The 114,747-nt window shown below is 42.6% G+C and overlaps 3 protein-coding genes across 12 annotated transcripts in view; all 3 read right to left on the bottom strand.

The window, feature by feature from the left end:
- Positions 1-11,229: 11,229 nt before the first annotated feature.
- On the bottom strand, positions 11,230-77,729 carry LOC142103527 (uncharacterized). Of its 3 annotated transcripts, none has more exons than XM_075187570.1 (12): positions 77,677-77,729; positions 51,181-51,516; positions 47,533-47,856; positions 45,111-45,218; positions 41,353-41,811; positions 36,551-36,913; positions 26,681-26,989; positions 24,410-24,712; positions 21,595-21,900; positions 16,703-17,020; positions 12,458-12,505; positions 11,230-11,966 (listed from the first exon to the last, which is right to left on the bottom strand). In XM_075187570.1, the coding sequence occupies exons 2-12, from the start codon at positions 51,497-51,499 to the stop codon at positions 11,659-11,661; spliced, it is 3,165 nt and encodes a 1,054-aa protein (XP_075043671.1). In that variant the 5' UTR covers positions 51,500-51,516; positions 77,677-77,729; the 3' UTR covers positions 11,230-11,658. The 3 variants fall into 3 exon arrangements, with proteins under 3 accessions (XP_075043671.1, XP_075043670.1, XP_075043672.1); XM_075187569.1 differs by lacking the exon at positions 77,677-77,729 and adding an exon at positions 59,109-59,249; XM_075187571.1 differs by lacking the exons at positions 11,230-11,966; positions 12,458-12,505; positions 16,703-17,020; positions 77,677-77,729 and adding exons at positions 18,184-19,061; positions 59,109-59,251.
- A 2,987-nt stretch (positions 77,730-80,716) lies between these two features.
- On the bottom strand, positions 80,717-82,570 carry KCNJ11 (potassium inwardly rectifying channel subfamily J member 11). Its single transcript, XM_075187566.1, has one exon. It carries the CDS (start codon positions 82,249-82,251, stop codon positions 81,082-81,084), a length of 1,170 nt encoding a protein of 389 aa, XP_075043667.1. The 5' UTR covers positions 82,252-82,570; the 3' UTR covers positions 80,717-81,081.
- Positions 82,571-91,748: 9,178 nt separating this feature from the next.
- ABCC8 (ATP binding cassette subfamily C member 8) overlaps positions 91,749-114,747 on the bottom strand; it is a 76,769-nt gene continuing 53,770 nt past the window's right edge. For 3 of the 8 annotated variants that reach the window (XM_075187558.1, XM_075187562.1, XM_075187563.1), the window contains 18 exons: positions 112,764-112,901; positions 112,491-112,616; positions 108,305-108,401; positions 106,342-106,604; positions 105,763-105,932; positions 105,586-105,655; positions 103,772-103,929; positions 100,730-100,822; positions 100,556-100,658; positions 100,285-100,398; positions 98,506-98,626; positions 98,293-98,423; positions 97,148-97,226; positions 96,725-96,833; positions 96,191-96,294; positions 95,553-95,686; positions 94,986-95,048; positions 91,749-92,016 (listed from right to left, as the gene is read on the bottom strand). In XM_075187558.1, coding sequence (XP_075043659.1) covers positions 91,879-92,016; positions 94,986-95,048; positions 95,553-95,686; positions 96,191-96,294; positions 96,725-96,833; positions 97,148-97,226; positions 98,293-98,423; positions 98,506-98,626; positions 100,285-100,398; positions 100,556-100,658; positions 100,730-100,822; positions 103,772-103,929; positions 105,586-105,655; positions 105,763-105,932; positions 106,342-106,604; positions 108,305-108,401; positions 112,491-112,616; positions 112,764-112,901 — 2,211 coding nt within the window. In that variant the 3' untranslated portion in view covers positions 91,749-91,878. Of the gene's footprint in view, positions 92,370-94,944; positions 95,049-95,552; positions 95,687-96,190; positions 96,295-96,724; positions 96,834-97,147; positions 97,227-98,292; positions 98,424-98,505; positions 98,627-100,284; positions 100,399-100,555; positions 100,659-100,729; positions 100,823-103,771; positions 103,930-105,585; positions 105,656-105,762; positions 105,933-106,341; positions 106,605-108,304; positions 108,402-112,490; positions 112,617-112,763; positions 112,902-114,747 lie in introns of all 8 variants that reach the window. The other 5 variants (XM_075187559.1, XM_075187560.1, XM_075187561.1 and 2 more) reach the window with 5 other exon arrangements.

Raw genomic sequence — 114,747 nt, 5'->3', positions numbered from 1 at the left:
GTGTGCCGGTGTTACCTACATGTGCTATATACCGATGTGTGGCGGTGTTACCTACATGTGCTATATACCGCTGTGTGCCGCTGTTACCTACATGTGCTATATACCGCTGTGTGCCGGTGTTACCTACATGTGCTATATACCGCTGTGTGCCGGTGTTACCTACATGTGCTATATACCGCTGTTACCTACATGTGCTATATACCGCTGTGTGCCGGTGTTACCTACATGTGCTATATACCGATGTGTGCCGGTGTTACCTACATGTGCTATATACCGATGTGTGGCGGTGTTACCTACATGTGCTATATACCGCTGTGTGCCGGTGTTACCTACATGTGCTATATACTGCTGTTACCTACATGTGCTATATACCGCTGTGTGCCGGTGTTACCTACATGTGCTATATACCGCTATGTGCCGGTGTTACCTACATGTGCTATATAGCGCTGTGTGCCGGTGTTACCTACATGTGCTATATACCGCTGTGTGCCGGTGTTACCTACATGTGCTATATACCGATGTGTGCCGGTGTTACCTACATGTGCTATATACCGATGTGTGGCGGTGTTACCTACATGTGCTATATACCGCTGTGTGCCGCTGTTACCTACATGTGCTATATACCGCTGTGTGCCGCTGTTACCTACATGTGCTATATACCGCTGTGTGCCGGTGTTACCTACATGTGCTATATACCGCTGTGTGCCGGTGTTACCTACATGTGCTATATACCGCTGTTACCTACATGTGCTATATACCGCTGTGTGCCGGTGTTACCTACATGTGCTATATACCGATGTGTGCCGGTGTTACCTACATGTGCTATATACCGATGTGTGGCGGTGTTACCTACATGTGCTATATACCGCTGTGTGCCGGTGTTACCTACATGTGCTATATACTGCTGTTACCTACATGTGCTATATACCGCTGTGTGCCGGTGTTACCTACATGTGCTATATACCGCTATGTGCCGGTGTTACCTACATGTGCTATATAGCGCTGTGTGCCGGTGTTACCTACATGTGCTATATACCGCTGTGTGCCGGTGTTACCTACATGTGCTATATACCGCTGTGTGCCGGTGTTACCTACATGTGCTATATACCGCTGTGTGCCGGTGTTACCTACATGTGCTATATACCGCTGTGTGCCGGTGTTACCTACATGTGCTATATACCGCTATGTGCCGGTGTTACCTACATGTGCTATAAGTGCTGAAGTTTGTTTTCAAACATCCTTTTAATTGCTTCTCTCGTACGTGTGATCACATACTTCGTTTTTCACTGGGTTCACCGTCTCCAACTGTGTTACAGGAGTGCTCTGGGTGACGGCGATCTCCTCAACTTCATCTTCCAAATCTTCATCTACTGGGACCAGTGACCCATTTGTTTTCTCAGGTCATCTGTTTCTGGGGAAGGAGTCAACAACCTATCTATGATAGGAGACAAGAGAAGTTTGTAACTCCTTTACATACTTAACTAACAAGTCTTGTCAAACTGGAAGAGACACTTGTTCTGGGACTATGGGGTTCAGTCCAATATTTCCTGGTCTTCCAGATAGTATTTCATAGGGTGATAACTTGGTTGCACCTTTAGACGTTGTTCTTATCGAGAAAAGCACCAAGGGCAAATTATCAGGACAAGACAAGGCTGTTTGCTTCTTGACCTTTACAAGTTTACTTTTTATAGTTCCATTATATCTCTCCACCTAACCACCACTTTGTGGGGTATGACGATGTTATATATAGCTGAAGCTTGACACAATTTGTGTAACCTGAGCAGTAAAGGTTGCCCTTCTGTCAGAGGAAAGTATCAAAGTAAGTCCATATCTGCAACCAAATCCACTTAACCATTTCTCTGCAGTTATCTGCGCAGTGGCCTTTGCACATGGCCATGCTTCAACCCATCCATATAATAACTCAACACATACTAGTACAATTACAAATGTCTTAGTTTAGGAAGCTGCATGAAGTCAACTTGTAATACATTGAAGGGACATTGATTCTTGGTAGATAACTAGGGGCCCGATTCATTAAGGATCTTAACTGAAGAAACTTCTTATTTCAGTCTCCTGGACAAAACCATGTTACAATGCAACGGGGTGCAAATTAGTATTCTGTTTTGCACATAAGTTAAATACTGTCAGTTTTTTCATGTACTCCACTATTACAGTGTAAATACAGGACCCAATGACTGGTTGTGGATGTCCCCTGAGCATATCTTCATGTTCCCAGGATTCCCTACAATGCTAAAGCATAGTCTATGTTAAAACAAATACTTCATTAATGTAACATTTTCTAATCTAGACTATGAAAATATATCTTAACTCACTAATCACCATCACATATGTATATTCAGTAACAGAAATATCATCTCTGATTTTTAATAAACATTGTCTTTTCAAATCAACCATAATGCAATTTTCATATAAAATATCAGTAGCAATGATGATCATTTCTACATTCGTCATACAATACCTTAATGTACCCCCCCAGAGTCTAAAAAAGTACTCACCGGGCGACTCTTGTCCACTTTTGAGCCAGTTTATTAAGAAGCCGTACAAATATTGCATTAGAGGTATATGACAAGACCGTGATTGCAATGGGTCACTAACAAAACTTGCAAACACCTAAACTCCTACCAGCCTCTCCTGTGTGTCTCTGACCGCACGTTTTCTCACTTACCTTAACTTAGGATGGAAACACACACTTGGTTAGAGGAAGATAATACAACAAATCTTCACAATGAAAGATATATTCAAGATACAATCATCTAGATACAATAAGATTTTCAAGATGAAACAAAACCTTAAAAATCTATTTAAATACTGATCATATTTCCTATTTCAAAGCGTTTGTTTTACTGCTCCATGGAAACCATCTATTTCCTCTTAAACTACATGTCCCCCCCCCCCCCCCCCCCCCAAAAAAAAGTAATGGATTAAAAACATACTTGCAGGTTTTTATTTAAACCTCAACCTGTGCCAAGCAAGTTTGTGAAAATACATCTATTCAGACCAATACATCTATTTTAACCTGTGTCTTATTCCCTTCAATGAAGAGTAATCTTACTGATGATTAAGCAGCTGCCTCATGTTGTCTAAGAGTCAGACTATTACAAAGCTGTATTGTGTTGATGTGATGTTTGCAGCTGATACACGGGAATCACTTAATATAAGATCTACAAAATGTGGTCTAATTGTTCCTAACAAATAGGTCTATTGAGACTGGAGTTCCTGAGAGACTTTTATTATAATAGTTTGCAGCATTTTCTGGGTTGATATTAAATACCATCTTATAAAATCCTTTGGCTCAAATACCAACACAACAAGCAAACATTTGCTTTCGAATAATTCAACATATCAACTAATTTTCTCTTTTTGAATTGAATTAGAATATATAATACTGCAGATGGATTACAATTTATATATACATTTATGTCTGCTGATTTTAATGAATGAATTATAATTAGATTATTTTCTGATGTACTCTTTATAGCTGTGTTCTAAGCTTTAAGGTAAGACTACTCTTACAGTTGTCAGCTAATATCAATGCTCTGGTACCCCAGCAATCTGTTAATGGTAAATTAGGCGATAGAAGATTTTCTATCGCAGCAATATACAGCTATAGAAAGTCTTCCATATCACCCATAAATTATAAATAAATCTCTTCATCTTTGCGCTTTCCTGTGTTACTGTGAGATGGATTAATGTCACTTCTTTCTCTGGACTGTGCTGAACGTAAAGTGACACAGTAACCAGACTGACACCTGGGGGTAATTGTGGTAAGATCTGCAACTTCTCCGGAACAAAATGACCTTTCTGAAAATGACCCACTACAAGGTTTGTGTTTTATCTGACAGGATTTCTGTAGGACACTGCCCCTTAATAAGGACCCTTTGGGCCCCGGATTATTCTCTGGAGGCTTGTTACTAAGTACTGTGGATTTGGTTTTAAGCTGTAAACCAGACACTATTTGATATTGACTGCAGTTTTTATATTATCTACACTCTTTAAAAAAATGCAAATTAAAATAAACACCCAACATAGTGTAGTATAAATATTTATTGTGTGAAAATCTAGGGTACCTGGGTACCAATAAATATATAAGAATATGCTAATATAGTGTGTTTACAAATAGAATAAATGATAGATAGTCCTTACAGCGCTACATATTTACATCTTTTTATGATATAGAGTGTTTGCTACCAGGAATAGAGAGTCTTAAAAACTCCACTTCTCACATGTATAAAGTGTAGTAAATTGGACTGAATACACTGACACACACACAATATTAGTGTCACACATCGGGGTCTTAGTTGCACTTACCATGCCCACTGCTATCATATCACAGCTACCCGGGTCCCTCCTGGGCGCCTGCCCCATTCCTGACCACCACATCTTCATTTGTAAACAGACACTGTTTGTCCTGCTGCATGGGCGCGGCCATCTTGGATCCAGTCAGGTGATCATTCCAGACCAACCAGATTCAGCAGCTGTTACCTTATGATCTGTGCAACCAATAGCCATCAGGAACACTCTATTTAAATTTGCTGCTAAGATCTGCTCATTCTAGTATACTGAAAACAAATTGCAGCGCTAAAAACCCAGCCGGCTAATAATAAAAAGAAATAGATCATATGACAGTCACGAATCACCATGCAAAATTAAACATTTATTAATGTCATAAACCATAATAAAAACAATTGTAATACATAGAAATAACCAGTTAAAAAGCACCAAACAACAATATCAAAAGTATACCCGTATATATGTGTCCACCTGAATGCGATGGATCACAATACACTCCGATCGGAAAGTGTAAAAAACATCTGTGTATATAAAGATCAGCTCTTAGCGCTAGTAGAGCTCAATAGATATGTGACCATAGGTATATTAAAAAAAATAATAAGATTGGCCAATCAAAAAAACTAAAAAGTCAATTAAAAATGTTACTTAGTCACTAGAAAAAAATAAATAAGAATCCGATTTTGATCTGCAATGACCTCAATATAATATTACAATCAGCCGTGTCCACGCCAGTGGCTATAGATCGGGAACTGGAAATCAATCTGCTCTCCTTAATAGTATATGCAGCGGTAATAGAGGTATATATTAAAGCTCACACCATAGATCTCCCGAAAGATATTACCTCTGTCTGTTGTCCGTGTAAGTATCCTCGAATGTTCCAGTCTCGAGACGCCTCGGTCTCCCAATGATAAGACACTCTTTAGCTGTATATAAATATAGAGCAAACCCGTGGAGATGCCAATATCTGTAACCCAAAGAAATGGGTATAACACTGAACCGGCTTCCGCGGCAGGAATGATGATTCGTAGAGAACTGATGAGCTTCTTATTGTGGAAAGGGAGCAACCTCTAGTTCCAAATGCAAGACCTGCTCATTGCCAGAACCACACACTTCTCTGCTGAGGACAGTGCTTGGTGCCAGGCTGACGTTGTTTCCAGCATTGTTCCTAAATATCCTCTGTTTCCAAAGTGATCATCTTTCTGCAAACATCCTGCATTACCAACTATTCATCGCTTTGCAAGTATCCTGCATTTTCAAGAGCCATCTACAAATACCTGCATTTCCAAAGTGCATTTCTTTCTACAGTCATGGCCAAAAGGTTTGAGAATGACAAAAATATTGGTGTTCACAAACTTTCTGCGTCAGTGTTTTTAGACCTTTTTTGTCAGATGTTGCTATGGTATACTGAAGTAACATTACAAGCATTTCATAAGAGTCAAAGGCTTTTATTGACAATTACATTAAGTTTATGCAGAGAGTCAATATTTGCAGTGTTGACCTTTCTTTTTGAAGACCTCTGCAATTCGCCCTGGCATGCTGTCAATCAACTTTTGGGCCACATACTGACTGATGGCCGTCCATTCTTGTCTAATCAATGCTTGGAGTTTGTCAGAATTTGTGGGTTTTTGTTTGTCCACCTGTCTCTTGAGGATTGACCACAAGTTCTCAATGGTATTAAGGTCTGGGGAGTTTCCTGGCCATGGACCCAACATGTTGATGTTTTGAACCCTGAGCTACTTAGTTATCACTTTTGCCTTATGGCAAGGTGTCCACCATGCTGGAAAAGGCATAGTTCATCACCAAACTGTTCTTGGATGGTTGGGAGAAGTTGCTCTTGGAGGATGTTTTGGTACCATTCTTTATTCATGGCTGTGTTCTTAGGCAAAATCATGAGTGAGCCCACTCCCTTGGGTGAGAAGTAACCGACACAATTGGTCTCAGGTTGCTTTACTGTTGGCATGATACAGGACTGATGGTAGCGCTAACCTTTCCTTCTCCAGGTAAGCATTTTTACAGATGCCCCAAACAATCTGAAAGGGGATTCATCAGAGAAAATGACTTTATCCCAGTCCTCAGCAGTTCAATCCCTGTACCTTTTGCATAATATCAGTCTGTCCCTGATGTTTTTCCTGGACAGAAGTGGCTTCTTTGCTGGTCTTCTTGACACCAGGCCATCCTCCAAAAGTCTTCGCCTCACTGAGTGTGCAGATGCACTCACACCTGCTGCCACTCCTGAGCAAGCTCTGCACTGGTGATGCCCCGATCCAGCAGTTGAATCATCTTTAGGAGACAGTCCTTGCGCATGCTGGACATTTTTGGGTGCCCTAAAGCCTTCTTCACAACTATTGAACCTCTCTCCTTGAAGTTCTTGATGATCCGATAAATGGTTGATTTAGGTGTAATCTTACTAGCATCAATATCCTTGCCTGTGAGCCCTTTTTGTGCAAAGCAATGACTGCACGTGTTTCCTTGCAGGTAACCATGGTTAACAGAGATAGAACAATAATTTCAAGCACCACCCTCCTTTTAAAGCTTCCAGTCTGTTATTGTAACTCAATCAGCATGACAAAGTGATCTCCAGCCTTATCCTCGTCAACACTCTCACCTGTGTTATTGAGAGAATCACTGACCTGATGTCAGCTGATCCTATTGTGGCAGGGCTGAAATGCAGTGGAAATGTTTTTGGGATAAAGTTCATTGTCATGGCAAAGAGGGACGTTAAAATTAATCATCATCATCATCATCTTCATGACGTTCTGGAGTATATGCAAATTGCCATAATAAAAACTGAAGCAGCAGACTTTGTGAAAAATAATACTTGTGTCATTCTCAAAACTTTTGGCCATGACTGTACAAGTATCCTGCACTACCCAGAGCTCATAATTCTGCACTTCCAAACTACTCATCTTTCTGCCAGTATTCTGCATTCATCAAGAGTGCTTATCGCAGTAAGATCTTTTCACTAGCTAGTGTTTATTCTGCAGTACCTGTGGTTTTACCAGTATCATCAGTTCCGTTGCTGCGGTTGGTTCTGAGTCTCCAGGCCTTATTTCCAGTTCCATGTATCTGTCTGTGGGTTCCAGGAGGTGGCTGTTGCGCAGTCCTGAGTTCACCATTCTGTGTCACAGTTCTGAGCTCTGAGTTCCTTTCTCCAGTTCCAGCTCATTCTGCCGTGAGTTCCGGTGTTTTACATTCTGAGTTCTCAGTAGTGGGTTCTAGTTCTGTGTGCCTGTTTACAGGTGCCGGGGTTGAGTTCCCACAAACAGTTCCAGAGTGTTGCTACAGCAGATTCCAGTTCCGTACTCTGGTCCTAGACTCCTATACCTCCAGTAATACTCAGAGTAGTCTAGATGAGTAGAGAGATCATCAAGGCCTTTAGTTTCTGTTCCTTCCTGCCTCAGCCAGAGCGAAGGGTCACAAATTGGAACAAGAAAAACAAACGATCATGACAATTAGGGTGTGTACCCCTAAAGAAGTAGAACCAGCCTATCTGCAACTCATCCCAGTCCTCATGTAATGCTGGACTAGCCTGAATTTATGTCTAGTCCGAGAAGCAACAAGGGACCCCCTCAGTCAGCTTCACTTTGAACAAACAGGTTTTTGCCCAGAATAAACCTCCAAGTATGAATGCTCTGGTCCTACCGCTACACTACTGCCACACCCCAGAGGTGGCTCCATACATACATCACTCAGGGGTGTCATCCATGGAAAGAAGGTGCTTAATGTATTTTTGGGTTTAAACTGACAACTGTTTCCTCTGCTGTAATATTATTTGTTCTACAACAATTTTGAGACAACAAAGTCATCATTGTCCTTTATGGTCTCATCATCAGCTATTTATATACTGTCTCACTCCTCAGCCTGCTCCAGAACATGATGTCTATGGCCATACAATCCATATATATGTTCACTTGGATACATGTTACAATCCATCAGCAATATCTTTATGTGTGGCCATTTTCCTTGGGATAATTTGAAGTTATGTTATTTTTTATACTCCAGACATCTGTAAAAGTTCACTTATTAATTCACTTCAAACTTAGCTCCTCTATCTACCCCTTCATACATCTCAAATCTCACATCAAAGTACTCTCCCTCCTGCCCTCTTAGATCTACCTCTGACCTGCGCCTTCTCTGGTCTCTGGTAACCACCTCTCACTCCTGCCTACAAGACTTGCTGCCCCCCACATATACAATTTTCTACCATGGCCAATCAGACATTCCCACAGCCTTCAAATCTTTAGATGCTCTTTGAAAACCCATCTCTTTTATAGAGGTGACCTTATCCTCGATAACACTATTCACACTAATGCACCCTCACAACTATCCCAATCTCCACTCTGAGACACACTCGCTCCTCTTGTTTCAGCTGTGCCCTCCTCCCCTTAGAATGTAAGCTCTGTAATGAGCAGGGTCCTCCATACCCTTTGTTTTCATGTCTCCATTCATTTTGTCTGCCTGGTATGTCCTTGTTTTATGTATGTCCTGTTTTCCCTACTGTACGGCTCTGTGGAGCACTGTGGTGCCTTACAACTCTATGATAATAATAATATCTGAATATAATCTTTCTGGGCATAGACGTAAAAGAAGTGACCCCAAAGCTTCAGTGCTGCGTGTGTTGCAGTCTCACATTGGTACAGACATTGGAATACATGAGGTAGAATTGTAAAATGCTCTGTAGCCACTAACACATAAACACTTCCCTACTATACTCAGCAGACAGAAAGTCAACACAGAGAAGTTCTATTGAGTAAGAAGTGATAATGGATTTATGATGTGTCCTTCATTCCGGTTCTGGAATCTTACTCACCACAGATCTCTTACGTTGCACACGTATATTATAATATCTTCCTTCAGCCGAAATCCAGAAACATCATTTACGGATCAGAGTATTCTGACTAGGGTGTAAATGTATCATAGTGCGGGTTGTACAAGTCGCCGGAAATCCGCGAGATGACAGCTTAAATTTAAAGCGGCGCTGCCTTGTAAAGGGAAATTTTCCTTTACAAGGCAGCGCCGCTTTAAATTTAAGCTGTCATCTCGCGGATTTTCGCCGACTTGTACAACCCGCACTATGATACATTTACCCCTAGGTGTTGTCCTGCATATTATATATATATATATATAGTTTTACAAGGAATATTATATATATATTTGTTCTTGTCAAAACATAGATACTGACATGGGGATTGACATGAGGTCAAAAATGACTTTTCAGACTCTTGGACATTTACTTAAAATGCCAAAAATGTTGTCATTATAAAGTTGATTAAAATAAATAAAATGCACATATTCATGTTATGAACTGTTCATAAAGTTGCATTTGTGGATGACAGCAGCATCTTTGTTACATATATACTTGTGACATGATTAGTATTATAATGTCCCACATATTTTGTTTTTTTCTATATTATTGGCCTAATATTTTTTTTTATAATCCCTGAGATTTATATATATTTTTGGGGTATTTCCCAAATTACTCCTCTCTCTACCTTCTTTATCTTAGTTTGATTATAACAGAGTGCTGTTTATTGTCCTGGTTTTTTAAGCAGAAACATTTTTTTCTTCAATATTCTTGTAAGCTTCAGATTTCTATGGAATTACAAACCTGCAAGCACTATACTCCTTCTGGTATTTACTTTTTTAAACTTTTATGCCCAGAAACTTGGATTTCAGGGGTCTATGCTTCATATACAAAATTTCCCCCATTTTGAGTCTCTTTTGTAGAAATAACAAAACTTTGTGTGAAATTTCACACTAATGAAGTTTCATGGAGAACAGGTCATTTTGCAGATGTCCATGGATCTGGCTGTAAATCTTTTAACATCTGGCTTTTTGCTTTATGAAATGTATATTTTATGCATAGAGCTGGCATGAGAATGGGCAATTCTTTCTGTGGTGCGGCTGGGGTAGGAGTGGAAACATTTGAGGACAAATTCCCCAGTGAAAAAAGCAAGAATATTAATCTACTCTTCTGGCTCAATATTACTGGATGCTGGCACTTGTAGAACTACAAGCGTGTTGCCCCAGTAATAATGGTAATAAAGCGCTATCTGGGATTGGTTGGCTGCCCAGCTATTAGCTAGCCGTGCGAGAATGCTCATCGTCACAAGCTCCTCAGGAGCAGTCTGTGTGCTTCATAGTATTATTTAAATTTCGCCTTATGGATTACCATCTTCCCATTGGATTACATCGGACCAAGAAGGAAGGAAGATTTTAGGACTATTTAGCAAAGTATTTATTGTGGGTGATTTTAAGGGGGCAATAAAGAATAAATATGGGAACATTATATTATTACTATGGGGGCAAGTTTAATTACTATTATTGCAAAAGCCAGAATGTAATAAAACTCATGGGCTATCAGTGCATGGTGGCACTTGTAGTGTCATAAGAGCGTACAATGTATTCTCGCAGAATTATCCTGGTACCCAGTCGTACCAGGAAGGGCCCAGTGCTGGTCAGCATTGGGCAACTACTCTCTAGTCTGCCCCTAGAGGACCAGGTCCAATGCTTCGTAGATTGTCGTTGGGATAACATTTTATTTCTTTATGTATATGTAACAAGCGAGCCTGATGAGGTGGCTCCCGCCGGTCCTATCAATCTGGGCACAGCACACCTCGCTGTGCACTCCGCATAGGCACATCACAAAGTAAAACTTGATGTTTCTTATCAAGTTTTACCAGTTTTTAGCCTAAACCCCAAGTTGTTTAGGGGTTTACATATCGCCACATAAGTGGTTTGAATTTTCAGGTCTGAAAAGCCATCAGATGTGTGGTGGTTTGCAAAGATTAGGTTTAAACACCTATGTTATAATGTCCTTTTCTATCCAAGAGTGCTCCTATTTGAGAATATTATTGTTTTCTTTCCTCTCATAATTACATATTTAATAAGGATGAATAAAGTCACAATTCAATCAAGTTTAAACCTTCATAAATTATATTTTAGGTCCTCCAACTATTCTGAGCAAATATTTTCCTTTTGTCCCACAAAAGAAGTGGTCCATAAAAATAGGCTCAAAAATGGATTAAGAAATCACATGAAATGGGAAGGGGCGACAGCTACATTTACTTCTGTTGATAGTCCCCTAACCAAGTATTATATCCTGATTAACTGAGACCGATCTGTTATTTATACAAGTGACGTAGAACATAAGGTCTGTTCTGCGGTCTGTGGAGGTCGCTGTAGATCCTCTGACGGGAAGTATTACTGGGACCTTCCCAATCCCATGATTCCTGAGCCGGGTATTCCCAATCCCCATACTAGGAGGAGATTCCATCATTAATACAGAGCATTGTACACAGGAAGATATTACTCATTCTGGTCCTCACATAAACATCAGATCTTGTCCTATTCCACCAGTGTCAGAGTAAATGTTCCCTCAATTGTATGATAGTTATAACACGCCTCAAATCTGATTGTACAATTTCTGTCCGATTCCTCTGCTTTGAAAGTGATTGTGGAGAAGCTGCCAGATCCGTCCTCTAGGTTTCTGTTTTCCATTTCACCATCAATAGGAAATATTCCTTTATACCAGGAGAACATGGAGTCGTCCTCATCACATCCTCCAACGTTACATCTAAGTGTGACTTCCTCACCCACTCGGGGTCTCTCCGTCACGCACTCAATTCCTCTTATTTCAAATTTCCTTTCATCTCCTGTGGAGAAAAGGATAATACATTAGTAAATGACTCAGTGACTGAGTAGATCTATAGTAGAAACTGTGAAAACTTCAGTTGTCTACTCCATTCACCCGACTCCTAACACGACACAGATAAAGATAGATGGAGACATTATGGAGATATTAGCCGTAGTTGGGTCTAACCTGTGTTACCAGCTGCACAGTAATTATCCTATATAATAACCGCCTCATACGCAGATATATCCTGGTCTTCTCTTATAAAGGGTTATTTGAGGACTAAACAGGAAGCATTGAGGTGACATGTGAGTTAATAGTATGGCTCTAATCAGTCATATCTTATGTACCGGGCCCTGGTGAGCACATTTTATATAATTTTTATATGTAATAAATAATGTTATCAGCACATTTTTATGTTCATAGATATGGTCCATTCTCCCTGTATTTATCTTCATGATTTCTCCCAGAGATTACTAATAAATTGTTGAATCTACTTTCATTATCACTTACTTGGACTCTGTGATGTTTTCCTGCTTCCATCTACAGCGTCAGGTTCTCCTAATAATACAACAGTCATGAGATATGATAATATATATAAGTACATAGGAAGTCTCCTCACCCAATGACCGACACAGCCCTGTTATAGCAGACAGATGACTGACAGATAATGATTCACTTTATAATTTATTTTTCAATGGGTGGCCATAATAAATCAAGATGGAGCTGTAGATGTAGCAACCCTAGATTCTAGTAAGACTTTCACACTGAGAATGCTATATAAATTAAAAAGTCGGGGTTGGATTCACATTTGATTAAATGGATAAGACGATGGTTAAGGGACATGACAGAGAGTTGTAGTACATAGAGTAGAGGAGGGAGAGGTGACCAGTAGAGGACCCTAGATATCTGTACTGTGCTCTTCAATATCTTTATCAGTGATATTACTAATGGTATTGAAAGTAATGACAGATGACACAAAGTATGCATTCCATCTGTCCCAACTTCAGCGGGACAGTTCCAAATTGAGAAGAGAAAGGTAAGCAACAGGTTAGACATGCTGGGGTTATATAGTATTAATGGCACTGAAATATCAACTACTGAGGAGGAATGGAATAGGAGACACTTTTAGGAGACTAAAAGGTTGGCAGACAATGGATGCTAGGTGAAATAGGGAGAGAAATTAGTAGGAGTAAGAGAGAGGGGTGGCAAAGCTTCTATATAGGTCATATATACCTACCTCTGCCATCACACTTTACCTCTGTCATTCCAAAACCCTACCTTGGCACTCCAAGTTCACTCTCTACCTTTAAAGGTGCTGCCGTTCTGTAGAGTGCCTCTGGAGAAAGTCCGGCTCCAATGCTTACAATCCCATAGATTGTAAGCTTACCATCTGTAACTTCTGGAAGGATCGTTAGTACCACACCACAGATGGGCGTGTATCTGTCCTTATTAGGACTACATGAACTAATAAAACATCAGTGCTTCAAGATCCTGTTTTGACAACTACTTACCTATGCTGTAATTCCTGTGACCTACAGATTAGTCCAATCAACTCCATTATTTGGCTGTTCTTAGGTTGGAACCCTGAATCCAGTACCAACGCTCTGCACTCTACCTTCACCTCTGGCCAATGTGATAGGCCAGGGGGAACCATCCACAGCAATCCTGATCTGAAGGCAATAGGTCAGGTGTACCAGTTCAGGTGCCCGGCAAGGGGGTACCCTAGCAGCGAGAGTTAACCAGAAGAAAGTGGTCCTAGGTGCCAGTTCCCAGCAACACATGGACAGAGTGGCAAAGGAGGTCCATCCTGTCACACTGGCCTTTACCAAACAAGGGACTCCCAAGGACACATGGTCTCCGCAGGCACAAGAAACTTTGACATCTTAAAAAACTTCACCTCAGCACCCATATTCCAGCATCCCAACCCCAGTCGGCCCAATACCCTTTAAGTGGATGCATCAGTGAGTGGAGTGGGAGCCATGCACTCTCAGACTGAGGACAAGGACAACATTTACCCATGCTCTCTCTTTTTTAAAAGGTTCACCTCTCCCGAGGTCAACTATGACGTGGGAACTGTAAGCTGATGGCCATCATTCTGGCTCTTTCCGAATAGTTGCATCTTCTACAGGGGGGGCAGATTCCCTCTCTCTGTCCTCACGGACCACAAGAACCTACAGTATATTCAGGGGGCCAAAGAGGTTGAAATCTCGACAGGCAGAGAAGGCATTATTCCTAACCTGCATAAACATTATAACATACCAGCATGGGTACAGCAATGTCAAGGCCGCAGCACTCTCCCGGCATTTCCCTCTCGAGCCATTTATCATGGAGGGCAAAATATTTATCCTCTTAGGCTTGATTTTAGAAGTGACAACTTCTTCAGGGTTGCTGGACAGTATCCAGGTTGCATTGGCAGCACTCACCAAGGTGCATGAGCCACCGGACGAAAAGATATTTGTTCCACCCAGCTGCCAGCTTTAGGTTCTGCAATGGGGACATGACTCCTGATTGGCAGGGCATCCTGGTACCAGGAAGACTAGCGATTTTATCCTCTGAGAATTTTGGTGGACCACTGTCAGGAAAATTGTTGCCTTCTTCATCCAATCATGCACTTGTGCATGTACCAAGGTACCACAGATATTTTTCTTCCTGGCTCCTAATGGCCCTGTCCATTCCACAAAGGCCATGGACCAATGTGTCCATGGAATTCATTACAGATTTGCCCAACAACACTACCATGATGGTTGTAGTTAATCGCTTCTCCAAGAAAGTTCACTTCACAGCCATAAGCACTCCAACTCTCCAACCAAGGAGGACTTCTGGATGCTTGGACTTTCCTTGGAGGTAGTTTCTGATGGAGAGGTTAAGTTTGTGGCAAAGTTTTGGAGGGCCGTCTGCAAGGGGCTGAGAATTTAACTCTGTTAAAGCGAATGGACAGACGGAGCATACCAACCTATCCCTCCAACACTTCCTGCTGTGCTTTGTCCCATATGCACAGGATGATTGGATGACAACTGCATGCATGGGCAGAGTTCTCATAAAACAACCTGGTGAAGGACTACACATGGGTATCCCCATTCTATGTCAACTATGTTCCTTTCGGCGATCATTCCGTCTTCACATGTCATGTCCAGGGTTTCCTTTGGCAGACAAACATGTGCAGAAACTTAAAGGACTGTGAAAAAGACTGCAGGATCAGCTGAAGAAGGTGGTAGCAAACCAAAAAAGTTTTGTGGACCAGAGGAGACCTGGTGGGCTGGTGTACTTAGTGGATAATGAAGTGTGGTTGCCCTGAAAGATGCCCTCATTCAAACTGAGGCTTAGGTACATCAGTCCATACTCAATTAGCAGGAAGACAAGTCCAGTCGAGTAAACACTAGACGTCCACCTTTCTTTTGGATCCATCCTGTGTTCCATATGTCACTTCAGAAACCAGTGGTGAAGGATCTGTTTCTTAGATGACTGATGGTTCCTCTTCCTGCAGTGGAGGTAGTGGGCCACTTAGAATACAGTATTCTGGAGTAGAGTGCAGTTCCTGATGCACTGGAAGTGCTTAGATGCTGAAGACCGCTGTTCAACTTAGTCAATCAATGTTCATGCACCTTCACTGATTGCCAAATTTTTCAGAGTAAATCCTGGAAAACCTAGAGGGCTGCATCCAGAGTCTCCTCTTAAAAAGAGGGCCACAGTCAGGACCTACAATGTCCACGGCCACTAACTGAAAAGGTCCCCAACTATTGGCAAGGACCTGAGGGGAGCACACGCATCGAGGCATCCAAGCCGTTGATACACATCATAAGATCACAGGTCAATACATGTGACAGACAGGAGGAAAGGTAACAAGCAGAGGTCAGTCAGGCAGCAGACAGGAAGAACAGTAACAAGCGGAGGTTGAGGCAGGCAGCAGACAGGAAGAACAGTAACAAGCGGAGGTTGAGGCAGGCAGCAGACAGGAAGAACAGTAACAAGCGGAGGTTGAGGCAGGCAGCAGACAGGAAGAACAGTAACAAGCGGAGGTTGAGGCAGGCAGCAGACAGGAAGAACAGTAACAAGCGAAGGTTGAGGCAGGCAGCAGACAGGAAGAACAGTAACAAGCGGAGGTTGAGGCAGGCAGCAGACAGGAAGAACAGTAACAAGCGGAGGTTGAGGCAGGCAGCAGGCAGGAAGAACAGTAACAAGCGGAGGTTGAGGCAGGCAGCAGACAGGAAGAACAGTAACAAGCGGAGGTTGAGGCAGGCAGCAGACAGGAAGAACAGTAACAAGCGGAGGTTGAGGCAGGCAGCAGACAGGAAAAACAGTAACAAGCGGAGGTTGAGGCAGGCAGCAGACAGGAAGAACAGTAACAAGCGGAGGTTGAGGCAGGCAGCAGAGAGAAATGAGTGGTGAAACATGAGCAGGGTCAATAACGATCAGACAGGAACACGAGACGGAGCACAGATACCGAGGCTAGATAAACTCTATTACAGGCGCAGAAGCCTAATAAACCCCAAGTGACCAATATAAAAATTTAAATGGGATAAGAAGTAGTCGAACACCTAAATCTTCCCCTACTTGTATCCCAGCCTCTATCCACAAACCTGACATTCACACGTCACACACTCACAAAGACACATCATACACTCACACTAATATGTAATTTATATATTGCACACATATAAAAACATCCAACCCAGAAAGATGCTGATATTTCTAAATAATTAGAATTTGTATAGTTTAATGTTTTTTACATCTTTCTATCAGTCAGAATCCTGTTACCTGCGAGTCGCAGTTTATAATGTTTCTCTCGGATTGACTTAGTGACCGTATGCGTCACCTCACACCGGATGGACGTGTTATGGTCACTGCGCTCAGGAGTAAATCTCAGGGTACTATTACAAGTATATAAACTGTCCGCTCCAATCCGTAGATCTGATGAGGTCACAGCGTTGCTGGGAAATGTGCTGAATCCTTTATACCACCTGACTTGAATGTCTCTTGGTGAGAATCCAGATATTGTTGCTGTAAGTGATGTTTCCTTCCCCACCTCAGGTCTCGCTGGCTGGGCAATAATATCCGATAATGAGGGTGGTTTATCTACAACAGAAAATGTCAAAATACATCAGTTGCCAGCGATGAGCTATATATAAAGTCGTAATGCCCCCCCCCCCTCCCCCTGTATATAAAGGAAGATAAGGTAGAAATGGGAAAATACCACAATTATCTATCTGAGTCATCTCCAATATTATTATATTATATGATCAGACACAAAGAACACATTATCAAGTAACTGTTAGCACAGGGATTACACTAGGGTAGCTAATATAGGACAGTGGGACAAAACAATCTGGTACATAAAACAAGAATACCAGGTCTGGGAAAGTGTGTGCATCGATATAGAATGGAAGGATAGAAGACAAAGGGCTAGATTTACTAAGCTGCGGGTTTGACAAAGTGGTGATGTTGCCTATAGCAACCAATCAGATTCTAGATATTTTGTAGAAGGTACTAAATAAATGAAAGCTAGAATCTGATTCGTTGCTATAGGCAACATCCCCACTTTTTCAAACCCGCAGCTTAGTAAATCTAGCCCAAAGTGTAGTCATAAAGGGGGGGGGGGGGACTCAATGTATAGATGCAGCCTCTTGCATTGGGAGCAGGTGCAGTAAGCCTTTGAGGTAGGAACTTGTAATAGATCTCTTGTCACCTAGATTAACGTGTCCTGCTGAAAGTATCAATTGAGAACTATTTCTCAATCAGTTAATGATGACAGTAACAAAAGGTTAAAGGATTAAAGTCTAAGGGTCCTAGGCCTGGAATTTCTACAGGCCAACGTAAAGGGGTCCATCGATGGACAACCTCTGCAATTTAGGGGCAGAATCTGCATTGCAATATGACAAAGGTGCACTGACAATGCTGACATCTGAGGAGGGGGAGAGCTGGCAGCGGAAGCTGGATGACAATTTAACCCCTTTATGACCGGAAGCATATCATACCTTATTGACCAGACTAAATGTAAATTAGGAAATGTGCTGGTGTCACAATTCATAGTTGTCAACTTTTCAGGTCAGACAACAGGTGCGGAAGGAGGTGTGGTGGTGCGAATGGCATCATTAAGCCCCGCCTCTCCCCAGGAGGGTGTCTGCTCTTCCGGAAATCTGATTGGAATCCCTCACAGAAAATACGGGAGAGTAGGCAAGTAAGGTGAGACTTCTCCTAAGGATTTCATTTATGCTTTTTATACTCTGTTTTCTTTAAAAAAAAAAAAAAAAAAGACCCTTGTAGCCATTTAATATATATATTCTAGTCCTGCAGAGCTCCCCCGATAGTTGGTGCTTCCGGCATTTGGGGAATGAACAAATATAAATCAGCATCCTTTGCCAGAACCTCTAATTTCATTATTAAAACTGGATAGAAAACATAACCCATAAGGAACACCTTGATTTGCTGCCCTTTCAGTTTATAATAGTATTTTAGTACAATGGTTTATAACAAAACCCCAATCAGTGCTTTACTTGTGTTTCTTTCTTTCTATATAGTTACTCTCTATACTGTCATAATATTCACAGATCTCCACCCACTGTGAAGGTCTCTAACAGGTTTTATATCTACACAACCCCTCCCCCCAACCCTATCCTATCCTTATTAAACATGTTATATCCTTCTAAATTCCCAGTATAAACTGTGGTGTGTCAGATCAGGACTAATGTCCCTGACGCTGGACCCTATCCCCCTTTCTTCTAACTGTGACCCAGCTCCCTACCTGAGGGATCCTGCTGTCCAGTGTCTCCACCCCCTTCTACACTGGCTCCAAATCACTACAACACATAGGTCACTGAATAAATATATCTCACTTCGACCTTGGGCATAGTGCTTCAGTGAATTGGGTTTTACTGTATAAATACTAATTAACCATTAGCAACCGGTTGTCTCTCAATTACACTAAATACTGCAGCAGCAGCAGATTATCTAGACAAATCAATCACAATACTTTCAGTGCAATTATACTTATCACACAAAAATCAGTAGAGATGCAACAAGGATTATTCCAGCTTGTCCAGGTTAGATGCTTTAGAACAGGGGTGTCCAAGTTCAGTCCTCAAGGACTACCCACAGGTCATGTTTTCAGGATTTCTGTCTATAGAAACAGGTGGGATAATTAGTGAACCAGCCAAATAGATTAATACACCTGTGCATAATTAAAGAAATCCTAAAAACATGAACTGTTGCTAGCTCTTGAGGACCGAGATTGGACACCTCTGCTTTAGAAGAAATAACTGTAGATTAGGGACACTTGATAAACAGAACCCATGGAGGTAAATTGTAATCCACAGGTTTAAGCGAAGTTTCAGCTGGCACATAAAGCTTATTTGCTTCTACAAGATTAAATAAGTAATCGACTTGACGCATGTGTGACTTCTGAGCTCAGTGTAAACAGCAATTCTGCACTATAAATGATTTCTAGTGTAAAAAACACAATCTTCACTTAGTAAACCCTCTAATGGAATAAGTAGATCTCTCCAGGCAACGGTAGGGTTAAACTTGCAATTCTCTCCTCAGCAACCATTGTAGGCAGTTTCACAATAAATTCAAACTTCTAATGCAATGTAGACAGATTCTTGTGACAAATGATTTCTCTCTATGTCCCTTGCACACTGCGTGAGCTTGCAGTTAACTTTAAATACAGCAGATTTGGCTGGAAGAAACTCTTCCTTCAGACAGCACTATAATACCTCTCAATAGCAATATTACAGTCCAGGTCAGGGTTTTAATAACACAGCTTGATGTCTCACATTTCAATTTAAGAATAATAAACATAACAAAGCAAAATAAACCATAAACTTATCTGTGTTCATATGAATCCTGCTGATATCTCATGGGCGGTGGCAAGTTAGGTCTTTTCCTGTGCTCTAATGATGCTTCCTACTGAGCTGGCTTTTACATACTTTTGCTGAAAATGTCTCAGGAAATAGTTCAGCAACAGCCCTCAATGGCTCTTTATGGGAAGATCCTTCATTATCCCAGGCAGCAGTCACATATCACAACTCACTAGCCTACACTAGTCCGATCGATCAACGATGCAAATTTTATGAACATATAATAGCCAGATTTGTATCTATCTCTCAGCACTTGTGTCACTTTGCTGTCCATGTGGCATCTGATTCTTAAGATATAGCCTCATAATACGGTCATTGTAGGGGGGGTATAATTGGTGGGGTGTAGTTGCAGCACCGCTTCTCATTCAAATGCTATCAACGCTTCTTGATCAAGTTGCTCCAGCTATGCTTACCTCTCAGGGTCAATCACATTATCAGCAATAGCGCAGAAAAACACTGCCTCGAAAAACCCTGTCACAAGGTAGAACGTCATTGGCGATAGTTTCATACTTCTTATCACTTAAGTATACTGCTATTTACCACTCCTACATGCTCTGGACAGTGTCAACCAAATAGATCTCCCATCTCATCTCCATTGAGGCTTATTACCCCAAGCACCTAATATATTTAAATCTTTTCCCCAATCTCCCACACCAACTGCTTTGCAACACCAATACCTAATATTTTGTGTTCTACTTTAAGGACAGGATTGATAAGTTCCAACATGAAATAGTAACAAACTGCTCATTTCCAGTCCCAAACCACCTGAGGCACATTTAAATCTTTTTTCATAATTAAATATTTAAAGTCTTAAAACAGACTTTTCTATTAAGTCGAAACACGTTGGTTGGTTTAGGCAGAGTGCGCTAACATTCCACCATTTCTTTTTCACCTGCCAGAAATAAAGGAGGACAGGAGTACCCGGGACCTCTAGAAAGATCTCTCACAATCCACCCTCGCTTTTCAGATTTCTGGCAGGAAGAACTGCTATTCCCAAGAAGGGGTTGTTTTAGTCATTGATAGTTGCACAATTGTTATCTGTTAAAGGTGAATGAATGGATTTTGGTTTTAAGGAGGCTTCATATTACACAACATACTGTTTGAAAGTTCTGAGCTGCATAGGAACTTATTATGTAGAGGATTGGAGGGGTGTCTATTGAGGAATTGCAGCCAAGAGCAGATAATTTTCCATCTTGGTAAGGGAAGTCTCGGTGAAGTGGAGATGGCGGAAGCCCAATTATAAAGGGTCAAGCAGACAGTGAGCAGTGAGAAAGAGTTAACAGTTGTAGACCAGCCGTACAAAATATTGTAACACCTTTGTATACTCTATATAAATTACCGTTGTAACACTGGGCCAATTGTCTATAGAAGGAGCTCATCTCTAAAACATGTAGCTTAGAGGGTTAACCCATTACATGTCTATACTACTTGTGGCTCTGTAAGTGCAAGTCTTATTTTTTATTACTAACTTGACTTTTCTGTTGCCAACACAACAATAAGCCTTACAGCTCAAGTTGGCTGCTTAGGTGTCATTCTTAACTCCGAACTGCCCTATGCTCCCCACATCAAATCTATATCTAATTCCTGTTATATACATCTAGGAAACACTTCCAGAACACACACATAAGTCACACAAGACACTGTTGCATTGACTATTGCAATATTCTTCTTCCTGATCTTCCCCTAACTAGACTCTCACCCCTACAATCTATGAATACAATGGTTAGACTGATTTTCCTTGCAAAACGTTGTTCTACACACTTTTAAAATCTACTGTTAAACATAGTTTCTTACCTGGGAATGTTAAATAGATCTGTTTCCTGACTGGTTCTGCAATATCCTTGTGTGTCACACTGCAGGTATAGTGCTTCCCATAGTCCTCAGCTGTTGGTGTTATATTCAGTACACAGGATAATGACTCCTTCTCTACAGTGACTGTCGCCAGGTGTCTCTCCAGCTGTTTATCATTCTCTAACCAGTCCACCGTTATATCTTCACGTCTACAGCCAATCACATTGCAGCGAAGGGTCAGCGGTCTCCCATAGCTGGGATTATTAGGGTCACTAGTGATTTTACTAAGTATCGGTATCCCCGAGGAGACTGAAAAAAATTGATTCAGTGATCATTACACAATCACATTTATAAGTCAACATAAATATTGAAAGCTCTGCATGTAGAGGCATAAAGCTGATATTTACCTATTATACCCTGTGATGGAGATTATCTATTTTCTAGATTGTTTGTGCTTCCTGCCTCTGACCTTGGACTAGAATTATGATTTTGCCCCTGAGCTGCCAACCCCAACCTCGGCTTGTATATGACCATTCCCTGCCCATCAGGAGCTTCCTAGCTAGACTATCCTGGGGCCACAACCTGTGGGTTCCCCAAACAGAAGTCTATCACTTCCCTGGTAAAAATCAGATTCCCAGTAAATTACACCCCCAGGTTAGGCAGCGCCAATCACTAGTGACATAGAGAATGTGACGTGACACCAGCGATCCGTGAATAGGGGAATATATCACATTATACCATTACGTAATTGATCACCTATAATGAATCTTGAATATGTGGGTTAGATTTGGGCACCTGTCTACAAGACAGATATAGGAGAACTTCAGTGATCAGATCAAATTACTGTATTAATAAATGGACTGAGAGTTAAATTATAATAATTAGGGAAATTAGATCATTTCTAAGAATCTATTTTGCAAATGTAACATGATATGTAAAAATAAATATATTCAAGGTCAATATAAAGATTTGTCTAAAAAACATTATCATACCCAGTGACAGAGGGACGCCTACTGAGACCGGGGGACAGACGTGTTTACCATAAATAAAGGGGGGTCTTCATCATGTGGGTGGTCAGTCTGTGGAATAACCGACACAAGGAGGCGGCAGATTCACTGACTGGATGTAGGAATGTATCGGATGCTTCCGTACAGGAGATGGTAACAGTAGCTACAATTAGTAAATAGTGGTAATTGCCATACTGAGGGGAGGGGTGATAACGCTATGGGTAGGTCATTTGACAGCTGCCTCACTAGGGGTCTGTTTTATATCCCCCTGGATCTGCACAGTCAGAATTTAGGATGTCTGACTTGTCACCGTCAGGGGTGAGGTGGGGGGGTGGGGAGAACAAAAGCAAGACTCCATTCCATTGGGGTAGCACGGTGGCTAAGTGGTTAGCACTTCTCCCTCACAGCTCTGGGGTCATGAGTTCAATTCCCTACCATGGCCTTATCTGTGTGGAGTTTGTATGTTCTCCCTGTGTTTGTGTGAGTTTTCTCCGGGTGCTTCGGTTTCCTCCCGCACTCCAAAAACATACTAGTGGGTTATTTGGCTGCTATCAAAATTGACCCTAGTCTCTCTCTCTCTCTGTGTGTTAGGGAATTTAGACTGTAAGCTACAATGGGGCAGGGACTGATGTGAATGTGTTCTCTGTACAGCGCTGCAGAATCAGTGGCGCTATATAAATGGTGATGATGGTATGTAGAACACACTATCGCTGAGAGATTTGTACAAACATCAGTCACATATATATATAGTAGATATATCTAGAACGTCTATCCCTATATAACTTCTCTTGCTGAGGTCTCAGGTACAATAGATGGAAGCCCCCAGTCACAGGGAGTAAGAATCACTGGTCTGTTACATACTGGATCATTTCCCCACCTCACAGCATCTGTATCCACCATTACCCTGATCTAATCTGACTCCAGCCAGCGCTTCCCCTCTATTCCTCTTACCCCCGATCTGACCTGGGACCAGTATAACTACTCGCTCTTACTCACTGCACCAATTTCCTGCCTCACTGGGTACAGTGCTGTGTCTCATCCAACACTGCATAAAGCCCAAACCGTTCTCTGACTGTCTTTGTCTGGCTGCCTTACAGATTATTGTTTCTCTGCGTTGGTTAACATATGTTATTGTTATTATATGTTATTGTATGCCGCAGGTATTTATGTTAATTTTTATATAAATTAGACAAGTTATTCTTACATGTCACCAGATGGAGTGTGCAATCAGGGATAAGAGATAACAAGATGTCTGGGTTAAACAATTAGCGTATGCAGATATAATACTATCAAAATTTTCATGTTTAGCCAACAAGGTCATTGTTATACAGTACCCTGAATTAGACCCCTGGGCACCTTCTGCACAGGGAGCCAATAGTCCTCTACCACCATGGTGGTGGACACACTGGGTGAAGCATTATAATTTTCCCACCTATCACAATTTGGCTTGTGTCATTAATCTGCCCACCACTAGCTCCACCAGCATATGAATATAGAAGGGGATAAGACCTATGTTTGGGAGCACTGAAGTGTGTTTGTGGACTGGTGACTTAGAACTGTGCATCCGACACATGTGTCTACTGTAACTGCAAAGAATCCTACATCTGTCTGGTGACTATATCCACATGTCTCTATCGCCATCTATGGAATAAGCTGCATTTTGCTTTTGGTTGCGACAATCTGCCTAGGTGATTTCCAAGAACCCACTAGGCCGTGTGGTCCTCACAGTTATGCATAATGGTGAGTAGATTATACAAATGGGACTATTACACTTATACATTATTTTTCTTGCAAAGAAATCAGACAATTACCCTTCAGCTTCAGATTAAATGTTTTTTTAATGGTCGTCGCATCATGAGTAATCTCCATATGGAAATCAACCCCATGATCGCCAATATTCGGTGTGAGCGTCAGCTCTGTGGTTCCAGAGAACATTCCAGATTCTGGGTCCTGTTGGATGTGGTCTGTATGTTGCAACCTCTCCAAATCTTTATACCACTGAACTGCACAATCTTTTGGGTACATGTCTCTGACCGTAGAGAATAACGTCACTGGTTCCCCAATCTCAGGATCTTTAGGGTCACACCTTATATCACTTATAGTGGGTGTAGAAACTGTAACAGAGTAACAGTGGTGTTATATGCAGTACAGTATGGAGTCAGTAACAGTGTAATATAGAGTAACAGCGGTGTTATATACAGTACAGTATGGAGTGGTGAGAATGGTCAAACAAGCTGGGTCAAGACCAATCAGGAAGAACAGAGCCGAGGTCAAACCAGGAGAACAGTATCAATAAGTCACAATCTAGAAGATTGGTCAAGGAACAAGTTGAGTCAAATACCAAAGGAGCAGTAATAGAGTTCAGGATATAACACAAGGAACGCTGGAGGCAGGTAAGACCTGATACCAGATTAGAGTGTAAGCTCCTTTCTTTTGGTCACAGGTTACAGCAGGCAATCAGCATCAGAAAGAATCTTTATGATTTATTACTCTTAAAGGGTCCCTATAAGGACTGTTACTCACTAGTCAAAGGTACAAGTGATCATCAGGAATACAACAGAAATAAAACAGTTATACAGATTTAGACACATAACCTCAATCAGCCTGGAGGGGTTTTTCACTTTTAAATCTCCCTCCTAAAAATACTTTCAGAGACCTTTCCCCGGGGTCTGGATTCCCCTGTAGCCGAATTTGGCTCCAGGGAGAGGGAAGCCAGATACCAGGGCAGCAGTCCTCAGGCTGCTGTGCCTGGAGCTCACTGAGCTCCAAGATGGCTCATTGCATGCTGGGTTTGAATCAGGAGACACTACTAAAAGCCACTCCAGCAGCCACTGGACTTAGGCTGCCGACGGGGGTGACACCAGGCCTGCCATGCAGCCCCCACTGGACCACCAGCCAGAGATAACAGCAGGCATTATTGTTTTAATAAACATATATATATATACACATTTTATTTAAAATGCCTATAAAAAACATTTAAAAATAGGCTTCTACACTTCTGACGCGTAGTGCCCACGCATTTAATATTTACATGTATTACTACATTAAAACACGTGTCCACAGTTTTGAAGTAGGTGGGGATAGAAAAAGCAGGTGATAATTATATCACTCTCAGCAGCACATAGTATTTCAGGAGACAAATGTGCTGATCTTTCAGGAGACAGTGACCTGTTCATTTTTGTGAGTGAGGATCCCTGTGATGTGACAGGGGCAGCAACATGATGTAAGGAAAGGAATGGAGGCAGCAGGAAGCCACAGACAGAGTTATATAGTGGAAGGAGCCGGGTCCTCAGCAGCACAGTGAGGAGATAGGGGTGGCAGGACATTGAAACTATGGGTCTAGACTTCAGGACACCCCTTCTCATCCAAAACTGTCACTCCAATGTGGGAAGATTGTGGTTTCAGGCGCATCTGTTTATGGCACAAAATTTATACATTTAACTTGCTCAAATTCAGTTTAAAACATTAACGCAAACATGATTTTGGCTGCTATAGGCAACAATGACTTGTTCCTTTGCGCCAATTTTCATAAAGTTCCCCAGCATGTTTACAGCTCTTCTTAAGGAGGCAGAACAATTAGCGCAGTTATTTATAAACCTGCACTTCCTTAGTATTTTATTAATGAAAATCTGATCCCATAAGGTTACGCAGTTGAGGTCAGACACTCTATTCATGAGGCCTGTTGAAGCACTGCGCATGCTCCAAGTTGTCCCACTTTTTCCTGCACCAGGTCGGCAGCAGGGAGAAGAATGATGTCAGCAGCAGATCCCTCGCTCCTACCGACCTAGTCTTATTCCACTGACGAGGTAACGGAGCAGCGGTGACGGGCAGGACATTGGGGGGATCAGCCACAAAACCCAAACTCCTGATAACAGATAACCTGTGGGACTGAGAATTACTCAGAGAATTCAGGTTTAGGTGAATTATACATCAAGCTGTGAACTTACTAATAGTTCCTATGGATCTCCCAATCCCAGCTACAATGTAAATAAACAAAGTTATATGTGGTCATAGTTACCCAAACACAGGGTCATTCTCTTCTTAGCAACATATGTTTATACACAGAACCATCATTTACTTACTCAGGTCAGTCAATCTCCACCTGACACTTTTAGGTTCTACAAGGCTGTCATGTACAACTTCACATCTGAATATCTTCCCCACGTCCTTTATTTTCGGGCGGAATTTCATAGTGCTAGTGACATAACACAGATTACTTCCTTCACAGAGGGGGTCACTGGTGCGGGAGGGTAATTGGGTCCCGTCTTCCTTGTACCATGTAACTTGTATCTGTTCTGGATAAAATGAATGAATTCTACAAAACAGATCCATCTGGTCCCCGACATAGAGAGTGTTCTGTGTCCTCTGTATTGGATCCATCACAGGGCGAGCTGTAATATATCACACAGTACAATCAGTAATAATAAGAGGAGCTGTAATATATCACACAGTACAATCAGTAATAATAAGAGGAGATGTAATATATCACACAGTAAGTCAGTAATAAGAGAAGCTGTAATATATCACACAGTACAGTCAGTAATAATAAGAGGAGCTGTAATATATCACACAGTACAGTCAGTAATAAGAGGAGCTGTAATATATCACACAGTACAGTCAGTAATAAGAGGAGATGTAATATATCACACAGTACAGTCAGTAATAAGAGGAGCTGTAATATATCACACAGTACAGTCAGTAATAAGAGGAGCTGTAATATATCACACAGTACAGTCAGTAATAATAAGAGGAGCTGTAATATATCACACAGTACAATCAGTAATAATAAGAGGAGCTGTAATATATCACACAGTACAATCAGTAATAATAAGAGGAGCTGTAATATATCACAGTACAGTCAGTAATAAGAGGAGCTGTAATATATCACAGTACAGTCAGTAATAAGATGAGCTGTAATATATCACAGTACAGTCAGTAAGAATAAGAGGAGCTGTAATATATCACACAGTACAGTCAGTAATAAGAGGAGCTGTAATATATCACACAGTACAGTCAGTAATAAGAGGAGCTGTAATATATCACACAGTACAGTCAGTAATAAGAGGAGCTGTAATATATCACACAGTACAGTCAGTAATAATAAGAGGAGCTGTAATATATCACACAGTACAGTCAGTAATAAGAGGAGCTGTAATATATCACACAGTACAGTCAGTAATAATAAGAGGAGCTGTAATATATCACACAGTACAGTCAGTAATAAGAGGAGCTGTAATATATCACACAGTACAGTCAGTAATAAGAGGAGATGTAATATATCACACAGTACAGTCAGTAATAAGAGGAGCTGTAATATATCACACAGTACAGTCAGTAAGAATAAGAGGAGATGTAATATATCACACAGTACAGTCAGTAATAAGAGGAGATGTACTATATCACACAGTACAGTCAGTAAGAATAAGAGGAGCTGTAATATATCACACAGTACAGTCAGTAAGAATAAGAGGAGCTGTAATATATCACACAGTACAGTCAGTAAGAATAAGAGGAGCTGTAATATATCACACAGTACAGTCAGTAATAAGAGGAGCTGTAATATATCACACAGTACAGTCAGTAAGAATAAAAGGAGCTGTAATATATCACACAGTACAGTCAGTAATAATAAGAGGAGCTGTAATACATCACACAGTACAGTCAGTAATAAGAGGAGATGTAATATATCACACAGTACAGTCAGTAATAATAAGAGGAGCTGTAATATATGACACAGTACAGTCAGTAATAAGAGGAGATGTAATATATCACACAGTACAGTCAGTAAGAATAAGAGGAGCTGTAATATATGACACAGTACAGTCAGTAATAAGAGGAGATGTAATATATCACACAGTACAGTCAGTAAGAATAAGAGGAGCTGTAATATATGACACAGTACAGTCAGTAATAAGAGGAGCTGTAATATATCACACAGTACAGTCAGTAATAAGAGGAGCTGTAATATATCACACAGTACAGTCAGTAATAAGAGGAGCTGTAATATATCACACAGTACAGTCAGTAATAAGAGGAGATGTAATATATCACACAGTACAGTCAGTAAGAATAAGAGGAGCTGTAATATATCACACAGTACAGTCAGTAATAAGAGGAGCTGTAATATATCATACAGTACAGTCAGTAAGAATAAGAGGAGCTGTAATATATCACACAGTACAGTCAGTAATAAGAGGAGCTGTAATATATCACACAGTACAGTCAGTAATAAGAGGAGCTGTAATATATCACACAGTACAGTCAGTAATAATAAGAGGAGATGTAATATATCACACAGTACAGTCAGTAATAAGAGGAGCTGTAATATATCACACAGTACAGTCAGTAATAATAAGAGGAGATGTAATATATCACACAGTACAGTCAGTAATAAGAGGAGCTGTAATATATCACAGTACAGTCAGTAATAATAAGAGGAGATGTAATATATCACACAGTACAGTCAGTAATAAGAGGAGCTGTAATATATCATACAGTACAGTCAGTAAGAATAAGAGGAGCTGTAATATATCACACAGTACAGTCAGTAAGAATAAGAGGAGCTGTAATATATCACACAGTACAGTCAGTAATAAGAGGAGCTGTAATATATCACACAGTACAGTCAGTAATAATAAGAGGAGCTGTAATATATCACACAGTACAGTCAGTAATAAGAGGAGCTGTAATATATCACACAGTACAGTCAGTAATAAGAGGAGCTGTAATATATCACACAGTACAGTCAGTAATAAGAGGAGCTGTAATATATCACACAGTACAGTCAGTAATAAGAGGAGATGTAATATATCACACAGTACAGTCAGTAAGAATAAGAGGAGCTGTAATATATCACACAGTACAGTCAGTAATAATAAGAGGAGCTGTAATATATCACACAGTACAGTCAGTAATAAGAGGAGCTGTAATATATCACACAGTACAGTCAGTAATAAGAGGAGCTGTAATATATCACACAGTACAGTCAGTAATAAGAGAAGCTGTAATATATCACACAGTACAGTCAGTAATAAGAGGAGCTGTAATATATCACACAGTACAGTCAGTAATAAGAGAAGCTGTAATATATCACACAGTACAGTCAGTAATAAGAGGAGCTGTAATATATCACACAGTACAGTCAGTAATAATAAGAGGAGCTGTAATATATCACACAGTACAGTCAGTAATAAGAGGAGCTGTAATATATCACACAGTACAGTCAGTAATAAGAGGAGCTGTAATATATCACACAGTACAGTCAGTAATAAGAGGAGCTGTAATATATCACACAGTACAGTCAGTAATAAGAGGAGATGTAATATATCACACAGTACAGTCAGTAAGAATAAGAGGAGCTGTAATATATCACACAGTACAGTCAGTAATAATAAGAGGAGCTGTAATATATCACACAGTACAGTCAGTAATAAGAGGAGCTGTAATATATCACACAGTACAGTCAGTAATAAGAGGAGCTGTAATATATCACACAGTACAGTCAGTAATAAGAGAAGCTGTAATATATCACACAGTACAGTCAGTAATAAGAGGAGCTGTAATATATCACACAGTACAGTCAGTAATAAGAGAAGCTGTAATATATCACACAGTACAGTCAGTAATAAGAGGAGCTGTAATATATCACACAGTACAGTCAGTAATAAGAGGAGCTGTAATATATCACACAGTACAGTCAGTAAGAATAAAAGGAGCTGTAATATATCACACAGTACAGTCAGTAATAATAAGAGGAGCTGTAATACATCACACAGTACAGTCAGTAATAAGAGGAGATGTAATATATCACACAGTACAGTCAGTAATAATAAGAGGAGCTGTAATATATGACACAGTACAGTCAGTAATAAGAGGAGATGTAATATATCACACAGTACAGTCAGTAAGAATAAGAGGAGCTGTAATATATGACACAGTACAGTCAGTAATAAGAGGAGATGTAATATATCACACAGTACAGTCAGTAAGAATAAGAGGAGCTGTAATATATGACACAGTACAGTCAGTAATAAGAGGAGCTGTAATATATCACACAGTACAGTCAGTAATAAGAGGAGCTGTAATATATCACACAGTACAGTCAGTAATAAGAGGAGCTGTAATATATCACACAGTACAGTCAGTAATAAGAGGAGATGTAATATATCACACAGTACAGTCAGTAAGAATAAGAGGAGCTGTAATATATCACACAGTACAGTCAGTAATAAGAGGAGCTGTAATATATCATACAGTACAGTCAGTAAGAATAAGAGGAGCTGTAATATATCACACAGTACAGTCAGTAATAAGAGGAGCTGTAATATATCACACAGTACAGTCAGTAATAAGAGGAGCTGTAATATATCACACAGTACAGTCAGTAATAATAAGAGGAGATGTAATATATCACACAGTACAGTCAGTAATAAGAGGAGCTGTAATATATCACACAGTACAGTCAGTAATAATAAGAGGAGATGTAATATATCACACAGTACAGTCAGTAATAAGAGGAGCTGTAATATATCACAGTACAGTCAGTAATAATAAGAGGAGATGTAATATATCACACAGTACAGTCAGTAATAAGAGGAGCTGTAATATATCATACAGTACAGTCAGTAAGAATAAGAGGAGCTGTAATATATCACACAGTACAGTCAGTAAGAATAAGAGGAGCTGTAATATATCACACAGTACAGTCAGTAATAAGAGGAGCTGTAATATATCACACAGTACAGTCAGTAATAATAAGAGGAGCTGTAATATATCACACAGTACAGTCAGTAATAAGAGGAGCTGTAATATATCACACAGTACAGTCAGTAATAAGAGGAGCTGTAATATATCACACAGTACAGTCAGTAATAAGAGGAGCTGTAATATATCACACAGTACAGTCAGTAATAAGAGGAGATGTAATATATCACACAGTACAGTCAGTAAGAATAAGAGGAGCTGTAATATATCACACAGTACAGTCAGTAATAATAAGAGGAGCTGTAATATATCACACAGTACAGTCAGTAATAAGAGGAGCTGTAATATATCACACAGTACAGTCAGTAATAAGAGGAGCTGTAATATATCACACAGTACAGTCAGTAATAAGAGAAGCTGTAATATATCACACAGTACAGTCAGTAATAAGAGGAGCTGTAATATATCACACAGTACAGTCAGTAATAAGAGAAGCTGTAATATATCACACAGTACAGTCAGTAATAAGAGGAGCTGTAATATATCACACAGTACAGTCAGTAATAATAAGAGGAGCTGTAATATATCACACAGTACAGTCAGTAATAAGAGGAGCTGTAATATATCACACAGTACAGTCAGTAATAAGAGGAGCTGTAATATATCACACAGTACAGTCAGTAATAAGAGGAGCTGTAATATATCACACAGTACAGTCAGTAATAAGAGGAGATGTAATATATCACACAGTACAGTCAGTAAGAATAAGAGGAGCTGTAATATATCACACAGTACAGTCAGTAATAATAAGAGGAGCTGTAATATATCACACAGTACAGTCAGTAATAAGAGGAGCTGTAATATATCACACAGTACAGTCAGTAATAAGAGGAGCTGTAATATATCACACAGTACAGTCAGTAATAAGAGAAGCTGTAATATATCACACAGTACAGTCAGTAATAAGAGGAGCTGTAATATATCACACAGTACAGTCAGTAATAAGAGAAGCTGTAATATATCACACAGTACAGTCAGTAATAAGAGGAGCTGTAATATATCACACAGTACAGTCAGTAATAAGAGAAGCTGTAATATATCACACAGTACAGTCAGTAATAAGAGGAGCTGTAATATATCACACAGTACAGTCAGTAATAAGAGGAGCTGTAATATATCACACAGTACAGTCAGTAATAAGAGGAGCTGTAATATATCACACAGTACAGTCAGTAATAAGAGGAGATGTAATATATCACACAGTACAGTCAGTAAGAATAAGAGGAGCTGTAATATATCACACAGTACAGTCAGTAAGAATAAGAGGAGCTGTAATATATCACACAGTACAGTCAGTAATAAGAGGAGCTGTAATATATCACACAGTACAGTCAGTAATAAGAGGAGCTGTAATATATCACACAGTACAGTCAGTAATAAGAGAAGCTGTAATATATCACACAGTACAGTCAGTAATAAGAGGAGATGTAATATATCACACAGTAGTCAGTAACACAGTCCTTCATACGTCTTTTGATCTGACTATTGAATGCTTGTGATTGTGTGAATTCCATGTAAAACAGGCATTCTTCTTTTTGAGTTGTTCAAGCGCGACAATCAAACTTGCAGGATTTGGAATAAACTGGGAGTCCTAGTCAGTAATTCTGAGAAAGTACCTGATTTCTCCTGCTGTATTAGCTTTGTCCAGAGCCGTAACTTAGAATTCTAGCGCCCTGGGCGAGAAAGGCAAATGCCGCACCCCTAACCCTCAATTTTAACCAAATTAACCTAAAATATTCCTAAAATGCGCCCCCCTTCAGAGTTGCGCCCTGGGTGGTCGCCCCTGTCGCACAGCCCTAGTTACGGCCCTGGCTTTGTCCATAAGTTTTTTGAACTTAATGTGGATCAGCCCCCCCCCTGAGAGGAAATGTGACCAAAGAGTTTGAGGGTTTTTTTGGTGTAACAGACAGTCGTCCTTATTCAATATCAGATTTCTGTCACTATTCAGACACTGGAATACCTTGACGTGTACCTCCAGAAACAAGAATATCATCTCTGTACCTGGTAGCAGTCGTGTTCTGCAGCATTGTTATCCCATTTAAGGTATTTGAGTTATTTTTCTATAGTCCTTACCAGTTTTTGTAGAATCAAACAAATATCATTCTTAACATACACGAAGACCTATATTATTGGCTCTTTGTAGAACCCAGGAGTGTGTTTAGTTAGTGGAATCAATAAAACAAGAAGCCAAATGCAAACATATATGTAGCCTCTCATCTGACCTGGTCTGGATGGGCTTTAGTATTAGATTTAGTAACATTATCCTTCAGAATCTGGTAGAGAAAGTTGGTTCAAGTTTGTCTAACGTTAATTTTTACTTCTTGTCTATTATTAATTATTATTATTAATTTTTATTTATAGGGCGCCACTAGGTGTCCGTAGCGCCGTACAGGGACAAACGATATTACAGACTCCGCATGCTTACCACTGGTTACAGTCATTCCCATCAGACCCTGCAGTTACCCTGGAAGGACAGTTTGTAGGATCTATTCATTCACTGGATAATGTCCTGTTACAAAATCCCTGGAAAAGCCCAAAGTGCACAACTTAAATTAACACTGTGTGCTGGGCTTGGAGAGAAGATTCTTTGGAGGGCATCAAATATCAACATTCACCTTCCTGTGGGACAAGGACACTCAAACACACGGTTATGGCTCAGTTGAAAGATAATCCTATTACGACACAGACATTCTGCCTAGAGGATATATAACTGTCACCGAACTTCCCCAATATCCCCCTAGAGGGTCCAGGGGCGGATCTAGAAAACTACTGTACCCGGGGCTATTTAGGGGGGGCAATTTAGGCCCCGCCCCTTTCTAACATCTTAGGCTGCCGACGGCTGCACACTATGTGCAGGTCCGTCCAGCCGTGACAGGCAGGGACAGTGTGCTGCCCGGCTGCTCTGATTGTGTTTTAATCACAGTCAGAGCAGCCGGGCAGCACACTGTCCCTGCCTGTCACGGCTGGACGGACCTGCACATACTGTGCAGCCGTCGGCAGCAAGTGTCTGCTAAGGGGGGGCGATCGCCCCGATCACCCCCCCCTGGATCCGCCACTGAGAGGGTCTGCCCTAGAACACATTATGACTGTGTATTCCTTATGTGTGTTTTTATTCCCATAGTATGCCTGTGCTCACCCCATACTGTGTTTGGATATTAGCTTTAAGATTGTTAATATATTAATTAATTTATGAGATTCTGTCATATTATCTATTACATTGTAGGTGATGTATTCATGCAATTGGGCTTCCTATTGGTCACTGATGCCAACAGAGTAAGTCTATGTGTATTCTAGGTCTGCAGAAACAATACATCAATAATTATATTATCAGGTAGACCAGACTATTGTTTAACAGAAACTATCGTTGTTACCTAAACATCAGGAGATCTAGCTCAGGGTAGTGTCTCCTCCTCTGTTAAAATCTAGTCAGGTAAGTGTTATATTTACAACACAATGGAGTGAATAGTCACCTTTACATTATGCTGTTACCATTTATATAGATTGTGTATATTTGGCCCTGCCCTTTATATTGCTAGTTAACCACACATTACAGGATAAATATCAGAAACTGTAATATTGTGCTTTTAGCTATATCTGTAGGCAAACGAGATAATGTTTAGTAGTGTATTCACAGGCCAGACCTGGTGGCTTTCTGTGTCTGATTTAAGCACCTTAATTAGGAAACGTGTATTGTATTCCTATACCTTAATATCCTAAGACACAGCAGACAGCCCAACACACCCTACAGCCTGAGGCTATTCTGTGGGTATAAGATAGAGCAGTGGAGCTTCAGGGGGTTGATGTAGGAGGTAATGGTTCCTGCCAGCTGACGGAGATCAGGGGAAGGACTGCGAGGACCCCTGTTCCTCTTCCTCTGGATAAGTTACCCCAGGTCTTGTGAATCTGTGTGCTCACCAAAAGTGAGGCGACAGTGAAGCCGGACCACTGCCCTGCTGGCAGTCACTGGGGCTTCGTACTCCCAGGAAAGTGTAAGCCTATAGTCGGATTTCCCAAGGTGGCCATAATAGGACCGGTATTGTATCGTATGGACTACTCTCGTGTCCATTGTGCACACCTGTAATTGTTACTCCTGAATATATATTTGTTTTGTGCCTGTTGTTGCTGTTTCATTAATAAAAGCTACCATTGGTTAAGCTGGATATCTGCCTGGGTGTAAGTATTTACCCACGTACATGGGAATACGGTAGACTGTTCAGCCTTGGTGGACACCGTTCCCTCTCAGTCCTAATAAAGCACTTTATTATTATTATTATTATCGTTTATTTGTAAGGCGCCACAAGGTTTCCGCAGCGCCGTACATGGTACAAACAGTAGACTATACAGGGTAAGACAGTACAGGACAATAAACACAAAGTACCAGTACTTCAGAAACTCCAGGCAGATACAGTAGAGACGGAGCGGAAGAACAGGTAAGGAGACAGGAGGGAAGATGGGCCCTGCTCATACGAGCTTACATCCTAAGGGAGGGTAAACAGAATCAGGTACATAAGGGAGCCAGTGAAGCAACGGGAGAGAGAAAGGAGCCAGGGGAGAACCAGAAGAGGTGAGAGGTTAAGTGGATGGTTGGTAGGCCTTAAGGAACAGGTGAGTTTTGAGTGCACGTTTGAAGGAGCACAGATTGGGTGAGAGACGGATGGAACGAGGGAGGTCGTTCCAGAAAAGGGGGGCTGCACGGGAGAAGTCTTGAATTCTAGAATGGGAAGAGGTGATAAGGGTGGAGGAGAGGCGGCGGTCGTTGGCTGAGCGCAGGGAGCGGACAGGAGTATGAATGGAGAGGAGGTTGGAGATATAAGGGGCAGTAGAGTCGAAGAGAGCCTTGTAAGTGGTGGTGAGGAGTTTGAAAAGGATTCTGTAGGGGAAGGGGAGCCAGTGTAAGGAAAGACAGATAGGGGAGGCAGAGGAGGAGCGGCGTGAGAGGAAGCACTTATTCAATTAACGCTCTAATATGTCAGATTGACATATTGAACAAACAGCAGCCTGATACTACATCCGCAGCTATAGTTATAACACCATCCTCACCATTTTGGCCCGGTGTTCTAAGCAGCATTAAAAAGAAGAGACTGTAATCATCACATTTCTTACATCTAGTAGATGAGACAGATCCATCGGCTGTAACACTGAGAATAAGTTATATGTGTATGGTATATATTCTGTAGGATATCACTCACCTGTCACCTCCATATCCAGCTCTTGTTCTGCAATTTTCCCTGTCGCAGGGTGATGGGTTCTACAAATATATTTCAGTCCTTGATCATCAGACACATTTGGTTTCATCATGAAGGCACTTAGTAAGCTGTAAGATTTATCATCATGTTCATTGTCTATTAAATTGTGTGAATATTTATTATTCTGAATGATGGTTCCAGTAGAATCACACGTTACAAGTTCTGTTTCCTGATTGTTCTGATCCTTCTTCAGCCAAATAATAGACAAAGCTCTGGGTTTAAATCCATTAATCGGACAAGTCAGAGTCACCATCTCATCATGTATCAGACGATGAGGGGCCACGATCTTCAGTAATTTGGGAGGAACTAGACATTAAACAGAATTTATAAATAAATATATAATGTGCAAACAAACATATATTATGCAATTTTAGAAAAAAATGGAAGTTTGGATTTTATATGATTACTTCATTTTTAACCCTTCATTATTAACCAAGCACAAGATGGAGCCATAGAAACTTCTAAGGGATGAGACTTTCTGCATTTGTGGTCTGAGAAGAAGACAACACAGTAAATATAGTAAATGACAGAGAAAGAGAAAGTGCTGTAACTGGGAGATGGAAGATCAGAAACAGGCAGCAAATGCTGATAGTGATTATGAATGGTGAACAAACTATATCTGAGTTAGGTATTATTTCACTAGTGGTAATTAGCTCAGGCTCAGTATTATACAATCTGGTGAAACTCTTTATTGACCAGCCTTAGAGAGGATCCAGGTTCTGCTATAGGCCGAGCAATACACTAAGAGCCCATGTGCTATATAAACCCAGTTATAAAGCAGTTTATATACACAGATTGCAGTAGTAACAGAGATGAGAGCGGCCCTGGATCTCTGGAGCTCTGTGAGGAGCCGTCGGATTTGGTGAAAGCTGATTCACTGGTCAGTAATATTCTGTATTTTATCACACACCCAGAGTGTTATTTACATGGCTAGTAGGGAATTTTTTTAAGTGTGAACTTTGTGTGCTCAGGATTATTAACAAAGGGAGTAAAACTGAAAATTCTTGTACACATCTTTATAAAGACTGATGACAACCACTTTGCTGTCTTGTAGCTAAGTAGGGTCAGTCCTGTGCTGCAGCAAAAACCTACTTGTCCCTATTATTAAGATGCAACGTTAGTGCACATCCTTCCCTACACCCCTGATTGTTCAGTGATAGTGACCTGGGGCCATAGCAAATGAATAGTGTTGAGGGTCCTTACCGCTGCACTCTTAGCTTATTTTCTCTCCTGAATCTCTAAGGGTATGATATCCTCGTGCCACAGATGCTTATATATATTGTGACAAAGGGGCCTATTTACTAAATAATTTTACCATCTACAATCCCCTAAAATGTCCGTTTTCGGGGATCCAAACAACATTTCAATTTATGAACATTGCATTGCAGCAGATATCTACAATATCTGTTGCTTTGCATCAATTTTTGTTTTACAGTGCAGTTCCCATAACAGTGTATGGCGACTGCACTATAACGCTATTTACCAAGTTCCGATTTTCTGAACTTCTTTATGTTAATGTACATCAGCTCAGGCTGGCGTACATAAATGTTTTTGATAGTTTTCAGTTCTGTTCATCTCTGCTCCGTAGAGCTGAGCTTCACATGGCGTGTGTGGAGGGATCATGTGATCCCCGCCTCTTACACGCAGCATCACCCTGGATAAACTCATCATTAGTTTCTTGATGACATCCGATTTAGACAATATGTCATCAATGTATCTCCTCCACAGACAATATTGACAGATTAAGTTGTATGGTGTAAATACATCCAAGGTGTTCTGGTACACAGACAGGAACAACATACATCAGTAGAATCAACATTCACATTAAACCATTCCCCCAACACATTGTTTCATCAGGAAATATATTGCCAAGAAACGAGGTGCTACTGGACTGAGGACTTTGTATTCATCACCCGTTTCTCATGGTCTAAAGTACTTTTTAATCCTTGGCCCAGTAAGTATATACACAAGAGCATCAGTGTATTATGTGTATTATTATTTCATGTTATTAGGTACATATGTGAAAATAACAGGACAGCAGAAGTAATTTTGCTTGTGTTAGCCAAGGTAATTATCATTGGTCTCAAATGTCCATTGTTATGAGGTGTGGCGTAGACCTGATTTGTAATCAGAACAATTTCTGAGTAAGTTGACATAGCTAGCTGGCAGCCCATGTTAATTAGCTAGGTCAACAGGTAATCTGAGAGGTAATTAGGTTAGAACTTCTAGATGATATGCAATTTGCCTCCACAGTAATATACTGGCTGAAATAGCACTGGGAAATGTATTAATATGTATCAATATAAATGTTATTGTATCAAAAAATATCACAGACTCAGATTGCGTAATGTTGCAGATACTATGTGTTAAATGTCTTGTTGTTTCACGCAAGCATGAAGTGTCATTCCTTGATGTTATATTATAACCCTTTGTTTAGTGTATTCAGCCAAATAGCTAATTGAGTCAAGCTATTCCATTGTATAAACAAGGTAACAGAGACTGTATGTCTAACAGCTAAAGTGTCCACTGAGAGACCCCTGCGGTAAGGGGGAGGCTTGAGACATTTGACCCTACTTCCTGTGTACATAGCGAAGAATATAGGGAGAGCAGAATGCCAAGAGAGCTATTCTATCTCGGAGTAATCTGGTGTACAAGACATCAGTGACAGGGACTCTGGGCCAGGCATTGTGGTGCCGCTGGAGGAAACCCTATCAGGACGAGCCAGTAACCCAGGCTGGGTAACACCATAACTGTCTAGCTAATAGGTAGTGGTAATATTGTGGGAGGAGAAGACTCTGAAATAGACTGAGGCTATTATTTTGGAGTGCTAACTATATATATATATATATATATATATATATATATATATATATAGATAGATAGATAGATATATAGATATATATAGTTTCCATCCTATAGTTAGCTCACGTCTTCATGTCAGCACAAGCACAGAGAAACAGAGACTGCGCTACACATAAGTAGAGCAGAACGGGGCCATGACAGAGCTGGGCCCTCCCTTCAAATTTTGCCATGGGACCCGGTGATGTAGACTTTCGCCCCGGTTAGCGGGGAGATATTTCAAGGCTGCAGAGCTTTCCAGCCACGCAAATGCAACCGAGACCTATTTGTGGTTTATTTGTACCTACATGGCGGTGGGATAAAGCACAATGCTTATACATACCCACATGTGAAATTTAAATATGAAATAAAGCCAGCCCTTCTCATGAGTTTTATGAACCATAAATGAAGGTTAAATGAGAAGTATATTGGGAGCAGAATTAAAGAGCTAATTAATGGGGTGATAGTAGCCTGTACAGTATGACGACCTCTTCATTTACATGAGATAAGCGCCTTCGATTGTCACCTTGGAAACCACAGTGCATGTATTGGAAGAGCAGAGGGACCATAATTTTATTCCTGAGGGGGGAGCTCTGTATGTGTAGATGTGGATGTAGTAACATTTATACTTCTATATGTTTTTTATTACAGGTGTCTTTACTTATATCTGCACCCCCCATGGGATGTATTACCTGTCTGGTGGGATGGGGTAACCCCCTGGTAGAATCCACTCAACTTCTAAATAACTCTGTCGCAAAACGAGGTGCTACTGGACTGAGAACTTTTTATTCATCACCCGTTTCTTACAGTTTAATGTACTTTTTAATCCTTGGCCCAGTCTAACTATATATACCTGAGCACTGGTGTGTTATGTGTATTATTTCATGGTATTAGGTACATTTTACCCTTGCTCTTACCTGCAATATTGTATGTAGTATAAATATAAAGAATATTGCCATCTTGTGTGAAAATAACAGGACAGCAGAAGTCATTTTGCTTGTGTTAGCTAAGGTAATTACCATATGTCTCAAATGTCCATTTATGAGTTGTGGCTTAGATCTCCGTGGAAAAGTACTTATGGATGTAAATTCCACCTCAGAACACTCAGAAGTTAGGTGAATTAAGCTACCATTGTTATTTCTGTTTGCTCCTTATTGTCCACTAGTGAGCTCTACAGACAGCCAGGAGCCTGACCCAGCAGGGGTCACCTGAGAGAGGACACCTGGTGAGGTGGGAAGGGGGCTGGATAGTGTGAGAAGCCCACCAATTGAGACCTTTTTCAACTCCCCTGGGCAGGCAGTTCCCAAGGTGGGATTAGGAGGTGATAAAAGAGGCTACCCTGGGAGCTGGACACGTGTGTAACTGACTTTGGCCAAGAGGTGATGCTCTGCCAGAGATGTACTGTGGAACCTATCTCACTGGATTTATTTGAACTGATTTCCTCACTTGTTGGACCTGCTATCGTTAAGGGGGCCGTGCTGTATTTAATCATGTTCTTCAGAATAAATCATCCTTCTATTTTTCCCCTAATACCGTGTCTGAGTGATTTGGGAACCACGTATCTTTACAAACTCTTATTAGCACAGTCACTAATAAGAGTTAGTATCATGCTATTCAGTTAAGTAACCTGTAAGTGATTGTTGCTTTAACGTATATTTCCACATTAAATGCAGGGTTTATATTAGGTCTTTTTCTATCTGACAAATGAGTGCAGGAGGGACCTGTGGTCTGTGCTCTTGTAGAGAATCATTCCTTTTCCTTATCTGTACCTTTTGCTGGTTATGAGCTGACCAAGCACCATTTGGAAGTGAATTTAGATCTCTGCACAAGTTTAAACAACTGCTTCTAAGTCTAAAATAGTCCTCCAGATAATGAACCACAAGTGAAGTATGAGAGAAGAGTCTTACCTCCAATGACGTTCAGTCTTCTCCGTACAAAGACCGGTGACGTCAGAGCTGGGTGTGATACTTCTACAGATAGTTCTGCTCCATTATCCTCAATGCTGGGAGTTATATGAATAGAACACTCACAGATGAAAGATCCAAATCTCCTGGGTTTTATAACAGGAACCATTTCTATCTGTAGGGGTCTCTCATGATTTACAGCCCCATTAATCAGTCCTTGGTGTTCATCTACATCTATAATCACAGGATCACCCCCAGTATTGCTATCTCTGGTCATCAGGGCTGGGGGAGTGTGGTCCCTGGACCTCCAGCTGTGGATAATCCTCATCTCCTCTCCTCTTCTTAGACGTACAGAGATCTCAATGTCATTGGGCCTGAAGTTCATGATCTGACAGGTGAGTGTCGTCCTGGTCATGTCTATTATCTCTTTATTCCCCATAATCTCAGAAAGACTGGGAGGGTCTGTGGGAAATAAATATCATGTAATAACCTGTTAGTAAAGTGTCACAGACTGGGCAATATATACATTATAGCAGCAGAGTATTATCAGGATCCCCCTACAATAGAGGTTTCCGCTATCCAACTATAAAGTCACCCAGAGGTAGAAACATGGAATTTCAGATGGAACCATTTACACTGTACTTATTGTTCTTTCAGTGGTAATGTACAATTACAAGAACTGCACTACAAGTAGACAATATACAACATATATTTGAATGATAACATTTGTTTCCATTACACGTAGTGATCTTTGTAAAATGAGGCACTGAACCATTTTTCTTTTTAATATGGGGGGGGAGTAAAACAAGATGAGGCTGCGATGTGGCCGGCCGCAGGGACATAGAGGGGAAAGCGGGGGGTTGTAGAACCAAGAGGACTTACCAGTAATTTGCCTAATTAAAATCTAATATGAAGCTCAGATACTCAAGAAGCAAATGGGAGGTCGATATTAAAAGTGGACGTCCAGGAGGAATTGTGAATGATGCTGGTCATATATTCATACGATGTGTGCTCTATACAGCTTGTCTGCTGGGGGCAGAGGGTGATATCCAGCCCTCTGCTATCTGACACAATGGGTCTTATTAATTTGTTCTTGTAGCAAGTGGAGAGGGGACCCCAAGGGGAAGGAGAGAGAACCTAGAGAGGGACGTCAATCAATAACACAGGGATAGGAGCTTTTTGACGGTTTCCAGAATCTCCGTAGCTTGAGTCACTGCCACCGTGTGTGGCATCCGGGCATCCTCCTCAACATTTATCAGAACCATCTGTTTTGAGTCTATGTAATCGCAGGGGCACATAATACCAATATATATATATAGTGAGGGTCACATAGAATGATATATACGTGTTATATAGTGAAGTCATATAGAATGATATATATGTTGTGTAGTAGTGTGAGAGCCACATATAGACAGGTTATTGATCCTGGACCTCTTCTAATCTACAGAACGGGAGTGTGGGGAAACAAAGTATTAATATCACTTCAACCTGTCAACTGTGGACCATAAAAACATATACTTTTTCTAGCCCTCTGGTTCCCCATATTTCTCAGTCATATTTAGACTTGGGTATATTCTATTTTGAAAGTAGTAAAAGGTCTGCCAGCATGTATCATTATCGTGCAGACTAGTCCATTGTTTCAGTCTAGGCAAAAGGGTTATTGTCCACCAGTCCTGTATGAATGTACAGCACACCAGGGGGTCTCATCTTTGTTTAAATGTGAGCTGGATGTTTAATTACAGAGGACTGTGTATTTAAATGTAAATGTGTCTGGATTGTGATCTCTCCTGTTTTACCAAACTCTGCTGTATAGCCACAGAATAATACCTGCCCCTAATTAAATCAGGAGTGATTCATCTGCTATCCCTTTGTCTGCATGATTACCTGTGAAAAGGTAAACCTCGAAAAGGACCAATCAGGCAGGTCCTGAAATTGCTGATGAGGTCATTTTTGGGCTTAAAGGAGAGCTCTAGAGGACAGCAAATTGGCATTCACTAAAAAGTGATAGCTGAAGTCAGGCTGGCATTGAGATATAGATCTCTGCCCCCGACAGGAAAGGAGCAATCAGTCCCTGGAGTATTGCCGTTGCCCTAATCTACCTCTCCAGGTCTAGGGGAGCTGTGTGTTCGCCGAAAGCAGAGTGACAGTGACTTAAGGCCGCTACCTTTGCTGGTAGCATTAAAGGAGAGAGGGGAGAAGCTTGGATGGATAGACAGCAGTCCCTGAGAGTGACAAGGATACTGGTGAGTGGTTTGCATTATACCCTGTATGTTGTCTGTGCCAGACTGTAGTGTTATTTGTTGCAAGTTATTATTTAAATATGTTTATTGCTGTCTTGTGCTACCATTTTGTTAAATAAACTTATTTGCTTTATTTCAGATATCTGCCTGTGTGATTTTGAACCTTAGATAGGTACTGGATAGGCCAGCTGTGCAGCGCAGAAGGTTACATTAAACCCGGTATCCTCACAGGTAGGTATATCTCAGGTATTCATGTAGGAGATTAGTGAGACCAGACATTACACTCGCCCCTCCGATATATAAATATGGAAATCACTAGGAAATAAATGTGATTATCAGTGTTGTCCTAAAGGTGTTAAAGTCACCCAGTCAATAAATTGTTAATTTCTGGCTAAAGATGAAAAGTTGTATATATTTTATTTCCTTATTTCCTGCAGAAACAAAGTATATATTCAATAAAAGATAATTATACACAAGAGGACTCTAGAGTTATGCTGCCTTCAGACGTTCAATACTAAGTACCAGCACAATAACCTTACACATAATAATCACTATGCTCAGCTATCAGAGACAAACCATAAATACAAATAAGTCATAAATACTTTAAAATGTGCTCTAAAACTCTGACCAGTCTCCAGTTTGTACAAATAGGGGTTAAGATCATATTGCGTTTAATACTGTACTGTGGAGAAATACAATAGACCAGAGTGAGGATGGAACTGATTGGATGATATGAAGGCTGAAGGCTGAGGATGGAACTGATTGGATGATATGAAGGCTGAGGATGGAACTGATTGGATGATATGAAGGCTGAGGATGGAACTGATTGGATGATATGAAGGCTGAAGACTGAGGATGGAACTGATTGGATGATATGAAGGCTGAGGATGGAACTGATTGGATGATATGAAGGCTGAAGACTGAGGATGGAACTGATTGGATGATATGAAGGCTGAGGATGGAACTGATTGGATGATATGAAGGCTGAAGGCTGAGGATGGAACTGATTGGATGATATGAAGGCTGAAGACATGACTGTGGTGTCAGTGATGTGTATTACTGCTCACAGTGACATATTCTGAATGCTTTATCCGTCAGCATGAAGCATATAGCACGTAAGGTGTATAAATTACTATGTTATTACATGTGGTAAAGTCCCCTCTACATAAATAATACAGTGTGTGATACACCGTGGGAATCGCCTTAGTCTAAGACGTATTACACCATAGCTCTATTCAGTGTTTGGCAGATACTGAGCATCGCTTGGTTGATACATTCTCCTCAATACATCTCACAGATTTTTAACAATTAGTTTTTTTGTGTGAAAGAACTAATTTCTCTGGTCCGTGAGTTTTAAAATACATTTTTAAGTATTTCCAACCTATTTGTATTTATGCTTCATATCTGATAATTGAACATTGTTAGCTAATGCTTAATGTGTAAGGTATTTAGAAATAAATATTCAGTGCACAGTGATAGTCACAGTGTTGGTGTTAGAAGAGCATCTTATATACAACTTACCTTTCTTAAACCTTGTAAAGTAGAATAAAACGGCAGCAACTAGAAGTAACGTAGAGATAAGTGTCCCAATCACAGCTCCAATAACTGCCCCAGTGTTATCTTCTCGCTCTGTAATCACATAGAACAAGTAAAATGTCTGTACATAGTAACATGTTTCTGCATTTTTCAAGAGAACGAAAAAGTTTAATTTTAATATTCCATTCATTCAGTTATAAGAGGCTGTATTTTTCAGAAATATAAAAAGATTTTAAAAAAGATAAAAAAAAAAAAAATTAGTTTATTCTAATATTGTCTATTCTAGTTTAGTTTATATTGCTGGCACAGGAGAATATTTCAGTCACAGAGCAGAGATCAGAAAATGTCAAAATAAATTTTATTTACAAGCACATTCTCCTCTTCATGTCACTATCTTGTGAATTACCATCAATTTTGGTTCCCATTGTCTTACTTATAATTTGCAGAGGATTAAACAACTTGAAACTTGAGTTTTTACCAAAGTGTCTGATTCATTAAGTTAAGTAAAGCAAAAAAAAGGAGTAACTTTGCACCTGGGCAAAACCATGTTGCATTGGAGGGGGAGGTAGATTTAAAAAGTGGGGACAGATTTATAGTTGGGGTAGGACATGTCCTAGATCAACTTTAATTTTCAGTGTATATAAAGCTATCAAGTATGTCTGCTACATGAAAAAACAACCAGTATATTTACCTTATATGCAAAATAATAAACTAATGTGCACCACTTGCATTGTAACATGGTTTGTTTAGGAGAAAACTAATTTTTTTGCCTTATTTTCCCTAATGACTCAGGCCCAAAATCTCTAACGTTAATGGGATCATTAAATGTCCTTTGTGATTTCTTTTTGCACTGTTCCCTCGGTTACTGATTGCACAGTATATACCTGCATTCTAAGAGCTGTGAGCTATATTTACAGAGACATTTACATGAGTGGAGCACCTCACCCAACCTTCAGTACATACCTGAGACAGTAACTGCTGTATTTGATGGCTGTACTGAAGTTACAGGACTGCCATTATAATAGTGTGGCTCCATTATAATAAAGTGCCTCCTGTCTGGTTCTAACCGATCTACTTATGAGAACATCTATGCTAATATGCTCTGCTGAGGATGGACTTCATGAAAGGGGATTCATAGACTGTGATATTATTTGCTTGTAGTATATTGTTTGAAAGTAATTGTTCTTTATGATGTTAGAGACTAGAACTGTATTAATGTATTCTAGACAATGTATGCAACAAAATTGTTTACATTATAGAAGTATTAACATATAGGAATATTATTACTGCTTTTGTTATTCTGAATTAAGGCCCGATAGTGTTGCCCATAGTAACAGCCAAGTTAGATGCACTATAAGGTACCGTCCATTAGCTCAGGCTTGTGAATATTATATACAATTACTTGTTGCTAATCATTCTTAGTTAAGAAACATTTCAGTGATGCATTGTTCCTGTATGATACTGACGACACTTAAAACATTTGGGGGTATATTTAACAAACTGTGATGGTGCACTAACGTGCACTTAACATAGAATCCATGCCCCGATGTGTCCCCCGCATATTTATTAAAGATGCATCGCAGCAGATATCGCGGATATCTGCTGCTTTGCATTCTGCTTCGTTTTGGAAGTTATTCAATAGTATGGTGACTGCTCCCTCTTGCAATCTAACAAGTTCCGAAAAATAGATTTTTTCGGGAACTTGTCTTGATAATGTACCAGCTGAAGCTGGCGTACATTATCATTCATGAAAAGTTTCAGTGCTGTCAGCTCTGCTCCGACGAGCAGAGCTGGACAGTGCATGTGTGGAGGGATCACATGATCCCTCCCTGTCAATCACACTCTCTCTCTGCAAACTATAATTGCCGATAGAGAACAGAGATGTTTGTGCGCATGCCCAAGGGTTTCACTAGGCGCATGCGCACTGGAGTAAGAACAGGACCCCCGTTGACCACATACTGCTTCGGGAACGAAGCAGCTGTGGTAAGTATGATTTCTACTTCACAGGATTAGCAGTTTTTCGGAACTGCTGTTCCTGTGTTGCTTTTTTAATAAATATGAGAAATAGTTCAATCCTTATCAATGCGATAAGGATTGAAAACTATTTTTCATATTTTGCGAGTGATGATAAATGTGCCCCTTGGTGTCCTACTTGTATTGGGGTCTCAGGGGTTTTCTGTCCCACTGCCGTGACCTAGAGAAGAGCATCTGGAAACCAGGTCCGCACTACACTCTAGCAGATACCTATAGGAGTGTTACACAACTCTAGTCTCCATTTATCACATGATGACAGCAATAAGTATGGAATCTCCATATTCCCGTCTGTTATAACTTGTTACACTTATTACAGTGTCCACCAGTCTGCTAGTGGTATCTGAGCTGCAGGATACTGTAAAGACTCACTTACCGGTTACAGTCAGAGTAAAATTCATTACCAGGTCTTTCTTCAGAGATCTGTGGGTCACGATACAGGAATAATTATTACCATCGTCTTTTGTTGTAGGATTTAACGTCAGGTGACTTGTAACATTAAACGTGGCATCTCCATTAACAGCATCGGTGGTGCAGGTCCCCCGATCCAAGACCACGCAGCCAGGGGGATCCTTAATGTATCGGACCCAGCGTACGAACGCTGACTTTGGGTAAAGATTGGTGACTTCACACAACACCGATTTTTCTGTTCCCAGCTCAATACTGATATCTCCCGGGGTCAGTGTAGCTGACAGACGAACTGCACAACAAAATGCGTAAATCACTAGAGATGTACAGGAAAAGATGTATAAATGTGCCGTATAGAAAGTTGTTACTCTCTACATCACACATGGACGACCTGCGGCTCTCCAGGGGCTGTGAAAATATAGATCCCAGCAGGCTCTGCTAACCGATAGCTGGCAGGGCATGCTGTGACTTGTAGTTTCACAGCTCATGGAGAGCTGCAGGTGGTCAATGTCTGCTCTTCATGATAAAAACACAGGGCAGTGATCGGAGCCATCTAATCAATTTGTGTCATTTCCATGCACTTTTCATCCAAGAAAACTCAATATAAATGAGTTGTGTGGTCACTTCCAACAAGAAATAAGAATATTTTTTTTCCTTTACTGACTATTTAGTGAATATCTTTATAGTAAAAAAACAATAATAATTTGTTATTTCAAAGACCTATGGCAAACATAAAATAATTAATTACCACCAGAAAAGTGCCAATAAGTCATGCTTTTCAAACAAAATAAAAATGTAACAAATATCTCTCACATTAATATTATTTGTGTATGGTTTGAGGAATGATATAACATATGTCACTTAAATGTCACTTCAAGGAGCACAGTGCAAATAATAATAATTTATATTATTTTACTATTTATATTACAAATAAAGATAATATCGCCAAGTAATATAAATGGTTACAATTACGGTTATGCTTATATCAATCAAAAACATTTTTTTTTCCAGAATACGCACATATCTCACACAGGACACTGCAAAAACTCTAATTCATGCACTTATCCCCCGCATTGACTATTGCAATTCCCTCCTTAGTGGTCTTCCCAAAATCAGACTTGAACCCCTATAATCTATTTTGCACGCAGCGGCTACAATGAGTTTCCTTGCAAATCATCCTTCTGCTGAGTCACTCTGTCTGTCTCTACATTAGTTGCCTGTTTTTCAACGAATCCAATATAATATTATTCTACTAACTTACAAGGCCATCAACAAAATTGCACTGACGCACATCCTCACTGGTCTCAAAATATCTCCCAACTCGACCCCTCGTTCTGCACAAGATCTGCGTCTCTCTTCCACACTCATCAATTCCTCCCATTCCCGGTTACAGGACTTTTTTCAGTCTGCACCCACTTTGTGGAATTCCCTCCCTCGCACAGTAAGATTTTCTTCTGGACTACAAAACTTCAAGCGTTCTCTGGAAACCTACCTCTTCAGACAAGCTTATAGTATTCCTCAACCAGCATCTTAATCTCCCTAGGTTACCCTATTACCACCCTCTACACAGCTAACACAAGACTACAACCCTCTGAGTCCTTGACCAACATTGCTGTGTGAGTAGGGTGAGATCCTTCTCACTTGAAGGTATATGATAATACAGCATGTCAGTCAGATTTAATACACAAGAAAACTTCTTACAATTGTTAACTAAATAAGATGCAGGAAAATACCGTAACAATGTAAATTGTCCTTGATGTCTAAGAATATTCTCGTGAAAGTTCTGAGTCGAGTCTACTGCTCTAACAGCTTGTAAATTCCAATGTAGAAGGTGTGAATTACAGGCCTGTGATATCAGCACTAGTCTGGTCCGGTAGTATGTGGCTGGTAGCCGTGGTTCCCCGGGGATGCTTCCCCGGTTGACCGGCGACTCCTCAGGGGACCATTCTGGAACTATTTCCAGGTGAGGCTTCTCCTGTGACTCTGCGGTGTAGACCGGGTACTTTTCTCTTGTACTTTGGCCTCTCTGTCCCTAACTCACTCTGTCCTTACTGTATTCTATTCATTTATGGTGCCCCCTGCCCTAAGCACAAAACTCCTGACTCTTTCTGATATATTCTTTATGTGGCTGCTTAATTAAATCTCTCTCACTATTGTCCGAATCTCTTTTCTATTTATTCCTCTGAATCCCACTTTAAGCCGTCTTATTTCCCTACAGTACACGCTGGTGCTCTAAGACCTGCACAATGTTATTAATGTTTCTGTTAAAGGTTTTGTCAGTATATATTCCTATAGATAATCTTATATTCTGCAATCAAGATGAAACGGCTACATATATTGTTATATTATCTTATATTCCTCAATAAATATATAATATCTGTTCACTTCTAGAAATGGTCTTATATTTCCCACAATAACAATCACAAATATGAGATAATCATTTGCTCCACGTGAGGCTGTATTTCATTATATTGTCCGTCACTCCCTGTCTGGTCTCTCTCCTGTGTGTTTTCAGGTCACTTTGGGCTCTATTTATGAAAAGGCTAAAAGTCATTTGTCCGTCGGCGATAAAGCCAACAATAATGAGAGTGACATAAACTATCCGATACCTGTAATCCCGACAAGGCAGAACTATAGACTTATTATATAACTTACAGCCACCATTGTCTACACGGTTACATCCGGTCACATTTAAATCCGACTTTGTGAAATGTCTACAAGTCAAATGACATCAGATTTATTGGTCAGATTGCTGGTTTTAAAGCGGCAATGTATAATACATTATGCAGTTGGTGGGTCCGGGCATTGCCACTTTAAGACCAGCAATCTGACTCTGACCCTTACATCTGACGTAATAACGTGTGTTATTCCCTGTGACAAAGCCCATTATACCCTTGTGGGGGTCCCTGGTGAAAAACAGGTTCTCAATCTCCGCACCCCAGGTAAACCAGCGCAAATCAGCAACGGAAACGTGGGCTCAATATCTGGGACTGTTGGTTAAACAATATTTTATGATCATTGGTTAATGTGCTTTTCCTGTATAAATGTGCTTAGATTGTACAAAGATTTCCCACTCAACCTAGTGGAAGAGTCACCAAGTCGTGGTCTGAAAATCTGGTCATTTAGGCAGCTATGTGTAAGAGTCTCTGCAGAGTCCGGCTAAATGGGGGACAGCTTAACATATGGCTCAATCTACACCCCTAATTATAATAGGGGGCTTAAAATTGACATGTTATTTTATATGGAATACCCCAATCCGCTAATTTCTAACTTGCCCCCTCCCCCCATCACACTGGGTAACAGTAGAGGAACCACATCACAAAGCCGGGGGCTATGACTATTGTACTTCAGATGTTTTCTGTCCTTCATAAATAACTCGTTCAATGGGAGCGTAAAAATTACAATTAAATATTAGGCGGTATATTTACTAAACTGCAGGTTTGAAAAAGTGCAGATGTTGCCTATAGCAACCAATCAGGTTCCAGTTCTCATTTATTTAGTACATTCTACAAAATACTAGAATCTGATTGGATGCTATATATTTTTCAAATATACCCCTAGGTTTATGTTGTCCTTCTCTTTGGATACCTGTGTATATCATATTATTACCACTCACCTGACACCTCCAGAGCAGATTTCCCCTCCGCTTTATCAGGAGTGACTATAACAGTACAGGTATATTCTCCTTCATCAGAGAACTGGACACGCGGGATGTGAAGTTCAGCGTTTCCTCTTTCTACTTCAATCTCCACCATGAAAGCTCCTGGTCTATAGACCGTTACACGTCCAGGAATGTGATCATAGACAATTGTCGTGTTTCCATCCCATGTCCTGGTCCATTGTACGGCAACAGTTCTCCCGGGTTCAAAATCAGAGATATCACAGGGAATAGTCACATCCTCCTCTCTCAATGCTCCGATAAGTGGTTTAACCATAGTGACTCTCAGTGCATCTAAATAACAAACAGTCAATGAATTAGATTCTTTACAACTCTGAGTACACTGGATTCATTATAACCATCTGGAAATATTCTCTGTAGGTGTTTATAAAGAGTATTTTCATGTATCACCACTAATATAAACAATATTATTCAGTGTAAATTTTGCCATTTGCTTCAAAAGAAAACCTGTATATTGTATGTAAGAGTATTTTATTATTCTATACTTACATGTGGTTGTTATAAATAGGTATTATAGGCTAAAGAGTTGATAATACCCTGATATCTGAAGTTGGATTGGTTCGGAATAGTGCACTGAAATTGTGTCCGTTAACCAAATGCACTGTGGCTACAAAAACAGTTCTGTAACTGTCATATAGATGCTGTTGACCTTAACTTTCTGCACCTACTCCAGCAGCAGCACAAGATGTCATGTCTATTTCCTCATAAGCCCAGCACAGAGCTCTAACAGTATCACCGATAAGCTTCCCACCTTCTGTAATAGCTGCTTTATTAGGATAATAGTGTGAGAAACACATAGTTCTGTCTCTTGCAAATATTTATTCATATTAGTGGAAAAAAAATTCCCTGCATTACTCATCACTACAATTTACCATTATTTTATCTCTACAACAACTGAGTGATAATATCTAGAGTGATAAGTGATACTTATTTCTCTGAAGCCCCCCATAGCATATCCTGAGCCTGGAGCATAATTGGAACTGGAAGCTCGATTTAAGTTTTGATTTACACTATTTAAAATAAAATATATAAAGGCTTCTTAAAAGAAAATATAAACTTCTACATATAAAAAAGTGATAGTTATACGCTACATTATATCTACATACCTACATTTTCACCAGCAATAGGTTACAGTTAAATACTGGCTGCTTTTTCATATAACACACAAATACTTGTTAGCTTTATTTTTACACTGAAATATAAAGTTTATCCAGGACATGTCCTACCCCAACTATAAATCTGTCCCCACATTTTAAATTCACTGCCCCTCCAATGCAACATGGTTTTGCCAAGGTACAAATTTACTCCTTTTTTTTTGCTATGCTTGCCTTAATGACTCAGGCCCATGGTGGAAACGGCTATTCAATACTTTCTTAGGGCTGGTATGACCCAATTTACCTCTGGGACAATGTTGAGCAGTATGGTACAGTAATAAAAAAAATCTGGTTTTAATAAGTGAATTATTATAATAAGTGAATCCTACTATATGTATAGAGCAACAGTATATCACTCACAAATAATTCCTCTCACTACACTCTCTGTAGAGACACCTCATACAGACAACTCTACGTTCATACTAATACACAATGAAAATAGTAAAAGTTGAAATACAAAATGTAAAAATGTTATATTAAAACCTCAATAACAAAAAAAGTGTCTGTGTAATAAATTGTAACGGATTGAAAAACTATTAATTTAGCCTATAATCATAATAATCCCTTCTGAACAGGGCACTATCAGCAAGTAATGCCTTGTCCTCTGGGGGTTTTACTGAATTATACACTGACTGACGTGATTTTGACTGTATATAATAGTATAGAACTATAGTCCGACTGGATACTTTGATGATTTCTCTGAAAGCCCTATCTTGCGAAACACATAATGGTGTAGCTCCCTGATGTGCAAGTTTGGTTATCACAGAGACCCTGAATGACACAGATTTGTATAATCCGCTCTGCAGTGTATTTAACATATTGCTTAATGTAAAATAGACATATGAACATCAGTCTTCTCTAACCCATTCCAATAGAAGGCAACCTATGTATCTCCCCTCTAGGTTCAATCTACTGTGGAAGTACAAGCTCCAGTATGCCAGGCATGCTGAGGCTTGTAGTTCCCCAACAGCTGGAATACAACAGGCTGTTTCACTAAATGTCGCGCAGTCTACCTCGCCCATCAACTATTATCACAAATGTTCCATAACTCACAGATATTTTACGTTGGGACAAGGATTGCTTGGTAGCCTTGCTATAGCTCGCCTCTTCCCTGAAGATGATCCCTTCTATTTATTATTTATAAACAGCAATTTAAATACTGTCTACATAGTACAAAGTGCTGTACAGAGAATATCTAAACATTCACATCAGTTCCTGTCCTATTGGAGCATACAGTCTAAATTCCCTAACGTAAGCACGCACACACACGCACAGTAGCGTCCTGTTTGTTAGAAACCAATTAACCTACCAGCTTGTCTTTGAGATGTGGGAGGAAACCCAGGCAAACATGGGGAGAACATACAACCCCCACACATATAAGGCCCTGGTTGGAATAAAAAAATTACCCCAGCACTTTGAGGCAAGAAAGCTAACACTGTGCTTCCCTTTTCAGTTTCCTCTTCCCTGCCCCTCTTCTCTTGGATAGTGCCCACTCCTTCAGCCACCCATGTTCACAGTCTCCTTTATGGTCTCCCTTATGATTTCTGGGCTGTAATGCCCAGCTTTAGATAAGCTTCCTTAGTCTTTCCAATCACCGTACCACTTATATAATCTCTTTGTATGTCAATGGTCTAAACTTGCCTAACAAATGTTTCATCCTTTTGTCATCCCATAAATGAGTCCACTATGATGTTATGTACCAAATTATGTAATCAAATTCAAATTACTCACCCTTACTTACAAAGCCCTCAACACCAACCCATCATACATCTCTAATCTCATTAAAATACTCTCCCTCCCGCCCTCTTAGATCTACCTCTGACCTGCGCCTTGTCCCGTCTCTGGTAACCACCTCTCACTCCCGTCTACAAGACTTCTCCCGTGCTGCCCCCACTTATGGAATTCCCTACCACACTCAGACTTTCCCACAGCCTTCAAATCTTTAGATGATGCTCTTTGAAACCCATCTCTTCTTTAGAGGTGACCTTATCACTACTCACACTAATGCACCCTTACAGCTGTCCCAATCTCCACTCAAACACATTTACTCCTTGTGCTTCAGCTGTGCCCTCTTCTATTTAGAATGTAAGCTGCCTAATCAGCAGGGTCCTCCACACCATTTGTTTTCAAGTCTGCATTTATTTTGTATGTCCCTGTTTTATGTATGTCGTCTTTTCCCTACTGTACAGCGCTGCGGAGCACTGTGGCGCCTTGTAGAATAAAAATACTTGGATATCTATATTACTAGAAAATTAGAATCACTATACAGCACCAACTATTCTCTCTCTTTACTCCCCCTGAGTCTGATTTGGAATAAACTGATAATCTCCTGGTCTGGAAAGCATCATGATGGTTAAAATTAATATTCTACCAAGGCTCTTGTACTTGTTCCAAACCCCACTGATTAATATCCATCCAAAGTGTTCTCCTCTTTATAACATGTAATTTCCCTAATCATATGGTCCAAGAAAAAGCCGGGCTCAAATCACAGGATCTTCAGAGTTGGAGGATTGGTCTCTCTTTGATCATGTTTTTGGGCTGGTACTACCTGAATAGTGAATGGTATCTTCCCCCTGATCAAAGACCTGCATGCACCTTGTGGCCTTCTTAATACAGGTTTTCTCCAATACTTGCAAATAAGAAATGTCTTCCATTTTTCCCAAAAATCATTCCGTCCCCTGCACTAGATGTGGTGTAACAGTCTTAGCAACGTCGCCCCCCCAAGACCTGATTCCAACCTTTATATAGTTCCTTGATTTTGTCTCATGCGGATGTCAATGATCTTCACAAAATTAAATGGGAAACAGACCTTGGAGATACCAGGGACCTGGAGGACTGGTCAGATATATAGATCAGGGCAGCTAAATCCACAATATCACTTACTGGTACCACGTTCCACTAAGACTATGTACTCAGATGTTTCCGAGTGGAAGCACACAGAAAAAATCCATTTTTAATATCTGATGGTGCTGTCCCAAAATTTAAAGTTTCTATGCAATGTTAGAAACCACTTTTTCTTAAAAGTCAATAATACAGCAACAGATAGGTCTGAAAACCTGAGCTAATCACACCAAATTTGGGTATATTTGTGGTAATTATTATTTAATATGCTGAGACCTCTGGCAACATTGAGGATTTGCATGAAGAGTTTTTAGGAAATCTTATCCAACTCCTCCATTGGGAGACCGAGAAGGAAACACCAGGGACACTTAATGATTGGAACTATGGTTATATAACAGATAAGCCTGGCAACATCATCCCAGAACTGGGTAATCTTGGGGCAGAACTACCAGAACAAGAGATCCAGTCTCACCACAATCTCTCCAATCTCTCTCTGCCATAGAACCTTTTAGCCTAGAGGTGACCAGGTGCCATCTATAATACACTTTATAGGCATTTTCTATGATCAAGGAGAATATTAAGGACATGGAAACCCTTTCAATCATGGTGGACCAAGTGTCCCCCATTGGTGATCTACCCAAGTCTGACTCCCAGTTGATCTCATGTTTCGGGTCAGTGGCCTGTTTATTGATTAGTAATAACTTAGAGTATGGAGATAATACCTTTTGTGGGGGGATCATGCAAGAGTAAATATTCATGCGGAATAAGTGACCTACAGTTCTATAGAAGAAATCAACAAAGTGTTTCTTCTGTAGATAAACAAAGGGCTAATTGTCAGGACTCTAATTTCTGTAGAGTAGCCAGGGAAGCCTGCTAGTCATGTTCCAAGGTATCCAAATCCATTCTGACACCTCTTCTCAAACCAGGCCAAGAAGTAAGTTGTACATTGGCCTGGAGAGAATCCAGCATTGTTCCAGAGGGGCATAATAAGGAAGGGTAGACTCATAGTCCTGAAATGCAGTTTACAGCTGCCCCAAATTTGACATTTAAAAGAGATAGCTGCAAGCAGCCATGCCTGCATAGATCTAAGTTTAGTTGAAACACCCACGGTTAACGCCAGGGAAAGGACTTTGCAGGAAGAAGCCTCCAGACTTACTCAACTTGGGACAGGCTCATTTGCAAACCAGGCCACCTAGCCTCAGTACAGGACGGAGAGGACACTGTGATTTGTGCAATATTGTCAATGTGTCAACATTCTGTCTGCCGTATCCCCTTTCTCATAGAAGGTTTTATTTACCTGTTTTAAGGGAGTTCTTGTCCTTGGCAGAAAGCATTAGTCCAAGCTCACCCTTAGCTGCTGTCAGTCTACTGTGAACATCTTCAGAGCCCAGGAAGTTATGGATCCTTTCTAACAATGCTGCCTAAAGGCAATAGCTACAACCTTATTTTTTTTTTTTGCATAAGATGCCGCTCTAATCAGGTTACCCTGGATCACGGCCTTGTAGCATGGGTGAGATTGTGAGATTGGCATTGGTTTCAAAGTAGTTCTAGTTCTCTGTGTCTAACTGTATTTTTAGCTGGGGTTTAAGGAGGACTCATTGAGGAGCCAGATATGTAGTTGCTTATCAGACTGAGGTCTTCTACATCTATTGTCACCTAGCTCGTGGTACCACCATGTAGCAGGGAAGATAGCAGCGCCCATGATGTGCTATGTGGGATCAAAGCTTAAGAAGATCATGTCCAGCAGAGTACAGATTTCGTGCACGGCAGAGCGGAAGGTGTAGTCCCTAGTAGGTGGAGACTTCACCCTCCATGCATCCAACAAGAGTCTGAAGAACTCTGGAGTTCTTAGAAGTGATTTGTTGGATCGACCCAGGTGGAGGATTGGATCTTTGGTGGGTATCAAGAATGGTGTTAAAGTTTCAGATATATGGATTATTATTTAGATTCCCAAAGATGATAATGTAACTCCCCTTTGGATCTCTAATTGTAGGCAATGAAAGTGAGGTGCTTTGGGAACAAGGTGGTTACTCCTTTATTTTTACATGTAGAGTCACAGGCAGGGCAAGACCATGGCAAATTGGAGAAGGGAACTAATTGTTACACTGTAGCGATTGTACATGCTGAGGAAAAAGCTCTCTCCTCTTAACCTGTGCAGATATACTTTGTATCTTTAAGAAATTGCATATATGTCAATGTTCCATAAGATCCAAAATATATTCACCTTCCCCTCCCAATCGCCAACATAAATTCAATATAAAACATATTAAATAGCTGCATCATCACATAGAGGGCAGGGTGACTTACCTGCCCTGTCATACATTACATATACTAATAATCACACAGAGCAGAGTGACTTACCTGCCCTGTCATACATTACATATACTAATAATCACACAGAGGAGGGTGACTTACCTGCCTTGTCACACATTACATATATTTGTGATGGATTACTATTAAATAACTTTTGGTATAAATTTATTTAAAGCAAGTAGCGCAGGGCACTTATTTATATAATTGCACGTGGACTTATTTTTGATATTGTGAAATAGGAAATTATTATTTCTGAGACCAGGGGAAGAAATTTGTCTCTTGTTTAACCTTGCTATAGGATATGCCTATTTCTGATGTATATATCTGATACAATGAGCCTTTGTTTACAAAGCCTTTAGTGTATTGTGATGTGGGAAACTAGCTTGTTTATGGTTTTTGTTGTTCTGCGTGAATATGTATTCCAAACGGTCTGATGAAATAGCCCATGTTAATTAGATCATTTGATGTGTGAAGGTCTTGTTAGACAGACAGGAACTCTAAACAATGGAGACAGAACATCTGAAGAAATGTGGAAGTTAAATTCAGTTAGATGCAAAACTAGATTACATCCTGAGATCTGATGGAATATTCTAGACGGGTTGGAGCCGGCTAGGTCCAAGGGGCTGGCTTACCTCTGCTAGGAGTTATGTCAGAACTGTATAAAAGGCGAGCTGTGTGAGCATGTAATGTATTCTTCTGATTTTCATCTGAACTGATCATTGGTACCTCTAACCAGTGTGAGCAAATAAACATCTTGCTTCAAGACCTGCTTGAAAACATCTTCAATATTGCTGTATTCCTGTAACATGCAGATTCGACCCAAAATCTAATCCGTTCTCCGGCTGTCTGAGGTTTGGACCCAAGCTTTTCTAGTACCACCGCTCTGTCTGCTACCCATGCAGCCGTGGTAAGTGTGATAGGCCAGGGGAATCCATCCACAGCAACCCTGATCTAAACTGAGAGGTCAGGAGTACCAGCCCGGGTACACCAAAAACGAGGTACACTAGCAGTGTCAGTTACCCAGAAGGAACGTGGTTCTGAGTGCCATAGAAGGAGCTCATTGGTGGCAGTATTGTAAGCCCCTCCTACTGCGGCAAGAGGGCGCATTTGGGATAACGAAAGGGAACGGTGGCAAAGTAAGGCCAGCCGGTTCCCAGCAACAACAGACAGGGTGGCATAGGCGGTCCATCCTGTCACAATATTAACAATCACACAGAGCAGGGTGACTTACCTGCCCTGTCACACATTACATATAGTAATAATCACACAGAGCAGGGTGACTTACCTGCCCTGTCACACATTACATATAGTAATAATCACACAGAGCAGGGTGACTTACCTGCCCTGTCATACATTACATATAGTAATAATCACACAGAGCAGGGTGACTTACCTGCCCTGTCATACATTACATATACTAATAATCACACAGAGCAGGGTGACTTACCTGCCCTGTCATACATTACATATACTAATAATCACACAGAGCAGGGTGACTTACCTGTCCTGTCATACATTACATGTACTAATAATCACACAGAGGGTAGGGTGACTTACCCGCCCCTATCAGGGGTATCAGCAGTAAGTAGAGGATATCTGAGGGTCTCATGTTGATGTGAGGTCTGTGGCCCCAGTAACAGCCCCGACCTGGAATGGCTGCAGCTTCGACCTTTGCACAGAAATATTCTACTTTCACTTTCTATTATCTGACACTTCCTGTAAACACATCACACACTGTGTATATATCACACTACCTCACTATACACTGACACATCACACACTGTGTATATATCACACTACCTCACTATACACTGACACACATCACACACTGTGTATATATCACACTACATCACTATACACTGACACACATCACACACTGTGTATATATCACACTACCTCACTATACACTGACACACATCACACACTGTGTATATCACACTACCTCACTATACACTGACACACATCACACACTGTGTATATCACACTACCTCACTATACACTGACACACATCACACACTGTGTATATATCACACTACCTCACTATACACTGACACACATCACACACTGTGTATATATCACACTACCTCACTATACACTGACACACATCACACACTGTGTATATATCACACTACATCACTATACACTGACACACATATCACACTACCTCACTATACACTGACACACATCACACACTGTGTATATATCACACTACCTCACTATACACCGACACATCACACACTGTGTATAAATCACACTACATCACTATACACTGACACACATCACACACTGTGTATATATCACACTACCTCACTATACACTGACACACATCACACACTGTGTATATATCACACTACCTCACTATACACTGACACACATCACACACTGTGTATATATCACACTACCTCACTATACACTGACACATACTTGCCAACTCTCCCTGAATGTCAGGGAGACTCCCTGATATAGGGGTGATCTCCCTCACTCCCTGAAGAGTCTGGCATTCTCCCTGATGCTGATCCAGTACAAGGCGTGGTTGGCTTCACCATCTGTGGCATGATGACACTGTTCAGAAATTGTGTCCTATGTCCATGTATTGATGACTATGGAGGTGGCCATTTTCATGGAGACCAAGATTTAATCAAAGACTGACAGGTAAGACAACATGACTTCAGTAATGGAGACAGAAATGTAAAAGAAACTTCAGTCTATAGAGATTCATTAGCTGCTTTTATTTAACGCACATTTGCCTACTCTCTGGGAGACTCCCGCATTTCTGGAAGACCTCACGGGCTCCCGGGAGAGCAGGGCAACCTCCCAGTTCTCAACCCCGCAATAGATGTGGTGGGAGGTGGGGCTTAATGATGCAAACATCGCATTATCTTAGCCCAACCCCATGCTGTAATTGGCCACAATTGTGACAATCATTTAGGGGCGGTGCCAAAATGATGCTATTTGTCAAGCCCCGCCCCCACAAGCCCACCTCCACCGGGATCTCCCTGAAGCCAACGAGGAAAAGTTGGCAAGTATGCACTGACACACATCGCACACTGTGTATATATCACACTACCTCACTATACACTGACACACATCACACACTGTGTATATATCACACTACCTCACTATACACTGACACACATCACACACTGTGTATATATCACACTACCTCACTATACACTGACACACATCACACACTGTGTATATATCACACTACCTCACTATACACTGACACACATCACACACTGTGTATATATCACACTACCTCACTATACACTGACACACATCACACACTGTGTATATATCACACTACCTCACTGTACACTGACACACATCACACACTGTGTATATCACACTACCTCACTATACACTGACACACATCGCACACTGTGTATATATCACACTACCTCACTATACACTGACACACATCACACACTGTGTATATATCACACTACCTCACTATACACTGACACACATCACACACTGTGTATATATCACACTACCTCACTATACACTGACACACATCACACACTGTGTATATATCACACTACCTCACTATACACTGACACATCACACACTGTGTATATATCACACTACCTCACTATACACTGACACACATCACACACTGTGTATATATCACACTACCTCACTATACACTGACACACATCACACACTGTGTATATATCACACTACCTCACTATACACTGACACACATCGCACACTGTGTATATATCACACTACCTCACTATACACTGACACACATCACACACTGTGTATATATCACACTACCTCACTATACACTGACACACATCACACACTGTGTATATATCACACTACCTCACTATACACTGACACACATCACACACTGTGTATATATCACACTACCTCACTATACACTGACACACATCACACACACTGTGTATATATCACACTACCTCACTATACACTGACACACATCACACACTGTGTATATATCACACTACCTCACTATACACTGACACACATCACACACTGTGTATATATCACACTACCTCACTATACACTGACACATCACACACTGTGTATATATCACACTACCTCAATATACACTGACACACATCACACACTGTGTATATATCACACTACCTCACTATACACTGACACACATCACACACACTGTGTATATCATACTATTACACCCTGTTTTTTAGTGAAAAATGATTTTTTTTTAACATGGAGGACGCGGTGTCGGACAGACAGGTTACAGATATCCGCCATTACAGCGCTGACAGGAGAACACCAGAAATGCGGCGTCTCCCTCAGTTCTCAGCAGAGGAATTATATTGTACAAAGTACAATAAGAAATAATTCTGTCAGACAAGTTTTACATTCTTCTCCCTCAGAGTCTGACAGAGGCCAAAGTTCAAGATCACATAACCACATGCTTGCCAACTCTCCCGGAATGTCCGGGAGACTCCAGGATTCCAGGTTGGTCTCTCGAACTCCCGGGAGTGTATGGCAGTCTCCCATATCTGCCCACTTCCTGGTAAAGTGGGTAGAACTGGGTCCAAAATGCCACGATTCTCTGGGAATAGCTGCATTTGCCCCCCCCCCCCCTGTAAAATGAAGCGTTTGCGTCATTATGTCATGGCGGATCCAAAATGACACGATTTTCGGGTTGAATTGGCCATATTGCCGTTGTTCACAGACACATGAGAAAGTTGTCTAGGAAGCACCCAGACCCCAGTTACATATTAATGTATCACACCGGCGAAACAACAGAAACGCTCACCAACATTTTATGTAGACTTAAACTGTAGTGTCCAACGTTACAGATTATCAGACATGGTTTCTGGTTGAAATGAGTTAACTCTGATTCCCCTCTCCCCTTGTCGCTCTCACCAACCGCCACACAGACCCTGCTACAATAGCGAAGGTTTTGCATATTGCGTTTTCAAAGTTGCAACCCGTGAACACAGGTGGTATTTAAAAGTCTTTCAAGTGTAATTGACATTGTGACAATAAACAGTGATCCTTACGGTGAGGATACCACCCTTAGCAGGGATGGCAGTTACCCTCTGTGGGATTCAACTCACTCAGGTAGACCAGAGTATATCTAAAATAAGACTTTAAAACAGCAGCACAACACCACAAGACGTTCACAAGATACAGGGTAAATGGTAGCATGTATCCTCCGGCAGCCTCATATAAGGTGTTCTTTCTTTCTATCATTTTATTCTATTTATGAAATATTGGATGTATTTTATACATACTTTATCATCATGAATAATTAAAAAAAAGAACTGTTGTGGGTCTTACTCCTTTTTGTATATCAAGATGTCAAATACATAAAAGTGTTACTTTTATCATGGAAGAAATGATGATCGGCAGACTTCTCCTAAAAACTCTCCTTATCTAGATCGGTGTATAAATAACAATTGTGTAACTGTAGAAACTTTCCCGTTCAGCAAAAATATAACATAAGCTGTATGAAAAACTTTCTTCCTGTATGTCCAGATGTCAAACACAAGTAAATATTTCTTTCATCACAGTAGAAATGAGGAAGTCTCTAAAATAGATAGAAAATCTGTTATAAATGCAAAAAATGTGATAAAAGATAAGAAAGGAATAGAATATGCAGCAGCCATGACAGAATATCACTCACAGCACAAACAATTCAACTTCTATGGGGTGCAAGGAAAAATGAGCGGAGATTTCTGTCAAATGTCCACTGTGAGGCGTCTCGTGGACGTTCTGGAGACACCTGTTCTAATTGACTATCCCTTATGTCTCACAATATAAAAAACATTAATATATATATATACACAAGTTAACCCATGCATGATACTCATGCATTCTAGTCAAATCAAGCTACTTAAGGTGTTAAAAAGGTTCTTGTCATGCATTTGGGCCATAGCCCAGGCCTCAACCACCAACCACTCCCCACTGTCACCCCCGACAACCACCAACCACTCCCAACTGTTACTTCTTCAAGAAATATATATATATTTTTTTAAAATCTTTATAAACACTTTACAATTAACAAATTTAATTAACAAATTAAAAACATCTTAGTATACCAAATTTCAGCCCTTTCTGATTTTTGTTTTCCACACACACACTAAGAATTTAGTAGGTCAGTGTATAACTCCGCCCAGCAGGTGGCGCTGCAGCTTGGTTTTATTTTTTCCACACAGACAGACTAACACACGCCACTAGACATTTATACATTATATATATATATATATATATATATATATATATATATATATATATATATATACATATATATACATATATATACATATATATATATATATATATATATATATACATATATATATATAGAAAACAACGATGGTGGGTTCCGCGCTCCCTATGTAAAGATATTGGTAGGCTGCCTATAGGATTGTGAAGAAAGGGGGGGTGGGCCTCATCCCTCCATAATACAAGATTGAAACAACAGGGATATCCAAGAAGCCAAAATGGTGTGTAATGAAGCACAAAGTAATAATTCAAAACATTGTATATTTAACAACATGTATGAATCAGTACACTGATATAAAATCAAATAACATTTTACATACATACATATAATTTAAGTCCTCAGGGACAGGCAATTGGGCATATTCCGTTTACAGAACTTTTGATGCAGTCCGTGGTATATGTGAGAGGTTCAAAGCAGGGCTGCTTGTGGTTATACCACGAGTATGCGTTGGTCAATTATCAAATATCAAACAGGTGTCCTAATACATAAAGTCCCGTTTTACAAAATCACAAATATTATGACACATATATCCATATGTATTCAATCCTGCGGTGAGCAGGTGGGTACATTGATATGTAGGTACATATATATACACACACACACACACTTTTGTTCCATTCAAGATAAAGGAGTGCTTTAACACTAAGACAAGGCAGTCATTCTGAAATCTGTACCTTATTCATTCAGAGTCATCGGGGCTTGTCCTGTGGTTATGACTCACAACTTGGATTCTGGGAGATTCTTCTGGAGCTGGGATTCCTTTGTTTAATAGACTGAAAGGTGGTCAGCACCAGATTATCCTTAAACCACATATGGAACTTTATTATCAAATTATAAACATATATAAGAACATTAGTGCTATATAGTGTCCTCTTAATAAAACACATTAAACATTTTCAAATTGATAATTACATTAATTCTATAATTTATTAAATCTATACTTTATTAACTACCTACAAATATAATTATATTTACCTTTGATAGTATCCAAAACACATACTTAATAAGTAATATTGGTCCTATTGGTTCATATAATTCTGTAATTTCCTCCCCTGTATTCTTTGCAATTCCTTTTTAATTCTAACTGGAGATTAATTTTATATTAATCACCACTACATTGTTTATTACACTATTTACTCAGATTATTGCAATCACCAAATATGATTGTGTCTGGTACTGTGGAAGGGAAGCCTTACCCAATGGACACTTTAAAAAGGAATTGTACTAATTTTATATGGTTTTATATGGTTTATATTTCACTGCTTTCGGGTATTTGTGTTGAGAATTATAAGTGCCCGATATTATGGTATACAATATAAGATGTCCACTGTCCTTTTTATCTATAGCCTATCACAATCCCATTAGTTCCATTTATGTATAGCCTGTAACAATCTCACTAGGCTCTCGTGTTTCAATTAGACGAGCGCTATATAAAGCAGCACTCAGCCCTCATTGGTTATCCCCTGATGAAGTCAAGATGACGAAACGCGTAGGGTCCAATGAGAGCTGAGGACCGTTACTGTGACAACCAAACCCAGAAGTAACAGATACCGTGTACGAAGAGTACCCGCTAGCGTGACCACGAGCAGTGGACGCCGGTAAAGAAACCTTGATGTGCGTGTTTTGCACTTACAAAATGTCAGTCTATCTTAATCTGTTTTTATAATAAATGTTTTTTACGATACTACACCATCGGAGCATCCGATCTCTTCTTGTCTCCCTTTTCTGTATATGGGTTAACTTGGAGAGAGATTGGAGACTACATAAGAACAAGTCTGCGCTGGTGAAAGTTAACACTATTTATTTATTCCTTTGGAAATTACTTTTATATAGAACTTTCATTTTTAAGCTTGGCTTGCGTTATACATATCATTCACTCTGCCTATTATTTATATGCATGTGATATTATTAATGCAGGTATTTGGTATCCTACTGCTTCCCATTCCTATTTCCCTGTTTGCACCTGATCCCCATTTTCCTTTTTATGCAATTTATTTGTGGGGACAAATAAGGCAACCCCTAGGGAGAAAAGGCTGCATTCCCAATCCCTACCCATAACCACAGGAGCGCAGGAGAAGCACTATCTGTTTTCATCTGATGAAATTATAATGGCGAGTAATAGCCATACATTGAGGAGGATTATGAGACAAAAGGGAATCCTAATAGGTTCTGCCAATCATCTGGTGAGAATTCTCTAATTACATTAGTGATATAATGTTGTATCTGGAAATATGGAAAGGGAATTTACCCGGTTTTCCTCCACAGCGGTAATATTTGTGGGTATCTAAATTGCGTTGTGATTGTTAGAGGAGAAATGTTTCAAGTAATTATCGAGATTGTTTATAGGTATTAAAAGAGTCGCCACTCGGATGATCAACATAAGTCCTAAAAGCAGAAGACATTGCTTCTTGAAGGGAACAATATTTAGCACGTGTGCACGCTTGAGTTTAGCAACATAATTTATAATGGGTCCACGCATTACTGCCTTCGACGCCTCCCAACACAGGACCGGGTTGTCCCAGTGTTCAATGTTGTCATCAACATTGTTCATCATTAAACATTAAGAAAGCTGCAAAAGTCTTCAGATGAGGACACATAAGCTGGGAAGCGCCAAAGGCGAGCAAGAGAGGACGGAGAGGCATGATAAATTCAGATATGAACCGGAGCGTGGTCCGAAATCAATAGGTCGTCCCAATGTGTAGAATTTAATTGTGTCACCAAAGCGTCTGCCACTAATATTTAATCAATTCTGGATAATGTTCTCTGTACTGCAGAGAGGTGAGTATAGGACCTATCTGTAGGGTGGAAGAGACGCCCAGGGTCTGATAGTTGGTGAGATGATTGGGGCCTTATCTACAGCTGGGTCATCAACGGTGTTCACATTTTGTAATACAATTATTAGGGGCAAATACATTCAATAGAGTGAACCTAGGAGTTTTGAATGGAAATGTCCAAAATAATGAAACAGCCCTCCGGGTCTAAGTGTTTATCCATAATTGTATATTCTAGATTTCGGTTTAAGAGGATCGCCACCCCCCTCGACTTTGTTATATAACGGGCAGAGATACATTGGCCTATCCAATTATCTTTAAGAGTAGAGTCGTCCCCGGCCCCCCAGTGTGTCTTCTGTAGAATCACAATGTCAGAGTGTGTCTTTTTTAAGAGTAAGGTAACCCTCTTATGTTTAAATGGTGAGTTTAATCCTCCAATGTTCCAGGACGTTAGTTTAAAGAATAGGTTGTGGCCTAATTGTGTGGAGATCTGTGTATAAGAGTACAGCTCATCCTACCCCTTCAGTGGGCTTGTTTGTAAGACAGGTACATTTCTGAAATGGGATGACCCCCTCGTCCCAGCGAGCGAAGGAGCCAGGAGTTATGGTGGTACCCACACGGCAGCCATCAATAGAGTCAAAATTGGAGGAGAAAATTCCTACAAAAATGGAATATAGAGCACATAACAGCATTATAAGAAGCAATGTCTCAGAGTCACAGCATTTTGTCATTATTCCAACCAGTTAAATTTGTGTTGTGAATCCACTTACCACGTGGGGCACAAAACAAAGGAATTAACAATGAACAAAACAAACCAAGAATAATAGGAGTAACTGTATAAAACTACACCCTAAAGTGGGTGTAGGGGAGTCAGTAACAGAACATATGAATGGATGATTATTTCACTAGAATATTACTTTGTGTGACAAATATATATATATACAGGATTAAGGATCATCGTGACGATTGGGTGATCGTGGAGGAGAGCGAACTTGAAGAAAATGAGCTTTGGCTTTATTCGGGTCTGTGTAGAAGAGCGTACGTCCATTGTCATCAACATGGAGTTTAGCTGGATACAGGAGGACAAATCGCTGATTGTCAACCAGATGTCGACACACTGTAGAAAATTATTTTCTTTTTTGGGCCACGGAGGCAGAGAAATCTTGGACTATCATGATGCGTCTGTCATCAATTGACAATTGTGATTGTTTTCTGTATGGCATTAGTATCTGCTCCTTGGCCCTGAAATCCAGAAACCTAGCGATAGCCGGACGAGGGCGAGAGTCATCTTGGCGTTCAGGACCCAGCCTGTGTGCTCGTTCAATTTGAATCAGTTCTGTATCAACATTAATACCTAGAGCCCTAGACAATGTAAGGCCCAAGTATTGTGCTAGGCGTGGACCTTTAATTGACTCCGGTATCCCTATAAATCTCAGATTGTTCCTTCTGTTTTTATATTCCAAGTCTTCCATCTTTTCAGTAATCGATTGGAGCGCCCTGGTGTGGGAGTCAGTTGTTGTTTGACGTGGGTTTTCCGAATCCTCCACATCACTGGTGCGCTGTTCCAGACTGGCAATTCTGGAGGTGTTTGATTCAATTGCAGCAGTTTCGGAGTCCACTGATGTTGGAAGATCTTCAAACTTCTTAACAATTTGTGGCATGATCAGTTTTGAAATCGCCTAGGGCAGATCGCCTGCAATAATGCGGTGCTGCACTGTAGCAGCACCGCATTTGAAAATTTACCCGTTGCCTGGTTCCCGGCTTCTGGCGCTGGGTAGTGACGTCACGACGCTGCCGCTGCGAGTGTAGAGGAGCAGAGGACAGAGAAAGAAGAAAGAAGCAAGCAAGAAGAGAAAGGAAAGAAAATGAAGAAACTAAGGTGAGTACAGGAAAGAGGAGGCTTCAGAAAACAGGAGGGGACGGATGCTATACATATGGGGGAGAGAACGGAGGCTACAAAAAGGGGGGGAATGGAGGCTATACAAGGAGGGGGAATGGAGGCTATACAAGGAGGGGGAATGGAGGCTATACAAGGAGGGGGAATGGAGGCTATACAAGGAGGGGGAATGGAGGCTATACAAGGAGGGGGAATGGAGGCTATACAAGGAGGGGGAATGGAGGCTATACAAGGAGGGGGAATGGAGGCTATACAAGGAGGGGGAATGGAGGCTATACAAGGAGGGGGAATGGAGGCTATACAAGGAGGGGGAATGGAGGCTATACAAGGAGGGGGAATGGAGGCTATACAAGGGGGGGGTGGAGGCTATACAAGGGGGGGGGGTGGAGGCTATACAAGAAGGGGGAATGGAGGCTATACAAGGAGGGGGAATGGAGGCTATACAAGGAGGGGGAATGGAGGCTATACAAGGGGGGGGGAATGGAGGCTATACAAGGGGGGGGGATGGAGGCTATACAAGGAGGGGAAATGGAGGCTATACAAGGGGGGGGATGGAGGCTATACAAGGAGGGGGAATGGAGGCTATACAAGAAGGGGGAATGGAGGCTATACAAGAAGGGGGAATGGAGGCTATACAAGGAGGGGGAATGGAGGCTATACAGGGGGGGGAATGGAGGCTATACAAGGAGGGGGAATGGAGGCTATACAAGGAGGGGGAATGGAGGCTATACAAGGAGGGGGAATGGAGGCTATACAAGGAGGGGGAATGGAGGCTATACAAGAAGGGGGAATGGAGGCTATACAAGGAGGGGGAATGGAGGCTATACAAGGAGGGGGAATGAAGGCTATACAAGGAGGGGGAATGAAGGCTATACAAGGAGGGGGAATGAAGGCTATACAAGGAGGGGGAATGGAGGCTACAGCAAGGAGGGAGAATGGAGGCTATACAAGGAGGGGGAATGGAGGCTATACAAGGGGGGGAATGGAGGCTATAGCAAGGAGGGAGAATGGAGGCTATACAAGGGGGGGGGAATGGAGGCTATACAAGGAGGGGGAATGAAGGCTATACAAGGAGGGGGAATGAAGGCTATACAAGGAGGGGGAATGAAGGCTATACAAGGAGGGGGAATGGAGGCTACAGCAAGGAGGGAGAATGGAGGCTATACAAGGAGGGGGAATGGAGGCTATAGCAAGGAGGGAGAATAGAGGCTATACAAGGGGGGGGGAATGGAGGCTATACAAAGGGGGAGAGAGAACAGAGGCTACAGAAAGGGGGGAGAATGGAGGATACAGAAAGGGGGGAGAATGGAGGATACAGAAAGGGGGGAGAATGGAGGATACAGAAAGGGGGGAGAATGGAGGCTACAGAAAGGGGGGAGAATGGAGGCTACAGAAAGGGGGGAGAATGGAGGCTATACAAAGGGGGGAGAATGGAGGCTATACAAAGGGGGGAGAATGGAGGCTACAGAAAGGGGGGAGAATGGAGGCTACAGAAAGGGGGGAGAATGGAGGCTACAGAAAATGTGTGTGGGGGAGAATGGATGCTACAGAATATTGGGGAGGGGGGAGGAGGAGGCTGGAGAAAATAGCGAATTGGGGGATTACAATTAGAAATGTCCTTGAGTTAGAGACTATGGGGTCTTGTACTAAAATAGTGTCATGACAAAATGCAGCGATGCATAATGAAGCACAGCTTTAATTCACCTTGCTGGGGCTACTGTAGGATAGTTCAGGAACTATTCATGTTTTTTAGTATTTGCCCTCTATTAGTATAATTAATTTTACATCTGCAGAATACATTAACAAATGCAAATAAAATAGAACAGTCTAGATTATCTGTCATTTAGATTACCGTTCTCTATTTATTTGCATGTGTTAGTATATTTAATATATCATCTACAGAATACATTAATAGACAGCAACAGAGGAATTAATGGGCAGGGGGGCATGTGAGTAAAGCTGGTGTTATGCGGCTGGCATATGTGACACAAGCTGATGGGCAAGGGGTGACATGTGAGAACAGCTAGTGGGCAGATGGGCATGTGTGAGAGAAGTTGGTAGGCAGCGGGTACATGTCAGTGTGTAACAGGTGAGTGATGTTTTCTTTTCTTTGTTTTGTTCTGAAGTCTCCCCTCTAGATATCCTGTGTTTGCTCCTGGGCAGCATTCTGCGTCAGACATCTGGACTGCATCCCAGCCAGCCAACAGGAGGTAAGAGTTACTTTTAAATGTGTTAGGGGCTGGGAAAATAGATTTTTTTGTTTTATAGATATTTTTTTTGGGGGGGGGGGGGTTTGGTGCCAAGCTTAAGCTTTGCCTAGGGTGCCGGGCAACCTTGCACCGGCCCTGGATATCCTGCATCTTATTTCAGAGGCAGGAAATCTACTAGCAAGTCAAAGGGTCTAATTAACATGAATCCTTTCTTCAGACAGTCGCAGAATACACATTCCCAAAGAAAGGTACAAACCACAAACAAGCCATTTCCCCACATCACAATAAACAAAAGACTTCCATCCACAAAGGCTTATTGTATCAGTTATATACCTCCAGAAATAATAAATCTCCTCTAGCAAGGTTAAACAAGATAAAAAAAAATCTTCTCCTGGTCTCAGGAATTAAAGATTTCCCTTACCAGAATATACACAATATCAAAAATAAGTGCATGTACAATTATTTAAATAAGCGCCCTGCGCTATTTCCTTTAATAAATTTATACCAGAAGTTATATATAAGTGATCCAGTCACAGTAATTATTTACATTTTATTTAAAATTATTATTTTCATCACATTTCATCACAAACACTCTCCCAGCATCTATTATTAGGATGTTACTACAAAGGGTTAAACAGCTCCGCACTCAATCTTACCCTCACACTTCCCACAGGTTGCTGATCTAGCTGAAACATCCCAAAGCAGGTCTCACATCCATGCACACTGCCACCACCTATTGTAGTAGGAAAACTCTGACACCAATGTACATGCTGGTACACACTGTGCTCTTTGCTAGCAAATAGGACTAACACGGGACACCCTGGCACACCAAGGGTTAACGGGGCGCACCCTGGCACACCAAGGGTTAACGGGGCGCACCCTGGCACACCAAGGGTTAACACGGGACACCCTGGCACACCAAGGGTTAACGGGGCGCACCCGGGCACACCAAGGGTTAGTACGGGACACCCTGGCACTCAAAGGGTTAATGCAGTCTAGCAATGAAAGGGTCTTTCAGCTGCCTGGAGCTGGATTCTTTCCCCACTACATTTACTGTCACTTTACCAGGAATTGTCACCTCTGCTCTCTGCAGACCGGGCGCCAGTTTCAGCTGACAACATCCCCTGTAAAATCCTAAATATACATAGTTATCAGAGGGACATCCCCAGATGCTGGAAGGGAAGATTAATCACATTAACTCATTGTTTACTGGCCACAGGGAGCTTACAAATTATACAGATATTTTAGCCACTGACTGATAACAATGGGGATTCTTTTTTATTTTCAATCTATCAGTTATGTTATGGGTTAGACATTGTAACCTCAGTTCCTCATTCACACATGTACATTACAAGTTACATCCTTAAACCTCCTTTACATCTGAGATTCAGAGCTCTGGACGGAGAGAAGGTAAAGGGTCTTTGCTGCACTTTCTGGGCTAAGCCTGAAACTTACATGACTGATAATTAGTAGCACTGCAGAAGGCAGAACAATGATGACAGAGGAGGAACCAATCCCACAGCCACTGATTTAGGGACATTTATCTCAAGATTTTAGAAAGAACTTAACTGCAATCCCTCTGTGTGATTGTTACACGGTAACCAGAACACAGGGATAGTATTGTCATAGTGAGGACATGTCAGTATTTGGCAGAGACGTGACACTCATCATCCCTGATAACACAACTTCTGTATCTGAAAATATATGTAGGAGAGGAATCCAGGTCTGAGCGTCAGAAGGGGCCAAAACAAGCAGAAATGTGCAAAGTACATTGGGACGTATTAGGTTCTATTCTAGACGACTCTCTCCTGGTAATAAAGGAGGTCACACACTTACATGACGTGTTCTGGGTACATTGGGATATATATATATATATATCATACAAATCCCATTACAGGATGTTCACAAGTTATTCCATAATACGTCTCACAGGGGCGTTTAGTAGATTGATGGAAGAAAACCCCCAGATTACAGCAGGTGATGATTATTGTCTTGCTCAGATAATGCAGCATTGCTGGGTCCTCGGTCCCGTCTCTCTGTTCTCCTCTAGGATGAAGGTGTCACATGCACATACATGTAACGCACATGTATGTGGATGGAGCAAGGTGTATGTTACAGATCATGTTATGTGGATTCCTAATCAGAAGCTTTTGCTCAATATTAACTCCCAGGACAATTGTCTGCACAACAGACAAAGCTTGGAGCAATCGATCATCTTCTTGAATTACAGGACAGACCCAGGGCTGGATTTACCACTAGGCAACCTAAGCACTTGCCTAGGGCTCCGCGGTCACCAGGTGGTGGAAGCAGGAAAAATGGGCAACGTAAGGATCTGAGTGACTCTGACAAGGGCCAAATTGTGATTATTAGACGAATGGGTCAGAGCATCTCCAAAACGGCCGGTCTTGTTGGGTGTTCCCGGTATGCAGTGGTCAGTACCTACCTAAAGTGGTCCAAGGAAGGACAACCGCTGAACCAGTGACAGGGTCATGGGCGCCCAAGGCTCATTGATGCAGATGGGAAGAGCCTGTCTGGTCCAATCCCACAGAAGAGCTTCTGTAGCACAATCTACTGAAAGAGTTACTCCTGGCTATGATAGAAAGGTGTCAGATCACACAGAGTATCACAGCTTGCTGCGTATGGGGCTGTGTAGCTGCAGACCGGTCAGAGAGCCCATTGTGACCCCTGTTCACTGCCGAAAACACCAGATCTGGCCCATGGAGCAATGGAAGAAGATGGCCTGGTCTGATGAATCACGTTTTCTTTTACATAATGCGGACGGTCGGGTGCGTGTGTGTTGTTTACCTGGGGTAGAGGTGGCACCAGGATGCACTATGGGAAGAAGGCAGCTGGTGGAAGCAGTGTGATGCTCTGGGCAATATTCTGCTGGGAAACCTTGGGTCCAGGCATTCATGTGGATGTTACTATGACACAGAACCACCTACCTAAACATTGCTGCAGACCGAGTACACCCCATCATGGCAGCGGTATTCCCTGATGGCAGTGGCCTCTTTCAGCAGGATAATGCCCCTGTCACACTGCAGGAATGGTTTGAGGAACATGAGATAGAGATCAAGGTGTTGACTTGGCCTCCAAATTCCCCAGATCTCAATCTGATCGAGCATCTGTGAGATGTGCTAGAAATATAAGTCCGAGCCGTGGAGGCCTCACCTCACACCTTACAGGACTTAAAGGATCTGCTGCTAACGTCTTGGTGCCAGATACCACAGGACACCTTCAGAGGTCTTGTGGAGGCCTTGACTGGTCAGAGCTGTTTTGGCGGCACAAGAGGGACTTTACCCCTCACATTTGTGTGTCACGTTGTGAGCAAGGGCTGCACTGTGTGTTGGTGTTATTTGTGATATAAAACCATCTAGTCCCGTAAACTTGCAGTTTTCCAATGAAGGGTATCCCAGGTATCATTGTCTGACACTGTACAACACTTTGCTGCTATGACGTCCACTGAAACACAGATCAGGACACATGTGACAGCCGGTTTCGTGCTGTGAATCACGTCCTCCCCTCACATGCACTTGAAGCACTCAGCAGTAAGATCATGTTGCACGCTGACGCCCGGTGAAGTGAGTGTGAACTGATCACTGATATTCTCAGACGGTGCCGTGGATTCTGGGGGCTGGAGATGATCTCACTTCTTCTAGAACATTCAGATCTATTTATAGCTTCATCCTGGAACATATCAGGTTCATCTTCAGACTAAAATACTTCTCATACATTATTTATCACATCTCAGGCACTGCAGCCATTTACCATTAATCTACACTGCACTATTCCTGTAAAGTGCACAAGCTGGTGCATTGTGGGTAAATCACCTCTGGTTGCTAATGTGTCTATTTTACATCATTTCAGTATAATGGTCTATGTTGTAATATCCTGACTGTGACACAGATCGGAGATTCCTGCAGATGTGGAGACCTTGGATAGGTGGACATTCCTCCCCGGCAATCGCAGACGAATGCTGAGTAATCAACACCAGTGACTGGGAAGCTGGATGTAATGAGATGATGGACATGTAATGACCACAGGGGGACGGCTGGGATAACACAGGTCACATGTTTAACTCTGCTCCACCAAGCGGCTTCGCCTCACAGTATAATCATCATCATCATCATTTATTTATATAGCGCCAACATATTCCGTAGCGCTTTACAATTGGGGACAAACATAATAAACTAATAAACAAACTGGGTAAAACAGACAAACAGGTGAGAAGGCCCTGCTCGCAAGCTTACAATCTATGGGACAATGGGAGATTGACACATGAGGATAAGTCTACATTTTGCACTTCGACCCAGCCAGACTGCAAAGGTAAAAGTGACTCATAAGCTAAATGATCCTGTCACACAACAATATTGGTCAGGGGGTAGTTGTCTTGTGTGAAATTGTGTAACGGGCTAAAGGTAGCGAGGTTAAGAGGGTGGCTGAGGAATATTATAAGCTTGCCTGAAGAGATGGGTTTTCAGAGAATGCTTGAGAGATTGTAGACCAGAAGAGAGTCTTATTGTGCGAGGGAGAGAATTCCATAGAGTGGGTGTAGCCCGAAAAAAGTCCTGTAACCAGAATGGGAGAATGTGATGAGTGTGGATGAGAGACGCAGATCTTGTGTAGAACGGAGTTGCCGGGTTGGGAGATATTTTGAGACAAGAGAGGAGATGTATGTTGGTGCAGCTTTGTTGATGGCCTTGTAGGTTAGTAAAAGTATTTTATATTGGATTCGGTACAAAACAGGCAGCCAGTGTAGAAACATACAGAGTGATTCAACAGAGGAAGAACGATTTGCAAGGAAAATCAGTCTTGCCGCAGCGTGCAAAATAGATTGTAGAGGTTTGAGTCTGTTCTTGGGAAGACCAGTAAGGAGGGAATTGCAATAGTCGATGCGGGAGATAAGTGCATGAATTAAAGTTTTTGCAGTGTCTTGCGTGAGATATGTGCGAATTCTGGAAATGTTCTTTAGATGTATGTAACATGATTTAGATATAGAGTCAATGTGGGGAACAAAGGATAGGCGTGAATCAAGGATTACACCTAGGCAGAGAGCTTGTGGGGTGGGATTTATGGTCATGTTATCAACAGAGATAGAAATGTCAGGTATGCTCTTGTTGGTGGGTGGGAATATTATTAACTCTGTTTTAGAAAGATTGAGTTTGAGTTGGCGAGAGGACATCCAAGATGAAATGGCAGAAAGACAGTCAGTAACGCGAGACAACACAGATTTTGAGAGATCAGGAGAGGATAGATAGATTTGGGTATCATCCGCATAGAGATGATACTGAAAGCCATAGGAATTTATTAGATTTCCAAGAGAAGTGGTGTAGATAGAGAATAGCAGAGGACCTAGGACTGAGCCTTGTGGTCTCCACCTGATAAAGGAAGCGGAGCAGAGGTGGCTCCAGAGAAATTAACAGTGAAAGAATAATTAGAAAGGTAGGATGAGAACCAGGATAGAACAGTGTCTTGAAGACCTAGGGATTGCAGCGTTTGTATGAGGAGAGAGTGGTCAACAGTGTCAAATGCAGCCGAGAGATCCAGGAGAATTAGAAGAGAGTAATCACCTTTAGTTTTAGCTGTGATCAGATCATTGACAACCTTGGTCAGCGCAGTCTCTGTGGAGTGTTGAGAACGAAAGCCTGACTGAGAGGATCCAACAGGTCTAATGTGTTACAGGAGGATGGACGAGTACTGTGAAATATTCTTATTATCGGCAGACTGATCTATAGCCCTGTAACCAGATTTGTGTGTCTATAAATGTATCTTTTCTAAATACATTACCTGCAATTACTAAAAACTACAGCTTCAATAGTAGTTACAGTTACATTACATATTAGTTATCAATATAATCAGATAATCAAGTACTGACATCAGAAAGCGTTCATTATATGAGGGATTAAGTACGTCCTAGTGTAGATTATAAGGACATTAAGAGTCGACCAGGAGTTGTGTTTCATATAAGATGCAATAAGGTCTATCACCTCAGTCATGGATGAGGGTGTCCCGTAGTGTAAGATACCGGATATAGAAAAATGTGTACATTATTACAGGTAATAGAAGTCACGGCGTAGACAGCAGTCAGAGCACTTATACAGGACATGGTGACTTCTAATATCTGTAATAACGTAAAAATGAAACCTGTTATTTAAGACACAGGCACAAGACAGCGACCGACACACGGAACCACGGCGACAGCAACTGACCCACGGACTCACAGCGACTGACACACGGACCCACAGCGACAGCGACTGACCCACGGACTCACAACAACAGCGACCGACACACAGACCCACAACGACAGCGACTGACACACGGACCCACGACGACAGCGACTGACACACGGACCCACAACGACAGCAACTGCCACATGTACCCAAAACAACAGCGACCGACACACGGACCCATTACAGTGACCGAACATGTATTTGTGTAACCAATGTTTTATTTAAAACCAACAAGCAAATTGTTGATTATTCCAATATCTACAATCAATATCAACTGCAATCAGCCCCCATAGTCCTGTGTCGTGACACCAGCTCAATTATCTTGTGCTGCTCATTAAATAAGTTTATTAATATGACACAATATATCTATTGGAACCACAGTTATTAATCTCAGTTATGGGAATATTTGGTTAAATCAAATTACACATTTGTGTTGATATCCAATTTCTTAATAAACCACAGTGACCTGGTATTCACTGTGCAAATATTATATTACTGTCAGCGTCTCAGATATTTTATCTATGAAATCTATTATAATCCTTCCACCAGTCTGACTTATTACTTTGTAAGTCTTCTCCCTATGACAAAACTAATTACATTGTCTATAATACTGGTCACTTATGTTTCATCATAAGGGGGAGATATGATGCAGGTCTCAGAATATTGAATATTTGTGTGTATGTATATATATATATGTGTGTGTGTACTGTAACAAAGGGAGGTATTTAGCTGGCATACGTGTGACAAAATCTAAGTATGGCATCTGATTAACTTACATGCTTTGGAAGTGTGTTTTCCCCAGAGATGCAGCAATGCTGACAGGGTGTGTTCTGCAGTTAGAGCAATCACCAGAGCAGCTGATGAGAACTCCTTTATAAAGGGAAGGTGGGCGTGTCACCTGTCCATCAAGCTAGGACTGTGGGAGGAGCATCAGATATACAATCCTAAAGGTGCTCAGTGCGCTTGACCTCAGTAACAATTCTTCAGCATAAGTGGAATCTGGATGTTGCCCGGAGAATTGCACCCATTAAACAGATGATAATTGGGGTAATTCACCAACTCTGGAAGGAAACATATTTTCTATCCTTAAAGACAATTACATAAAATCATATTTGACAAATGTATAAGAGCACTGGTCATGGAAACCATCTACTAATAACATTCAACCTTTATATAAAAATGCTTCTGTATTAGAACTGAACATATTTCAGACAAGGTTCTGACTGGGGAAGGAATTTCCTATCTATTATCTGACATTTATAACGTGAGATTCTCCTATACAGCAAATGACCATAATCCCGGACATATATTGTGCGTATAACCAGCCACTGCCCTAATATATTGTAGAAGAATCGCCCCATCCGGGGCCACATTAATGCCGATTCAGACGTACATGTCAGGGTATTTGTATGATATAAATATGCGTTTGGCACAGGACTGTGACGCTGCGGATAACTTGCGTCCTTATTTAGCATTGCGCATATCTTACACTTCAGAGGCGGATCAGGGGCGCTAATGTGTAAGCGCAGTACAGTAAGTACGTTAATGATGCATCGTATTCAGGCCAGCGTCTATCGCTGTGATATGTTAGTTACAAGATGTAAAGTTTGCTCAAACAACTGGGTTTAATGTTGAATATGATGATTGTGGCATCTTCGCTCCAAACACATCTATACACTAGATATAAGGATACATATATTGTACGGGTACCACTTATAGCCAAGTGTATATTGTACAGGTACCACCTACTGCCAGGTATATATTGTACAGGTACCACCTACTGCCAGGTATATATTGTACAGGTATCACTTATTGCCTGGTATATATTGTACAGGTACCACTTATTGCCAGGTATATATTGTACAGGTACCACCTACTGCCAGCCATATATTGTACAGGTACCACTTATTGCGATGTATATATTGTACAGGTACCACTTATTGCCAGGTATATATTGTACAGGTACCACTTATTGCCTGGTATATATTGTACAGGTACCACTTATTGCCAGGTATATATTGTACAGGTACCACTTATTGCCAGGTATATATTGTACAGGTATCACTTATTGCCAGGTATATATTGTACAGGTATCACTTATTGCCAGGTATATATTGTACAGGTACCACTTATAGCCAGGTATAAATTGTACAGGTACCACTTATTGCCAGGTATATATTGTACAGGTATCACTTAATGCCAGGTATATATTGTACAGGTATCACTTATTACCAGGTATATATTGTACAGGTATCACTTATTGCCAGGTATAAATTGTACAGGTACCACTTATTGCCAGGTATATATTGTACAGGTATCACTTATTGCCAGGTATATATTGTACAGGTATCACTTATTGCCAGGTATATATTGTACAGGTATCACTTATTGCCAGGTATATATTGTACAGGTATCACTTATTGCCAGGTATATATTGTACAGGTACCACTTATTGCCAGGTATATATTGTACAGGTACCACTTATAGCCAGGTATATATTGAACAGGTACCACTTATTGCCAGGTATATATAAAGAGATCCCCCCAGATTCCAGCCCACTTTTCCACTCCTCACCCAGTAACTTACCAGTTAATGCTCAGTGCTCTTGAAGGATCAGGGAAGCGATGTGCGGCCCAGAGAAGAAGTGCTGAACCCTGGAAATAACCTGGTTCCTCCGTGTGTAATTACCTGGCTGGAAGACACTTCTATAGAAATGATCACCTGATCTGCATCCCAGAGGGAGATAATGGTCACTGCAAAGTGTTGTCCCTCGTATCGCCCATATTAACCCTGCATAGAAACTTTTGGCTTCACCTCATCCTGTTGGGTCATGTAAAACATATACAATGACATAATTACACATATGACTGAATTGTGGACCCATAACTGCGACTGATACACAGGCCCAGAGCCACAACGACTGACACACGGACCCACAACCACAACGACCGACACACGGACCCACAGTGACAGCGACCGACACACGGACCCACAGTGACAGCGACCGACACACGGACCCACAGCGACCGACACACGGAGCATTATTATGGTATTATTACTATCAATGGCTAAAATAATATGTTGTATCTACCAGTCAATGTTTCTTTTACTGGTATAATGGACGTTTCAGGGGTCCCCTCCACAACCCCAGCAGACATATGTTACAGATACAACAAGAAATTGCTGGGGGATTCTGACTACATGGATTCTCCCTAAACACGTGGACATAGATCATTTTGCAGATGTGATACTGGTGAGGCTTCCGGGTGCCCTGAAAATCCTCTTACACAAACGTATTTCATGTTCCAGGACGCGATTCTGTAATTGCTTTATAGAGTAATGGAAAAAAATAAAAATCCATCTTAAAAACGATTGGAGACCCAAATACTAAGAGCTGAAAGAACAGACTCCAGGGGTCAGATTAAAAGGAACATTTGAATGAAGGTTAAGTGGTTTTAATGTAATATACAGTGAAAAACTCCTCTTGGACATTGGGTGAACCTAATGTCTTACAAATCAATGACAACAATAAAAATACAAATTTTGGCCAAATATAACATCTATGATAAAGGTTAAATGAATAATCAGGGAGGCTACCAGCATTTTATAAAACAGTTGAATAGGAATGAATGAATGAAGGAAGGAAGGAATTTAGGCAACGAGTAATTACATGAATGAACTCAGCTGCTGCAGAACCTTATAGAGAAATACGACACAATATCCAGAAACTTATTCTGCAGCATAAATTCTACACAGAACCCACAAAATTGTCTATATAGGAGTAAAATGCACCAACACTCAGTAACGAGACGTAGATTGACCAAGGCCACCGTTTATTGTGTACAGTGAGTACAGAAGGATAGAACATGCTACACGTTTTGCTATTGCAGAATTTCCTATTCAGGGATTCTTAAGACATCAATAACGTTTCTATATTTATCTGGTCTGTGATCTCCGTCAGTCTCTGCAGAGTAATGAGTGAGATGAGAAATAAACATTAAATAATGGAACAGATGGGACCTTATCCTGTAAAACCATCTACACATATGAAACATATCAGTAAGATTAAGTGCAGGTTCTTCACACATAGAAATATCTGATCCTCTTCCCCCCGGAGAGGAGCGGACAATACTGCATAGAATATTCATTAAACACGTCTGATTAGCATCATTACTCCGGGGTCAGGATGGTTCCTCCTCAAACAAAGTGAACTTTGGTTTTACCTTAACAGACACATTTCGTTTTCGGATGGTGCTCTTGGGAGAAAAGGAAAGTGTAGCCAGGGTACTCCTGTCCTCGTCCAGGTGCCTGGCTGTACACAGAGGAGTGGGCACCCTTACTGTATTTCCAAACTTGGAGTAGTCCACCGAGTACCTACCATCTTCTTCTGCTATGACAGGGACAAACCTTTGTCCCCAGAGGATCTCATCAGCCAGGTACGAGGTCCGAGCTTGTGTTGTGATACCTGTGGTCTCCACTACACCTTCCAGGATGACAATGATCTCCAGGTCCTCATGATGGGTGAGGTCAGCAGCGGAAATGTCATAGAGTGGACTGTCCTTATTGATGGTGTGACATATGATAAGTGGGGAGACCAGGAATATCCCATTTGTACTCACAGGATTCTCCATTTGGATGTCTATTTGGTTGAGTGGTAGAACTTCTCCTTCTTGGCTGTTGGACTTCCGCACCACCTGCATACGGATGGTGGCACTGATGATCATGCTCTTTCTCAAGTCTCCAACCCTAAACATGAAGCAGAGTTTGCCGTTCCTGAGGGCAATCACCGCATGTTTGCTAAAAATAAGGGTCTCTGCTCTGCGGTGGGCTTGTGCTGTCTTCATAAAGATACAGCCCAACATGATGGCATTAATGATCAACCCCACAATGTTTTGTATGATAAGAATCAGGATGGCTGAGGGACATTCCTCTGTGATCATTCTCCCACCAAACCCAATGGTTACTTGTACCTCAATAGAGAAGAGGAAAGCTGCTGAGAATGACTGGACACTGGTCACACAAGGAACAAAACCCTCTTCATTGTTGTCCAGATCCCCATGGGCAAAGGCAATGAGCCACCAGATCATTCCAAACAGGAGCCATGTGCAGAGGAAGGACATGGTGAAGATGAGGAGGGTATAATGCCACTTCAGGTCCACCACAGTGGTGAAGACATCCAGCAGAAAGCGTCCCTGCTCCCTGATGTTCTTATGGGCCACATTACAGGTCCCATTCTTGGCCACGAACCTGGCTCTCCTCTGCTTGGCTTTGTACCTGGGCTCATTGAGGTCTTCTGCCAGGCGGGTGGTGAGCACATACTCCTCAGCGGTGATCCCCTTCCTGGATAACATGGCCCTCGGGGCAGATGGGGGAAGCTGAGGAGTCTGCTGGGGGTCTGTCCGTCCGGCTGCCTCCGGTCCTTGCAGAGAGCTCCATCTGTCCACGCCAATCAGCAGACACAGGGAGGTGGGGTGAGAGGCTCAGTCTGCAGTGCTCGGGGGTTCAGCAGCAATGATACATGTGCCATAGAGTCCGCTCTGACACTGGGGTGCAGCGCTCAGCCCGACACCTCCGGAATTACAGGAGATCAGGTCCGGAGCTGCCGGAACACTGGACACTGTAGACGCGACTGCTCTTTATCAGGAGCCGATGTATTACCAGGAGTGACCACCAGAGGGCGCAGGAAGCGTGACTGATCGGTATATGGAGCCGGTGTATTACCAGGAGTGACCACCAGAGGGCGCAGAAAGCGTGACTGATCGGTATAAGGAGCCGGTGTATTACCAGGAGTGACCACCAGAGGACGCAGGAAGCGTGACTGATCGGTATAAGGAGCCGGTGTATTACCAGGAGTGACCACCAGAGGACGCAGGAAGCGCAACTGATCGGTATAAGGAGTCGGTGTATTACCAGGAGTGACCACCAGAGGACGCAGGAAGCGTGACTGATCGGTATAAGGAGCGCGTGTATTACCAGGAGTGACCACCAGAGGACGCAGGAAGCGTGACTGCTCGGTATCATGCTCGGTATTACCAGGTGAGGCCGCCAGAGGGAGCCCGAGGCATAAGAATCAGAAGAGCGAGTTTCTGTATAAGACAAAGGACCAGCAAGAGGGCACCTTATATAGGGGGGGGGGGTACTGTACAATATCACACAGTAATTAATGCATCCAATCATACAGAATTTTAGGACAGAACAGAAAATCCCATTAAACGTGACATAATCTCTGGGGAACAGATTACCACATTAACCAAATATATAATATATCAGTACATCAGGGTGAGCCATATTTATATTGCAAAACGGGTGCACTCTAATTACCCCACCCCTCAGTATTACTAATTTAACCCCTCATGTACCAGAAACATTCTCCAATAATAAACATTACAAAAGGGATTTTTGTTTCATGAATAATATATTTTTTAATTTCCCAATTGAATTTGTAAACTTGCCTGATGAAGGGGCCTCTGTGCTCTGACAGCTGGAAAATATAATAATATTATTGGTTAGCCAATAAATGTGTCACTCCTATAATACTTTTGTCTTTTTTGACACGAAAGTATTTAACATCACTAAATAGAGTCTTCTGGCTGACACGTTACTGCAATAATAAGTTTTAAAAATATTTTTTTTGCTACACATCTTAATTTCCCAGTCACATGACACCTGAGGTTAATTACCCCCTCATGATGACTGTATAAATGATTAATGAGTAATCTTATTACACTGTTCTGCGACACCAGCTGGACTTGAATGGACATTTTATTGTGTGTGTGTGTGTGTGAGGGAATTTAGATTGTAACCCCCCAATGGGGCAGGGACTGATGTGAGTGAGTTCTCTGTACAGCGCTGCGGAACTAGTGGCGCTATATAAATAATTGATAATGATGATGATTGTAGTCCTAAGGAATGGGGGTCTAGGAGCCCCCAGAATAATGAAACCTTCCCGGGATCTGAGGTGAATAAAAATCCTGATATTGCAGAAGAAATGAGACGTAGAACCTCCATTGTGATGACAACAATATTAATATTTATTTATGGTGATTTCTGTCCATGATCCCCCAGACGATAAGATGAATTTCGTTCATAATTATTCTCCTGCTCTTTGCGGCTGAACAGGGCAGTGCTGGCAAATACTAGCCCTGGGGGGTCAAGAAGAATCAGCAGCCTATTAGGAACACTTTAAAGGAAAAAAAATCTGGTGTCTTAGTGACACAGCTCAAGGTAGCCCAATATGGGACTAACCCAGGGGGCATGGGCCGCCCTGCCCCCAGCCCTCCTGCCCCGGGGCTGAATAACAGTCAGTGTATTCTCCTGTCCGCTGGGGACGAGTTTTCTGGCATCGTGTGAAGGTGACGCAGGACTCATATGTGCGAATCACAAGGCGCAGGAAGAAGAGGGAGATTAAGAGTCCATTTAATACATAGAGAAGAACCCTAGATCCACCTAAAACAGGAGTTTAGGGCTTCCTCCTATGTAACAAAGCCCCCAGGTGGTGACGACTGCTGCAGAGGGGCTCCTGTGAAATCTTCCATATGGCCAGGTCTTGATAAAGAGACCCCAAAATACCAAACCCGCGGTCAGGTCAAGCGTCTTATTTCTGTTAGTTGCATTTAGAATCCAAGTCCTCCGCTCATCTCATCATTGTGATGGCAGCAATGCACAGACTGCAGACTGTCGCTTCCAACTCCGTAACATTGCCCGCATCCGTCCTTTCCTCTCTCAAGATGCCACCAAAACTGTTATCCATGCTCTCATCATCTCCCGCCTCGACTACTGCAACCTCCTCCTTACTGGTCTCCCCTGCTCCCACCTCGCCTCCCTCCGCTCTATACTTAATGCGGCTGCGAGACTCATATTCCTCTCACGCCGCTCCTCCTCTGCCTCCCCTCTCTGTCTTTCCTTACACTGGCTCCCCATCCCCTACAGAATCCTTTTCAAACTCCTCACCACCACTTACAAGGCTCTCTCCAACTCTACTGCCCCTTATATCTCTAACCTCCTCTCCATTCACACTCCCGCCCGCTCCCTGCGCTCAGCCAATGACCGCCGCCTCTCCTCCACTCTGATCACCTCTTCCCACTCTAGAATCCAGGACTTCTCCCGTGCTGCCCCCCTTCACTGGAACGACCTCCCTCGCTCCATTCGTTTCTCACCCAATCTGTGCTCCTTCAAGCGGGCACTTAAAACTCACCTGTTCCTTAAGGCCTACCAACCATCCACTTAACCTCTCACCTCTTCTGGTTCTCCCCTGGCTCCTTTCTCTCTCCCGTTGCTTCACTGGCTCCCTCTTGTGCCTGGTCTGTTTACCCTCCCTTAGGATGTAAGCTCGTATGAGCAGGGCCCATCTCCCCTCCTGTCTCCATATCGGTTCTTCCGCTCCGTCTTTACTGTATCTGCCTGCCTGGAGTTTCTGGAGAACTGGTACTTTGTGTTTATTATTCTGTACTGTTTTACCCTGTATAGTCTACTGTTTGTACCATGTACGGCGCTGCGGAAACCTTGTGGTGCCTAACAAATAAACAATAATAATAATAATAATAATGTTGTGTTATGGCGGAGGGGACAGAGATTGTGTCTCCCCAACATTAATATTGTCGTCTTTCTCCCATGAGGCAGATTCCGGCCACCAATGCACAGGACTTAGATGTACTGTAATGAAGCTAAGGTCTGTACAGCAGATATAGGGGCATATTTATGAAAGCACGGTAGGGGACTTACCGTGAAATTAAGGTCCCACAGTGTCCTCCGGATATTTATGAAAGGTGCATCGCAGCAGATATCATGGATATCTGCTGCTTTGCATTCCTCTTCGTTTTTGGGAGCAGTCACCATTCAACAGAATGGTGACTGCTCCCAGCTCAAATCTAACAAGTTTTCGAAAAAACATTTTGTTCGGGAAATTGTCATGTTAATGTACCAGCTGAAGCTGAAGCTGCCGTACATTATCATAATTGAAGAAATCTAATGCTGTCAGCTCTGCTCTGATCCCTCCCTGTCACTCACTCTCTCTCTCTCTGCAACGATAGTTGCAGAGACAGAGAGGGGATCTTTGTGCGCATGTGCAGTTCTTGGAACTGTACATGCGCAATTGAAGAATGAATAGAACGAGGAGAAGATCCGGAGACAGCGCTTCCGAAGAGGGGGGTAAATATGATTTTTTTTATCACAGAAACAGCAGTTTTTAGGAACTGTTGTTTCTGTGATCTGTTGTTCATAAATTTGAGAAATAGTTCAATCCTTATTCATGCGATAAGGATTGATAACTATTTCGCCACTTTTGCCGAACATTGATAAATGTGCCCCATAGATCGCTGTGACCGGCATTTAGGGGCTGATCTTATACTGACTTTGTGGCCACTTGTACGTCTTAGAGTAGAGGGTACAGACGTCGGGGTCTCTATCTGCGATCAGACATAAACCTGCAGAAAACAGCTGTATCCCCGGAGGATGACCCTCGCACAATATAATAAGGGGTTAATGCAGGAGAGATCGGAGAAGCTGCAGACGTGGATACCGCAGTCCGTATAGAGTTCCTGCGATGTTAGTGATTTATGAAGCAGCGCAACTAATCGCTTCTATCTGCAATCTAGCGTCATCTCAGGATGGCGTTATCTTACCTGTCCCTGCTGGATCCAGTGAGGCCGTAAAGGCTCCGTATGATCCCCGCGAGGTCAGATCACTAAGCGCATGTGTGGACTGTAGCCGCAAATGTGCTTTTCACTTTACAACATTAGCCGACAATGGGGCACATTTATCAATATTCACATAAAGTGAAAAGTAGTTTTCAATCCTTATCGCAATGATAAGGATTGAACTACTTCTCACATTTATGTACAGCCCTGCACAGAAACAGCAGTTCCGAAAAACTGCTGCTTCTGCGATGTATAAAATCACACTTACCCCCCTCTTCGTAAGCGCTGTCTCCAGGTCTTCTCCTCGTTCGTTCATTCTTCAATTGCGCATGTCCAGTTCCAAGAACTGCACATGCGCACACAGATCCCCTCTCTGTCTCTGCAACGATAGTTGCAGAGAGAGATCGCTGAGTGACAGGGAGGGATCATGTGATCAGTGACAGGGAGGGATCATGTGATCAGTGACAGGGAGGGATCATGTGATCCCTCCACACATGCGCTGTACAGCTCTGCTCTTCGGAGCAGAGCTGACAGCATTAGATTTCTTCCATTCGGATGATGTACGCCAGCTTCAGCTGGTACATTAACATGACAAGTTACTGAAAAAAATGTTTTTTCGGGACTTGTTAGATTGCGGCCAGGAGCAGTCACCATTCTGTTGAATGGTGACTGCTCCCAAAAACGAAGAGGAGTGCAAAGCAGCAGATATCCATGATATCTGCTGCGATGCCCCCTTAATAAATTTGCGGAGGATAGGAGGCACCTTAATGACCCGTTAAAAGCACTATCGTGCTTTCTTAAATATGCCCCAATGTTAGGAGGAGGGGTCTCCCCAGAGCCCCGGCGTGATATATAGCAGCCCTGCTGCATTATGTAACGTTGCGTTGTGCAGTGTTACCGTTGCACGTTAGTGAAAAGACTACATTGTATTATTATATGGATTCAACGCTATAACACAGATGTTGTCTTATTATATGTTTGTGGTGCTATAACACATGTGGTGTGTTGTAGGCTGATTATGTTTACAAACCATTAAAATAGACAAATTATTAATTTTCTAAATTCTCCAATATTGATACAATCACACCCATATAATACAAGGAGATGCCTGTAATGGCCCCTCGGGGCCCCTCCACCAGGGGACGAGGTCTCCTCTGTTTATTCCTAAGAAATGAGACTTCTTATCGGCGCTGACCCTGACTTCCTGCGCTCAGAGGTTTCGGGTAATTAGTTTTTCCAGCGTCCTCTTCCCGTCTCCCTGAGGAAATAAATGGTTACATGTTTATTCTGTGAGGTCGGGGGGCAGATTGATGGGTACTTAGGAATAAGATGAGGTCGGTGCATCTAGTGGATGTTTCCCGGGATGAGGCTGATTCTAAGAGACAATTACAGGGGTCCGAGTCTGAGTCATCTCCGTTACTGATAGATTGTTCCAGGATTCCTGCGCGGTTCGTCCTTAGTCCGGCTCACAGATATTGACTCATAAATCTATTTATAACTTCATTTATCTCATATACCAGCTGGATGTTTGAATAAGGTAATGAATGTTGTCTTTGCTGATGGAAACTCTTTAATCAGTTATATAATTTGTATCCTTCCCTTATATTCTAGAAAACAATTGGCGGATACACTAATTATTATCTCAATGCGCTGGGATCTGTCACCAGGGGCTATTTATCATGGACAGCGGTAACGCAGGTACCGTCGCCCTCCTCTGACTATCTCAGCCGGGGGCTCGGGGAAGATAAAGCATTTGTTCCCTTGTTTTTTAAATTTTACTGATGAAATATCCCAGTGACCTCTCCGTGGCCGTCACTAATATAGAGAGATCCGGTGGGGGGAGGGGCAGCAGCTGTGACCCGGAGCAACCAGCAAGATCCTTATTTCAGCTAGAATCTGATTGGTTGATATTTGTAACACTTCTCTCATAAATAGTTTTATATAATAATCGCTGACTGTACAGACAGGTTCTGTATCTCATGACAATCTACTATACGACCCATCTCCTATTATCTCCCAGATATAAACACTCTGCAGCTTTTATATAACAAAGAGACGTGTGGCTTTGTACATACATGTATCATGTAACATGACCGCGCGGATGTGTTGAGTACAAGCATGAACTGAGTCAGACAAGAAGTAACATGTCTGTGAAGCCGGCAGTGTATACTGCACTGATATAGTTACCACCTGTCAGAGAGCGACAGACAGATATATAGATGTCAGATGGAATGTGCAGAGTCCCCGGGGGTCACACAAGTGTCCAGCACTCGGCTACAAATAGAGATCACGCTGCACCACCCTAATTATACCGAGAATCCCACAAGAACTGTGTACACACAATGTTTCCCATCACTAAAATGACGCTGACATTAAATTAAGCCGCCACCAGTTATAAGAGTTCTAGTTATGAAAGTGAGATAAGTCCTAAATCCTGTGAAACTAGGAGCGTTGCGGGGTTGGGTCTGTATGATGTCATCTGGGAGGAGCTGGGTCTGTATGATGTCACCAGTGAGGAGCTGTCTGTATGATGTCACCTGTGAGGAGCTGGGTCTGTATGATGTCATCTGGGAGGAGCTGGGTCTGTATGATGTCACCTGTGAGGAGCTGGGTCTGTATGATGTCACCTGGGAGGAGCTGGGTCTGTATGATATCACCTGGGAGGAGCTGGGTCTGTATGATGTCACCTGGGAGGAGCTGGGTCTGTATGATGTCACCTGTGAGGAGCTGGGTCTGTATGATGTCACCTGTGAGGAGCTGGGTCTGTATGATGTCACCTGGGAGGAGCTGGGTCTGTATGATGTCACCTGGGAGGAGCTGGGTCTGTATGATGTCACCTGGGAGGAGCTGGTCTGTATGATGTCACCTGGGAGGAGCTGGGTCTGTATGATGTCACCTGTGAGGAGCTGGGTCTGTATGATGTCACCTGTGAGGAGCTGGGTCTGTATGATGTCACCTGTGAGGAGCTGGGTCTGTATGATGTCACCTGTGAGGAGCTGGGTCTGTATGATGTCACCTGGGAGGAGCTGGGTCTGTATGATGTCACCTGGGAGGAGCTGGGTCTGTATGATGTCACCTGGGAGGAGCTGGTCTGTATGATGTCACCAGTGAGGAGCTGGGTCTGTATGATGTCACCTGTGAGGAGCTGGGTCTGTATGATATCACCTGGGAGGAGCTCAGTCTGTATGATGTCATCTGTGAGGAGCTGGGTCTGTATGATATCACCTGGGAGGAGCTCAGTCTGTATGATGTCACCTGTGAGGAGCTGGGTCTGTATGATGTCACCTGTGAGGAGCTGGGTCTGTATGATGTCACCTGTGAGCTCAGTCTGTATGATGTCACCTGGGAGGAGCTGGGTCTGTATGATATCACCTGTGAGGAGCTGGGTCTGTATGATGTCACCTGTGAGGAGCTGGGTCTGTATGATGTCACCTGTGAGGAGCTGGTCTGTATGATGTCACCTGGGAGGAGCTGGGTCTGTATGATGTCACCTGGAAGGAGCTGGGTCTGTATGATGTCACCTGGGAGGAGCTGGGTCTGTATGATGTCATCTGGGAGGAGCTGGGTCTGTATGATGTCACCTGTGAGCTCAGTCTGTATGATGTCATCTGTGAGGAGCTGGGTCTGTATGATGTCACCTGGGAGGAGCTGGGTCTGTATGATGTCACCTGTGAGGAGCTGGGTCTGTATGATGTCATCTGGGAGGAGCTGGGTCTGTATGATGTCACCTGTGAGCTCAGTCTGTATGATGTCATCTGTGAGGAGCTGGGTCTGTATGATGTCACCTGGGAGGAGCTGGGTCTGTATGATGTCACCTGGGAGGAGCTGGTCTGTATGATGTCACCTGGGAGGAGCTGGTCTGTATGATGTCATCTGTGAGGAGCTGGGTCTGTATGATGTCACCTGGGAGGAGCTGGTCTGTATGATATCACCTGGGAGGAGCTGGTCTGTATGATGTCACCTGTGAGCTCAGTCTGTATGATGTCACCAGTGAGGAGCTGGGTCTGTATGATGTCACCTGGGAGGAGCTGGGTCTGTATGATGTCACCAGTGAGGAGCTGGGTCTGTATGATGTCACCTGTGAGGAGCTGGGTCTGTATGATGTCACCTGGGAGGAGCTGGGTCTGTATGATGTCACCTGGGAGGAGCTGGGTCTGTATGATGTCCCCTGGGAGGAGCTGGGTCTGTATGATGTCACCTGGGAGGAGCTGGGTCTGTATGATGTCATCTGTGAGGAGCTGGGTCTGTATGATGTCACCAGTGAGGAGCTGGGTCTGTATGATGTCACCTGTGAGGAGCTGGGTCTGTATGATGTCACCAGTGAGGAGCTGGGTCTGTATGATGTCACCTGGGAGGAGCTGGGTCTGTATGATGTCACCTGGGAGGAGCTGGGTCTGTATGATGTCACCTGGGAGGAGCTGGGTCTGTATGATCAGTTGATATGTACCGTGTAGGACTACTGCCCATTACTGATCTTATCAGCAGCTCCCTCAGTTGTGTTTGTGAACCCTCCTCACCCCCTTTTGTGATCATTGTCATATTTACAGTAAAGTGAATAATGTGGCCTAAATCTGTAATAATTAAGACTGTATGCTGGGCAATCCCCACACATGAATCTGATTGGATAAATGACAGCCCAGCGACCGGCTACCCAGGTAAATAGATTGTGTTTCTCTGTATTTGTCCTGTACGATTAGTTATACTGACCGGCACATATGGAAGAGACTGAGATTAATAAATATCACACGAGGCTCCTGGATTCCTGGAACCCCGTTAGGGTTATATTAGGGGTCACAGAAATGTTAGGTAGACGGGGTTGGTGGACGCTGATTAAGGGATCTGCTGCTGCGCAAGGTAATAACTCATAATATGTAACAATAAGAGATCTGTTCCAGCAATCTCACCTAATCTGTGTGTTAAAGGAGAACCCCCCCCCCCCCCCCTGCTGGGGGACCAGGTTATTCATATTAAATAAGCATTCCTTACCCATAATGCTCGCTGCCTATGTGTTTGTAGTGTAACTATAAGACCCCCCCCCTCCGAGTGTCTGAACTGGTCTCGGCTCCAGATATCATAATGTGCTTGGTGGGGGGGGGGGCAGATTTATATAAGTATTCTATGTATTTATATATATGTCTTGTTACAGAGACTTAACCCTTTATAAGAACTGGCTGAGGATATATTACTTACACATATTAGACACCACCTGTGTGTAACTTGAAAAATCAGGAAAAGATCTTTATTATGAAACAATTAAGATAATTATTTTATTTACACATTATTTACACAATTAAAAAACTAGTTGATTGGTGAATTGCACTTCTGGAAGGTGAATGTGTCTCACTATTTATCGGCTTGTACGTAGGAGGCGAACATACTGTCATCTCGCTCCAGGAGAACCTCTGGTTTGTCGTATTCCATGATTGCCCCTCTCTTCATCACGATCACCATGTCTGCATTCAGGATGGTGTGTACCCGGTGCTAGGGGGGGCAAAGAGATAGACGTGATATAGGGGCAGTCAGACGTACCACAGGATGGTGTGTACCCAGTGCTAGGGGGGGCAAAGAGATAGACATGATATAGGGGCAGTCACACGTACCACAGGATGGTGTGTGCCCGGTGCTAGGGGGGGAAAGAGAGAGACGTGATATAGGGGCAGTCACACGTACCACAGTACGCGGTGTACCCGGTGCTAGGGGGGGCAAAGAGATAGACGTGATATAGGGGCAGTCAGACGTACCACAGGATGGTGTGTGCCCGGTGCTAGGGGGGGAAAGAGAGAGACGTGATATAGGGGCAGTCAGACGTACCACAGGATGGTGTGTACCCGGTGCTAGGGGAGGGGGGGAAGAGATAGAGGGGCGATATAGTGCTAGTTAAAGCAGGGCGACAGAAGCCATATTATTACTATGGGAATACAAAATCTTTGCTAGGATCAGATTTCTTTCCCACCCCCTCTTTTTTCTGTGTCCCCCAAAATTAGGATATGTAATAATCCCTACTAATGTTTCCATCAGTAGAACCCCAGGTAGCAGAGAGGATGTAGGAGAAGTATAATGTACTGGGGGGTACAAGCTACATATTAATATAGGGAGGTTCTCACCCTCTTCATACAGTCCCACTAGTTCAAACGTGTTGCACCTGATAACACGACACTGGGATTATAGTCACCCAATCCGTGAGCAGAGAGTTATCTCCCGAGTTCCAGTTTTATTTATAAACATGGTGCAATGAGGTGCTGTAACCCATAGCAACCAGCCCCGTAATGGAAGCTTATATCTGATTGGCTGCTACAGGATACAGTGTGTGATGTGGAGACTGCTCTGCGCCTGAACCGCGCCATTAATACAGCGATACCATCCTCTGTGACGTCATGAGGTGAATATCTGCACAGTGATAACTACATGATGTATTATGTACATGGGGGGAGGCGAGATCCTGGGGATTCAGATATAATATAATGTCTGCAGGGTTATTATATAGCTGGATGTTATTATACGTATAAGAGATTAGACGTCGGCACCGTCTCTCCCTCGCTGGGGACATTGCAGGTGACTGCGCAGAGTGAGGATTGTGCCGCCACGTGAACGCTGACCCACTTCTCTCGCTCACAGCAGAAGACGCAGAGAACAGACGGATGTTTCACTAATCTTTGCTCAGGGAATTTATACACATTTAACCCTCGCGTCTCGATGTCTTACTGGGTCCATACAGAGAACAGTGTAAGTTGGAGAGAATGGAGGACTAGGGATAGGATGTCAGCTGCTCCTGACATGCAGACCTGTTACAGACAATACGCTGCACACACCCAATACCGGATCTCTGTGGCGGCCATGTTGGGGCCTCATATGATGCACAGCAGGAAGATACAGGTGGTAGATCAGTTGTATTCATGTGGTCCGAGATATTCCATAATAGGTGGGATCTGTCAGATACCCCACCTCTCTCCATCATTATTAATACTAACTAACCAATATTAGTTATTCAATATGATGTAGCACTTACTCTTGTGTATCAGACTCCCATTGTCCCATACATTGTAAGCTTGCGAGCAGGGGTCTCTTACCTCTCTGTCTGTATGTATTACCCAGTATTGTTTTATTACTGTTTGTTCCCAATTATAGAGCGCTACGGAATATTCAGGTGCTATATAAATTGTGATGATGATGAGGGTTATAATACATAATAAGCTTTTCCTTCTCTTTCCACTATATAACTCTCAGTCTGTGACCTCCTGCTGCCTCCATTCCCCTCCTCACATCATGTCACTGCCCCTGTCACATACAACCCTGTCCTCACTAACACATCACTCATCTCCTGATATACTCTGTGCTGCTGGGAATGCTGCTCCTTCCACTATATAACTCTCAGTCTGTGGCTTCCTGCTGTCTCCATTCTCCTCCTCACATCATGTCACTGCCCCTGTCACATGCAGCCCTGTCCTCACTAACACATCACTCATCTCCTGATATACTCTGTGCTGCTGGGGACCCTGCTCCTTCCACTATATAACTCTCAGTCTGTGACTTCCTGCTACCTCCATTCCCCTCCTTACACCATGTTACTGCCCCTGTCACATGCAGCCCTGTCCTCACTGACACATCACTCATCTCTGATATACTCTGTGCTGCTGGGGACCCTGCTCCTTCCACTATATAACTCTCAGTCTGTGGCTTCCTGCTGCCTCCATTCCCCTCCTCACATCATGTCACTGCCCCAGTCACATGTAGCCCTGTCCTCACTAACACATCACTCATCTCCTGATACACTCTGTGCTGCTGGGGGACCCTGCTCCTTCCACTATATAACTCTCAGTCTGTGGCTTCCTGCTGCCTCCATTCCCCTCCTCACATCATGTCACTGCCCCTGTCACATGCAGCCCTGTCCTCACTTACACATCACTCATCTCCTGATATACTCTGTGCTGCTGGGGGACCCTGCTCCATCCACTATATAACTCTCAGTCTGTGGCTTCCTGCTGCCTCCATTCCCCTCCTCACATCATGTCACTGCCCCTGTCACATGCAGCCCTGTCCTCACTAACACATCACTCATCTCCTGATATACTCTGTGCTGCTGGAGGACCCTGCTCCTTCCACTATATAACTCTCAGTCTGTGGCTTCCTGCTGCCTCCATTCCCCTCCTCACATCATGTCACTGCCCCTGTCACATGCAGCCCTGTCCTCACTAACACATGAATAAATTAGTCACTACCTTCCACATGATTGGCACACTCACTGAAATACTCTGTGCTGATGTGATTATTCTGATAATCTGATTGGCTAATAAACTGAGGACATCTCGGACAAGCATGAGGTGTAAACTGAATACAATAGGTTACCTGACCCTAAGAGCACATTGAAGAGAGATAAATAATTGTATAACATCTGCACAGTACATCAGTCACTGGCGATACATTTATTCCAGGATTTAGCTCTCGCTACGCACCGCTATAGTGACCACTGTGCGCTCATCAAATGCCGTCATCACCACCTTCTGTAAGATGTTCTCCTGTAAGACGAGACAAGAAGGTGAGGACCCCCCAGTCAGATCCATCTCTCGTTCATTGATCGGGGCGTTGTCACCCCAGGAGGTGTGTACAGGTAACGTTCCCATCTGGGGGGCACACTGCAGACCACCCACCCATTAATCAGAGTATCAGGAAGTCTCGTTGAACCCTCACAGAGAATGAAATGTAAAACCTTTCAGATCATCACTGGGAGAATAAGTTATAATATGAAAATAAAACTAAAAACATGAAATCATTGCAGCTACTTTGGTGCATTTTATAAAAGGTATTTTATAGCGTTGTGTCTGTTATATATTGGGGGATTTAGTACATTATGTTATAGATCTTATACCCAACACAGTGTTGGCTTCTACTAACATTACATGGGGCGTAACTTCATTTTATATACAGATTATTGGATAAAGAATGAACCAGAACTGATGTCTGCTCCCCGATACGCTGTAAAGTGGGGTCACTCCGCGTCCCCCCCGTATTATCAGACTTACAGTAGCCATATCTATAGACGCCGTGGCCTCGTCCATTATTAAAATGCTGCTTTTGCGCACGAAGGCTCTGGCCAAGCAGAAGAGCTGCCTCTGTCCCACGCTGAAATTCTCTCCACCTTCTGTGACCGCGGCATCTGCGGAAGAGACCAGAGACCCCAAATGTCAACTTACTGCCCCATAAATTGTCCCCAATGTATTGTGGTCTCCCAGCACCCTGTGTCTATACATCATCGCAAATGTGAGCGAGACAAATATCCTCCTGCAGTACTCAGACCGGCCACAGAGGGGCGCACTGTACGCCAGGTAACTGGGACACAGAACGAATATACTATACATAGCTTTATGTCCACCCTCTGTACAGACCATGTGGGGGGCTCTTCCTGCCAATACACACATCAGCCACACGGGGCGCACTCTACACCACTAACACACTGATAACATATAATATATTTATAGCATTAGTCACTTTGTACAGAATAAGGAACGGGAATTTGTGACCGACGGATTAATAGCCCCCCACATAGGGACAGGTGAGGGGTCACAGTGTATTATTAGGAAATGACCATTACATAGATTTACATTGATCCACGTCAGACAAGTGGATGAGCAGCAATAAACTATAATCGGGGATCTCTCACCCAGGCCCCCCGGTAGCGCCTTCACCACGTGTTTCAGCTGAGCGATCTCCAGCGCCTCCCACAGGACGCAGTCCGAGCACTTGTCCTCGGGGTCCAAATTAAATCTGTGGATTATATATATATCAGAGCAGAAGAGGTATAGTGGACTGGCCCAGTCTGTATATACTGCAGGATATGGAGGTCTGGTCCAGTCTGTGACTATTAATAGATTCACACACAAGTTCTGCCTCTTAGTGGGACCGTTACATGTATGTTTGTGACATGTTTTCGTGCTGTATCACTCGTATTTCAGCGTTTCTATAGCACAGAAAGGTCCGATGTTCTGTACTTTGATGTCAGCCACAGTAATTAGAGAAATGAACGTTATAAACGTTAGACATGAGTTGAATATAACATAATGTTGAGATCTGTGATTCCAGTGTGATAATACAGTTACAATAATTTACTTTTACTGTGCGGTACATTTATCTTCGTCATATAATTATCAGATGTTCCTGGAGTTATATTATGTCGTTATCTCATTACTGCAATTACCTGATGCTGCCGCTAAACAATATGGGATCTTGCAGAATAATTGACAGCCGCGATCTCAGTGTCTGTAACGGCAGCTTAGCGATGTCTATTCCATCAATTATAATCCGACCTGGGAGGAACAGACACAAATGTTATGATGAAGGAAAGCGCCTGCACCTCCCACAGCAAATATACAGCGAGATCTGGTCATTGTACAATATATCTCTCTGGGGGGGGGGGGGGGGGCACAGAGTAGATCTCTTTCTGTTCCCCAATGGGAGAGGGCACTTGGATATAGAGCTGCCTCAGTGGAGTTACTTATTATATATTATTACTTATTATATTATTATATTTTAAAATGAGAATTATTCTTTTGAAGATCCCTGATTATAACATCTCATCGTTACATTAATTGCCTGCGTTATATACGTGTTAACCTCTTACCTTGGAAAGTGTCCACCATCCTGAAAAACGCCAACGAGAAGGAGGATTTACCACTGCCGGTCCGCCCACAGATCCCGATCTGTCGTGAAGGAAAAACACAGGGACTCAAGGATACTATTATTGTGTAATTATATAACACCGCATATTACGCAGTCCCTACCCCATAACAGTACGATATGTGCACTATGCTGTGCGATATGGGAGACAGATATTACTAACACACAGATACAATAGCAGTATACGGATATAAGTTATACCGTCCATTATATATCTGTTATGTCCATTATATATCCTACCGTCCGTTATACCGTCATCATATATCCATTATGTAGGTCTGTTACATATTGTGTATCGGTGGCTCAGTAGTTAGCACTTCTGCCTCACAGCACTGGGGTCATGAGTTCAATTCCCGACCATGGCCTTATCTGTGAGGAGTTTGTACGTTCTCCCTGTGTTTGCGTGGGTTTCCTCCGGGTGCTCTGGTTTCCTCCCACACTCCAAAAACATACTAGTAGGTTAATTGGCTGCTATCAAAACTGACCCTAGTCTCTCTCTCTCTGTCTATGTCTGTCTCTGTGTGTATATTAGGGGATGTAGACTGTAAGCTCCAATGGGGCAGGGATTGATGTGAGTGAGTTCTCTGTACAGCGCTGCGGAATCAGTGGCGCTATATAAATAAATGGTGATGATGATATTGTATCAACAATTCTACTGTCCATTATATATTCGTTATACCGTACATTATATATCCATTATGTCCATTATATATTTTCATCTCGTCTATTATGCTAATATTTCCCACAGTTGATTGCGAGTCTGGGGTCTCTCTTCTTTCCATTATCTATAAGCGTAACAACTTGGAGATATTTGGGAGGATTAATACCCACAAGGTAGAAGTATTAATACCCCACAAGGTAGAAGTATTAATACCCCACAAGGTAGAAGTATTGATACCCCACAAGGTAGAAGTATTAATACCCACAAGGTAGAAGTATTAATACCCCACAAGGTAGAAGTATTAATACCCCACAAGGTAGAAGTATTAATACCCCACAAGGCAGAAGTATTCATACCCCACAATGCATAAGTATTAATACCCCACAAGGCAGAAGTATTAATACCCCACAAGGCAGGCATACTGGTACCTTCTGTCCGGGGGTGATATGAGCGTTGACGTGTTTGAGAACTGGCTTTAGGGAGCTATCGTAGCGAACACTCAGGTTCTGAATCTGGATCTCTCCGTTCTCCGGCCAGTTCTGCGGGATCTGAGACGGCGCTGTACAATAAGAACACACAGTAGTTATTCATGAAATGTTAATTTCACCTCATTAAATAACGAGCAGACCGTCCTCACGCACATAAAAGCCCCTTGTAATTCTCCGGTTCTGTTTTCAGGAGGCTGTTAATCCTCTTCACGGCCCCGAGCTGGATCTCCATGTCGGACAGATTACGCACCATCCAGTTCAGGTAGTTGGAGACCTGCGGAAGACGGCGGATATTTCATCGGTTAATCTGCACACGTGACGCATCTAAGTCTAATCTGTGTGACTGAGACTGCACCAAAGTCATCTGAAATGGGGTCAACACTTCTAAAAGGAACAATAAATCCCCCAATATCCCTCTATTATATACTTCAGTGACAGCGCTAGAGCCCTGCGCACAGGAAACGCAGCACTAACACCTCAGTGACAGCGCTAGAGCCCTGCGCAGAGGAAACGCAGCACTAACACCTCAGTGACAGCGCTAGAGCCCGGCGCACAGGAAACGCAGCACTAACACCTCAGTGACAGCGCTAGAGCCTGGCGCAGAGGAAACGCAGCACTAACACCTCAGTGACAGCGCTAGAGCCCGACGCAGAGGAAACGCAGCACTAACACCTCAGTGACAGCGCTAGAGCCCGGCGCACAGGAAACGCAGCACTAACACCTCAGTGACAGCGCTAGAGCCCGGTGCAGAGGAAACGCAGCACTAACACCTCAGTGACAGCGCTAGAGCCCGGCGCACAGGAAACGCAGCACTAATACCTCAGTGACAGCGCTAGAGCCCGGCGCACAGGAAACGCAGCACTAACACCTCAGTGACAGCGCTAGAGCCCGACGCAGAGGAAACGCAGCACTAACACCTCAGTGACAGCGCTAGAGCCCGGCGCAGAGGAAACGCAGCACTAACACCTCAGTGACAGCGCTAGAGCCCGACGCAGAGGAAACGCAGCACTAACACTTCAGTGACAGCGCTAGAGCCCGGCGCACAGGAAACGCAGCACTAACACCTCAGTGACAGCGCTAGAGCCCGGCGCAGAGGAAACGCAGCACTAACACCTCAGTGACAGCGCTAGAGCCCGGCGCAGAGGAAACGCAGCACTAACACCTCAGTGACAGCGCTAGAGCCCGGCGCAGAGGAGACGCAGCACTAACACCTCAGTGACAGCGCTAGAGCCATGCACAGAGGAGACGCAGCACTAACACCTCAGTGACAGCGCTAGAGCCATGCACAGAGGAAACGCAGCACTAACACCTCAGTGACAGCGCTAGAGCCCGGCGCAGAGGAGACGCAGCACTAACACCTCAGTGACAGCGCTAGAGCCCGGCGCAGAGGAGACGCAGCACTAACACCTCAGTGACAGCGCTAGAGCCATGCACAGAGGAGACGCAGCACTAACACCTCAGTGACAGCGCTAGAGCCGTATGATCGGTAATAACGGTTTGTTCGCACTCTGAGAATCAGATTTGGATCTTGCTGTTACACTGTTAGTAAATAGGAGACATTTCATTGTGACGCAGATAGAAGTGATGGGTGAGTGTTATAGTGATGTCCGATGTATCCCAGAGTGACAGAGGGTTTAGGTATCATATATAAAGTAATAACATCCCTCTATAATAGATGCCGTATTCTGGAGAGAGGGGCAGTTATTACATTACACCGTATGGTCCATTTAATAACATCACTTCTTCAAACATTTACATTATCCTTTAAAAATATAAACATATAATATTGGTGCTTTTCTTGTTATGGACATTAGTATCGGCCACGACCTTCATGGTCTGGGGGAGGGGGCGCTACACCCCATTCGGGGTAACTAAAGCTGCTCTCCGCGGAGTATAAACCTCTCTCTGATAATCACCCAGAACCGTATTTACCATCAGAGCGTACGTCAGTCCGAGTCCGACCAGCCCGGACGTCAGGTCCTGTTGGAAATAGTTGTTGATGGAGGCGACGGCCGCGACCAGGACAACACAGGCGCCAATATATTCCTGGAATGTAGAACATGTTCATGTAATCACCACTCATACATGTCACGTGTTGTATGTAAATTCTGACTTTCTACTACAGGAACACAGCACACGGCCGTTCTTACTGACACGTTACTGACACTTGTACACAATCCTACATGTGACAGGACAAACTCACCATCCGCACTTCCAGCCAGCGATTGGCCGCCGTGAGGAACAGAGACGCGATGTTGTTGGAGTCTGTGAGCGCCAGAAGCTTGTGTCTGAATCTGGCCTCATACCTGGGGGTACACGGAACATGTAACCCATGTCTGAACACTGCACAAACACGTCTACATCATATATACAATACCTGAAGGCTCGGATGGTTGTCAGTCCCTCCACGGTCTCGGAGAAGTGCGCCAGCAGGGGGAGCTGTGTACTGTCCTCCAGCTGCTGCAGGTCTCTGGGATAATATAGCGTTATATATGTATATGTCTCCTATCACACAGTTAGATTGTAAGCTCTCTGGGACTAGCACACAACACTGTATTTACTGACCGTTATAATAGAGTGAAATATAAATGGGCGTGGCCTCACTGTAAATGGGAGTGGTCTTGCGGTGATTGGGTGCGGATTGTGCAGATTAAGATTAGTGTTAGAGAATCGTCTGTGTGATTTTTCATGATCACTGTATACGGTGAGAAGGACTTTTCTAGTGGCGCCGATTAGAATAGTTTGAAATTACTGATTTTAGAGGAGGATTCATTGGACCTCTAATCAAAACACTCAGCGGACTCCTATCAATAATGACAAGAATGCATTGGTAATAGTTCTACCTCCCTGCTCGCTATATGTTACTAGTTCTACCTCCCTGCTCGCTATATGTTACTAGTTCTACCTCCCTGCTCGCTATATGTTACTAGTTCTACCTCCCTGCTCGCTATATGTTACTAGTTCTACCTCCCTGCTCGCTATATGTTACTAGTTCTACCTCCCTGCTCGCTATATGTTACTAGTTCTACATCCCTGCTCGCTATATGTTACTAGTTCTACCTCCCTGCTCGCTATATGTTACTAGTTCTACCTCCCTGCTCGCTATATGTTACTAGTTCTACCTCCCTGCTCGCTATATGTTACTAGTTCTACCTCCCTGCTCGCTATATGTTACTAGTTCTACCTCCCTGCTCGCTATATGTTACTAGTTCTACCTCCCTGCTCGCTATATGTTACTAGTTCTACCTCCCTGCTCGCTATATGTTACTAGTTCTACCTCCCTGCTCGCTATATGTTACTAGTTCTACCTCCCTGCTCGCTATATGTTACTAGTTCTACCTCCCTGCTCGCTATATGTTACTAGTTCTACCTCCCTGCTCGCTATATGTTACTAGTTCTACCTCCCTGCTCGCTATATGTTACTAGTTCTACCTCCCTGCTCGCTATATGTTACTAGTTCTACCTCCCTGCTCGCTATGTTACTAGTTCTACCTCCCTGCTCGCTATATGTTACTAGTTCTACCTCCCTGCTCGCTATATGTTACTAGTTCTACCTCCCTGCTCGCTATATGTTACTAGTTCTACCTCCCTGCTCGCTATATGTTACTAGTTCTTCCTCCCTGCTCGCTATATGTTACTAGTTCTACCTCCCTGCTCGCTATATGTTACTAGTTCTACCTCCCTGCTCGCTATATGTTACTAGTTCTACCTCCCTGCTCGCTATATGTTACTAGTTCTACCTCCCTGCTCGCTATATGTTACTAGTTCTACCTCCCTGCTCGCTATATGTTACTAGTTCTACCTCCCTGCTCGCTATATGTTACTAGTTCTACCTCCCTGCTCGCTATATGTTACTAGTTCTACCTCCCTGCTCGCTATATGTTACTAGTTCTACCTCCCTGCTCGCTATATGTTACTAGTTCTACCTCCCTGCTCGCTATATGTTACTAGTTCTACCTCCCTGCTCGCTATATGTTACTAGTTCTACCTCCCTGCTCGCTATATGTTACTAGTTCTACCTCCCTGCTCGCTATGTTACTAGTTCTACCTCCCTGCTCGCTATATGTTACTAGTTCTACCTCCCTGCTCGCTATATGTTACTAGTTCTACCTCCCTGCTCGCTATATGTTACTAGTTCTACCTCCCTGCTCGCTATATGTTACTAGTTCTACCTCCCTGCTCGCTATATGTTACTAGTTCTACCTCCCTGCTCGCTATATGTTACTAGTTCTACCTCCCTGCTCGCTATATGTTACTAGTTCTACCTCCCTGCTCGCTATATGTTACTAGTTCTACCTCCCTGCTCGCTATATGTTACTAGTTCTACCTCCCTGCTCGCTATATGTTACTAGTTCTACCTCCCTGCTCGCTATATGTTACTAGTTCTACATCCCTGCTCGCTATATGTTACTAGTTCTACCTCCCTGCTCGCTATATGTTACTAGTTCTACCTCCCTGCTCGCTATATGTTACTAGTTCTACCTCCCTGCTCGCTATATGTTACTAGTTCTACCTCCCTGCTCGCTATATGTTACTAGTTCTACATCCCTGCTCGCTATATGTTACTAGTTCTACCTCCCTGCTCGCTATATGTTACTAGTTCTACATCCCTGCTCGCTATATGTTACTAGTTCTACCTCCCTGCAAGTAATTAATTTGCTTTTTCTGCCATCAGACTCCGGCTTTTGCATAAATCTGTTACGGGGAACATGGACCTGGAGGCCAAGATGGAAGTATCTGCGGGTTGTACAATGGATGGTGCGCGTTCCTTGCTAACTTATATGAAGTTAGATTTTATTTTGCAGAACTGGATTCTTTAAGTGACGTAAATGGGTGCAGGGGACTCATTCACCCGGTCGTCCTCTGATTCGCTCTTTCCCACACTGAAGTCCACGGACATCCTCCAGAAAACGGACAAATCAGAGGATAAAGTAATCTGGTCGCTGGGACACCGCGTTCAACAGTGTCACTCCGCAACCAGCCGGCAGACATCAGTGAACAAATATACAAAGTGTATATACCACCAACTATAGGCCAGTGTCTACTCAGCCTATGAAGGAAACTGCTGAATCTCAGTGTACACTGCTGTACGTTTAATACTGGATCTACCTGCGCAGCAGCAACTTATATATTAGATGATAGATAGAACCAAGGCTGTACCCGCCATCCTGAGAATATTCATTCCTTCCAAAACCTGAGCAGGTCTAAAGTTCTACAATGACACGTTGCGCACCATGTAAATGGTAGAGACTAAGGTCACGTCAAGCACCATGTAGCGTCATGTAATATATTGTGTAAGGTCACGTAATTTATTGTGTAAGGTCACGTAATATATTGTGTAAGGTCACGTTGCGCACCATGTAGCGTTATGTAATATATTATGTAATGTACCTTTACCAGAACTTACTAAGTAGATTACCTGGAAGCCACTCTGAAATACTTCTGAATAAAGTAACAGGTGATCACCAGAGGGACCAATGAGATGACAAAGATCGGCGTCACGTACGAGATTACTGCTAGCGCTGATACACACAGCAAGGTTGAGCGGCTCAGACACTCCAGAGTAGCAGGAATGTGCTGGGACAGAGAAAAGAATGGTAATATTATTACATACTATCATCATACGTGTTACATAATATAAATTATATATTTTTTTGTTCTGACATATGTAGATCTCATAGGACTTTTCTGGAAAACAAAGGTAATGGTTTCAAACACTATATGCACCCGCTAGGATGGAAACATTCCTATATGCACCCGCTACGATGCAAACATTTCTATATGAACCCGCTAGGATGCAAACATTTCTATATGCACCCGCTACGATGCAAACATTCCTATATGCACCCGCTACGATGCAAACATTTCTATATGAACCCGCTAGGATGCAAACATTTCTATATGCACCCGCTACGATGCAAACATTCCTATATGCACCCGCTACGATGCAAACATTCCTATATGCACCCGCTAGGATGGAAACATTCCTATATGCACCCGCTAGGATGGAAACATTCCTATATGCACCCGCTAGGATGCAAACATTTCTATATGCACCCGCTACGATGCAAACATTTCTATATGCACCCGCTAGGATGGAAACATTTCTATATGCACCCGCTACGATGCAAATATTTCTATATGCACCCGCTACGATGCAAACATTCCTATATGCACCCGCTAGGATGCAAACATTCCTATATGCACCCGCTAGGATGCAAACATTTCTATATGCACCCGCTAGGATGCAAACATTCCTATATGCACCCGCTAGGATGCAAACATTTCTATATGCACCCGCTAGGATGCAAACATTCCTATATGCACCCGCTAGGATGCAAACATTCCTATATGCACCCGCTAGGATGCAAACATTCCTATATGCACCCGCTAGGATGCAAACATTTCTATATGCACCCGCTAGGATGCAAACATTTCTATATGCACCCGCTAGGATGCAAACATTCCTATATGCACCCGCTAGGATGCAAACATTTCTATATGCACTCGCTAGGATGCAAACATTTCTATATGCACCCGCTAGGATGCAAACATTCCTATATGCACCCGCTAGGATGCAAACATTTCTATATGCACCCGCTAGGATGCAAACATTTCTATATGCACCCGCTAGGATGCAAACATTCCTATATGCACCCGCTAGGATGCAAACATTCCTATATGCACCCGCTAGGATGCAAACATTTCTATATGCACCCGCTAGGATGCAAACATTTCTATATGCACCCGCTAGGATGGAACAGTAACAGCTTTTTTATACTTTTCTAATTGTATTACTTTTATACTATTCTGATGCCAGATCCGACGTCCACATGACATTCCCTATTTGCACAGTCTCTACCATTTATATATCTATTTCATGGACCACGTGTATAGCGACACCACAGATTCCCACGACTGACGTTACCCCAGCACCCGGCTCGTGGGATCACCATGAACTGACCGATGTTTCCAGAGATTTCACTATTTAGAGCCTTTTAGGAACAGGGAATATTCATTCAATGCTGTATTTTAGGACTTTATCAAATCTACCCTAAGTATTACAATTTACAAGTTAGAGCCCATATAAAAAATATAATTCATAATTTTATCTCCTGGATTCTGCAAAAAATCACAGAAATATCATAGAAATTAGACTGAAATCTAAGGATTTGGCCGAACCAGAATCTTTCTAACATTGGCTACAAATACGCTGAGTACAGAATAACGCACCTGATCTATGGTGTTAAAGTCAGCAGAGAATCTGTTCAGGATACTCCCCAAAGGGGTGGTCTCAAAAAACCTGGAAGATGACAAAGTAAAAAATTCTAAATACCTAAATTCCCAGACTTGTATTCAGTGGTTATAATAACCCGCCTGTCTCAGCCATGGACACAAGGGATGACATACCTCATTGGCGCCAGGATGATCGCGTTCAGCAAGCTGTTGTGCAGTTTTTTGGCGACTCGCAGTCCCGTCCATTCCACGGCTATGGAGGTGGCGAGACACATGACAATCGCCAGACAGGACAGGATGCTGAACACCATGGAGTACAGAGAGTGGTCAAAATGACAGATCTGCTGGGAGATGATGGGAGTTATAGTCTTAGTGTCTTTATTACGCTGGAGAGAATTGTTACACATACGTTATATGTAATACACCATGTGTGTTAGTGTGGGTACAATATCTAGGTTTTGATGTCATCACTTCAGGGTTCATTAGGAAATGATGAGAAATATCGCCCCCTACTGTAAATTATGGGTATTAGAAGTCACCCCTGGCGGCTGTGACCAGCTAACAACCCGATACCTTTATATGGTTCCAGAATTTCTCTGTAACTTCTAATATACAGGGTTACGTCCATGGCTCCATACATGGGTCATGCTAAGCAGACGGATGTACATAGTTATACCCTGTGTCTATATGAATCCACTTATTTACTCTTTACTTTCATCCCGCTAATCGCAGTCACTGGAATCTCCTAATTACTGTGAATGTTTCTGTCCCGGGAGTCACCTGCCCCCAGCAGCCGGCCGATGACACGTTATATATGGTGTCCGACGTCCACTTGGCCAGCCAGAAATCAGTGGCCACCATCAGCAGATGTTTCAGGAGCTGGGAGAAGACGAGGACAGGGAGGAGCAGGAAGCCCGTAGAACTCAGGTATTTCCCGCACGCCCGCCATGGCATCTTCGCCCTCTGGTGCAGGACGGACGAGAGGTTATCATCATCATCACTCTCAGATATCTCTTCTGTGTAACAACGTAAGTAACAGAGTAACAATGTCAGAGTATCAATGTTACATCAGTAACAGACTAAATGTCAGACTAGTAAGAGAGTAACAATGTCAGAATGTTAGATCAGTAACATTAGATCAGTAAAGAGTATGTAAGATTAGCAACAGAATATCAATGACAGTATTAAAGTAACAAAAGCCGGCCAGTAACAGGAAACATGTACGGATAACAGCGGAGTAATACATCCTCCCGAAAACTAGCACTATGCCCAATATTATTCACGCCCACTCTATCAAACTCTGCCCAACCGACCATCTGTTCTCCGTCCCCCCATCTCATGGTCGTGTGTCACCTTCTCCCCTCTAACGTCTCCTTCTCACCCCCTTCCTGAACTACCTCCTCCTGCCCTATCTGACACCTGTAACTTCCCACTTCAATCTGTCCTCAATGTCGTGGTGAGACAGACTTACCACTCTCACTGCTCCACTTCTACCCTCCCCCACTCCTCCAATATCTACACAATTTAATCATTCCCTACAGAATCCCTCAGCCTCACCCCTGTCCCCTCTACATTCCTGCCCTCATCTCTGTCCGCACTCCCTTCCATCCTTTCCACTCTGCCAATGACCACTGTCTTATTGATTATTTCTTACCACTGCTGCCTCCAAGACTTCTCCCATAAAGCTCCCCACCTATCCAATACACATCGACATCCAATCAAACTCTCCACCAACCTCTAAAGTTTCAAAGGCTCCCTAAACATCCTCAAAGCCAAACAGTCTCCCTTGTAACTCTAGTACCGCTGACTACACCCGCTCTCCTCCCTGTTACTATCTGGTCCCCCTCTCCTCCCCGTCACCAGCTGGTCCCGCTCTCCTCCCCGTCGTTACCAGCTGGTCCCGCTCTCCTCCCCGTCGTTACCAGCTGGTCCCGCTCTCCTCCCCGTCACCAGCTGGTCCCGCTCTCCTCCCCGTCACCAGCTGGTCCCGCTCTCCTCCCCGTCGTTACCAGCTGGTCCCGCTCTCCTCCCCGTCACCAGCTGGTCCCGCTCTCCTCCCCGTCGTTACCAGCTGGTCCCGCTCTCCTCCCCGTCGTTACCAGCTGGTCCCGCTCTCCTCCCCGTCGTTACCAGCTGGTCCCGCTCTCCTCCCCGTCGTTACCAGCTGGTCCCGCTCTCCTCCCCGTCGTTACCAGCTGGTCCCGCTCTCCTCCCCGTCACCAGCTGGTCCCGCTCTCCTCCCCGTCACCAGCTGGTCCCGCTCTCCTCCCCGTCACCAGCTGGTCCCGCTCTCCTCCCCGTCACCAGCTGGTCCCGCTCTCCTCCCCGTCACCAGCTGGTCCCGCTCTCCTCCCCGTCACCAGCTGGTCCCGCTCTCCTCCCAGCTACTAGTTGGTCCCGCTCTCCTCCCCGTTACTAGCTGGTCCCGCTCTCCTCCCCGTCGTTACCAGCTGGTCCCGCTCTCCTCCCCGTCACCAGCTGGTCCCGCTCTCCTCCCCGTTACTAGCTGGTCCCGCTCTCCTCCCCGTCACCAGCTGGTCCCGCTCTCCTCCCCGTTACTAGCTGGTCCCACTTTCCACCTGACTTCTTGTCTTCTTTCACCTTGAATTGGAATATTCTGTGTTGTAAACCCTCCACCTATCCCATGTGTATGAAAGGGTCCAGCACACCACTCCGAGTACATTTATTCATATAAACTAATATTCCACTCATTTACCTTCATCATCTTCATCATCTCCCAGCAACGTCTCTCGCGAGTACACAGGTCTCTTTCTGTTCTTCCTCTCCACTGGAGTCGTCCTCTCTATGATCTCCTGAAGACACAATTCTCAGATTTAACTGGGGAATCCTCAGTAAGGGAGGATATTATTAGATTCTACCTTGTTGTTAGATCGAATAATGAGAACATTTTACTTTTACGGTTTGTGTAAAGGATGAGAAGAGCCCCCATTCTCATATCAGACAGAAAGTGCTCTCCGAAATCCACCCTGTGCACTACAGTCTATCCTACACCCCCTGTGCACTAGAGCCTATCCTACACCTACACCCCCCTGTGTACTACATTCTATCCTACACCTACACCCCCTGTGTACTACAGACTATCCTACACCCCCCCTGTGCACTACAGTCTATCCTACACCTACACCTCCCTGTGTACTACAGTCTATCCTACACCCCCCTGTGTACTACATTCTATCCTACACCCCCTGTGTACTACATTCTATCCTACACCTCCCTGTGCACTACATTCTATCCTACACCTCCCTGTGTACTACAGTCTATCCTACACCTACACCTCCCTGTGTACTACAGTCTATCCTACACCTACACCCCCTGTGTACTACAGCCTATCCTACACCCCCTGTGTACTACAGCCTATCCTACACCTCCCTGTGCACAACAGTCTATCCTACACCTCCCTGTGCCCTAGAGCTTATCCTACACCCCCTGTTTACTACAGTCTATCCTACACCCCCCCTGTGTACTACAGTCTATCCTACACCCCCCTGTGTACTACAGTCTATCCTACACCCCCCCCTGTGTACTACAGTCTATCCTACACCCCCCTGTGTACTACAGACTATCCTACACCTACACCTCCCTGTGTACTACATTCTATCCTACACCTACACCCCCTGTGTACTACATTCTATCCTACACCCCCTGTGTACTACAGTCTATCCTACACCTACACCTACCTGTGTACTACAGTCTATCCTACACCCCCTGTGTACTACAGACTATCCTACACCTACACCTCCCTGTGTACTACATTCTATCCTACACCTACACCTCCCTGTGTACTACATTCTATCCTACACCCCCTGTGTACTACAGTCTATCCTACACCTACACCTACCTGTGTACTACAGTCTATCCTACACCCCCCTGTGTACTACAGACTATCCTACACCTACACCTCCCTGTGTACTACATTCTATCCTACACCTCCCTGTGTACTACATTCTATCCTACACCCCCTGTGTACTACAGTCTATCCTACACCTACACCTACCTGTGTACTACAGTCTATCCTACACCCCCTGTGTACTACAGTCTATCCTACACCTACACCTACCTGTGTACTACAGCCTATCCTACACCTCCCTGTGCACAACAGTCTATCCTACACCTCCCTGTGCCCTAGAGCTTATCCTACACCCCCTGTTTACTACAGTCTATCCTACACCTACACCTCCCTGTGTACTACAGACTATCCTACACCCCCCCTGTGTACTACAGACTATCCTACACCTACACCCCCCTGTGTACTACAGACTATCCTACACCCCCCTGTGTACTACAGACTATCATACCCCCCTGTGTACTACAGCCTATCATACCACCACTGTGTACTACAGTCTATCCTACACCTCCCTGTGTACTACAGTCTATCCTACACCCCCGTGTACTACAGACTATCATACCACCACTGTGTACTATATCTTGTCCTCTCACCACCTGTGCACTATACCCTGCCCTACCACACCCCACCTGATGCCACTCCACCTGGGTGTAGTACCAACAACTTTCCCAATCTCCACTCTGAGCCCCACTAGCTCCTGTTGTCTCAGCATCGCCCTCTCCCTCTAGACTGTAAGCTCTTACAACCAGGGCTCTCTCTTGTTCTCTGTCTCCACCCTCGTACATACCGCTTCTTTTTGTATTTTGTCCATGATTTGTTCCACTAACTTTCTAGGGTTGGAGAGTTTGTGGCACTTACAAATAAATGATAATGAATTGAGGCATTGGAATATATTTCCTGCCAGAGATTATCGTTTCATTTATTAATACTCATTTCATGCTGTAATTACAGTGTTATGGGTCTGCAGTGGAGGGAGACAGACATTGAATCAAAGTCACAGAGACATATTAGTGATATTTCATGTAATAACTATTATAATTATTATTGTTACTCTTATTAAAATGTATTTATATAGGGAGGGGGTAAAAGGACGGTTGAAGAATCTAACAAGCTGCCGGAAGAGATGAGTTCAGGGAACGCTGGAAGGTCTTATTGTATGCGGCAGTGAGAGCAGTACAGGAGACGTCCTGTAACTGGGAACTATGAGGATGAAAGACGCAGATCTTGTGCAGAACGGAGGTGACGAGTTAGGAGATATATTGGGACAAGGGAAGAGATGTATGTGGTGCAGTTGGTGCAGGTTTGCTAATAGTTTTGTAGGTTAGTAGAAGTATTCAGTAAAACACAGACAACCAATGTAGGGACTGACTGAGAGCAGCAGCAGAACCAGAACATTTTACAGGACAATTAGCTGCACTGATAATAGATCGTAGGAGTGAAAGTCTGGTTGGTGGAATCAGTAAGAAGGGACAATAGTCACAAGCAGCCGTCGGCCTTTGTTTTCATGTCGGTACTTATGCTGTCTGCATGTAGAGGAGATACATATGTAAGGTCCATTATCCATGAATGTAAGGTGCATTATCCATGAATGTAAGGTGCATTATCCATACATGTAAGGTGCATTATCCATACATGTAAGGTGCATTATACAGACATGTAAGGTGCATTATACATACATGTAAGGTGCATTATACATACATGTAAGGTGCATTATACAGACATGTAAGGTGCATTATACATACATGTAAGGTGCATTATACATACATGTAAGGCACATTATCCATATAAGGTGCATTATCCATGTATGTAAGGTGCATTATACATACATGTAAGGTGCATTATACAGACATGTAAGGTGCATTATACATACATGTAAGGTGCATTATACATACATGTAAGGCACATTATCCATATAAGGTGCATTATCCATGTATGTAAGGTGCATTATACATACATGTACGGTACATTATCCATACATGTAAGGTACATTATCCATATATGTAAGGTGCATTATACATACATGTAAGGTACATTATCCATATATGTAAGGTGCATTATACATACATGTAAGGTACATTATCCATGTATGTAAGGTACATTATCCATGTATATAAGGTGCATTATCCATATATGTAAAGTGCATTATCCATATATGTAAGGTGCATTATACATACATGTATGGTACATTATCCATACATGTAAGGTACATTATCCATATATGTAGGTACATTATCCATATAAGGTGCATTATCCATGTATGTAAGGTGCATTATCCATGTATATAAGGTGCATTATCCATATATGTAAGGTACATTATCCATACATGTAAGGTACATTATCCATACATGTAAGGTACATTATCCATATATGTAGGTACATTATCCATATCAGGTGCATTATACATACATGTAAGGTACATTATCCATATGTGTAAAGTGCATTATCCATATATGTAAGGTGCATTATCCATACATGTACGGTGCATTATCCATATATGTAAGGTACATTATCCATACATGTAAGGTGCATTATCCATATATGTAAGGTGCATTATCCATATATGTAAGGTACATTATCCATGTATGTAAGGTGCATTATACATACATGTAAGGTACATTATCCATGTATGTAAGGTGCATTATCCATGTATGTAAGGTACATTATCCATGTATGTAAGGTGCATTATACATACATGTAAGGTACATTATCCATGTATGTAAGGTGCAATATACATACATGTAAGGTACATTATCCATGTATGTAAGGTGCATTATACATACATGTAAGGTACATTATCCATGTATGTAAGGTGCATTATACATACATGTAAGGTACATTATCCATGTATGTAAGGTGCATTATCCATACATGTAAGGTACATTATCCATGTATGTAAGGTGCATTATCCATATAAGGTGCATTATATGTAAGTACATTATTCATATAAGGTGCATTATCCATGTATGTAAGGTACATTATCCATATAAGGTGCATTATCCATATATGTAAGTACATTATAACACTGAGACAGACGCACTTTCTCCAGCTCCTGGTCCTGACGATTCATCAGCGTCTTCCAGTGTTCATACAGCTCTGGGTCAGATATCTGGATGTCTTTCAGGGTCCCCTCTCTCTGGATAGTTCCGTCCTTCATTGCAATAATCTGCAGCACGTGAGAAACAAGACAGACACAATATAATGGTTTCATGAAAGCACAATAGATCTATCTGGATATAAACGATATTCTGGGATCGGCCAGTTTTATGGCTCAGTGATTATTAGCAGGGTGAGATCATTGGCGCCCCCTCACCCAGTCAGCGTGGGGGAGGTACTGCAGCTTGTGTGTAACCAGGACAGTCGTTCTCTTGTTGTCTCTCAGCATCTTCAGGATCCCGTCCTGCATCAGGTGGTCGCTCAGGTGAATGTCGAGGGCGGAGAATGGGTCATCCTGGCGGCCAGAAGCGAGAGCGCGTTACTCAGAGAACCGCTAAACAGCGACTCAAATATCATTCAAATCATCTAAGACAGAAAAACTGATCTAAACAAGAGAACCGAGAACCGTGTATTACTCAGACTAATATCTCAATGATCTGTTTCATCATCTAACACAACCGAATTATCCAAAACACAGAACGTCCAGTTCTAAAATTATCTTAACCAGCAAATGATCTAATACTGAAAATATCCAAACAAACCGATTACCTATCATAAAATGACCTAAACCGGCAGAATTGTTTAATAAAGAAATATCTAAACCAAAGAATTATCTATTACTGAAATCAGTTTAGCCAACAAATTATATATGACAGATTATCCAAGAAAACAGATCTATTACTGAATTATCTAAAGCAGCGGAATTATCTATACAAAGAAATGATCTATTACATCCCACAGAGAATTGTATATTTAATTATTATTATTTGTAGACAGCTCCTCCACAATAAGCAGCCTCACACACCAGCCTACGCCCCACACACCAGCTTACACCCCACAGACCAGCCTGCTCCCCACAGACCAGCCTGCGCCCCACAGACCAGGATTAATATTGTTAGCAGACAATTATCCTACAACTATATTTTAGAGCTGTAGGAGGAAACTGGAGCTCCCAGAGGAAACCCAGAGTGACTGACCTACACCCTAATGTCTAATCTACACCCCACAGACCAGCCCACGCCCCACAGAGCAGCCTGCGCCCCACAGAGCAGCCTACACCACACAGACCAGCCTACGCCCTCCAGACAAGCCTGCGCCCCACAGACCAGCCTACGCCCTCCAGACCAGCCTGCGCCCTCCAGACCAGCCTGCGCCCTCCAGACCAGCCTACGCCCCACAGACCAGCCTGCGCCCTCCAGACCAGCCTACGCCCCACAGACCAGCCTATGCCACACAGACCAGCCTACGCCCTCCAGACCAGCCTACGCCCCATAGACCAGCCTGCGCCCCACAGACCAGCCTACGCCCCACAGACCAGCCTGCGCCACACAGACCAGGATTAATATTGTTAGCAGACAATTATCCTAGAACTATATTTTAGGGCTGTAGGAGGAAACTGGAGCTCCCAGAGGAAACCCAGAGTGACTGACCTACACCCTAATGTCTAATCTACACCCCACAGACCAGCCTGCGCCCTCCATACCAGCCTACGCCCCACAGAGCAGCCTGCACCCCACAGTCCAGCCTACGCCCCACAGTCCAGCCTACGCCCCACAGACCAGCCTGCGCCCCACAGACCAGCCTACGCCCTCCAGACCAGCCTGCGCCCCACAGACCAGCCTGCGCCCCACAGACCAGCCTGCGCCCCACAGACCAGCCTACACCATATATTTGTCTGTTCCTGTATATAAACATTGTGTTAATGGAACCACTGTAGATAAGTGGGAACATTCAGTCCAGTGTGATGCAGTCATACTAATCTCCCTTATACAACTCAGATTATGTTGTACAGTGAATTATTTTACCTATAAATAACAGGAAGACAAGAAGATAACGAGAACACAAGGACCTGACGACAGGGATTCAGCTGGATGTAATATGTGTCCATCCTGAGGATTACATCCTTATATTGTTATATATTATATTGTGACACTGCGCACAGACACTGTATCATCCACAGCCGTCACTACTGTGTGAGATATAATACAGGGGACCAGCCCACATCCCCCGATAATCCCTGGACTCCTCGGAGGTGACAGATAATTATCTTCCCTACAAGTAGATGTGATGGTGATTCTAAGACCCTGGTGGATAACAATAAATAAACTGGTGATTAATGAAGTTATGGGTGAGAGGTCCGG

This window comes from Mixophyes fleayi, chromosome 10 (assembly GCF_038048845.1).
Source record: "Mixophyes fleayi isolate aMixFle1 chromosome 10, aMixFle1.hap1, whole genome shotgun sequence".
Classification (NCBI taxonomy): Eukaryota; Metazoa; Chordata; class Amphibia; order Anura; family Limnodynastidae; genus Mixophyes; species Mixophyes fleayi.
Note: the sequence above shows the minus strand (reverse complement) of the source record. Positions and strands in the feature narration are given on the sequence as shown.

Coding starts and splice junctions, on each gene's coding strand:
- LOC142103527 (XM_075187569.1), bottom strand. CDS start 59,160: ATGAGACCCTCAGATATCCTCTACTTACTGCTGATACCCCTGATAGGG. Junction 36,914..41,352: donor AAGACTGAACGTCATTGGAG/GTAAGACTCTTC, acceptor TTTAATGTCTAG/TTCCTCCCAAATTACTGAAG. Junction 17,021..21,594: donor GATCTATTTAACATTCCCAG/GTAAGAAACTAT, acceptor TTTCTGTTGTAG/ATAAACCACCCTCATTATCG.
- KCNJ11 (XM_075187566.1), bottom strand. CDS start 82,251: ATGTTATCCAGGAAGGGGATCACCGCTGAGGAGTATGTGCTCACCACC.